The following is a 135,000-nucleotide window of genomic DNA, read 5'->3' as shown; positions in this document are numbered from 1 at the left end:
GCTTGTCTTCTTTCTTTCCTAAAGTTAATGGGAGGATACTTGGACCACCTGCTGGAGTTCATCAACATGTGGGATGCAGATGAGGAGGAGCCTGAAGCAGAGAACTACTTCACAGAGCTTATTGTAAGTGTTGAATATCTTCTGACGCCACGATACACAAATTCTCACCATTGTATCTGTAAGACAGTGACATAATACTGGATTTGTGTGTGTGTGTGTAATTTGTTGATAGGGTCAGCTTACAGGCCTTATTGATGTATTCTACGCTCAGCCACAGTTACGGATCTCCTCCAGCAGCACATAGAGAAGATGATGAAGACTTTGGAGAGACTCTGAGCAATGTCCTTCCCTTACCCCCACACCTCCCCATTTCCCACCATACACACACACACAAACAATTTTTTTCACTAGTTAATTCCCTTTTAATACTTTTTTACATTTCATATTTTGTCCCTACATTGCTCAAGCTCTCCACAGGTAAGTATAAATTTATTTTGTAATTAAATTCTCACATTTTCAAATATTTTATATCGTTACTAACATTATTAACTCTCCTATTTTCATCCTCCTATTAAGCCCCCCATCACCCCCTCCTCCCTCATCCCTCTATGTAGATCTTCATCTGTAAATAGTTCAAAATCTGTAAATAGTTCAAAATCTGTAAATAGTTGCATCTTTTATTATAGTGCTTAATTAGTAATCTTTAATAAAATATTTGAATTGCATCTATTACAGCCTCCTTCCGATCATTTCTATGCATCAAAATCATTTCTATGCATCTTTTTAGCACAGACACATGAAATTCATTTCTCACTAAAATACAAATCCTTTTTAAAGAGTGTCAGAAACTTTTAATCATTCACTACAATGTGAAATGAAAATGACAATAAAATACAGATAGCCTTCAAAAATCCTTCAAGACCCAACCTGTCAGGATTAAAGTCTGAAATTCTAATTGTAAAGGATCAAAAATCTGAGATGACACCATCTTACACATTTTAGTGGATTCGTTTACATGGAATAGTATTGACAAATGCACAAGTTACTTCATTATAGTTGAACATCCTTAAATGAAGCCGTAACTTTATTATTAATAAAAGAAGAAATAGAAATTTTTTAAGGTATTTTCCCTAAATAATGCTTTATGTAAAAACACTTAGATTAGACGATAAGATGAGATGTACCTTTATCTGTACCATAATTATTTCCGCCTCACATGCTGGAGACCTGGGTTCGAGACCCGCTCGGAGTTGTATTTATATATTATTTCAGAAGCTTTTATATAGCTTTTATATTTGTAACGTTCATCGCTTGTGGCACTTTGTTAACGCGCCCACCTCCCATGCTGGAGACCCGTGTAAAATATTGTAAAATATTAGTACCACTGATGTCAATAACATTACAAGCTGCAGTTTAGCTTATTTGGTAGAGCGCCCGCCTCCCATGCTGGAGACCCGGTCAGAGTGGTATTTATATATTATTTGAGAATGTTTTGCAATAGTTTAAGCAACATATCGCTTAAACGGTAATAGCTAGAAACATGCTTCCAACGCTAAAATGCTGCTTAGGTATGCTATTACTTTTTGCTATTATAGTTTATTTTAGATGGATTTTTAAATGTATTGTATTTCAAGTGTGTGTGTGTGTGTGTGTGTGTGTGTGTGTGTGTGACGTCAGCTGGAGTGAGGGAGGAGGGTTTTTTTTAATTATTTGAGCATGTCTTGCAATAGTTTAAGCAACATATTCGCAATCACACTCGCATTTTCTTCTGGAAATGCAACATTGTAATGCAAAATGCTATTGGTTTCATTCAGAAAAACACAAATGCCGAGCTACAGCTAGCACTAGCTAGCCAAATAGCTAATGCAAAATACTATTGGTTTCATTCAGAAAAACACAATTGCCAAGCTATAGCTAGCACTAGCAACGTTTTTGGGCCCCACAGTGTTGGTGTGCTCCAGCTATAGCTGGCACTAGCTAGCGAAATAGCTAATGCAAAATGCTACCGGTTTCATTCAGAAAGAAACGAATGCCGAGCTATAGCTAGCACTAGCTAGCACAATAGCTAGCTAGCGCAATAGCTAATGCAAAATGCTACCGGTTTCATTCAGAAAGAAACGAATGCCGAGCTATAGCTAGCACTAGCTAGCACAGTAGCTCATACAACATGCTATTGGTTTCATTCAGAAAAACGCGAATGCCGAGCTATAGCTAGCACTAGCTAGCGAAATAGCTAATGCAAAATGCTATTGGTTTCATTCAGAAAAACATGAATGCAGAGCTATAGCTAGCTCTAGCAACGTTTTGGGCCCCACACTGTTGGTGTGCTCCAGATGGCAGGACCCTGCCATGTGAGAACACCTGTACAGGTGTGTGTGTGTGTACAGTTGTGTTTGTACGTGTGTGTGTGCATGTGTGTGTTGGTTTCATTCAGAAAAACGCGAATGCCGGGCTATAGCTAGCACTAGCTAGCGAAATAGCTAATGCAATATGCTATTGGTTTCATTCAGAAAAACACGAATGCCAAGCTATAACTAGCACTAGCTAGCCAAATAGCTAATTAGTGTGATTGCGTAAGTGATTATCGTCACTCTTTATTATTATTATTATTCCGGTTCCTGGACTCGCTACTAGTCCTAAATGGTAATAGCTAAAAACATGGTTCCAACGCTAAAACGTTCATCATGTTATGCTTAAGTGTGCTATTACTTTTCATGTTGATAAGTATTGTAGTTTATTTTATATTAATTTTTAAATCCATTTTTTTACGGACTTCACTTCCTGGTTTCTATATGGACATTTAAAAAGAGTGCACACAGTTCGGCTTTTGTCGGAGGTTATCGGTAGCTTCCGTAAACAGGAGGTTTGTTTTTTAAGGTAGTATCGTGTTTAAACTGTTGCTACAGCTTGAATTCTAACTGTACCACTACATGCTACCTTAAACTTCAGCTATGCTTCACTCCCTGGGCTTCCCGGACATTTCAGCATAGCGCGCACGCTGGTTAGTTTAGACTTCATATTTTAACTGTAACTTTAGTTTGTGTTTATTATTTGAGAATGTTTTGCAATTGTTTAAGCATGTATAACTTTTATATATGTAACGGAGGCTAGCGGTGGTGCAGGCAAAGCGGTGTTGGTAAATACTACTTACACAGACTACATTAAACTTTAGCTATGCTTCACTTCCTGGGTTTCATACGGACTTATGCTTAAATGCAAAGCGCACTCGCTAATTCGTTTAGACTTCATATTTTAACTGTGACGCTAGATTGTATTTATTTGAAGATTTCTTGCAATAGTTTAAGTATGTATAGCTTTTATACTTGTAACGTTCATCGCTTGTGGCACTTTGTTAGCGCGCCTGCCTCCCATGCTGGAGACGCGTGTAAAATATTGTCAAATATTAGTACCACTGATGTCAATAACATTACAAGCCGCAGTTTAGCTTATTTGTTAAAGTGCCCGATAATACGATTATAGCTAGAAACATGATTACAACGCTAAAATGCTGCTTATGTGTGCTATTACTTTTCATGCTGATAAGTATTATAGTTTTTATATAGATTTTTAAATGTATTTTTCACGGACTTCAGACTGCTAGTGTGTGTGTGTGTGTGTGTGTGTGTGTGTGTGTGACACGTCAGCTAGAGTGAGGGATGAGGGTTTTTTTTGGTTATCTGTAGATATGTAAAACATTACTCCACTGATCTCAGTAGTATTATAAGCTGCAGTTTAGTTTCTTGGTAGAAGCCGTAAACATTCCTCTGTAGATGCTGTAAACAAGCATGTAAAACATTACTCCACTGATCTCAGTAGTGTTATAAGTTACAGTTTAGCTTATTTGGTAGAGCGCCCGATAATACGATAATAGACATATTTTAACTGTGACTTTGTCACAGTTCAAATATGAACTGTTTGTTTGTTCAAATATATATTAGTTTGTATATTATTTGAGAATGTCTTGCAATAGTTTAAGCATATTTAGCGTGTATATCATATATTGTGTATTTGATGGTGGCTAGTGGTAGTGCATGTAAAGTATTAGTACCACTGATCTCAATGACTTTACAAGTGGCAGTTTAGCTTATTTGGTAGAGCGTCCGCCTCACATGCTCGAGACCTGCTCGGAGTTGTATTTATATATTATTTCAGAAGTTCTCAGAACAGTTTATATATTTATATATATATATACAGAGAAACCTTGACTTACGAGTGACTCAACTTACGAGTTTTCCGAGATACGAGCCGTCACTCGCTCAATTTTTTGCTTTAAGATATGAGCCGAGATCTGAGTTACGAGCGAGCGAGCTTACGCCACCCGCCACTTGGTAGCCCAGCGAGCGGTCAGTTCACGTGGTTATCACTCCAGGTCGTGCGTTGGCGCTGTGTAACGACACTTCCTCACTCATTTTCCAAACATTTTGAAAGGGAGGAAGAAACAAACCTCCTTGGACAGGTTTTTATTGAAACGCCCTGCAAGTGAAAGGGCGTGGCGAAAAAGGCAAAAGTCAGAGATGAAGATGATTAGGTGAAGTGAAAAAAAAATAAAAAAAGTAGCAATAAAGTGTAGCATAGTGTGTAAGTTAAATTTAGCAATTAATTGTAGCATTAAGTGTGTAGCGAGTAAGTTAAATTAAGCGATAGAGCACGAAATGAAAAACGCCACCCTCCTCCTCCAATCTCCTCCACCTCCGCCATCATCTTCGTCTGATCTTCAACGTAAATTCAACGTAAAACCAGTTTATTTCTTTACATTCTCTTTTATTATGTATTATTATTGTTTTATACATTATTTGTTATTTATAAAGTACATTTTTCTTATTTAAAAAACATGTAACAAAAAAAATTGGTGTGAAAAAAAAATATTGGTTTATTTTATATGGATTTTAAATGTATTTTTCAAGGACTTCAGACCGCTACCGTGTGTGTGTGTGTGTGTGTGTGTGTGTGTGTGTGTGTGTGTGTGTGTGACATCAGCTAGAGTGAGGGAAGAGGTGTTTTTTAAGGACACATCATCTTTAAACTGTTCCTACAGCTTGAATTCTTACTCTACAGCCACATAAACTACCTTAAACTTTTTAAACTGTGACTTTAGCTTTTAAATATTATTTGAGCATGTCTTGCAATAGTTTAAGCAACATATTCGCAATCACACTCGCATTTTCTCCTGGAAATGCAACATTGCAACATTGCTTACGCAATCACACTCTTGTTATCGTCACTATTTATTATTATTATTATTATTATTATTATTATTATTATTATTATTACGGTTCCTGGACTCTCTACTAGTCCTAAACGGTAATAGCTAGAAACATGGTTCCAACGCTAAAATGTTGCCCATGTTATGCTTATGTGTGCTATTACTTTTCATGCTGATAAGTATTGTAGTTTATTTTATATTAATTTGTACATGCATTTTTCACGGACTGCACTTCCTGGTTTCTGTACAGTTCGGTCTTTCTCTGAGATTTTCGGTAGGTGCCGTAAACGAGCATCTGTAGATGTCGTAAACAAGCACGTAAAAGGTTACTAGTCCTAAACGGTAATGGCTAGAAACATGGTTCCAACGCTACAGTGCTGCTTATGTGTGCTATTACTTTGCATGCTGATAAATATTATAGTTTTTTATATGGATTTGTAAATGTATTATTCCCGGACTTCAGACCGCTGCTGTGTGTGTGTGTGTGTGTGTGTGAGACGTCAGCTAGCGTGAGTGAAGAGGTTTGTTTTTTTAAGTCGTATCCAACGCTAAAATGTTGCTCATTTTGTGCTTAAGTGTGCTATTACTTTTCATGCTGATAAGTATTATAGTTTATTTTATATTAATTTTTAAATGCAATACGTACTTCAGACCGCTACTGTGTGTGTGTGTGTGTGTGCGTGTGTGTGTGTGACGTCAGCTAGAGTGAGGAAGAGGTTGGATGCATCGTCTTTAAACTGTTCCCAGCGCACACACTAGTTTAGATTTCATATTTTAACTGTGACTTTAGTTTGTATATATTATTTGAGAATGTATTGCAATAGTTTAAGCATGTATAGCTTTTATATTTGTAACGGAGTGTAGTGCTACGTGCTGTGATGTAAACCTCATCTTAATAAGTTTACTTGCCAGTGAAAGCTTTCATCGCTTGTGGTACATTGTTAGCTCAGAGTTGTCTTTATATATTATTTCAGAAGTTCTCGCAATAGTTTAAGCAACATATCTCATATATATATATATATTAGTTCCAACGCTAAAATGTTGCTCATGTTGTGCTTAAGTGTGCTATTATTTGGTAATTATTTGGTAGAGCACCCACTTCCCATGCTGGAGACCCGGGTTCGAGACCCACTCAGAGTTGTATTTATATATTATTTCAGAATTTCTTGCAATAGTTTAAGCAACATATCGCTTAAACGGTAATAGCAACAATGTATTTTTCACGGACTTCAGACCGCTACTGTGTGTGTGTGTGTCGTCAGCTAGAGTGAGTGAAGAGGTTTCGGGCTTCGTACGGACATGTAAGCATGGTCAGCCAGCCAATCAAAGCTCAAATCTTTCTCGGAAAAAGGGGAAATCTTTCTCGGCCAATCACATTGGCCCGTTACATCCGTTACATGTTTCTTCCCCAATCCCTGCGCTGAAAAGATGGACAGACAATGATGGCCACGCCCGTCCGAGCCAATCGAATCTCTCGCAATTTGATCATTCTCCGCTAATCGCGTTCGTTCGCGCCGATGGGCCTGCCCACGGAAACGGATGAATCCGCCAATCAAATCGTGCACGCACAGTGACGTGTCATTCAAGTTACGTGTTTTCGCCTGCAGTGTGTGTTTTCGTATATCGCGTTTTTACCTGTTTATTTTAATAACTTTTGGACTATTATAATCATGTGCTGTGATTAACCTTAATTTTTAGGAGGATTTGGAACATTATACCGCCCCAGGTAAGAGCTGTTTTTTGTTTAAATCCATGCCTCGATGTGTATCATGTATTGATATGCATTATAAGTATACAAAAAAATTATTCATCATAGTGTACTGGTATTATTCACCATAGTGTACTGGTATTATTCATCATAGTGTACTGGTATTATTCATCATAGTGTACTGGTATTATTCATCATAGTGTACTGGTATTATTCACCATAGTGTACTGGTATTATTCATCATAGTGTACTGGTATTATTCATCATAGTGTACTGGTATTATTCATCATAGTGTATTATTATTATAGTGTGCATTTTTATGTACAATTTATAATATAAGAGGGCTGGAAATTGTACGGAATTGCATGTTGTTCGTTTTTATTTATTTAATTATGATATTATTCAATTCAACATGCTGAATTTAACTTTCACAGATTTTCAACTACTAAAGCCTCAAAAATCAAAAGGCCATGGCAGTTTTCCAGCACAGGTGTGTGTCCCTCTGCAGCTGGGGACAGACCTGCTCCTCACCAGAGGGTATGTATAGAAAAGACAAAGCCATACCGTGTAATCTTTAGGTTTTGTGCCAACTGACAGTGTTTTTTTTAATGTTACAGATAAGCAAATGTCCAGTGCAGGCCTGTGGACACATGACTTTTTTCAGATTCTCCCACTCAAGTTATTGAGGAGAATTTGGTATGTAAATATCTCAGTATATTACATCTGAAATATCTCACCTAAACTCTTTACCCACTGCTTAAATTTTACTGCCATATATGTAGACTGTTAATGTATATTTTTTTCATCATGTTTTACGCATACTGGCGCAAACTGGTGCTGTTTCCATCGAGCCCAGCACTTTTATCAAGCATGGTCCCCACACCGAACCCGCATTCGGACCCTGGACATGGACCCTGGAGCCTCAGCAACCAGCACTCCCCAGCCCAGCAGCGCTCCACCCTACTTGATGGTCCATCAACCAAGCCGTGTTCCTCCAACAGCATTTCAACCACCTGTGCCACGTCAACCACGTGCATACGTTAGGTGAAGGCCGACACTTGCAGAAAGTGTGGTTGTTCTAGGACATCAGCAACTGGACATAGCCAAGACAAGGCCAGAATTTATTGTCCAGTGACAGAGATGATGACAGAACAACAGTTGCTCAAAAAAATAAAGAAAATATAGATATGTTGCATATAGCACTTGTATTCTTACAAAGTTACATGTATTTTATATTTAAATATTTGATGTTTAAATAGTATTTTTCTGTTTTGTTTATAGTTTAATATATTGCTATTTTATAATGTGTCACTTGTATTTATTATTAGGGTACATGTATTAAATAATGTATTATTTGAATTGTATTTGCACATTATTCAACTGCTGCTATACGTACTGTATTGTCTCTTTGCACTGTCTTTTGTCTTGCACTGTTTGCACCATGTTGCACACGATGTACTTTATGAAGCTAGGACAGCTTACTTTCCGTCCTTAGCTCTGTGTTTTGTAATTATGTTATGTTGTTTATGTAGCACCAGGGTCCTGGAGAAACATGGTCTCATTTCACTGTGTACTGCATCAGCTATATGTGGTCAAAAGGACAATAAAAGATTCTTGACCTGACTTGAATGTATTCTTTGTTTTATCATTATAAGTTTATTTAGGTGTGTGCTTCAACATATATATTTAATAATATAAATATTGGTAGGTTTTTGTTTTAATTAAAAAAATTACAAAACAGGTGCATATAAATCACATGTGGCACTCTGTCTCTCCTTTGCTTTCTTTCTTTTCTTCTCTCTTCTCTCTTTTCTTCCTTCCCCTCCTTCCCCATTTTTTTCCTTTCTTCCCCACCCAAAGCAGACTATTGAACTTTGGCGCAGCTAGTAGAGCGGTGGACTGTAGGTGCTTACAAATGAACATCCTTAGGTTGCCGTTTCAAATCCGGCTCGAAGGATGGCGTTTACCAGCCTCCGGGAAGCACGCCGTTTGTGTGCTGCCGCTAGCTCTGGCCGGGCGCAAAAAAGAGCTTGCTTCCCTGACCGGGAATCGAACCTAGGCCGCCGCAGCAAGAGCGCCGAATCCTAGTCATTAGACCACCAGGGAGACCCAGACGGGTTTGTGGGCCTCGTGCGGCTGGGCGCAGCACCCAGGATTGGCCTCTAGTGGCGATTTATGGCAATTCCGGATGAGTTACACCCGAGGAAACAGCAGTTTAAACAAATTCGCTTTAAGATCAACAGACTGTCTCAAAAGACTTAAAAGAGGTCTCAGCTGCAGGGTCACCAGTTTGCAGTCTGTCCAGAGTCCCCGTGCGTGTACACCTGGTGTTCTCCAGTTTCCTCTCATCTCCAAAAGACACGCCAGTAGGTGGATCGGCTGAAACAAATTGCTATTAGGTATGAGCGAGTGCTTGAATGTGTTTGCTCAGTGCCCTGTGATGAGCTGGTGAACCATGCAGGGTGTACTGCTCACCGATCAGGTCTAGACAAGAACAGGTATCTCTGTCCTATGGAAAAGCTTTGACGTGCAGCGATGCACACAAACGTTCACATCTGACCGTTTTGGCCCATCGCTTTTGAGGTGCCTGGTGGACAGAGTGAAACCCTGCGCATTAGGTCCTCTCTGTATTTACTTAGTTTAAGTCAACGCACCGGTGAGGGCGGCCACGCGTAGAAACCTGAGATTGCAAACGGGATTGTAAAGTTTGTCGGTGAAGAAGGGTCCAACATCGACAAGCACGTTTATAGGCCCCAGTAAATCTGGCCTAGCACCCCTGAAACTGCTGCGCAATGTGGCTCGTAACAGACAAAATCGCCAGGGGTCCCATTTGCCAGGTCGCTGCCAAAAGACATCCCTGAGCCCTCCCTTCGATAGCTCAGCTGGTAGAGCGGAGGACTGTAGGTGCTTACAAATGGACATCCTTAGGTCGCCGGTTCAAATCCGGCTCGAAGGACAGCTTTTACCAGCCTCTGGGAAACGCGCCATTTCAGTACCTCGGCTTCTTGCGGCCGCTAGCTCTGGCCGGGCGCGAAAAAGAGCTCGTTTCCCTTACCGGGAATCGAACCCGGGCCGCGGCGGTGAGAGCGCCGAATCCTAGCCACTAGACCACCAGGGAGATGCAGACAGGTGTGTGGGCCTCGTGCGGCTGGGCGCAGCACCCAGGATTGGCCTCTAGTGCCGATTTACGCCAATTCCGGATGAGTTACACCTGAGGAAACAGCAGTTTAAACAAATTCGCTTTAACGTCAACAGAATGTCTGCACAGACTGTCTCAAAAGACTTAAAAGAGGTCCCACCTCTCAGCTGCAGGGTCACCAGTTTGCAGTCTGTCCGGAGTCCCCGTGTGTGTACACCCGGTGTTCTCCGGTTTCCTCTCACCTCCAAAAGACATGCCAGTAGGTGGATCAGCTGAAACAAATTGCTATTAGGTATGAGCGAGTGCGTGAATGTGTTTGCACAGTGATGAGCTGGCGAGCCATACGGGGTGTACTGCTCACCAATCAGGTCTAGACAAGAACAGGTATTTCTGTCCTATGGAAAAGCTTTGACATGCAGCGAAGCACACAAACGTTCAAATCTGAAGGTTTTGGCCCATCGCTTTTGAGGCGCCTGGTGGACAGCGTGAAACCCTGTGCATTAGATAGATAGATAGATAGATAGATAGATAGATAGATAGATAGATAGATAGACAGACAGACAGACAGACAGACAGACAGACAGATTCAACTTCATTGTCATTGCAGAGTGCAGGTACATAGCAATGAAATGCTGTTTAGCATCTACCAGAAGTGCAAATAGTAGAAATTCTGCCAATGAACAGGTGCAGATAAATATGTAAATATGTACATCGATAAATAAGGCTATGTCAGAGTGTGCATAGAGAAGTATGTGCAAGTAGTATTTACAGTAGATAAAGTGACAGGTGTAATTATAATTGTGCTAAAAATGTGTGCATTATGTAAAATGTATGTACAACAGTAACAGATAATCTACATATATTATATAGTATGTATAAATATAGTATATGTAAATGTATATAAATAGATAGACAAATAGATAATACTAGGTGTAATCTATGAAATGGACAATATGTACAATAATTATATTACACACTGAGAAAAAATTATATTATAACAGAATGTACAACAGAATGTTTAACAGTGAAAAATATTATATTAACAGAATGTACAGAGTGGAGCAGAACTGTAAAGTGGTAAGTGTAGAAAGACATGAGTGTCCTAGTGGTGTAGTGTAGAGTTCAGTAGATTTATGGTTGAAGGAAAAAAACTGGCCCTAAACCTACTGGTTCTGGTGAGGATGGACCTGTATCTCCTCCTGGATGGAAGGTTGAACAGTTTGTGACTCGGGTGGGAGGAGTCTTTGATTATTTTGTGTGTTCTGCGCAGACATCTACTGTGGTGAAGAGACCCAATGGCAGGTAGTTGGGTGCCGATGATGCGTTGGGCGGTTTTCACAACCCTTTGCAGAGATTTCTTTTCACACATCGTGGAGCTGCCATGCCACACTGTGATGCAGCTCGTCAAGATGCTCTCAATGATGCAGGGGTAAAAGTTGGTCAGGATCTTGGGGGATAGGTGAACTTTCTTCAGTCTCCTTAGGAAGTAAAGACCCTATTGTGCCTTCCGAAACAGAGTTGAGGTGTTCAGATGCCAGGACAGATCCTCAGAGATGTGGACACCCAGGAACTTAAAGCTGGAGACACGCTCTACTTCAGACCCGTTGATGTAAATAGGGGAGTGTCTGCTGCTGTTAGATTTCTGGAAGGTCTGGAGAAAGTGCAGGCCACTCCATTTGAGGTACCCCAGCCTCCAGCAGCTGTTCCCTAATGATGCGACCTCGATGAGCTGTAGGATTGTCGTCCATGATGAAGAAATTAGGCCTGTATTGTTCATGCAGGGGCACAATGACTGGATTAATGATGTTATTCAGGTAGTACTGGCTTGTCACTGTACCATTCACAAGATGTAGGGCAGTTCTGTATTGAGTAGACACACCTGCCCAGACTGTAACACCACCACAGCAGTGGCTGATGCATAGCGCTCTCCTTGACGTCTCCAACATCGTTGGCAGCCATCATTTCTGCTCAACGTGAATTGACTTTCATCAGAGAACAGCACTGAGGTCCACTGGTCCCTTGTCCAGCGTAAATGCTCCCTGGCCCGACGCCTGTGCCTGGTGGTGTGGTCAGGTACCCTTGCAGGTCGTCTAGCACGCAGACCACATTGATGTAAACGGTTTCAAATGGTCTGACATGACACTTGGGTGCCTCTTACCTCCCTTAAATGTGCCTGGAGTTGAGTGGCATTCATCATCCGGTTCCGCAGGGCACTGTTCACAATGAAGTGGTCATCAACGTGGGATGTAGACAAAGGACGTCCACTTCTATGCCTTTCTGTGATTCTTCCAGTCTCTCTGTATCTCTGTTGCAACCTGCTGATGACACTCTGTGACACTCTAAGCTCAGTGGCCACTTCCCTCTGAGAACATCCTGTTTGAAGCCTCGCAATGGCGAGGTACTGTTGGTCAATTGTTAGGTGTGGTCTTGGTTTCATGATGTCAAAATGTAAACAGCATGATGAAGAGGACTGTTTAAATACCAATTCTAATTGAACCAGAAAATGTATTGGTCAATTCATGGATCAAACACCAGTTGTGAATTTTGCCGTTAAGCACCTTGTTAGAAAACAGCAAGTTATGCAAAAAGTACTGAAACACTGAACACTGAAGTTGGACATGTGCATTCAAAAGTGTAGAGAAGGTCAAATTAAGTTCACCTGTAAAGGTTATAGTGCATTTTAGGTGCATCCTGAAATTTCACCCGAAAGCCGAATATCCTTAACTTTTTTTTAAATTTATATTATTAAATCTATATTTAATAATATAAATATTGATAGTTTTTCGTTTATAGATTTCTATACTTTGTTAGTATTTTATAATAATTTATCACTTATGTATATTGTTATGGTGTGTGTCTTGGGCTGTATTATTCTTATCTTTGAAAAAAAAAAGACAATATTTCTAACAGTAGGTCGTACTGAGAAGCCATATTTTGCAGATAATTAAATAATCGAAGTCAACTAACTACACAGGACTTAGAACTTGACTCATTTTGATAGCAGGACTGTTTCTGTAGACTAACAGTTGCCATTTCAAAACAGAATGCAATATTTAATCCTTGTCTGAGGTGGGATTCGAGCCGGGTCGCTGTGGATGGGAGGGGGACTTGAATTTTTACTGATTTTTTTGTAAAAAAACACATTTTTAAATAAAAATTTACAAAACAGGCGTATATAAATCACACGTGGCATTCTGTCTCTCTTTTGTTTTCTTCCTCTTTCTTTTCTTCTCTTTTTTTCTCTTTTTCTCTCTTTCCCCTTCTTCCCCATTTTTTTCCTTTCTTCCCCACCGAAACAGACTATTGTTCCCCAGCTTCAAGCTACTAATGCTACAATTACAAAATATATAAAATTGCCAAGACTAATGCAGTTGACATCATAAGTACTAGCAGAAAATGGAAAATGTAAACAAACAAACAAATAAATAATAAGAGGGATCATAAACAATGCATTTTTTTTATTTAGCTCTGCCTTTACATAACAGAAGTTTACATATAGTCCACAAGATACAATAAAAAAATGAATTAACAAAAATGAACCAGTCATCACAATCATGATTTAGTGTAAAACCAGTACTCAGGGTTGTTAAAAGTGACCCATTAATGGAAATAAATATTATATTGTGGAAATAACTTCTCGTTAGCCAAGCTAATCAACTCGGTTGAGGGTTTTAGAGTGTAATTTAAACCGGCAGACAAGTTCACTAGCAGGTTAACTAAAATTGTCCGTCAGCGCGCTAGCACAAGACTTAGCATGATTAAGTGTAAAAAATCGGCACTACATCTAGTGGCTGGGGTTCTTCAGTTTATAATAATAATAATAATAATAATAATAATAATAATAATAAATTGTAATCTGAATATAAAATAGAGAAAATATCAAGATAAAGTATCTTGTGTAAAAATTAATCTTGTGTTATTCCACAATTCTCAAATGATATAGTAGAAATCCCCAACTGTATTGTACAGTCTCACAGCAGCAGGGAGGAAAGACCTACAGTACCGCTCTCTCAAACACTTGGGGTGAAGTAGCCTACCACTACAGGAACTGCCCAGGGTCATCAAAGACTTCCAGAACCTGACCATCATCCTCCTTTCTCCCACCATCTGCTCTGACCTTTGTTGTAAAGTGCAGTGGAATTGTCTGTCCAGTCCAGTTTATAGTTGAGATGAACACCCAGGTACTTACCACTGAAACCAGAAGTTTACAAACACTGTATAAAAAGACACATAATCTTTTTTTCTCACTGTCTGACATTAAATCAGACTAAACCTTTCCCGTTTTAGGTCAGTTGGGATTACCAAAATTATTCCTATTTGCTAAATGCCAGAATAATAAGAGAGAGAATTTTGTAGAGAATTTTTTTTTATTACTTTCTTCAAAGTCAGAAGTTTACATACACAAAGATTATTATACTTTAAACAATTTGGGAAAGCCAAGATGCTGATGTCATGGAAGCTTTTGATAGGTCAATTGACAACATTTGAGTTAATTGGAGGCACATCTGTGGATGTATTTTAAGGCACACCTCAAACACTTCCTTGTGTGACACCATGGGAAAAATCAAAAGAAATCAGCCAAGATTTCATCCTTGGGTACAATTTCCAGATGCCTGAAAGTGCCACATTCATCTGTTCAACAATTATACACAAATATAAACACCATGGGAATGTCCAGCCATTGTACCACTCAGGAAGGAGATGGGTTCTGTGTCCCAGACATGAACCTGCTTTGTGCGAAATATGTGCATCAACCACAGAACAAAAACAAAACACCTTGTGAAGATACTGGCTGAAGCTGGGAAGAAAGTGTCATTATCCACAGTGAAACGAGTCCTGTACCGACATGGGCTGAAAGGCCACTCAACAAGGAAGAAGCCATTACTTCACAAACAACATAAAAAAGCCAGATTACAGTTTGTAAATGCACACAGGGACAAAGACCTTCATTTTTGGAGAAATGTCCTGTGGTTTGATGAAACTAATATTGAACTGTTTGGCCATAATGACCATCATTACATTTGGAGGAAAAATGTAACAATGTCTCTCTTTCTCTCTCTCTCTCTATTTCTCTCTCTCTCTGTCTCTCTCTCATTATTCTGGCATTTATTTAGCAAATACAAATAATTTTGGTAATCCTATTATGACCGTCGTTACATTTGGAGGAAAAAGGGGGAAGCTTGCAAGTCTGAGAATACCATCCTAACTGTGAAGTACGGGAGTGGCAGCATCATGTTGTGGGGGTGTTTTGCTGCAGGACGGACTGGTGCACTTCTCAAAATAGTTGGCATCATGAGGAAAGAACATTATGTAGAAATATTGAAGCAATCTCAAGACATCAGCCAGGAAGTTAAAGCTTGGTTGCAAATGTGTCTTCCAAATGGACATACCACCAAATTAGTTACAAAATGGCTTAAGGACAACAAACTCAATGTTTTGGAGTGGCCATCACAAAGCCCTGATCTCAGTCCTATAGAAAATTTGTGGGCAGAGCTGAAAAGGCATGTGGGAGCAAGGCGGCCTACAAAACTGACTTTGAAGAAAGTAAAAAAAAAAAATTCTCTCTCTCTCTCTCACTCACTCTCTCATTATTCTGGCATTTATTTAGCAAATACAAATAATTTTGGTAATCCTAACTGACCTAAAACGGGAAACATTTAGTCTGATTTAATGTCAGACAGTGAGAAAAAAGGTTATGTGTCTTTTTATAAAGTGTATGTAAACATCTGGTTTCATCTGTAAAGGCAGTTAATCATTCCTCACTATGTATGCTCACCCTAGAAAAAATGTTTCACAGCTTACAAGAGGAAAATTTCTGTTTGTTTTGGGGGTTCAGTGTTGAATTATTTTGTGTTGTTACACTCCACAGTGGTGGTTAATTTTGGAACGGATTTGCAGCGAGAAAATAATTCATTTGTTTATATTAATTGAAAATGTTTGATAAGTTAAATAGAAGGAACATCGGTGTGATGATAAAAAGGGTTAAACTCTAAACAAATTGTTTTGTGACACCAAGTTAGTGTTGTGCAGTTCCTGCAGTTAACTACAGCTAGTAGTCAGTGTAAGTGACCTTTCATCTGAGGGTTTCATCAGTTTTCAAGATTATAACACAGAAGCAGTCACCCACACGTTACACAGCATACAGATCAGAAGAGTGAATGTCAGAATGAATTTACTGAATGAAATAGCTTTTCTTTTCTTTTTTAAACACTTTTCAGTTTCAAACATCTGAATCAGTGTTTATAAGTTAGGTCTGGTGATTAAGTTCAGCTGGAGGATGTGGAAAGAAAACAAGGCCTGTCCCTGCACTTTCCTTCACTTAAAGCACTCTGAAATTTCCTTCAGGATGAATGTAAAAGTTTACAGAATTGCCATATTTGGCTGAGGGTCTGTGTGCTCAGCTGTTTAAAGAGGCAGAAGGCCATCATACAGAGGTGGCAGCAGGAATAACACAGACTACTGACTTAACACCTTACTACACACTGTGTCACTTTAAATTTCATTCATCTCAGGTTACTTTTACAAGCATTACTGCACTTTAAAACTTTGGACCCTGTGTTTTCTATAATGTCTTATTTTCATTTTAAATGTACTTTTTTGTGATTTCAGTATTTATACTCTATACTCTTATACTTACACTCTACCCATGTGTGTACTTACCCCTACTGTAGCCCCTCCCTGCATGCTTCTTATTCCTGTTGCACTTTATATATGTCTCATCAGCACTGTGAATGTCATACATGTGTCTTAGACCTTGAGTCCAAGAGAATTATTATTTCATCTCATCACACTGTATGTGGCTGCAATTATCTTGAAATACCGCATAGTTAAAGCTCTGTGAAGAGATTCTGGCACTTAGGTTTAAAACACTTAAATCCTCATTATTCCCATCCTACAGTTCTGTTATTTATTTTAAAGTAAATTGTTCTTCATAAGTATACCAGTAATTGTTAAGAAGTTTCTGTCAGTTCACATTTCACAATACAAATCAAATCCAGCTCCAAGAACAGATTCAGGGTCTAAGGTGATCTGTTATAAAGACGGTATAAGCTTTCATATAAGCATTTCTTTAATGTTAACTAATGCAGTAAATAAAGTAAGTTAACAGAGCCTTAATGTAAAGTGTTATCACAGTATGTTTATATGGTTTATTACTCACATAAATAATTGTAATGTGATAAATGTATTGATTATGTCCACTTCAAAAGAAAATCAGCTGAAATCAGAATAAACCTAAGCTTTTAAACTTTATTTGTAGAAAACATTGTTTTCCTTCTAGGATTAAGCTCTTATTAATCCTCAATATTCTTAAATGGAGGCTTGTGCTCTAGTCATCTCTTAATTTTGGACGAACAAAATTTGCATTAGTCCACCCTCACAGGGTTTTTTTTTTAACATTTCACAGGCTGAAAGGCTGAATTTGTCAAATGTCAGATTCATTCAATCACCGCAAAACAAAAGACTTGAAGAAACCAACTCGGGTAAAACAACAAATCTACGCATGGAGTCCAAAATTCTGTGACCACATTAATAATCTGGGATTTTTCTTCAACTGCATTTTTTCCTCTTTAAAATATAGAAAATAAACAATAGTTAATTTAAGATTCTGTACTCTTTCTAGGTGTCTATTTAAAGGTGAGATTTTCCTCATGTCTGATCTTTTTTACTGAAGCATGTGTTCAAGTGACACTGATGCATTTGATCTAAAATGGCTTGTAAGGTTTTGCATAAACTTGTGGTGTCCATGCAGCTCAAATGCACAAACTCATTTAAAGCAAAAACGGCAACATGCTAAATGCTAGAAACTCAGAAAGGCATCATGCATAAATTTAAAGATTTTACTTCAAGTTGGTGTCAAATAATATAATCTGTAAAACAAATGAATGTATTAAATTAGAAAAAAATGCAAAAAAGAAGCATTTTTCCTAGTGGTCTCAGACATTTGGACCCCACTATATATTTTATTATGGCCTTAGCAAGGCTATAAAGTGTCCACCTTTTATATATTTCTTTTCTGTTTTGTACATTCCTTATTTTGAAGGCTAGTGTATTAATTTAAGTGTGTTCATTTATGACAGAAATGGCCTCAATGTGTCTTAAAATGTCCTTGTTTTGTCTGTGCAGGCAACATTTATAACTGATTCCAGGTGTTTTGAGGAAATGCATCTCAAGCTCTGACATACTGCTGTGGCTGAAATTGATCTTTAAGACACTAATGTACATGGAAGTTGCTGGACAAAGCTCAGTCTGATGGTGTGGTTTTAGATCATTTGTGGCATATCTTGCTTCTTGTCATAGATAAATGTGAACTGTCTGAAAATGGAAAAATCGTGTTGGCAGTAGGACTAAAAGGGAACTGTAAGCAAACATTTTGATCAGTGGAGTTGAAATAAAGCTTATCTAACAGTTAGAACAGCTGTCCTGTGTTGTAATTATTTTATTGTTCATATTCTTATTATTAACATGAGTTAATCATAATGGACTTTATACTGGACAATGGCAGCACACAGAGCGCTTACTCTAAATAAATTATGTTTATTATTATTTTTGTGTGATATGGTGATGGAGTTCTAATTGAAACACTACAAACTAAAATATATCATCCTATCATCACATACTCTCCCATCCAGCATGTCTAGGGCATATACAGATTTATTTGACTGCAAACAAACAGTAGCATTTACATTTACAAGATTTGTCAGACACTCTTATCCAGAGCAACTCACATTTACACAGCTGAGCAGTTAAGGGGTAAAGGGTTCTGCACAAGGGTCCAGCAGCAGCAACTTGGTGATCCTGAAATTTGACTTCACAATAATCAAATCATTGAGCCAACACCTTAACCACTGAGCTACCACTTCCCACAACAAGCACTTATTTATGGGATGCAGAATTCAGTGGCTGTCTATGCAGCAATTCAAAATCTGCAAAAGAGGTTGTACACAAAAGCTGAAATTAGATGAATGTTTTTAACAATGTCTCTTCAGTAGGATTAGCTGCAGTGGTAGAGGCATCCAGGTATCTAAATGTTTCATAGATAACAGAGTGATAATTATCTATAACGAATTAAACATCAGAGTAAGTAATGTAAATCTCCATTGATCAACTTAAATCAAATAATGTGCAAAGAAGTTATAGTTTACTGCATTTTACTATGCAGATTACACAGTCAAGTTTAAATGGTTTTAATTGCATTAATTTAAATAGCACACAAAGGGAATATTTCTAATCATATCATTTCATATTTATTGTTAAGTATTGCACTCTTACTCATTAGATTACAGCATCAGCCGAACTACTCTTGTTTTATTGAATGTATTACGGTTCATTTGGGTGTGATGTCATTACATAATACAATGCACTCTACGTAAAAAGTTTATAGTGTTAATGTCGGATGTACAGAGCCGACGCTTGTTCAAGTTTATTAATAAATGTTCCAAAGAAGTTGATAATGAGACGTGTAATGTTTTGTTTGTTTTCATATACGTGTTGAAAGATCTGCGCACCTGAACTCAGTGGCGGACCGTCAGGGCCAGCAAGGTCTTCTCTGCTGGCCTAAACAGCAGTGATCTGAATCACTGACTTGCATTTTAATATATTTAATATATTTTTCCATGAATGTGTATTAAATTATTCCCGATAGTCTATTCTCTACATTTCATAGCTTTTCTCTTGGTTGCGCTGCTTCCAGTATTGTATATTTATGATAAGAGTATTTATCCAACCATATTTCATCTAGTGGCCGTAAGGCCTGCAGAAGTAAAAGTGCAGGCACCTGAAGCTTAAAATAAGTGGCAATGAACCTGTTCCATTAACCAATCAGATTTCGAGTTGGGATCACTGGGGCCATCTAGCAGGCATACGATTACGTCAGCAATTTCCCGTCCTTTGATTGGATAGTTGGAGTAGTCAGAGGCAGCGACCTGCCCATATACATTTTTTCTATATTCGCTGCGTCCTCTGGAGATTGCAGTTTTCTGAATACGGCATCAAGAATGTCTTTTTGAGAAAAGTAACCGTAATAAAATTGACTATTCCTTGTGAGGTGTGAAATACTGTAGACTAATTTCTTTTTTACTTTGTTATTTAACGGTTGATTAGTGTCTATTGCCGTGGCGTCCAGGGGCGATTCTATTTTCATTTAAGGGGGACTCGGCCACCAGTGAGGGTATAATAAAAAATAAATAAAATAAATAAATAAATAAATAAAATAAAGGTTTGATTAACAGGGTAGGATGGTAAACTTATTGCAGCATTCCACTGTATTGCACAGATGTGTATGACATTTGAGTACTGAACAAGCCAAATACGAGTCTTCCTGATCTCACACACACACACACACACACACACACACACTTGTCCTCTGATCCTCACTCTGTGACGCTGCAGTCTGCGGATTGAAGAACGCGCTGAAAGACGGGGAAGAGCCGAAGTCTGCTGCCGTTTTCATATGAAATTTGAAGGGGACTGAGGAGATCACGAATTTGTGTACAGTTTATGGAGAATCACAGAATTTTAGGAGGGCTGAGTAGAAAATGTCACGGGGTCATAATGATGCCTTCTTACCCACATGACATTTTCTCAGTAGCAAGGGCAACAAATGGAGGAGCAACAATCACTTTCCAAAGGGGGAAAAGTCACATGGTTACCAAAGGTGGTAGCAGATTCATTGTAACTATAAAGATTTACAAAAGTTTCAAGGTGTAGTGAGAGGTATGGAGATAAAAGCGACCACAGTCAAACCAAATCAGTCATGTGAAGTGTGTAAACAGGGAAAATTCACTCAGACGAGAAATAGGGAGCCAGACAGAAAGGCAAAGAAACCTTTAGAACTAGTCCACACTGACTTAGCCGGCCCCATGCCAACATCGAGCACAGAAGGGTACAGATATACAAAGTCTTATACAGATGACTACTCAGGTACCATGTTAGTGTATTTTCTAAAGTCTAAAGGTGACACGGTACAAGCCACAGAAAAGTTCCTAGCAGACATAGCACCTAATGGAGAGGTCATGTGCATCTGTTCAGATAACGGCACTGAATTTATGAGTTGAGACTTTCAGGCACTGTTAACGAAAAATAGGATTAGACACGAAACGTCTGCACCTTATTCACCCCACCAGAATGGCACAGCAGAGAGAGGTTGGAGAACCCTTTATGATATGAGCAGGTGCCTACTGACTGAAAGCGAGTTACCAGATAAGTTATGGAAATACGCTATGCAGACATCAGCTTACGTGAGGAACAGGTGCTATAGTAGACACACCAAGAAAACGCCATACGAGTTGTTCACAGGAAAGATGCCAAACATTTCTAAAATGCAGAAGTCCGGATCAGTATGTTTTGCTTACAAACGAGAGAGGAGCAAATTAGACTCTAGATGTGAGCAAGGTATTTTCACTGGCTACAAAAACAGCCCAGCTTATCTAGTGTACTATCCTAACACAGAGAAGGTTCAAAAGCATAGGTTGGTGAGATTCACAGCTAGGACAACTAGAAAAAAGGAAACACAAACACCCGAATGACACACACAATATCCTAAAAAAAAGTTGTATATCCTAAAATCAATAACATTGAAGGAAATGTTGATGAAAATGTGAAAAATGTACCAGGTCAAGGTATTCAAAGTGGTGTTTCTGAGACTATGCCTGAACAGAGTGAATGCAAACAGCCAGGTCAAGTTACTGAAACTGGAATCAAGGAACCCACTAAGAGCCAAGAGGAGAATTTGAGACTGAGGATATGGAGGACAAGCTGCAATATGCGATATTCCTCAAACCTACCAGGATGCCATAACATCAACTAAGTCAGGGCAATGGAAAAATGCTATGGACAAAAAGATGCGATCACTAGCCCTCCTTTTGTCTTCGGGTCAAATTGTCATAACTTGGGTTTTCTTTCATATACTTGCATGAAAATGACATGGATGATTCAATACTATGCTCTTTGAAAATATTAAATATTAAAATTTTTGTTAAATTATGTGTGTATGAATAATTTTTTATAACACCATCAATTTGACCCGGCCACATTTAGTAGTGACCCATTGTCACACTTTTGAGCTTTCCAGAACATTGAACATACAACATCTGATCTACCAACATGGGGCTACACACACACACACACACACACACTCTTCAAAGTATTGGGCATTGCATTTCATTGGGCCTCCAGACAAAACAAAAGCTACACATTTGTAAACATTTCACACATCTACCAACATGGGGCTACACACACACACACACACACGCACACACACACACACACACACACACACACATTCTTCAAAGTATTGGGCGTTGCATTTCATTGGGCCTCCAGACAAAACAAAAGCTACACATTTGTAAACATTTCACACTTGTGATATGCAACATCTGATCTACCAACATGGGGCTACACACACACACACACACACACAGACACACAAACACACACACACACACAGTCAAACACTGTTCAAAGCATTGGGCACTGCATTTCACTGGGCCACCAAACAAAACAAAAGCTATGAGATATGCCTTTGCCCATTTGGGGACAAGATAACAATAAACAAAAAAACCCTGAATTATAGCATCCTTGGGGAATTTCACATTTCACTCTAAGACAGCAAAATGAAGAGGACCTACACAGCATTACAGGCCCTTGACCTAATTTTTGACCCTTTGGAGGAGGACAGAGATGAGGCAGAACCGGCAGAAGAGGAGCAGGAAGTGTCAGAGGAAGAAAATACCACAGACGAGGAGGAATCAACTGATGAGAAGCCTCCTGAAACGGAAGAAATTTTCCAATCAAAAGATGGAAATATTCTCTGGTCCTCCATCCCTCCAAGTGACCGACGCCGCATGTTGGGGACAAAGCGCGAGAGGAGCCCCCAAGGGCCAACAAGGTATGCTGTCTCTCGTGCTGATACCATAAAGTCAACTTTTGAGTTATTTATATTCAAAAGACAGTGTTAGACATGACCAACAAGGAGGGGTGTCGTGTATATGGTGACAGCTGGAAAAAATTAGATCAAATAGATCTACAGGGATATCTGGGTCTATTGATTCTTGCTGGGGTCTACCACTCCAGTAAAGAGGCTACGTCCAGCCTGTGGCATGCTCAGATGGGGAGGGCAATTTTTTGTGCCACCATGCCACTGAAAACATTCCAGCTCATTTCAAGCATCATATGATTTGATGATCGCAGCACCAGACCAGCGTGCCGTGCCAGAGACAAATTGTCTGCCATCCAACAGGTCTGGGATAAGTGGGTGCAACGCCTGCAACTAATGTATAATCCAGGCACTATGTGACCATGGACGAGCGCCTGGTCCTGTTCAGAGGTCACTGTGGGTTTAAGCAATATATGCCAAGTAAACCTGCCTAGTATGGAATTAAAATCTGGGTAGCCTGCGATGCCCAGACTAGCTATGCCTGGAACATGCAGGTGTATACCGGCAAACCTGCGGATGGCCAGCGTGTGGTTCTCGAGGTGACAGAGGGTCTTTGAGGACACGTCATCACCTTTGACAACTTTTTCATGTCCTATGTCTTTGGCCAGGAGCTGCTAAGGAGGAAGCTGGCCATGGTGGGAACTGTGAGAAAAAATAAACCAGAGACAAGAGACAGGGCAAAATTTTCCTCCAAGTTTGTATTCACTGCTCTTGTCTCCTACTCCCCCCCCCCAAATAAAGGAATGTACTTCTCATGAGCACTCTGCATCGTGACACTGCAGTTAGCACCAAAGAGGACAAAAAGCCCCAGATCATCCTTGACTACAACAAAAACAAAGGGGGAGTCGACAACCTCGACAAGGTATTGCACTTTTTCATGTAATATTTTTCATTCAGCTCAATGCATTGCATTCTTGTGTAAGAAAATATAAATTAATTTTGACTGATTTGTTGTTTGTTACTTTTGTTGCAGGTCACCAGTGTGTATAGTTGTAAATGAATGACAGCCCGTTGGCCCCTGGCAGTGTTTTACAACATGCTTGATGCGTCTGCATACAACTCCTTTGTGCTGTGGAGAGAGATGGACCCAAGCTGGAATCAGGGGAAGTGCCACAAAAGGAGGCTGTTCCTTGAGGAACTTGGAAGAGAACTTGTGACACCTCTCTTAAGCCTATGCCAAGTTCTTCCCTGCATGCCAGCCTCTGCCAGCATGGTCATGGAAGTCCAGCAGGGTGCAAATGAAGACACACACACACACACACACAGTTTCTGTTCATTGTATTTTTAGTTTGCAATGTTTAAAATTGTTTTGAAATAAAATACATGTTGTGTTTTGCAAATCATATTTGTTTGCTCTCACTTATTTATGAATACAGTTGCATCAGTCAGCTTTCACATGGGGATATGCTGGCTAATGTTTAACATATACCATATATCAGTGTTTCATGTAAATGAGGTTTATTGTTCATAAATTAAATATAATAATAAGCATAAGAGGTGTAAAAGAAGTTTTATTTACATGAAATTATGCCATGTTTTTGAGTGGTGTGTGTGTGTGTATATATTTGAGTGGTGTGTGTGGTGTGTGTGTGTATATATATATATATATATATATATATATATATATATATATATATATATATATATATATATATATATATATATACAGGGGTTGGACAATGAAACTGAAACGCCTGGTTTTAGACCACAATAATTCATTAGTATGGTGTAGGGCCTCCTTTTGCGGCCAATACAGCATCAATTCGTCTTGGGAATGACAGATACAAGTCCTGCACAGTGGCCAGAGGGATTTTGAGCCATTCTTCTTGCAGAATAGTGGCCAGGTCACTATGTGATGCTGGTGGAGGAAAACATTTCCTGACTCGCTCCTCCAAAACACCCCAAAGTGGCTCAATAATATTTAGATCTGGTGACTTTCATGTTCATCAAACCACTCTGTCACCAGTCTTGCTGTGTGTATTGGTGCATTATCATCCTGATACACGGCACCACCTTCAGGATACAATGTTTGAACCATTGGGTGCACATGGTCCTCCAGAATGGTTTAGTAGTCCTTGGCAGTGACGCGCCCATCTAGCATAAGTATTGGGCCTAGGGAATGCCATGATATTGCAGCCCAAACCATCACTGATCCACCCCCATGCTTCACTCTGGGCATGCAACAGTCTGGGTGGTACGCTTCTTTGGGGCTTCTCCACACCGTAACTCTCCCGGATGTGGGAAAGACAGTGAAGGTGGACTCATCAGAGAACAATACATGTTTCACATTGTCCACAGCCCAAGAAACCAAAGTTTGGCATTGGCACGAGTGACCAAAGGTTTGGCTATAGCAGCCCGGCCATGTACATTGACCCTGTGGACCTCCCAATGGACAGTTTTGGTGGAAACAGGAGAGTTGAGGTGCACATTTAATTCTGCAGTGAGTTGGGCAACTGTGGTTTTATGTTTTTTGGATACAATCCGGGTTAGCACCCGGACATCCCTTTCAGACAGCTTCCTCTTGCATCCACAGTTACTCCTGTTGGATGTGGTTCGTCCTTCTTGGTGGTATGCTGACATTACCCTGGATACCGTGGCTCTTGATACATCACAAAGACTTGCTGTCTTAGTCACAGATGCGCTAGCAAGACATGCACCAACAATTTGTCCTCTTTTGAACTCTGATATGTCACCCATAATGTTGTGTGCATTGCAATATTTTAACCAAAACTGTGCTATTAGTCTGCTAATTAAACCTTCACACTCTGCTCTTACTGGTGGAATGTGCAGTCAATGAAGATTGGCCACCAGGCTGGTCAAAGTTAGCCATGAAACCTACAACACTAAATTGGCCAGTTTCATTGTCCAACCCCGTATATGTGTGTGTGTGTGTGTGTGTGTGTGTGTGTGTAGCCCCATGTTGGTAGGTCAGCTGCTGCCCCCTGCTGGGTATCACAAGTGTAAAATGTTAAAAAAAAAAATGTGTGGTGATGGTGTGATCATTATACACTTTATGATTTATAAGCAGTCAAATCAGACCGGGTCAGTTTGACCCGGAAGGACAACAGGTGTGACTATTTGCTGCCATTAAAAAAAATGAAATGGTTTCAAGACAATATCCTGACTAAACATTGACATATACCAGTCTGTGATATTCCATCTACTTATGTGGCTCTGATCATTACCATAGTGAAAATAATTCAGAATTTCTGTTTTTTTTTTACTCAAAAATGAGGTATAATTTTACATAAATGAGGTTTATCATACCAAATATTTGCCAAATATAAAAAAGTGCAAAATATATGTTAATGTGTTGGAAACAAGCTGACTAAAAAGGTGAAACAAAAAAAAAAAAGGTGATCATACATACCTCATTTTTTATAAGTGATCAAAACAGACCGGGTCAATTTGGGCTGCGGAGGAGAAAATTGTTTGATTAATGGAAAGGGAATAAGACCTTCACACTCACTCAGTTGCCACCAGGCAAACAGCCAGTTGGGGGCAGATGGGTCTACACAATTAAAAGAGACATTAATGGATCTGAAAAATACAAGGCGAGATTTGTCAGATGTGACAAGTGTAAGAGTGGTCATGCAGAAGGCAGCACAGGAAAATTTAGTCTTACACCAGATGGACGTTGAGACAGCTTATTTGCATGCACCGATTGACTGTGAAATTTACTTGGTACAACCAGAGGGTTATGAGCAAAAAGACAGGGTGAAAAGCTAGTATGCAAGTTAGAGAAATCTCTCTATGGCCTAAAGCAATCAGGCAGAAACTGGAACACTATGGTACATGTATGTTTAATTGAGAATGGTTTTACACAGAACCCAGCTGATAACTGCGTGTATACAAGGGAAAGGCAGAATGAGAAAATAATCCTGATAATATGGGTTGATGACCTAATTATAGCAGCTAACAGTGAAAGTGTTGTGAAAAGTGTAAAGGGAATGTTCACTGAAAGATTCAAAATGAAAGACATGGGTAGGTTGAAATATTTTCTAGGGATAGATTTTGAACAGGCAGAAGGTCTAGTTAAAATGTCACAGGAGAGATATGTGAGGAAAATACTAGATCGATTTGAGATGCAAAATTGCAAGTCTAGAGAGACTCCATGTGAACTGAAACCTGAGTATTCTGAAGATGATGAAAGAACCAAGAAAGTACAGAGAGGCAGTAGGAAGTTTAATCTACTTGTCCACTTGCACTCGACCAGATATACACTACCATTCAAAAGTTTGGACACACCTTCTAATTCCATGGTCTTTCCTGATGTTTATGTTTCTAACTGTTTACTTTGAACAGTTGATATTGAGATATGTCTGCTACTGATGCTCTGTAAAGCCTTCATGACGGCTCTAATCTGAGGTGCTGTTAATTGGTGATTTCTGAGGCTGGTAACTCTAAATGAACTTCTCCTCTGCAGCAGAGGTAAATTTTGGTCTTGCTTTACTGGGATGGTCTTCATGTGAGCCAGTTTCATCATGGTGCTTGATGGCTTTTGCAAATGCACTTGACAATACTGTAAAAACTGTAACAACTGACTGTTTTTTGTTGTTATTACATATGGATTACTTAAGTCCATGTGTGTTATTTCATAGTTTTGAAATCTCCAGTATTGTTCTAGAATGTAGAAAATAAATCCCTAAACAAAAAACACTGAATTAAAAGGTGTGTCCAAACTTTTGACTGGTAGTGTATATATATATATATATATATATATATATATATATATATATATATATATATATATGCGCTTTGGATGAGGTCGTCTGGAGGTTACTCACAAATTGGCTTAACATCTGAGTTCTTCATAGATTCAACACCAACTCAATGATGGCAATACAGCATAAGTACAATGTTAAAGAATGTCATTTTGTGTATTGATTAGAAGGTTGTTATCCTCAAAGTCCTCAAAGGGTTGGCATCTTCTCTTCGAATGTCCAAAATCTACATGAAACGAATCAGCATAGCTGCTGTTCATATTATTAGCAAGCAGTAGATGATAATGTGCATTTTCAGATGTACTGGAGCAGAAGGTTATGGAATGTATTACGTGTATGCCTGGCTAAAGAGCTAAAACTCTTTAAACTACATTTAAGCTGGGAGAGTGTATCTGAGCCCCGAACACTGTTCAAAGTTTTGTGATTTCAAAGAGTGTGACATATTGTAGCATGTTAGAAGACAAGTTGGATACATGGGAGCTAAACCATTTAGGGCCTTGTATGTGAGTAGCAGTAGTTTGTAATTGATTCTAAACTTAACAGGTAGCCAGTGTAGGGATGATAAAATATTGGGGTTATATGATCATATTTTCTTGACCTGGTAAGAACTCTGGTGGCTGCATGTTGGACTAACTGTAGCTTGTTTATTTTAGATGCAGGACAACCACCTAGTAATGCATTACAATAGTCCAGTCTGGAGGTGATTCATGAATGCATGAATTAGCTTTTCTGCATCAGATACACATAAGATGTTTATTGGCTTGGCAATATTTCTAAGGTCTAAGGTGTTTTTGTAATATGGGCGATATGATTTTCAAAAGACTTGCTACTGTCTAATATAACAGCAAGGTCTTTCACTGCCGAGCTAGTAGTAACAGTACATCTGTCTAAATGCAAGGAGTATTGTGAGAGTACTTACTTTTTTTGGACTGAATAGTAATATCTTTCTTATCAGAATTTAATAATTTAGGTCATAATTTTATATGACCCATATTTCACTGCCATTACACCGGCTAGTTCCCCTTTTAATTTTACAAAATGGTATTGATCAGACAGGTAGGATCTAAACCATCTTAATGCCTGTCCCTGAATACCTGTGAAATTTTGTCATAATCTATAGGAGTCATGATGCATAGTGTCGAATGCAGTGCTAAAATCAAGAAAAACTGATAGTGAGATCCAGCCTTGGTCTAAAACTAAAAACAAGTCATTTGTGATTTTAACTAGCACAGTTTCTGTACAATGGTGTGACCTGAAACTTGACTGAAGATCCACAATTTTGTTCTTGATTCATTTCAAGACCATTTTTTTCAGTGAAGAAATTCATAAAGTCCTCACTACTAAACTGTGATTAAATACTCTTTTCAGATTCTGGTTACCTCTGAATGTTTCTTTTGCCCTGCATGATTTTACACATTGCGCTGCTGCTACATGACTGCCTGAATGGATAACTTTATAAATAAACAGGTGTACAGGTGTTTCTATTAAATTGGACAGTGATTGTACACAAATTCTCTAGAGCATTAACACTGCAGTGCCCGAGCCTGAAATACTGTAGCCTACGATGGAGGAAAACCCTGACCACAGCCCGCTACCCGCACACCCATGACCAGTGGTCTGACCTGCAGGATTTGTTTTAAGTAGCTACTCGCTCTGCCTCACTAACATACGATTTCTTCTTAGAAGAATTAACATCATACTTGAGGAAACATGCAGAGGTCAGCACGTCCTGTGGTCATCATAATGGCCATTTTCTTTCATATGAATCTAATGTTAGATCGGAAGAATGAAGGATTTTTATTGTATAGGTGAATAAATGTGTCCTGCATGTCTAGTTAGGCTTTAGTTAGCTAAGTAAGCTAACGTAATGAGTAACTCTGGAGCAGCAGTCTATATTAACATTACTGATGTTATACAGCAACACAATAACACAATAGATCAACTTTTATTCTTCATATTCACCAAGTAACATTTCTTTTTCATAGCTTCTTTCTTTTAATGTAAAGCAGAATAAGATTACTGCCAAATACCCCAATTGTCCATCACACACCAAAGCATTAGTTACTAAATACTGAAATATTGACTAGTGCTGAATCTGAACTTTTTTCTTCTGAATCTGTAGAGCAGCAAGTTTCTGTTAAAGTCAATCTGCTTAGATCCTCTCTGGTCATTTGTTTAAAACTTGTTTATTCCCAGGACACAGGCGTGTCCAGCACACCTTAGTTATTCTGTATGAGTTACCAAGTCAGACTGTCCTGCTATAGTACTTAATATTTTCTTCTGCTGTCTGTATATGTTTCATTTTTAAGCACTTTATGTAGGAAACAATTTACAAGCCACAGACCCGGTCTTTATATAATGGTCCTTTTTCTTGTGTAGTGTCCATGCACAAATACCTGTGCCCTGTGAACACTGGCACACACACACACACACACACACACACACTTCAACATCTGTGTAGTAAAGTGTTTTTATCAGGTTTTAATTTATTTCTATATTATCTATAACATAAATCCTAACAGGAAAACTTCATTGTTCTCAAGGCCTGCTATTTTCCAGCCCCCATGTTCCCCTTGTGTGCCTTGACTACCCAGAATAACGTTAATTGATATCTGTATCATGTTCATGTCTAAGACCTTGTATTAACAGGCATGTGTGAGTAGAGTGACAGATTCTTCTCACATAAAATGAATAGTTAATTACATAATGTGATACAGTAGTAGGAAAATAGCCATCTGGATAAAAAGATGTGATTTTACAATCAGATATTCCTATTTTATATTTATTTTGTTTATTTTTTTGGAAAAACACTGTGAGCATTTTTACCCATGTTAGGGAAATTTAGAATTAATTATTTTTATTGTTTTTATTGCATTGTTGTTGTTTTGGAAATTTATTAGCTGCTATTTTACACCATGTATCCTGTAATAGGAGAACTTTATTTTCCTGTATTTTTGCTTGTAGCTCAACTTTCTGATGGGAAGGAGAACACCAAGACAGGTAGTGAGTCCTGCATCTTCTACTAAAAAAATGAAGGAATACAATTAGTAGTAAAAAGAGTAGAAATGTAGGATAAAGCAATTAAAACAAATTCCATCAGCAGCATTTGAATGAATCTTGAATCTGTCCTGGTTTTTAGGCCCACTTTAACAACACCCTTAGTTATCTCCAGTGCTTCCTCAAACTGCATTTGTGCCCTGCTTTACAGAGTCTCCTGCTTCTGAGGAAGTGAAGGAGATTCCTTCACCTTCTTCTATGAGTCCTGGACTGATGGTGGAGAGCTCAGGGAGTGTCTGCTCAGGTGATGCTGAGCAACCTCCCTGCAGTAGTGTGGAGGTAAAACGTTTAAATCTACTACATCTTTAATTCGTGAGTAAAGATGCTCCTGTTTTCTCTGGAATAGACAGTCTGAGATAGTTTAAGGTAACTAATATTTGTTTTACAGTTGATGGATTCCAGCTTTGAGCCGGAAATACCCCAGTCCAGCAGAGAGAGCACTGTTCTCCTGGTCGAAGGTAAAAATTTAAATGAAGATTAAAGTGAAGGAGTAGACTTAAGTATTTAGGCCCTCTTTAACAACACCCTTAGTTATCTCCAATGCAATCTCAAATTGCATTTGTGCCCTGCTTTACAGAGTCTCCTGCTTCTGAGGAAGGGAAGGAGATTCCATCACCTTCTGGTGTAATTCCTGAACTTTTGATGGAGAGCTCAGGGAGTGTCTGCTCAGGTGATGCTGAGCAACCTCCCTGCAGTAGTGTGGAGGTAAAACGTTTAACTCAACTACATCTTTATTTCTTGAGTGAAGATGCTCCTGTTTTCTCTGGAATAGACGGTCTGAGATAGGCTGAGGTAACTAATATTTATTTTATAGAAGGAAGATTCCAGCTTTGAGCCTGAAATGCCACAGTCCAACAGAGAGTGCACTGTTCTTCCAGTCGAAGGTAAAAATTTAAGTGAAGATAAGACTTTATGTGAAGGAGTAGACTTAAGTATCAAAGGTCAAGCACTGGACTGGTTTAAATCTTATTTGAATAGAACCTTTTCTGTTTATGTAAGTGGATGATTATCCTCCAAAGCACATCTGACCTGTGGGGTACCCCAAGGATCAATTCTTGCCCCCATTCTGTTTTCTTTATATATGCTTTCTTTATATATAAAAACACAAAGTATTTTTTAATTTTTATGCAGATAAATTTCCTGAACTTAAATGAGAGTAAGACTAAGGCAATTGTGTTTGGTCTGTTAGCTCTCTCTGGTAGCTTAAATCAAGTGTCAGGCAGCTTAGCTGCTTATGTAAAACCTGTTAAAAACCTAGGTATTGTCTTTGACTCTGCCCTGTTATTTGATAAGTAAATACAGTTGTCAAATCATGTTTTTTCCAGTTGAGACTACTGGCCAAAGTTAAAAGTTTTTTAACCCCTGCTGAGTTTGAAGAATAATTCATGCAATTATATCTTCTTGTCTGGACTATTGCAATTCAATTTATATAGGTATTGGTCATTCCTATATGAACTGCTTGCAATTAGTCCAAAATGCAGCTGCTAGACTCCTTACTGGCACACGTACATTTGATCACATCACCCCCGTCTTACTCTCTCTGCAGTGGTTATTTTAGTGGGTATTTTAGAATAGAGTTTAAGATTTTACTCTTTGTTTTTAAGGTCTTAAATGGTCTGGCACCTTCTTATTTATCTGAACTTGTGACTGTTAACATATCTGCTAGATGTTTAAGGTCATCAAATCAGAAACTGTTAAAGCTTCCCAGATCAAGGCTTAAAAGAAAGGGAGACCGGGCTTTTGCCATAGTTGGCCCCAAATTGTGGAATAGCCTCCCTTTATCTATTAGGATAATCCCTACAGAATCTCTGTTTAAACTAAAGCTTAAAACTCATCTTATGTTAAAAGGCTTTTAAAATCTGAGTCAACCTGAGCTTGTTTTTTTTCCTGTATATGTACTATTTCCTGTCTCGATTGCTGTTATTTTGATCTTATAATTTTTGTACAGCACAATGGTCAATGATTGTTGTTTTATTGTGCTATATAAATAAACTAAACTAAACTAAGTATTTAGGCCCACTGTAACAACACCCTTAGTTATCTCCAGTGCATTCTCAAATTCTATTTGTGCTCTGCTTTACAGAGTCTCCTGCTTCTGAGGAAGGGAAGGAGATTCCATCACCTTCTTGTGTGAGTCCTGGACTGATGATGGAGAGCTCAGGGAGTGTCTGCTCAGGTGATGCTGAGCAACCTCCCTGCAGTAGTGTGGAGGTAAAACGTTGAACTCTACTGCATCTTTAATTCGTAAGTGAAGATGCTCCTGTTTTCTCTGGAATAGACAGTCTGGGATAGGCTGAGGTAACTAATATTTATTTTATAGAAGGAAGATTCCAGCTTTGAGCCAGAAATGCCCCAGTCCAGCGAAGAGTGCACTGTTTTTCTCCCAGAAATTACAACACCAGCTGATGTGAGATCTGGACTGAAGAGGAAACACTCAGGGAGTGATGCTGGGCAACCTCCCTGCAAACGTTTTAAGGTGAAACGTCCACTACATCATTAATCCTTGAGAGAAGATGCCCGTTTTCTTGATTTCTGTTATATTCACATTAAGAGAACATATAGATAGAATAAATAAACCCGAACAGATAGGTCATGAGATCCAATATTCCATTCACAGAAAGAAGAGAAAGAGATCGAGTTACTTGTCAAAGCCCTGGAGGAGCTGAGGCTGGAGGACAGTGTAAAGACCCATTTAGAAACATTTGGTAAGTTAACAAAAAATAAATAATTAAATAATAAAATCAAACCTTCACATGCATGCAGATATCACTTCTAAGTACAATGCACAGTGTGAAATGTGATATCTGCTCTGAAAGTTTATTATATTTGTTGGTCTTTGAGAGCTGTTTCCAGAGAAATGTCCATCATTGTATTTAGAAGCTGTTTCACATTTCACAAAGCTGATCCACATTTAATAAGGAATTCCTCTATATGTAATCAAACCTGCATTTTTTTCACCAAGACAAGCCTAGAACTGGGTGCAGAGTCAAGTTTTGGGCCAATTATGAAAAAGCCCTTTTGTCATGTACAGTACATTTTCCATAATTTGCTATTATTTTCTATTTTGCACTGCATTTGTTCTCTCCTTTACAGAGTCTCCTGCTTCTGAAGGGATGACACAAAGTCCATCAGCAGTAAAAGCAAGATCTGGGAGGAAAAGAAAGACTCCACTGAGTACCTGCTCAAGTTTTGAACTTCCCTGCAAGCGTGCTAAGGTGAAGTGTTGGGCTCTACTACAAAAACTCTGGGCATTCATATTAGTTAATTAAATTCACCACTAACAAGCATTCAGTTAATATTTTACACTGGCTCTTTCATAATCAGAAATATGATGTCATTCATGAAACTGATGTTAATCTGAATCACAGCTAAACATTAAACTATTCTTTTTGTGTGAATTAATGACACTATAAAACTGAAGCTCAGTTGTTTTTCCCCTCTAGCTTCACCATGGTTAGCACCCGGAAGACATCATCCCATCATTTTCCAGACTCCTGGACCATCTGCCTTAATTTAAAATCTTTTTTAAAAATCTTTTTTAATTAAAAACAAATAAAGAAATTACTTTGTAATGACAAAAAAGTTGTATCTATCTATGTTGCCACAAGTTTCTAATTTCTGCAGACAAATGAGAGAATGAGAGATTTGGTGGGGAACAAGAAACTCTCACTAATCATCAGATAACAAAAACACCTTTTTAAAAAGCAAATAAGAAAATGTGATTCATCAGACCAGGTCACCTTCTTACATTGCTCCGTGGTCCAGTTCTGATGCTCACATGCTCATTGTCAGTGCTTTCAGCGGTGCACAGGGGTCAGCATGGTCACCCTGACTGGTCTGTGGCTATGCAGCCCCATATGCAACAAACTGCTCTGTGTATTCTGACACCTTACTATCAGAACCAGCATTAACTTCTTCAGCAATTTGAGCAACTGTAGCTTGTCTGTTGGATCTGACCACACAGGCCAGCCTTCGCTCCCCACGTGCATCAAGGGCCTTGGCTGCCCATGACCCTATTGCCGGTTCACCACACTTCCTTCCTTGGACCACTTTTGATAGATACTGACCACTGCAGACCAGGAACACCCCACAAGAGCTGCAGTTTTGGAGATGCTCTGATCCAGTCGTCTAGCCATCACAATTTGGCCCTTCATCAATCTCGCTCAAATCCGTACTCTTATCCATTTTTCCTGCTTCTAACACACAAACTTTGAGGACAAAATGTTCACTTGCCTAATATATCCCACCCACTAACAGGTGCCATGATGAGATTATCAGTGTTCACCTGTCAGTGGTCATAATGTTATGGCTGATCTTTGTGTGTGTCTATATATATATATATATATATATATATATATATATATATACACCAGAAGCAGCAACAGATGACTTTAATGTCCTCATGGATGAAAAGAAAGAAAGGAGATGCGAGTTGGTTGATTCAGTAAATTAGCTCAGGTCAGGATAATCATATTTTCTGTCTACACCTGTTGATGTTAGCCTACCGTTGACTGAGCTAAGGTAAACATACACTGTTATTGCTAGGCAACGTCAGACAGTTAGCTAAATATTTAATGTAGATTAGAAGATTCTGTGTAGCATGAACACAAGTTCACTTTAAACCGCATATTTTCTGTCAGCAGTGTATGACAAGCAGACTCTGGATGTTAGTTTAATGTTAAACTCAATATGATCATAACTCGGTCATTTTCATATCAGAGGACAGATGAGGTGGAGCTGCTTCAGAACAGAGAGGGTGAGACAGGGAGAAGCAGTAGCAGCACAATGGTACAGGTAGGTTATGTGCTGTATGAAGGACCAGGTGATTTTGGTTTGTTGGAGATAAAAGGGAAGAAGTGTACATGATAAGTAGTGAATACAGTTTGAATATTATCAAATTAAATGCTGTTCTTGTAGAAGCCAAAGTGTGTGTTTAGATGTTTAGAATATTTTGTTAACATGGTCACATCATCACATGGGTATGGTTTCATATTATTTACCTGCTCACTTGTGTAGTGGGAAAGAAGCAAAGGGTCAGGCCCTGATATTTTTATTGACCGTTTCCATATAGTTTTAGTTCTGATGAACTTTTGTTTATTTTTATTTGTGTCAGAGGACATATTAGGTGAATTGGCTTCAAGACAGGGAGGATGAGACAGGGAGTAGCAGCTCAGAGTTGCAGGTATGTGCTGTGTAACGGGTCATATAATTTAATTTAATTATATCTCATGTCAGAAACAGGCTAGCACATTTTCATCTTTCATATGAGAGACCTGAGGGGACAGGTGCAAGTGAAGAAGTGCAGGCAGACAAGCAGGAAGCTGAACCCAACCATGCTAACCCAAAGCTCATTGCAGTGCAGCAGCTCACCAGCAAAACACTACGGTTCCAAGAAAAGTGGTACCCTGAATTTCCTAGGCTCCACTACAGTCCAGGAGTCAATGGAATGCTATGTTTTTTTCTGTGCTCAAGCTTTTGGGCATGAAAAATCAAATTTGTCCAAGAATGCATATCCAGCTTTTGTCAAAACTGGTTTCTGAAACTGGAAAAAGGCAACTCAAAAATTTGCAGAACCTGCAAATGCACACAAAGGTCCAAAGCAATACACCCGAAGTTGCCGTCACTACCCACTGCCAAAAAACAAAACCAGTAGATGTCCAGTTATCTTCAGCCAAAGCTGCACAGCAACAAGAATCAAGACGGTGTCTCATGAAAACTGTGGGCTCGGTTTGGTGGATGTGTCTCTGATAAATGTCTTGTGCAACAAGTGATTTATTTTCCATTTTCAGGTACAGCGGTTAGTTTGAAATAAAAGTTTGTTTAACAGAGGAAATTGAGTCTCACATTACTTCAATTTTATTCACACACAAAACATTAACGGTGAACAGTTTTTACTTTGTGCGCCCAGCCCCCCACCCCCCTTCAAACCAAAGTTACACCCTTGCACAGATGTGGAAGAACTGTCAAGTAGACGTACAGGGAAAGTTTTTGTGCAGAGGTGAAATCATTTGTATCACTGTGTAAACTGGCAGCACAGAAATACCCTGTACTGTCAGCTGATGAAAGGTTCTTGATAATGAGAGAACCGTTCCTATTCGCATCTCCTTTCATTTCAATTTTCTCTGTAAAATTAGGCTCTACATAGTCTTTTTTATTCCAGAGATACCCCATTAATTCAAATGTGTGTTTTGCGCTGTTTTTATCCCACAGAATGATGTAATTTTTTATGCCGTGTAGACACTTGAGCTCCACTGTATCTCCTTCGGATTGAATCAGACCAGAAGGATTCTGCTGGACTTTGCTGCTGAGGGCAGAGTCTATAGTGAGAGAAATAGTGGATAATATTACAGTGAATTCAGATATTCTTAGAAAATTTGAATAGTTTTATCAAAGCCATATTTATTAAGATTGAAATAAAATACCTCATCGTCGAACTGCTGCATTTTTTTTTATTAGGAAAAGTTTAAGATGAAGCATGAGCTCCCTCTTGTGAGTTACTACTCCAACTCCCTCATCACCCCAACCACCCACTGACCAGATTCACAAGTATCAAGCTTGCACCATTTAGATTAACAAAATTTCAGTGTCACCCAGAGAATTTTACATTTAACACTTACATTTATCTCACTTGTACATCTGAGCAGTTGAGTGTTAAGGGCCCTGCAATGGTAACTGGGTGAGATCCAACCTTCCAATCAGTAGTTTAATGCCTTAAGCACAGAGCTACCACCGCCTGTCCGCAAGTCTGCAATCTAAATTGCCCCTGGTCTGTCTGTCTGTCTGTGTGTGTACACTCCTTTGAATCAATCTCAACTCTAACTATGATTAAGCATTTACTGATAAATATTACTGAATGGTTATAGAGACAAAATAGTTAATTATAACCACTTTTCAGGGAAGACAATTTTCTCAAGAATCTCAATAAATGTAGTTAATAGAACTCAAAATGAATGGTGATGGGATGTGGCCCAACATAAATTGCATAAACTGTCATCAGCTGGAAGCTGATTATTTTGTGTTCTAATCCAGTTAAAACTGAGCATTTTGCCAATGCTGTTACAGTCTGTTCTTCACTAAAGAAATTAAAACACTTGGCTTATGTACAGTTAGTCTGTAATATCACTTGCATCAATAGGATTGCTTTAAAAAGTCATCCTAACTGGCCTGTTTTATTAGAAGTTATTATGACAGAAAATAGAGCTTGCAGATGATACTGAGAACCTTTAGAGCCTTCCATCCTAAAACTTTCATTTGTTGGTAAAAAATAAATTACAGCTTTAGCTCCGAATATTGCAAACTCCAGAGAATCCTTCTAAAAATGCTAAATACAAATCTCTGTACAGTAATCAACAATTTGACTTTTTTTTTAAATTAAATATCAACACATTTTAATCTGGTTATTATCTTATGATAACATTATAACAAGTATATTAGCATAAACATGTGATTTGTCTTGAAGGTGTCACTGCTGTCAGAGTTGCTGTTATAGAAAAAAAAATCAACAGCTTATGAGAGTTGAACAGTCAAATTTACTTCATGTGCAAAAGACAGCTGTGTTTTAAAACAGATAATAACAGCTGTAGTGGTTGGTGCAGAGCTCAAGAGATGATGAGAACTGGTTGTTAGTTTTTGTAATAAAGAGAAGCACTCACTGGAGCACCTGACATGCACAATAAAAACAGAATGTGACACCATACTGCCCCCATCAGGCCAAAATCACTGAAAAAAACACAGCACTTACACTGACTACAGTTAGTTAAGCAGTTGGCTTAATGTTAGTATAAAGATAACACTTCCGGGGGACGACTGCAACAATAGTAAATCAAGTATGAAGCAAAAGTAAAGAATGTCACTATTTCTTTGTGGTTATTGGTCAGATGTATACTGTAGAAATGTGTCTAACAGACAGTTATACAGGGATAAATTTGAGGTCTGCATTATACAGTCTGGTGATAAAAGAAAAGACTAGATCTTTACCCAAAAGGATAGAAAATTAAGAACGTGTATGACTTAAAAAACATGGAATAATACAGTTGACAAGGACAGAGAAATGATCATCTTTATTACATTCTTGAATAATAATCAATGGGTTCTTTAGTTTCCTTAATGTTTTAGAAAACATTACACTTTAAAATAAGGATGGTTCATAATAATAATAAATAATAATAATAATAATAATAATAAATCCATCTTTAAATAACAAGATCACGTCACAAACATTTCCTCTTTATGATCTGAGTAAGATTTTCTCCATAATACACAAGTGATTATTGCCCCTGGTTTTATTTACTCAGGGTTTGGACTGCACTGTAAGATGAAGACTCCTCCTTAGCATTACATGCCAACTAACCAATCTGCACAGATTACAGAGTATTACACAGATTACCTCGACCTCTACGAAAAAACATGCAAAAAATCGAAGCCGAATCGTCTAATGCGCAAAGCCTTGCTCTAATAACAGATAGTTGGACCTCGTGGGTAACAGAGTTACCTCACCCTTACTGTTCATTACAGAGCGGATTGGGAAAAAAGAGCGCCGTCCAACCCCGTCTCCTGTAATAAAGTCATACAAGCGCTAATTTTTATCTCTCACTATTTTCAGTACACTATGAATGTGTACAAGTTGATTTTTGCATTTAAGTAAAATAAAGAGAATTGCAACTAAAACCAGTTTTGTTCTTCTTAACATACTTACTGTTCCTGTCACCTAAGCAAAGAATAATGGGGGGAAAAAAAAAACAAAAAAAAACCCTTTAATTTGCCAAGCCATCCGAACCGAACCGAAAAGAAAACCGTGGTTAAAAACCGCGGTACGTATTGAACCGTGGGTTAACTGTATTGTTGCATCCCTAATGTCTAATCAGGGTTACAAATATGGGAAAACAAAATGAGATAAAATAGACCATGTTCTGAAATTCTTAATTCAATGTTCTTAATTCAAGCAAAATCTCCTGATAAGACACTTACTGGATGAGGTGTTCAGCCATTCTTAAAGCAGCTGAAGAGAATCAGTTCATAAAAAACATCCAGGAAGTTGTAGTGGTGGACCTGCACAGAGAAGAAAAGGTAGAAAAATAAATTAGCTTTACATATTGAAGTCCTGTTTTCTATATTAGCAAAATATTTTATATTTAAACTGTAATTTCTGTAATTTCACACATCGGACCCAGAGAGCTCTGCTTTAATCGATTCCTGATTGGAAGGCGTCCTCAGGAATCGAATCAGGGCCTCGTAGGCCAACTGCACACCAACTGCATCCTGTTAAAACAAATGAAAAAAACAAACAAGTTCTGGTTGTGGATGCTGGCAAGCAGAGTCTGAATATAAGATAGCACACATTATACGTTAAAGCAGAGTGGACTTTACCTGTGCAATAACAGCAGCTGAATAAAGGTTTAACTCACAGCGAACGCCTCGCGGACAGCAGGCACCTTCAGGCCGATGTCAGTCAGCTAAGAAACAAGAGATATAAATGCTTAGTGTATGTTAAACATACAATACACCATTACACCACTGAACAGTGAAGAGGATCGTACCAAATAAAGGACACCTCCATCTCCTCTGGGTTAAGGCACTGATCACTCTCCTGCAAGCCAAATCATTAAATCATTAAAACACACAGTCAATTTTACAGCCTTCCATTCAGGGGAATAGCAGCATATGTAGATACACATCAGATCTGAATCTCTGAATTACCTCAGAGTCGTCCTGATCCCACTCCCAAGTGGAGGTGTACATTGTCCATCTGCAGCCACATACAGGTAAGTACAGGTTACCGTTGTAATGGTTTGCTGTTGAATAAAAATAAATAAATAGTGACAATGCAGACAAATAAAAGTACAACTGACAAAATTCCAAAAGTTACTGTCTACAAAATACACTTCATGACAGTGCAATAAATTTACCACGTAATAATGTGGCACGATGAAAGACGTCTCCACTCGGTTACAGGAGATGAATTCAGTAACCCTCCCAGATTCAGCCTGAAGAGAACAAATTAAAGTGAACACAATTAGTCACTGCAATTAACAAAAGTTTTGTGATGCCTCAATAAATAATCCCTTACCGTATGCCAGAGAAACAGTCCTCTATGGTGGTTTGATAAGGGAATCCCTGCAAATGACAAAAAGCTGAAAGTCAAGATCTATTTCACAAACGCGTGCATCAAATAATCATCAAGCTCAATTCTCTTCCTCAGAGTAATTAAGTCTGTGATTTCTATGTGACTGAAGCAGTGTGTCTTGGTGGTTTTAAACCAACAAAGACGTCTCTGTGAGCCCCTTATCATCCGCAAGGAGTATGTCTTGATGTCCACCGAGTGGAAATAGAGAAACAAAACTAAACATTAGAACTTGTACAGAAAGGTGTTTGTACCTCAGCTGCTGCACTGTAGAATACCTTCAGCTGGGACACAGGTAAAGGGTCTTGGTGTTGTTCATTGAGCAGCAGCTGAATGTTTGGCTCAACAAACTTCACACACAAACACAATTAGTCACTGCAATTAACAAAATTTTACAATGCCACAATGAATAATCCCTTACCTGAATGCCAGTGAATCTCTCCTCATAGCTAGTATAATAACGGAATCCCAGCAAATGACAATTAGATGAAACTCAAGATCTACAACTAGGGCTGCATGATTATGACAAAAATCATAATTGTCGATTATTCCCTTGAAATTGTAATTGTGATTCTTAATTACGATTATCATAATTTACATTAAATGGTGTTTTGAATAGCTTTATACCATTGTTTGAAGCAACTGCATGCCATATTCTATAACAGTTTTTATCTTGGTGACTTTTTGATCCTATTTCTTTGAGGGTGGAGTCATCAGAGTGTATCTCTGAGACTTGATGGTCAATTACCATACTAGTATTTATGGAGCTGAGAACTCCTTTTTCTATTGACAGAACAGCCAAATGATGGAGTCTGTTCTGACCCATTGTTCACCTAAGTCATGTCTGTATTTTAACTTAAATTCTGCATTAGTTGAATAATAGAAAGTCATGATGTTCAGACTGTAATGTCTTAGTGTTTTAACAGATTATATTTTATTTAGATCTATCTTTAGGCTTATTTAATTTAAGGATTTTGTACGTCTTGGGTAGGGAATAATATTCAAAAGGGTCCTTATGTCAGGGGTTTTCAGAATCAAAGACAGTGGGCCTCCTTTTTGACACAACATACATTTGTTAGCCGACTTTTATCAACTGTGTTAACAATAAAAATTAAAATGATCTGAATAATAAGATTGTTGTGTTTTCTGACCATTTTTTTTTATTGCTGTCCCGCTCAAGGGCTGTAAGGTATTTTAGTCACGTGGTGTGAAAGCGGCGCTGCGCGGACCGATAGGTGTATGACATTAAAGTATCGCAAGAGCGGTTCTAGAGCATATTCGAGCGCACACTCTCATGGTATTTGTTTGTGTGTGTGTGTGTGCACAGAGAGATGTCAGACAAAAGTCATGTCTTTTCGGTTCTAATTCTTGATTCTTCTCAGCAACACTTTGCAAACTAGTTGATGTTTCTTTATCAGCGCACATATTACACAAAAATGCTCTTCTAAAAATCATGTCAATTCAAATATACATGAATATGATTCCACATCATCAAGGTGAGCAGCACAATTCGGGACCTCCCCAATACACAATTCATGAGTCTTTGAAATGTGGAGGGGGCATTCCGGAGACCAAAAGCCATGACTGCATACTGGAGGAAGTTGCCCGGGGTAGCAAAGGCAGAAATCTTAGATGCCCATGAAGTGAGGGGTACCTGCCGATAACCTTTTAACAGGTCCAGCTTGCTAGTAAACCTGGCTGTGCCAACACAATCTACACAATCCTCCGTTCTAGGAAGGGGAAAGAGTCGATAATCGGTACAAAAACGATGCGAGGCATCAGCCTTGGACACTAAAATACAAGGTGAACACCAAGGGCTCACACTATGGACAGCTAACCCACATTTAAGTAAGTACTCTGTTTCTTCCTTCATAATTGTTCACTTAGCTGGGGTTGTTCTACATGGGTGCTGCCCAATCACCTCACCTAACTTTGTGTGAGATGGGACATCAGCAAACAGACCAGGGAGTCTTGTAATCAGGGCTTTGATAACCTCCTGGAAAAATATAGGCCACCCTGCCAGTTTCTTAACAGAAAGGTTACACAGATTTAGCTGTCTGCTCTAAAGGAGTTTCTAAAACTTTGTAAGCTTCAGGCATGCGCTCATACACATGAACAGTAGCCTTAACAACTTCATATTCTAGACTCTGTTCAAGAGTGAGAGCGGAGCAGGCTTCCTCAGCTTTTCCTTACAGTTTACACTGCAACAACAGTGTCCACAAACTTTTAGGCCAGTTTAACGTTGTGGCTATTCGCTCAAACACAGAAAAATAAGTATCAGCTTCATCTTCAGGCACTAAACCAACATTTCGGCTAACATCGAAAGCAGGCTGGTGTTACCCGTCTCAGACCAAAGACGCCCGACTGAGTAAGTAGAATACACAGTGGTGTCAATACTGCAGAATAATCAGACATTAATATGCTGCGAGCTCTGGAGTTGTTTAATGAACTCTGCATTCTTTCCCTTTTCTTTTATAATGTTATCATGAATTGAAGGTATTCAGTTTCAAGAAAACTGACAGTTTGTAAAATACCAAAAATTAAAACAATAAAACTCAAACTCCATGTAAACTCGATGTGAATGCCATGTATTCTAATAAAGTCCATGTATTCAAATAGTCCATGACTGTCTGTGATTCAATATGGCACATGTAAATGAACAATACATTACATTATACATTCATATCATTAATAGTAATTCACATCACAAATGTTTTTCCCTTTTTTTAAATCCACTTATTCACTGTCCACATAATCATAAACAAAACATAAAAACTATTTTTGCCTTTTCATTAAACAGGTCTGCCATTTCGTTTCACCCTGTGTTTCACATGGACGTAGCCATTTTGTCTCAACTACAATACACTCGCCGCCATCTTGGCTCAACTCAAACTGGTTTCAACTCTGATGCAAAACAGACATTTAACTCACATCCACGTCCACGTGTACTTATAATCCATATATAAAATTCTTCAAACACACCTATGAACTCATTTTGTGTACCTGCTTGCTTATCTGTCACTGTTTCTTGACACATTTGTTCACGGATCACACAAATTAATCAACCACTTTACAAAATCTAACAAAATAACCATTTCATTAAAACAAACTGCATTTATCTACACTCACATGTATAACAAAACATCATGACTTATTTAATGCTGTTTCAAGCGATTAACAAACCATATTTTCCTCACCTGCGAGTTCTAGAGATGTTTAATGAACTCTGACCTGAGCTCCGCAGTTCAGTGTCTCAAAAGCGCTAAGCGCCCTCTAGAGGAGACACAAAATAAAACACTTTCAGAGTTAGGGCAAAATACAGAAAACATTACTAAATTAAACTGAACATCATGTGACCTTGTTTCACTGTTTTGTGGGATGTCTACTTTTCTTGTAGACGTACACTCTCTTTACACATTTGTTTTCGACCCACTACACTGGTTTACTGGCAAGGTCAGGAGCGGAGCTAGCGGTGATGCTGGCGCGATGGAGACATCAGTCCCAGTGGGGGCAGAGGATGCTGCTGCTGATGGGCAGAATTTCCGTGGAAGAGGCACTGGCTTTGTGGAGCAGCCAGGTCGAGCTTCTTCCACTCCGCATCCAACTCCTTCTCCCGAACGCGCAGCAACTGCATCTTACACTCTTGCCACTTTATTGGCATCCCCAAACTGCATCCCGGGATCTACTGAGCCGGCCTGAAGCAGCTCAAAATAGGCTTCATCACCCAACCAACTTCCAGGCTCCGTATCGGCACCCGCAGCGCTGGGAGCCTGAGGTGGCCGAGTAGCGACGCCCGGAAGCACCTCCCGCTCAGGTAAGATCTGCTGCTCCACTAGTACCTCATACAACGCGGCTTTAACCACATTCTTGCTAGTGGGTCATGGAACCGAAATATTAAAGAAGTCGGCTATCAATAGCAGATGGTCTTTCCGACATTTCTCAAAAACTTCTAAAAGTAAGACGCAATGTAAAGTAACCAAATCAAATAATTTCTCATATTATATATATAATGTATACACTATATTGCCAAAAGTATTCGCTCACCTGCCTTGACTCGCATATGAACTTAAGTGACATCCCATTCCTAATCCATAGGGTTCAATATGACGTCGGTCCACCCTTTGCAGCTATAACAGCTTCAACTCTTCTGGGAAGGCTGTCCACAAGGTTTAGGAGTGTGTTTATGGGAATTTTTGACCATTCTTCCAGAAGCGCATTTGTGAGGTCACACACTGATGTTGGACGAGGAGGCCTGGCTCTCAGCCTCCGCTCTAATTCATCCCAAAGGTTCGGGTTGAGGTCAGGACTCTGTGCAGGCCAGTCAAGTTCATCCACACCAGACTCTGTCATCCATGTCTTTATGGACCTTGCTTTGTGCACTGGTGCACAGTCATGTTGGAAGAGGAAGGGGCCAGCTCCAAACTGTTCCCACAAAGTTGGGAGCATGGAATTGTCCAAAATGTCTTGGTATGCTGAAGCATTCAGAGTTCCTTTCACTGGAACTAAGGGGCCAAGCCCAGCTCCTGAAAAACAACCCCACACCATAATCCCCCCTCCACCAAACTTTACACTTGGCACAATGCAGTCAGACAAGTACCGTTCACCTGGCAGCCGCCAAACCCAGACTCGTCCATCAGATTGCCAGATGGAGAAGCGCAATTCGTCACTCCAGAGAACGCGTCTCCACTGCTCTAGAGTCCAGTGGCGGCGTGCTTTACACCACTGCATCCGACGCTTTGCATTGCACTTGGTGATGTATGGCTTGGATGCAGCTGCTCGGCCATGGAAACCCATTCCATGAATCTCTCTGCGCACTGTTCTTGAGCTAATCTGAAGGCCACATGAAGTTTGGAGGTCTGTAGCGATTGACTCTGCAGAAAGTTGGCGACCTCTTCGCACTATGCGCCTCAGCATCCGCTGACCCCGCTCCGTCAGTTTACGTGGCCTACCACTTCGTGGCTGAGTTGCTGTCGTTCCCAAACACTTCCACGTTCTTATAATACAGCTGACAGTTGACTGTGGAATATTTAGGAGTGAGGAAATTTCATGACTGGATTTGTTGCACAGGTGGCATCCTATCACAGTTCCACGCTGGAATTCACTGAGCTCCTGAGAGCGACCCATTCTTTCACAAATGTTTGTAAAAACAGTCTGCATGCCTAGGTGCTTGATTTTATACACCTGTGGCCATGGAAGTGATTGGAACACCTAATTCTGAATATTTGGATGGGTGAGCGAATACTTTTGGCAATATAGTGTATTTAAATGTACAGAAAAAATTACAGAATTCAATTTTTGCCACACTGCAGTTTTGGAAACAGAAAACAATGTGATTCTACTTTCAGTATCTAATCAGTTCCTCCAGGATTTTGTGATTCTGAGATCACAGAAATGAAAACAAGATCAAGCAAATTCAATTCAGTTCAATTCATTTGTATAGCGCTTTTAACACTTCTCTCAAAGCAGCTTTACAGAAGTATAGAAACATAGAAAAATGTATAAAGTTTAAAGTTAAATTAGTATTTAACTCTAAACACAGGAAAAACACCCTAAGATGATATGAGGAAGAAACCTTAAGAGGAACCAGGCTCAGAAGGGAAGCTCATCCTCATTTGGGTGGTGATATTTAGAGGAGTTTGCCTTTTTTCAGTTTTGTCAGTGTTTCAATACCTGGCCCTTTAATTAAGCTACATAGAGATTGTCACAAATCATTGTTAAATCACATCTGTGATCATCCTTGTAACAATATGAAAATGATTTGATTGTTTATTGTATTGCGTAACTTATGAAACTGTATTTTCCTGTAGTTTAGGATTCCCCCTGCACTTCCTGATGAAATATTTATGATAAATACACATATGTATATACCACAATTTAAATCCAATAATGAAATGAAATATCACTTTTCCTTCCCATTCCATCATCCATTCACTTTCATCTTGCATGTCACTGTGTGTTTCTTGATGCATGACATCAACATGACATCAATATGCTTTTGTCTCATTAATTCAAAGAGCATCGCTCTCTTCCTGTAGTCTCTCGCACCGTTTATGTTTAAACTGCCCAGTCTTAAATTACTCATAAAATGAATAAAGAAAGACACTGAGCAAGACAAACACAAAAAAACAAAGAGAAAAGTAGAACACTTGTTTTTCATCATTCAACATGCTTAAACTCAACGTTTGCACAATTTTCTTTAACCTGTATTTCTCCTGTTCTGTTAAACCCCCAGCCCTGTTTCTTTCATTGCTACTCTTGCTGACTCTGTAAACAATCCACCATCTGGAAAAAACTCCTCTACTTTAATTCCTTTCATCACTTTAGTTGTTTGCAGAAAGGAGTTAATTTTCTCAGGAGTATAAGCACTCCTCCTAGCTCTTCTTTGAGGGACTCACTCTGACTCAAGTGAGCTCACTGATTCACTCTCACTTTCCATTACTGAATCATCAGAGTTACTACAGATATCAGATTCAACTCCCATTTAATCATCTTGGTTTTCCTGAACCTGTCCTTTTTTTCTGATTTTTTCCCTTTGTCTTTTCCACTAGTGTTTCTCTTTAAAGTTGGTGTTTTAAGCAGGTTATCATTTTCTGTCATATCAATATCCTTTGAGTTTTCTACCTCTACAGCATCACCATTTGTTATCTCTATTTTCTTCTTTTCTATTTCTTCCTCATTACTTTCTTTCACACTCTCTTCTTGATCTTAAACCTCAATGCTAGATTTAACTCTTCACCTTTGTTGTTTAGAATCATATACACTTTTACAAACTGTGAGGTATGGGTTGTTCTGTGTGTCCTGTCCTGTGTTGGTGATTACTGTAGAGATTAGTTGATGTTCATCTGATTGTCCTCTAGATGGCAGTAGTACTAAACATACAAGTAGCAGAGATTACTTCAGGTTGGTCCACTCCGTACTCCAGCCCAGGCTTTCCTGATGATCCAGCTACTACCACCTGCAAGCAGTAATGGAGACCCTATAAAGCTGGGACAGAAGCCAGTGAGATTTTTAACAAATTAATATTTGTGATTTTAAGATCAGGTTCTGTATCACAAATTATTTGGTCCTAAAAAATAAAGTTTAAAAATATCAGAAACCTGTGGCATTATGTTTTGTTTCGCATCCATTCACTAGCACTGACCACACTTCATTGTGCAGCCATTCACTTGCATTTCATACTGATTGACTCTGATTATACTGATGTCCTGATTGTTATTTTGGTTAATTTTGTTGTAATAAATATTATTTATTCCGCTGTGTCGTCTCCCTTAATGTTACATCTCTGAGCAAGGTGTAACAATAGGGGAGGGAACAGACATGAAAATGATGCCCCAGAGGTAGGAGTGACGACACAATGAAAGTCTACTTTTTACTGGTTATTATTGTAGCTGTATTTGATAAAAAAATTAGTTGGACTAACTCAATTAAATTACAGTGCATGGATGAGTGTCATGTCCGGTCTCTGCCGCCCCGTGCGTGAACCCGGACCTCCGTGGACGCTGCGTGCATCAGCACGCCATGGAGAAGACCCATATGCAGGATTCAGAAGGCACTGCTTTATTAACATAAACACAAGACATGGGGAAACTAACCTAATAACGAAGACATGACAACACTAACAGAAACTAAACCATGAACAGAAACTTGACTTACAAACATAGAACAATGACAGGTATAAAAGGATCCCTATTTATAGGGCACAACATTAAGACTAATGGGGAACAGGTGACATGGTGGGAACGAGAACAATAGGAAAGGAGTGGCACAAAAAAATACACACAATAAAGCAAGCTTCACAGAATCACCTGCCAGCTCCCTCTCTAGGCCTGGCAGGGAACTGTCCACCTGTTCCTGACAGAGTTGGAGCTATATATATTTATTGGATGGAAGTCCTGCCCACAACTGAGTTCATGAGTTATTTTTTTCAGTGCAGATGGTATTTACAGTACATTCTGGGAAGTTTTAGGAGATGACTTGCTAGCAGTACTCATTGATAGCTTGACCAGAGGATCATTGCCTGTGGGATGCAGGAGAGCAGTCATCACATCCTTTTACTGAAGGTATTGTCAAAAACACTAGCTACCAGATTAAGAGAAGTGATTGGTCACCTCTTTCATATAGACCAGACATATTGTGGACCCAATAGATCTATTTGTGATAATATTTAACTGATTAGAGGTATTCTGGACATCTCTAGATCATTGGATTTAAATTGTGGTATATACATATGTGTGTTTATCATAAATATTTCATCAGGAAGTGCAGGGTGAATCCTAAAGTACAGGAAAATACAGTTTCATAACAGTTAAGCAATACAATATCATATCATTTTCAATCAAATTGTTACAAGGATGATCACAGATGTGATTTAAGAATGATTTGTGACAATCTCTGTGTAGCTTAATTAAAGGGCCAGGTATTGAAACATGGACAAAACTGAAAGAAGGCAAACTCCTCTGAATATCATCACCCAAATGAGGATGAGCTTCCCTTCTGAGCCTGGTTCCTTTCAAGGTTTCTTCCTCATATCATCTTAGGGAGTTTTTCCTCACCACTGTCACCTCAGGCTTGCTCATTAGGGATACATTTTAGACATAAATAGTAACGTAACTTAAAATAATAGTAACTTTTTCATTTAAACATTTTTTCTATGTTTCTATACTTTTGTAAAGCTGCTTTGAGAGAAGTGTTAAAAGCGCTATACAAATAAATTGAACTGAATTGAATTTGCTTGATCTTGTTTTCATTTCTGTGATCTCAGAATCACAAAATCCTGGAGGAACTGATTAGATACTGAAAGTAGAATCACATTGTTTTCTGTTTCCAAAACTGCAGTGTGGCAAAAATTGAATTCTGTAACTTTTTCTGTACATTTAAATATGTTGATGCTTTTGATGCATAAGGAGTCAAAAATCAAATGGTGTGTATGCCTTTGTAACATATGCAGGCAATTTAACAAAGGTTTTACTGAATGATCTGTACCCCTGTAGACTATTTAAAAACAGCTGGAGTTTAAAACACAGAGACTTACAATTTTTTATTAAAATAAAGAAATAAAGAAGTGAAAGTCTAACCAGTGAAACTGTGTGATAAATTATAACACAATTAATGTGACATCACATTAGGCATCACATGCCATGTAAATGTAAGTAAAAGGGGGCGTGGTCAACAGCAGGAGAAGTAAAGGCAAGAAACAACCTTCTATACTTTTTACTAATAAAGAACTTCATACTAATTCATTACATTTTTACCCCCCAACACACACACACAGGGATATAGAATTGCCAACACTAATGCAGTTGACATCATAAGTTTAGATACTAGCAGAATATGGAAAATGTAAAACAAACAAACAAATAAATAAATAAGAGGGATCATAAAAATTGCATTTTATTTTTTTTATTTAGCTCTGCTTTTACATAAAGTTTACATATAGTGCACAAGATACAATAAAAAACTGAATTAACACAAATGAACCAGTTCATAAGTTTCTATTAGCCTTACTAATAATGTTTTCATTTATTTCATACCTAGTAGCATAACACAAAAAAGTGCTACATGACTGGGTTAGATCATCTCTACATCTATACATAGCTATATATGTACACACAGATTTATTTGATTATTTATTTTTATCTTATACAATTTTACACTATTTCTTGATATTAGTAAGGAAATACTTCTGGTATAGATAAAGGTACATCTCATCTTATCGTCTAATCTAAGTAAGATTTTAGGTTGTTGTTCTTACATAAAGCATTATTTAGGGAAAATACCTTAAAAAAATTCTATTTCTTCTTTTATTAATAATAAAGTTACGGCTTCATTTAAGGATGTTTAACTATAATGAAGTAACTTGTGCATTTGTCAATACTATTCCATGTAAACGAATCCACTAAAATGTGTAAGATGGTGTCATCTCAGATTTTTGATCCTTTACAATTAGAATTTCAGACTTTAATCCTGACAGGTTGGGTCTTGAAGGATTTTTGAAGGCTATCTGTATTTTATTGTCATTTTAATTTCACATTGTAGTGAATGATAAGTGAATGAAAAGTTTCTGACACTCTTTAAAAAGGATTTGTATTTTAGTGAGAAATGAATTTCATGTGTTTGTGCTAAAAAGATGCATAGAAATGATTTTGATGCATAGAAATGATCGGAAGGAGGCTGTAATAGATGCAATTCAAATATTTTATTAAAGATTACTAAATAAACACTATAATAAAAGATGCAACTATTTACAGATTTTGAACTATTTACAGATTTTGAACTATTTACAGATGAAGATCTACATAGAGGGATGAGGGAGGAGGGGGTGATGGGGGGCTTAATAGGAGGATGAAAATAGGAGAGATAATAATGTTAGTAACAATATAAAATATTTGAAAATGTTAGAATTTAATTACAAAATAAATTTATACTTACCTGTGGAGAGCTTGAGCAATGTAGGGACAAAATATGAAATGTAAAAAAGTATTAAAAGGGAATTAACTAGTGAAAAAAATTGTTTGTGTGTGTGTATGGTGGGAAATGGGGAGGTGTGGGGGTAAGGGAAAGACATTGCTCAGAGTCTCTCCAAAGTCTTCATCATCTTCTCTATGTGCTGCTGGAGGAGATCCGTAACTGTGGCTGAGCGTAGAATACATCTATAAGGCCTGTAAGCTGACCCTATCAACAAATTACACACACACACACACACACACACAAATCCAGTATTATGTCACTGTCTTACAGATACAATGGTGAGAATTTGTGTATCGTGGCATCAGAAGATATTCAACACTTACAATAAGCTCTGTGAAGTAGTTCTCTGCTTCAGGCTCCTCCTCGTCTGCATCCCACATGTTGATGAACTCCAGCAGGTGGTCCAAGTATCCTCCCATTAACTTTAGGAAAGAAAGAAGACAAGCTCTGTTAATGCCAGGGTTAAAATATGAGAAAAGAAAATGCAATAAAATAGATTGTGTTCTCAAACTACAATTCTAGCATCTCTTTTTAATCCATGTTAAGACTCTTACCGACTCAGGTGTTAAGTCGTTCGTCAAAAATCTGTACAGAACCCAGCAGAGCTGAGTTTCAGGGCCCCTTATCCTCCTGATGAAGGATCGAATAGTGTTCACTGACTAGAAATACAAAAAAAAAAAGAGAACTTGTAAAGAAGGAGATGTGTGTGTTTGTGTGTGATGTGTGTGTGTTTGTGTGTGATGTGTGTGTATGTTTGTGTGATGTGTGTGTTTGTGTGTGATGTGTGTGTGTTTGTGTGTGATGTGTGTGTGTTTGTATGTGATGTGTGTGTGTTTGTGTGTGATGTGTGTGTGTTTGTGTGTGATGTGTGTGTGTTTGTATGTGATGTGTGTGTGTTTGTGTGTGATGTGTGTGTTTCTGTGTGTGTTTGTGTGTGATGTGTGTGTTTGTGTTTCATAATAACACATCAAACATTCTGTCACTTTCCTTACAGTAAAAACAGCTTGAGTAAATGTTTGTTTACCAGAAAGGTATTGGATGGATCATGTTGATGTTCATACGGCAGCAGCTGAAGATTTGGCCGAACATCCTTAACACACACAAACACAATTAGTCACTGCAATTAACACAATTTTGCAATGCCACAATAAATAATCCCTTACCTGAATGCCAGTGAAACCATCCTCAGTGTGGGCAAAATAAGAGAATTCCTGCAAATAACGGGAAGATGAAACTCAAGATATATTTTATTAAAATGCTCTTCTAAAAATCATTAATATCAAATCTCTTCATCAGAGTAATGAATACTGTGATTACATGTGAGAGGGAGGAGTCTGCAATGTGGGAGGGAACACTTCGGCAGACGCTGTACAGCTCACCAGTCCTGAGAAACTGTGAAAAATAAAGCATGAAGATCATAAGGGCTTTTTATCATAGCAGTTTCATACTAACACACTGAACATTCTGCTGCTTGGAAAATTCAGAGATTGCTTTTAGTAAGTAAATGAAAGGTTTGGTTACCAGAACAGCAGCTGTAGGTACATGGCGGCGTATGGTGGGATGCAGCAGAGAGATCGGCTCAACAACCATGACAGAAGGAGCCCTTGGTGTTTCTCTCGGGGTTTTAACAGGAGCTGTAATAAATTAGTTTTATTTGTATGTGATTCATAATTATAACTTCAATTACAACTAATATTTTCTATCGTACATATAAACCAATAGTCAAGTTTATGAGTTGTATTGTGATGAGATTTCAAAATGGGTAGACATGTTTTCAAGTGCACTAGCTAACCATTAAATATATGCTATAATTTATAGCCAAGCATTAATTTTAAATACTTTTTTAACCTTCCACTCATTTTTATTTTTGCTCTAATGAATAAATTATTTATCTTAATGATGCTACCAAGTTAATTATCCAGGCTTACTAACAGTGTAGTTAAACCTGTGTTTTCCACACCCGGAAATGAGGATTTTTCTATTTAAAAACACATTTTATGTACTAATCTTAAATGAACACATGTCTGAACAACAGAGAGAAAGGGAGAAGTAAAAAACTTTCCTTTTAATGCAGAAAAGTTAATAATATTGTGAGTTTGTTAGCTAGTTCACTCGTGAATAAACAGACAAATATCAGCATTAGTATTCAGCTTGTGTAAATTCACTGTACATGTGACTGATTAAAGTCTCAAAAACCTCCTGTCCCTGTCCATCATCCAAAATCTATCTAAATATTATACTGTATAATTATTTACACCTTCACCCGACTTCAGCAAGCTTTATACTCAATATGATATTGTGTACATGAAATGATTAGCGAAATGCGCTAGCTAGCTAACATACATCTGTAATCAAGTCCTTTAGGGCGCTAACTGGATAATCACTAGTCTAATCATGATTTAGTGTAAAACCAGTACTCAGGGTTGTTAAGTGACCTTCTGATGGGGGAAATATTTCACTGTGGAAATGGAATAAATTCTTAAACCAAGCTTAATGATTTTATTGTGTGATTTAAACCAGTAGCCAAGTTCGCTAGCACGATAACTAGCATGAGGCTAATTCGCGGCAACAGATGAGGTCGCTTGTGAGCTACATAACATTAGACTGTAACTGTAACTTCAACTGGATTTATTGTAAAATCAGTGAGACATTAAAGTCACGTGGTAGGATAAAGCTCTTCCTACCTTGAGGAGATCTTTTTCCCCGGAGGCTGCGGGAAATGAAGTAACTCACACCGGAGGAGAGAGTGACCAGACCCGCAGCACAGGCGATCTCACCCAGGGTCAAGCTCTTCAGGTCTTGCAGCATTACGCGGAAATCCATCGCAGAGTCAGAAGTCCTTCGTCGGGAGTCGCTGTTCGTGGTGTTGATGAAGTCCTTCGTCGGGAGTCGCTGTTCGTGGTGTTGATGTAGTTGTTCCGATGTTCAGTTGTGCGCTGTTCAGATGAAGAGATGAGTTTTTGTAGAGCAGATGTTTGTCTGTATCCAAGGAGCAAATGCCGAGTTATGATTTTAAACTGCTCGATGTGACGCGTTATCACCATGGATACAGTTTAAACACAAACTATTCAAAGAAGCGAATACGCATGCGCACGTGACGTCTAAAATGCACAGATTCACGCGGCTCGAGACCCAACGTGGGAATACCTGAGATGCGGATTGGGGTCACGCAGATGATGATGATGATGATGATGATGATGATAATTATTATCATTATTATTATTATTATTATTATTATTATTATTATTATTATTATTATGTTTGTTATCGTTATTAATTATAATTATAATAAAGTAATTACTATTATTGTATTGTTCTTATTGTTAACACATACACTTTATTATAGACCGTTGTTGCTCTAACTGTGTGAAGAGCTTTGTAAATATGAACACAGTACTCATAAATGCATGTCACTAACTGTCAGAGAAATTGTAAAACAAATCCAACAATCCCTTTGCGCCATCTGCTGGAGAATCGATGAAATGACATCAAGTAATCTGGGGCAATTTTTGTAAACGTTTTCTGTTATCAAGCAAATTTCTTGTCTATACTTTCTTTTTACCACTGTATTTTGTAATAAAGTTATAACAATAATAATAATTCATTATAATTCTATTCATTCATACAATTTCAGTAATTTATCTTCTTCAGTTTATAATAATAATAATAATAATAATAATAATAATAATGATGATGATAATAAATTGTAATCTGATTATAAAATAGAGAAAATATCAAGATAAAGTATCTTGTGTAAAAATTAATCTTGTTATTGCACAATTCTCATATGATATAGTAGAAATCCCCAAATGTATTGTCCAGTTTGTGGAAGGGGCTACTGGGAGCAGTGCTGGTTGTACAGTCTCACAGCAGCAGGGATGAAAGACCTACAGTACCGCTCTCTCAAACACTTGGGGTGAAGTAGCCTACCACTACAGGAGCTGCCCAGAGTCATCAGAGTCTTCCAGAACCTGACCATCATCCTCCTTTCTCCCTCCACCTGCACTGGGTCGAGACTGCATCCTATGAAAGAGCTATCTTCATAATTTTATCCAGTCTCTTCCTGTCTGCAGCAGAATTGCCACTGCTCCAGCTGAAAAAGAAACATAAAAATGACAGATACTACCACAGAGTCAAAAAAGATCTTGAGGACTGCCCACTGCACTACAAAGGAACTGAGTCTTCTCAGCAGGTACCATCTGCTCTGACCTTTGTTGTAAAGTGCAGTGGAATTGTCTGTCCAGTCCAGTTTATAGTTGAGATGAACACCCAGGTACTTACCATTGAAACCAGAAGTTTACATACACTGTGTCAGAGCCTCTAAAATCTCCAAATTCACAAGTCTTACTCAGTGTGTGCAGTTCCACAAGGTACTGGTCAAAACTCACTCCTTGTGTCTGGTCAGCAGAGAAGAACTTGTATCTCTCAAAAGTGACATTGTTACTTGGCAAGAAGATTATGGAACATGTGCCACACACAAGACCTGAAATAATCGTTTGGTCTGAAAACTACACACCTGGCAACACACAAACATCATCTGACATTCACTGAATTTAACTAGATGGCTGTTCCTGAGAAAATTCAGCAACTTATTATTTCAATCAATTTATGCACTAGGCTTTCTCACAACAAATCAATCTCACTGTTGGATATATAATCTAATGATTGTCAGGTAGTTCTAGGTTTCCCCTTGTTTTATATAAGCTGTATCCGATACTGCCATCCTGTGGTGAGATTGAGAATTGACCTAATACAGGAGACTTACTAACAGGTACCACAGAGTATAGAAGTAAAGCATTAAGTCTCTTTATATACTTTCACAAGAAGACCAGCCTGTAACCACTTAATGAAATAAAATAATAAATGAATTAAATGACATGAATGAAATTTGTTTTTATACTTGTACTTCTTGTACATAATAAATAGCTTTTCTTTTCTTTTCTTTTTTAAACACTTTTCAGTTTCAAACATCTGAATCAGTGTTTATAAGTTAGGTCTGGTGATTAATTTCAGCTGGAGGATGTGGAAAGAAAACAAGGCCTGTCCCTACACTTTCCTTCACTTAAAGCACTCTGAAATTTCCTTCAGGATGAATGTAAAAGTTTACAGAATTGCCATATTTGGCTGAGGGTCTGTGTGCTCAGCTGTTTAAAGAGGCAGAAGGCCATCATACAGAGGTGGCAGCAGGAATAACACAGACTACTGACTTAACACCTTACTACACACTGTGTCACTTTAAATTTCATTCATCTCAGGTTACTTTTACAAGCATTACTGCACTTTAAAGCTTTGAACCCATGTGTGTACTTACCCCCACTGTTACCCATAGCCCCTCCCTGCATGCTTCTTATTCCTGTTGCACTTTATATATGTCTCGTCAGCACTATGAAATGTCATACATGTGTCTTAGACATTGAGTCCGAGAGAATTATTATTTCATCTCATCACACTGTATGTGGCTGCGATTATCTTGAAATACCGCATAGTTAAAGCTCTGTGAAGAGATTCTGGCACTTAGGTTTAAAACACTTAAATCCTCATTATTCCCATCCTACAGTTCTGTTATTTATTTTAAAGTAAATTGTTCTTCATAAGTATACCAGTAATTGTTAAGAAGTTTCTGTCAGTTCACATTTCACAATACAAATCAAATCCAGCTCCAAGAACAGATTCAGGGTCTAAGGTGATCTGTTATAAAGACGGTATAAGCTTTCATATAAGCATTTCTTTAATGTTAACTAATGCAGTAAATAAAGTAAGTTAACAGAGCCTTAATGTAAAGTGTTATCACAGTATGTTTATATGGTTTATTACTCACATAAATAATTGTAATGTGATAAATGTATTGATTATGTCCACTTCAAAAGAAAATCAGCTGAATCAGAATAAACCTAAGCTTTTAAACTTTATTTGTAGAAAACATTGTTTTCCTTCTAGGATTAAGCTCTTATTAATCCTCAATATTCTTAAATGGAGGCTTGTGCTCTAGTCATCTCAACAAAATTTGCATTAGTCCACCCTTACAGGTTTTTTTTTAACATTTCACAGGCTGAAAGGCTGAATTTGTCAAATGTCAGATTCATTCAATCACCGCAAAACAAAAGACTTGAAGAAACCAACTCGGGTAAAACACCAAATCTATGCATGGAGTCCAAGATTCTGTGACCACATTAATAATCTGGGATTTTTCTTCAACTGCATTTTTTCCTCTTTAAAATATAGAAAATAAACAATAGTTAATTTAAGATTCTGTACTCTTTCTAGGTGTCTATTTAAAGGTCAGATTTTCCTCATGTCTGATCTTTTTTACTGAAGCATGTGTTCAAGTGACACTGATGCATTTGATCTAAAATGGCTTGTAAGGTTTTGCATAAACTTGTGGTGTCCATGCAGCTCAAATGCACAAACTCATTTAAAGCAAAAAAGGCAACTTGCTAAATGCTAGAAACTCAGAAAGGCATCTTACATAAATTTCAAAGATTTTACTTCAAGTTGTTGTCAAATAATATAATCTGTAAAACAAATGAATGTATTAAATTAGAAAAAAATGCAAAAAAGAAGCATTTTTCCTAGTGGTCTCAGACATTTGGACCCCACTATATATTTTATTATGGCCTTAGCAAGGCTATAAAGTGTCCACCTTTTATATATTTCTTTTCTGTTTTGTACATTCCTTATTTTGAAGGCTAGTGTATTAATTTAAGTGTGTTCATTTATGACAGAAATGGCCTCAATGTGTCTTAAAATGTCCTTGTTTTGTCTGTGCAGGCAACATTTATAACTGATTCCAGGTGTTTTGAGGAAATGCATCTCAAGCTCTGACATACTGCTGTGGCTGAAATTGATCTTTAAGACACTAATGTACATGGAAGTTGCTGGACAAAGCTCAGTCTGATGGTGTGGTTTTAGATCATTTGTGACATATCTTGCTTCTTGTCATAGATAAATGTGAACTGTCTGAAAATGGAAAAATCGTGTTGGCAGTAGGACTAAAAGGCAACTGTAAGCAAACATTTTGATCAGTGGAGTTGAAATAAAGCTTATCTAACAGTTAGAACAGCTGTCCTGTGTTGTAATTATTTTATTGTTCATATTCTTATTATTAACATGAGTTAATCATAATGGACTTTTTACTGGACAATGGCAGCACACAGAGCGCTTACTCTAAATAAATTATGTTTATTATTATTTTTGTGTGATATGGTGATGGAGTTCTAACTGAAACACTACAAACTAAAATATTTCATCCTATCATCACATACTCTCCCATCCAGCATGTCTAGACAAACATGTGTACACATGCACACGTGCACACAATCTTGGTATTTCCAATGACCTTCGTATTGGTGTAGATATTTAATGGAACATGCCATTTCAGAGGCTTGTACCAATCACTGTAGTTACATAAAGCCCAGTATTTACAATATGAATAGGTAAAGATCATCTTCTGTTGTGACCTAAACCTTTATAAACTACTGTGTTGAGACAATGTGTAGAATTCATGCACTTGTCAGCTGTAAGAGTGTTTTATATTCTGACTCACATGTCAACAGAAACAGAAGCTGAATAGATTCTGTATGAAGCCTTAAAAAATAATCAGACATGATCTTCCATGAGTGCATTCTCTGGACATCAAATAAACCCAGACACACCTCATATTTCTGCCCTTTAGATCTGGCAAAACGGTATAGAATAAGTTATTTATAGTTATAGTTAGTGCTGGTTTATACCAGTTAGTGCTGGTTTATACTGGTTTATACTGGTTAGTGCTGGTTTATACCAGTTAGTACTAGTTTATACTGGCTTATACTGGTTTATACTGGTTAGTGCTGGTTTATACTGGTTTATACCAGTTAATTCTGGTTTATACTGGTTTATACCAGTTAGTGCTGGTTTATACTGGTTTATACCAGTTAGTGCTGGTTTATGCTGTCTTATATAGGTAGAGAGAAAGAGAGAGAGAGAGAGAGAGAGAGAGAGACCTTGTAAGTTTTACTCCCCTATTTACATCAACGGGTCTGAAGTAGAGCGTGTCTCCAGCTTTAAGTTCCTGGGTGTCCACATCTCTGAGGATCTGTCCTGGCATCTGAACACCTCAACTCTGGTTCGGAAGGCACAACAGCATCTTTACTTCCTAAGGAGACTGAAGAAAGTTCACCTATCCCCCAAGATCCTGACCAACTTTACCGCTGCATCATTGAGAGCATCTTGATGAGCTGCATCACAGTGTGGCATGGCAGCTCCACGATGTGTGAAAAGAAATCTCTGCAAAGGGTTGTGAAAACCGCCCAATGCATCATCGGCACCCAACTACCTGCCATTGGGTCTCTTCACCACAGTAGATGTCTACACAGAGCACACAAAATAATCAAAGACTCCTCCCACCCGAGTCACAAACTGTTCAACCTTCCATCCAGGAGGAGATACAGGTCCATCCTCACCAGAACCAGTAGGTTTAGGGCCAGTTTTTTTCCTTCAACCATAAATCTACTGAACTCTACACTACACCGCTAGGACACTCATGTCTTTCTACACTTACCACTTTACAGTTCTGCTCCACTCTGTACATTCTGTTAATATAATATTTTTCACTGTTAAACATTCTGTTGTACATTCTGTTATAATATAATTTTTTCTCAGTGTGTAATATAATTAATGTACATATTGTCCATTTCATAGATTACACCTAGTATTATCTATTTGTCTATCTATTTATATACATTTACATATACTATATTTATACATACTATATAATATATGTATATTATCTGTTACTGTTGTACATACATTTTACATAATGCACACATTTTTAGCACAATTATAATTACACCTGTCACTTTATCTGCTGTAAATATTACTTGCACATACTTCTCTATGCGCACTCTGACATAGCCTTATTTATCGATGTACATATTTACATATTTATCTGCACCTGTTCATTGGCAGAATTTCTACTATTTGCACTTCTGGTAGATGCTAAACAGCATTTCATTGCTATGTACCTGCACTCTGCAATGACAATGAAGTTGAATCTGTCTGTCTGTCTGTCTGTCTGTCTGTCTGTCTGTCTGTCTGTCTGTCTATCTATCTATCTATCTATCTATCTATCTATCTATCTATCTATCTATCTATCTATCTATCTAATGCACAGGGTTTCACGCTGTCCACCAGGCGCCTCAAAAGCGATGGGCCAAAACCTTCAGATGTGAACGTTTGTGTGCTTCGCTGCATGTCAAAGCTTTTACATAGGACAGACATACCTGTTCTCGTCTAGACCTGATCGGTGAGCAGTACACCCTGCATGGCTCGCCAGCTCATCACTGTGCAAACACATTCACGCACTCGCTCATACCTAATAGCAATTTGTTTCAGCCGATCCACCTACTGGCGTGTCTTTTGGAGGTGAGAGGAAACCGGAGAACACCGGGTGTACACGCACGGGGACTCCGGACAGACTGCAAACTGGTGACCCTGCAGCTGAGAGGTGGGACCTCTTTTAAGTCTTTTGAGACAGTCTGTGCAGACATTCTGTTGACGTTAAAGTGAATTTGTTTAAACTGCTGTTTCCTCAGGTGTAACTCATCCGGAATTGCCGTAAATCGGCACTAGAGGCCAATCCTGGGGGCTGTGCCCAGCCCCACGAGGCCCACACGCCCGTCTGCGTCTCCCTGAAGGTCTAGCGGCTAGGATTCAGCGCTCTCACCGCCGCGGCCCGGGTTCGATTCCCGGTCAGGGAAGCGAACTCTTTTTCACGCCCGGCCAGAGCTAGCGGCTGCAAGAGGCAGATGCACTCAAACGGCGCGCTTCCCGGAGGCTGGTAAAAGCCGTCCTTCGAGCCGGATTTGAACCGGCGACCTAAGGATGTCCATTTGTAAGCACCTACAGTCCTCCGCTCTACCAGCTGAGCTATCGAAGGGAGGGCTCAAGGCCGCCTTTGGGCAACAACCTGGCAAACGGGACCCCTGGTGATTTTTGTCTGTTACGAGCCACGTAGCGCAGCGGTTTCAGGGGCCCTAGGCCAGATTTACTGGGGCCTATAAACTTTCTTGTCGATGTTAGACCCTTCTTCACCGTTACAATCTCGTTTGCAATCTCGGGTTTCTACGTGTGGGTGCCCTCGCCGGTGCGTTGACTTAAACTAAGTAAATAGAGAGGACCTAATGCGCAGGGTTTCACTCTGTCCACCAGGCACCTCAAAAGCGATGGGCCAAAACGGTCAGATGTGAACGTTTGTGTGCATCGCTGCATGTCAAAGCTTTTCCATAGGACAGACATACCTGTTCTTGTCTAGACCTGATCGGTGAGCAGTACACCCCGCATGGCTTGCCAGCTCATCACAGGGCACTGTGCAAACACATTCACGCACTCGCTCATACCTAATAGCAATTTGTTTCAGCCGATCCACCTACTGGCGTGTCTTTTGGAGGTGAGAGGAAACCGGAGAACACCGGGTGTACACGCACGGGGACTCTGGACAGACTGCAAACTGGTGACCCTGCAGCTGAGAGGTGGGACCTCTTTTAAGTCTTTTGAGACAGTCTGTGCAGACATTCTGTTGATCTTAAAGCGAATTTGTTTAAACTGCTGTTTCCTCAGGTGTAACTCATCCGGAATTGCGGTAAATCGCCACTAGAGGCCAATCCTGGGTGCTGCGCCCAGCCGCACGAGGCCCACAAACCTCTCTGTGTCTCCCTGGTGGTCTAATGGCTAGAATTCAGCGCTCTTGCCGCGGCAGCCCAGGTTTGATTCCTGGTCAGAGAAGCAAGCTCTTTTTTGCGCCCGGCCAGAGCTAGCGGCAGCACACAAACGACGTGCTTTCTGGAGGCTGGTAAACGACAACCTAAGGATGTTCATTTGTAAGCACCTACAGTCCACCGCTCTACCAGCTGCGCCAAAGTTCAATAGTCTGCTTCGGGTGGGGAAGAAAGGAAAAAAAAATGGGGAAGGAGGGGAAGGAAGAAAAAAGAGAGAAAAGAGAAGAAAAGAAAGAAAGGAAGAAAGCAAAGGAGAGACAGAGTGCCACGTGTGATTTATATGCACCTGTTTTGTAATTTTTTTAATTAAAACAAAAAAACTACCAATATTTATATTATTAAATATATATGTTGAAGCACACACCTAAATAAACTTATAATGATAAAACAAAGAATACATTCAAGTCAGGTCAAGAATCTTTTATTGTCCTTTTGACCACATATAGCTGATGCAGTACACAGTGAAATGAGACCATGTTTCTCCAGGACCCTGGTGCTACATAAACAACATAACATAATTACAAAACACAGAGCTAAGGACGGAAAGTAAGCTGTCCTAGCTTCATAAAGTACATCGTGTGCAACTTGGTGCAAACAGTGCAAGACAAAAGACAGTGCAAAGAGACAATACAGTACGTATAGCAGCAGTTGAATAATGTGCAAATACAATTCAAATAATACATTATTTAATACATGTACCCTAATAATAAATACAAGTGACACATTATAAAATAGCAATATATTAAACTATAAACAAAACAGAAAAATACTATTTAAACATCAAATATTTAAATATAAAATACATGTAACTTTGTAAGAATACAAGTGCTATATGCAACATATCTATATTTTCTTTATTTTTTTGAGCAACTGCTGTTCTGTCATCATCTCTGTCACTGGACAATAAATTCTGGCCTTGTCTTGGCTATGTCCAGTTGCTGATGTCCTAGAACAACCACACTTTCTGCAAGTGTCGGCCTTCACCTAATGTATGCACGTGGTTGACGTGGCACAGGCGGTTGAAAAGTAATAGCACACATAAGCAGCATTTTAGCGTTGGAAACATTTTTCTTGCTATTACCGTTTACGCGATATGTTGCTTAAACTATTGCAAGAAATTCTGAAATAATATATAAATACAACTCTGAGCGTGTCTCGACCTGGGTCTCGCGCGCACTAACAATGTACCACAAGCAATAAAAGCTTTCGTTGGCAAGTAAACTTATTAAGATGAGGTTTACATCACAGCACGTAGTACTACTCTCCGTTACAAATATAAAAGCTATACATGCTTAAACTATTGCAATACATTCTCAAATAATATATACAAACTAAAGTCACAGTTAAAATATGAAATCTAAACTAGTGTGTGCGCTGGGAACAGTTTAAAGACGATGCATCCAACCTCATCCTCACTCTCTCTCTCTCTCACACACACACACACACACACACACAGTAGCGGTCTGAAGTACGTATTGCATTTAAAAATTAATATAAAATAAACTATAATACTTATCAGCATGAAACGTAATAGCACACCTAAGCAGCACGGTACTTGTCTGACTGCATTGTGCCAAGTGTAAAGTTTGGTGGAGGGGGGATTATGGTGTGGGGTTGTTTTTCAGGAGCTGGGCTTGGCCCCTTAGTTCCAGTGAAAGGAACTCTGAATGCTTCAGCATACCAAGACATTTTGGACAATTCCATGCCCCCAACTTTGTGGGAACAGTTTGGAGCTGGCCCCTTCCTCTTCCAACATGACTGTGCACCAGTGCACAAAGCAAGGTCCATAAAGACATGGATGACAGAGTCTGGTGTGGAGGAACTTGACTGGCCTGCACAGAGTCCTGACCTCAACCCGATAGAACACCTTTGGGATGAATTAGAGCGGAGACTGAGAGCCAGGCCTCCTCGTCCAACATCAGTGTGTGACCTCACAAATGTGCTTCTGGAAGAATGGTCAAAATTTCCCATAAACACACTCCTAAACCTTGTGGACCGCCTTCCCAGAAGAGTTGAAGCTGTTATAGCTGCAAAGGGTGGACCGACGTCATATTGAACCCTATGGATTAGGAATGGGATGTCACTTAAGTTCATATGCGAGTCAAGGCAGGTGAGCGAATACTTTTGGCAATATAGTGTATCTACAGATAACCAAAAAAAACCCTCATCCCTCACTCTAGCTGACGTGTCACACACACACACACACACACACACACACACACAGCAGCGGTCTGAAGTCCGGGAATAATACATTTACAAATCCATATAAAAAACTATAATACTTATCAGCATGCAAAGTAATAGCACACCTAAACAGCATTGTAGCGTTGGAACCATGTTTCTAGCCATTACTGTTTAGGACTAGTAACCTTTTACATGCTTGTTTACGACATCTACAGATGCTCGTTTATGGCACCTACTGAAAATCTCAGAGAAAGACCGAACTGTACAGAAACCAGGAAGTGAAGTCTGTGAAAAATGCATGTACAAATTAATATAAAATAAACTACAATACTTATCAGAATGAAAAGTAATAGCACACATAAGCATAACATGGGCAACATTTTAGCCTTGGAACCATGTTTCTAGCTATTACCGTTTAGGACTAGTAACGTTTTACATGCTTGTTTACGGCAACTGCTGAGAAAAACCGAACTGTGAGCGCTCTCCTTAAATGTCCGTGCGGAAACCAGGAAGTGCAGTCCGTAAAAAATGCATTTAAAATTAATATAAAATAAACTACAATACTTATCAGCATGAAAAGTAATAGCACACTTAAGCAGAACATAACCAACATTTTAGCGATGGAACCATAATTTTAGCTATTACTGTTTAGGACTAGTAGCGAGTCCAGGAACCGGAATAATAATAATAATAAAAAATAGTGACGATAACAAGAGTGTGATTGCGTAAGTAATGTTGCAATGTTGCATTTCCAGGAGAAAATGCGAGTGTGATTGCGAATATGTTGCTTAAACTATTGCAAGACATGCTCAAATAATATTTAAAAGCTAAAGTCACAGTTTAAAAAGTTTAAGGTAGTTTATGTGGCTGTAGAGTAAGAATTCAAGCTGTAGGAACAGTTTAAAGATGATGTGTCCTTAAAAAACACCTCTTCCCTCACTCTAGCTGATGTCACACACACACACACACAAACACACAAACACACACACACACACACGGTAGCGGTCTGAAGTCCTTGAAAAATACATTTAAAATCCATCTAAAATAAACCAATATTTTTTTTTCACACCAATTTTTTTGTTACGTTTTTTAAATAAGAAAAATGTACTTTATGAATAACAAATAATGTATAAGACAATAATAATACATAATAAAAGAGAATGTAAAGAAATAAACTGGTTTTATTAAGTGTATTTACGTTGAAGATCAGACGAAGATGATGGTGGAGGTGGAGGAGATTGGAGGAGGTGGGTGGCGTTTTTCATTTCGTGCTCTATCGCTTAAGTTAACTTACTCGCTACACACTTAATGCTACAATTAATTGCGTAAGCTCGCTCGCTCGTAACTCAGATCTCGGCTCATATCTTAAAGCAAAAAATTGAGCGAGCGACGGCTCGTATCTCGGAAAACTCGTAAGTTGAGTCACTCGTAAGTCAAGGTTTCACTGTATATATATATAAATATATAAACTGTTGCGAGAACTTGAAATAATATATAAGTACAACTCCGAGCAGGTCTCGAACCCAGGTCTCCGGCATGGGAGGCGGCCGCTCTACCAAATAAGCTAAACTGCCACTTGTGAAGTTATTGAGATCAGTGGTACTAATACTTTACATGCACTACCACTAGCCACCATCAAATACACAATATACGATATACACGCTAAATATGCTTAAACTATTGCAAGACATTCTCAAATAATATACAAACTAAAGTCACAGTTCAAATATGTCTATTATCGTATTATCAGGCGGTCTACCAAATAAGCTAAACTGTAACTTATAACACTATTGAGATCAGTGGAGTAATGTTTTACATGCTTGTTTACAGCATCTACAGAGGAATGTTTACGGCTTCTACCAAGAAGCTAAACTGCAGCTTATAATACTACTGAGATCAGTGGAGTAATGTTTTACATATCTACAGATAACCAAAAAAAACCCTCATCCCTCACTCTAGCTGACGTCACACACACACACACACACACACACACACACACACACACACACTAGCAGTCTGAAGTCTGTGAAAAATACATTTAAAAATCCATATAAAAACTATAATACTTATCAGCATGAAAAGTAATAGCACACATAAGCAGCATTTTTAACCGCTCCAAATTTTGCGCCGCCACTAACGAGGTCAAATCCGCTTTCGGGGCGGTATCATCCTCAGAGTCCATGACTAGCAAAATGTTGCTGTGGCCTAAAGCTGCTAATTTGGCTGCCTCATCCGCTGCAGTGTTACCACTAGTTACGAACGAGCCGTCTGTTTTGTGTGCCGGACATTTGACTATGAGAAGTTTAGCTGCTAGTGTAATAGCATGTAATAACTCAGTGATAGCCATACCATGTGTGACAGGTGTGCCGTCTGCCCTTAAAAGCCCCCTCTGTGCCCATGTGGGGCCAAATTACCGTCTGGACCCCTAAAACAGGAGCCGTCTCAGAACTCAGAATGCGGTAGTGGCTGGTTTTCTGAATCCTGTCACGCTTTCATGTAAGTGATGTTAATTGACAATCGTGTAGTTCACCTTCCAATGGGGTCTGACATCTCTGAATGGTTAATTCTGGAGAAGATTACATCATAACCAGTTTTCCGTGTATGAGTGATTACAAATGTTGGACTGGTCAATAATGCATACAGTGTGTGAGTTGACATATTGTAATACTTGAAGCTTTCTGGTGAGCAAATGCAGCTGCTGCTAGCCCATGATAACAAGGTGGCATGCCCTTCACTATGTTATCCAATGACGTGCTAAAGTATGCAACTGGCTGTTTACTTGGACCCTGTTGTTGAGTTAGAACAGCATTAGCAAATCCACGTTTCTCTGACACATACAAATAAAATGGCTTACCATTTTATTTAATTTAATCTTTCTAAGGCTGCTACTGCTTCTGTTGTCCAAGCCAAGGATGCTTTCATTTGATCTGCTGCTTTTATCAGTGCATGGACAGAGACACTTTTAGAGCAAAATCTACTATCCATTGTCGGCTGTAGCCTACCATTCCTAGGAATGACAACATTTGGCCAACGGTTTGCAGTTTGGGAGCTTTCCGAACAACATTAACATGTGAAGTAGACAGCTTATGGCTGGTGTCATGCAAAACTCTTCCCAGATATTTAACCTGTTGCAGTACAGAATTGCAATTTTTTCCTTAAGTACTTTTTGCCTATTTTCAACCAATAATTTTAGGACCTTTAATGAATCTGCTTGACATTGTTCTTCGGTTGGACTACAAATTAAGATGTCATCAACAGAAGTCAACAGGAGACTATCAATATCCAAAGAAGCTAGATCCCTTGCCACTATTCGATTTAAGACTGATGTAGGTGTACTGTTGCCCATTATAAGAAAATGCAAACAGATGTTGTGAATCTGGATGTAACGGAATACTAAAAAATGCTGAACATAAATCAATGACTATGTACCATTTGGTGTCACCTGGAATATTGGAAAGCAATATATGTGAGTCTGGAACTACTGGTGCCTCTGCTTCAACAATATGGATTATGACACGCAAATCATGTACGAGATGCCGCTTGTCTGAATTAGGTTATTCTGGCAGGAAATATTGGAGTGTTACATTGATTTTGTGTTGGGATCAATACTCCAGCTTCTAATAAACCTTCAGTTCTGGGCCTTATACCGGCTTGGGCCTGCAGTGTTAATGGATATAAGATGGCAGTGTTGAGCTACAAGGTGAACTTTTTTCATGTTTAATAATTTACAGCAAGACACACTGTGCTCTAAACCACGCTGAAAAGGTACAGGTTTTCCCTGCCAAACTTTTTCTTTATTAGTGGGATATTTGTGTCTGCTCTGGCTGGTTCAATTTATTTCTAATTCAGCAAAGAAATAATACTGACTTCAGCTTTAGGAACAACATTCTCTTCTAATGAATCCATGAGACACTGTGTTCTGTCTCTCCATCTATTCTGGTATTCATGAATGAATTTCACCACATTCTCATCCTCTCTCAGGGTCATGTGTTCAAGCTGCAGTGCATTGTGAGATTTCATGTCAAAGATGCTTTACAAAATGGCTCCCAGTAGAGTAAGTGCACTAGATAGTGAGTGGGGTGTGGGTTTTTTTCTTTTTTTTTCCCTCGGCTAGTCCACTCTCTATCTATCTCTTTTTCCTTATCATGCAAACCATTCCAAAATCTCCAAACGTCTGTAAATCACTCAACAATTCTACATTCTATGTCCATTCTCGATAAATATATCTATTTTCCACATAAACATTCAGTGAACCCTATGTTTCATTTGTCTTAAAGTTACCATAATGTGTCTAAATTAACAGTTTTTGCTGTGCCTGTTTTTCAGTTTAGCGAGCCTGGATACTAAGAAAATACAATTAAAGTGAACCATTTAAATTTTATTTGGTTCAACATTCTAAATACTTACGAAAATTAATATTATAAAGTTGCATTTAAATAAATATATTACATTTCATTTTTTCTTATTGTCCACAAAAGTTCTATCAACTATGTTACCAGTAGAATTTTTTACAGTGAATCAACTGTCATACAGGGTTTTACTAGGTTTTTCCTCAACTTCTCTACAATTATATTAATCTTATCAATTAATATTAATGTTGCCAATCCTCTCTCCCAATGGACGATCATGGGCTCTACTGTTACAGCTGCTGTTTATTCTGAACACTAATTATATTGATCTGGTCTCGGATTAAACAATTCCACTAGTGGTTTATCATCTTCTCTGTGTGAGTCCCCAATGTAATCAAACAAAAGAATAGTGGCTTTGCTGGGGGCTGAGGCCTCAACCAATTCACACAATACTGGACTCAATAATTTGGGCCTCCAAACTTTTCTAAGTTCTTCATACCAATCTGTGTCGGGGAAAGTTCTCTGTAAAGTATACAAGCCTTCAGACTTTGTTAAAGCCCACAATTTGTTAATCAAATCTTCTGACTGCCATCGCTCTACACCAGACCTGGGCGTTAAGTCAGTCATAAACATTAAAGAACAAGTATTGATGCTGTGCACGCAATACAACTGTGTTTCTTGTATTTTGAAAAGCCTGGAGTTTTATTGTTTACGTATGGATGTGCGTGCGTGTCTGAACAGCAACCGGTGATGCTGGCACGTTAATGCTGGTCAGCTACCCCTAAAAATGTCAGTTCCCGTTAAAAAAGAAAAGTTGATTCTGAATGCCGCGTTTTCAACAAGACATGGACTGCAAAATATTTATTTACAGAAAGCAAAGGTAAAGCCGTGTGGTACACAGGTTTCAAAGATTACAATCTGAATCACCACTACGTGACCAAACACGAGGAGAAATACCAGAAATTGTCTGATGAAGAGCGCGCAAAGGAGTCGGAGGCTATGCTAGCTACGCTGCAAACCCGACAAGGACTTTTTACAAAACTTCACACACCCAGAGATGCAGCTGTCAAGACGAGTTATGTCATATCTCAGAAAATCACTAGAAAAATAAACCGTTTTCTGACTGAGAGTTTATTAAGGAGTGTATGGTGGACATGCATTTAAGAACATGCCCCTATTTTAACAAGTTAAAAATAAAATGAAACAGTGATGCAACGATTGTTTTTGTTTTAAACTGTTTATTACTTCTTACAGGATTATTTTCCTCTTTGACCTACACAATAATTCATAAATTTACATAAATATTTACAGAATATCCTTATTCTTCTGTTTACCAGTAACAGCTAATCAAAATATATAATTTACTGCTTTTTAGAATGGAAGAAAATTAATATTGAGCAAAATTAAGTTCAAGTTATTGTTGGTTTGGCCGTCCAACACAGTTCATACTTGTTATGTGGCCCGCTGTAGAAATGAATTGCCCAGCCCTGCTCTACACCATCTCTATCTTTGTATGTTCACTCATCCCAAGTGTGTGCATACCTCTGGTCTCTGTGTCTAATTCTCGGAGGGCCGTCCAAATTTATACAATCTGAAAAAGATAACAGTACACATCCAGCAGAGGACACCAGTAAGGTATCTCAGTGTTTCAATAAAGGCAGTGTAGTTTTGTCTGGATCACACCTCCTACAAGTTACTGAATGACCTAATAAAATACAGAACCAAGTTCTAGGTGGATTCTTCTTAACTACCCTTTCCCTTTGTGATAAACTTATTACAAGTGGTTCTGGGTATTGTTTGGGGTAAAAATACAATATTTTTAGTTTTTTCCTGAACAGCTCATTCATGCCATGCACTCTTAATCCTTCAAAGTGAAAATCCCTGTTATCCAACCACTCTCTCTCTCTCTCTCTCTCTCTTTCTCACTTTCTCTCTCTCTCTTTCATTCACAAAGAATTTGCACACACACCCACTCACACACACTCTCGTGCATTGACCTTAAGCATGCACACACACACACACACACAGTTCACTCGCACCCCTACACGGCGAAATCTCTTCGGCACACACACACACACACACTCTCAATAGCAGTAATAGGATGCTTTGAATGCTTTTCCTCAAGTATTTTCATGTGAATAGCACTAAACTCTTATAGATAGGGATATAAATGGTCTCACAAATTATTTTTTTACTAATATTTGTGGGTCAACTGTAAGGTCACCTGCAATAAAGCTCCTCCTAAGCCTGCGATCCCGTCCCAACTGCCAGGCGCTGATCCAGACCTCGGAGTATCGGGGACCTCTTGAAGTTATGGGCCACATTCTGCCGCCTCCTGACAATGACACTTCTTGCCACTACAATAGGGTCTTTTCAGAAAATATTGTTTTCTTTCACTGCGGTCAATGAGCTCTGACAGAGCATGATTTCTTATAAGGGTGGGCGTAAATGCAAAGCCGCTTCTTGTCAGAGTTCACTATAAACATGTCGCCATAAGCTCATGCCCTAGTACCGTCGTCTATTTATCGTCTTTTACCTTCCACCTGTGAGTGGTCGTTTCAACACAATATTTAACTTCATTTTAAATCGGAACCATTCCAATAACACCTTCAGCTTTTCTTCATTACCTCTACGATATATCTCCAAAATATACGTTTCAAATTCAACCTGTATACACTCCATACCCCGCAATGTATTTACACAACGCAAGAATTACCAGTGCAATCACTACTTCAATCCAGCTTCATTTCAAATGCAGCACAATCAGCAAAATATCACCCCCAGATTCAGATCACACTTCACCGTTACACAGTGATTTTCTCAGCATCCGAGAATAACAAAGTCAAGCGTGTACACAACTAGCCATACAATACCATCACCCAGATTCAAAGCCACACAGAAGTTCTCAGATACACCACAACAACAACAACAAAGACAAACACACCTTATTTACAACGGGGCCCCCTTTTTTTTTTTACTTCTGTTTTTTGTCTTTATTTTTTCTCTCTTCACTATCACCTGGACCCGGGAATTTCTACTCAGCACTTTTTCTCTTTGTTTCTTTTCTCTTTCATCATTATCACCTGGACCCGGGAATTTTACGTCTTACTTCTCTGTATTTCTCTTTATTCCCTTTATTTCTCTGTATTTCTCTTTATTTCTCTGTATTTCTCTTTATTCTCTTTATTTCTCTGTATTTCTCTTTATTCCTTTCACTGTATCACCCGGGATCCAGGAATTTTTACTTGTTACACCTGTTACTTGACTCTTGATTTTCTCCCATTGACAGTGTTCTTGTTCACAGAATTTAATTTCTGCTACTGAACACTCTGTTTGCTTCCAAACAAGGTCTTTTTCACAGAACTTTCATACCACCTGGAACCCACCAGGACTTTCGATCATACTGAACCCTGCAGGGACGTTTTTTAGTTCATTCACACATCTGACACCATCCAGTCTTTATCATGCATTAATCATGCAATTTTATCATATGATTTTATGTAACTTTAACTTACGATTACTCTATCAAGACAAAACAGAGCTGATCCGTCCTCGGAACGGGCGCCTCCACCTCCCCAGACCACACACAACTAATGCAGAATTTCCATTAAACAGGCTTCTGCCTTACCTTTGTCCTAGATGGCCAAGTGTCTGGTCTGTGGGTGGCAGCTGCAACTGCAGGTCCCAGATCCGGGGCTCCGTTGTGCTTTGTTCCAATCGCGTATATTCTATCACGTCGGGGTCACCAAAACAATGTGGAAAATATTTTTACCCCATACCCCATATTTTTTGTCCCATACTATAATGTACTACTTAACACTACTCCATTAATACTTCGCTATTATCTGACTCCAAACTCCACATTGACCCGACAGCTCAGTCAAGCAAGACTCTAACTAAAGAAGACGAATCATGCAGACTGGATGAATGCAGATACAAGGTTTTATTTGCAATCAGCGCTGCTTACAAGAACTGAGCTGCTCATGAATGAACATCCCAACAACCTCTGAAATAATCATCACAAAACATAGCCTTTTTATTCTTTTCTCTTATCTTTTCATAATATTCAATCCAAACCCTCTTCACTGAGAAAGTCCCACCTATTTTCGTTTTTGGAATATCGGGTTCTTTTTGGACACCATTATATCTTTAATTTTTAACTCTTTCACATTCCATTATAATTGGACGTTTGAGATCAGTCATATAAAAAATAATGGGCATCTGTGCTCTTATCAGTGGCACTTTCTGGCTTTTTTCATTTAGCAGTTCACTCTGACCTCTGAAGACAGCATGGTTGAGTTTCGGGGCCTCTGCTCCATCTATGATTGCTTCAGTTTAATTCATTGCTCTATTTTTCTTTACATTTGCACCAGCCTGCAGTTTTAATTGCGTTTTCTCTCACGTACTCTCAGCCATATAGCGGGGCACGATGACCCTGGGCACAGCTCCAAGTTTCGTCTACCACTGAAAAGGCCTACCAAACTGATGTTACCCTCACTGTTTCTCATTCCATACCAGCTATGTAATCTCAGCCCAGAGTTAACAAGCATTGCCCAAACCCCTCATCCCGCACGTTTGTGTTAAACCCTACATTATTAAACCTGTAAATAGAGGTGATCAATAAATTGAGGTGGTGCCTGACAACCCAATCATGCTGTCCTCTGATTCTAATTGTTTTATACATATCCAAACAAGAATGCATTCATATACACCTTAAACACTCTAAACCATTCAAATACACTTTAAACACTCCAAACCACTTTGAACACTCTAAACCAGTCAAAAATTACTACCACAAGATGTAGGAGACAGTGAGGTATTTAGCAGTTTCAGCACAAGGATCTGTAAAGGTGGTGTTTGAAACTTCTAAAGTGCATGTCCTCTTTCCATTACAACTATAAATAGAAGTAAAAAATGTGAACAAGTATAAGTAAATCTGCTTCTAATTCCACAGCCCATCCTTAGATTGCATTTCTGATCCAAATAGATTCATCTCCTGCACAGAGACACATGTAAAATTGCTGTAGCCCAATAGCAACATCAAAAGAAGTAAAATGCTCATCAGCCCAACCATAAGGAAGCAGAGATCTTACTATGATCCAGCGTGCTGTAGCCTTGCTCACAGATCACAATGTTCTCTAAAGAAAGGAGACAAAATTGAACGTATTCAGTGTGTTGATAGCAAAGACTTGCAATACTAAGTTACTGTTAATTCATTATCTACACAAAGACTATTCATGCTTAACAGACACACCTAAACAATGCACCCTTCTTGTCTTGTTAAAACCTTACTTCATCAGACCAAAAACAGAAATGGTGTTCAAAACTACTCATGATGCTACCTCATCGTTTTCCTGTTAAGACTTATGTTATACTTAACAGTATACTTAATAGTAACCATTAAAACATGATAAAACACTTTGCTGTTGAAATGTGTGTGTGTCTGTCAGTGTTTACAGGGCACAGGTATTTGTATCAGTGTTTACAGGACACAGGTATTTGTGTCAGTGTTTACAGGACACAGGTATTTGTGTCAGTGTTTACAGGACACAGGTATTTGTGTCAGTGTTTACAGGACACAGGTATTTGTGTCAGTGTTTACAGGACACAGGTATTTGTGTCAGTGTTTACAGGACACAGGTATTTGTGTCAGTGTTTACAGGGCACAGGTATTTGTGTCAGTGTTTACAGGACACAGGTATTTGTGTCAGTGTTTACAGGGCACAGGTATTTGTGTCAGTGTTTACAGGGCACAGGTATTTGTGTCAGTGTTTACAGGGCACAGGTATTTGTGTCAGTGTTTACAGGGCACAGGTATTTGTGTCAGTGTTTACAGGACACAGGTATTTGTGTCAGTGTTTACAGGACACAGGTATTTGTGTCAGTGTTTACAGGACACAGGTATTTGTGCATGGACACTACAAAAGAAAAAGGACACATATAAAGACAGGGTCTATAGCTTGTAAATTGTTTCCTAAATAAAGTGCTTAAAAATAAAAATATATACATCACAACAGAAGGAAATAGTAAGCACTACAGCTGGACAGTCTGACTTGGTAACTCATAAAGAATAACTAATGTGTGCTGGACACTACTGTGTCCTGGGGAATCAGTTTTAAACAAATGACCAGCGAGGATCTAAGCAGATTCACTTTAACAGAAACTTGCTGCTCTACAGATTCAGAGGAAAAAAGTTCAAATTCAGCAAAGTCAGTATTTCAGTATTTAGTAAGTAATGCTTTGGTGTGTGATGGGCAATTACAGTATTTGTGCAGTAATTCTGCTTTACATAATAAAAAAACTATGAAAAAGAAATGTTACTTGGTGACTGGTCAAATATCAACAATAAAAGTTGAGTTATTGGGTTATTGGGATGCTGTATAACATCAGTAAGGTTAATATAAGCTGCTGCTCAAGAGCTACTGATTAGCTTACTTAGATAACTAAAGCGGAACTAGCCATACACGACATAATTAAGATAATGACAGATTTGTTCACATACACTAGAAAATCCTTCATTACTGAGAGCTAACATTAGATTCATATTAAAGAAAATGACCATTATGATGATTACAGCACGTGCTCACCTCTACATTTTCACAAAGATGATGTTAGTGAGACAGAGCAGGTATCTGAATATGAAAGAGTCTTTCTTCTGTTCTACATCTTAAAACAAATCCTGCAGGTCAGGTCATGGGTCATGTGTGTGCAGGTAGCGGGATGGGGTCAGGGTTTTTCTACCGAACCGTTAACACTCGCTGCATTTAATGAAACCGGAAAGATACCTAGGTTCAAAAACACTGCGCGCGCTGTAGCTCGGTTTGCTGTGCTGTGATTGGACAACTGCTTTTTATTTATTTTTTTCTAATACAAGTAACGAGAGATGTGGGATAATGTAGTGGAATAAAAAGTACGATATTTTACTTCAAAATCTAGTGGAGTGAAAGTAAGAAGTCTCAAAGAAATGTTATATTTTAGTAAAGTACAGATACTGGAAAAAGACACTTAAGTACAGTAACGAATTACATTTACTTCGTTACTGCCCATCACTGATAATGACCTCCTGATGACCCGCGCGGGAGGGGGGGGGTCAGGTGAAGGGTGGGTAGTGGAGAGAACAGCATTGCTATGGCAATGACGGAACACAACGCATCATACAAAGAATCAGAACATGACGTAGTGTTGGTCAGCCACAGTCCAGAGCATCGGCAAGTTAGGAAAAGCAAGCAGCAGTTCACATCGCACCGCGAGAAAGTTTATTTCAGATAGAGCCAGCAGTTTCCTTGCTTTTATTATTCAGACTTGGTACAACGGTAAGTTGTAAAGAAATATGCTATGCTATGTTAATTAATAGTTTTGCTGATTATATAAATTAGCTTTATGTGCCTCAAGAGGCGAGTGCCGTTAAAGCTAACTCTTTCTCTAACTTTTTCTTTATTCAGTTCCAATCAGAGGCCATTTCCAACTTGCTGCCTACTATGGAGCCTGAGTCCATGTCTGAACTACCACGGTGTCCATCTCCAGCTCCTGTGAAACTCACATGGGGTGAAATCATGGACTCCGAGGACAATGAGATGGAGAATGTAGAGCCTTTCTGTTTCTATGTAAGACTTGTGAATATGTTGGGCATACATAACATAAGGATGTTGTGTCTTTCATCCTCTAATTCTCTCTCTTTTTTCTGTTTAAACCAGAATCCCTGGAGCATGGATTACATCAACCAGGTAGAGGAGCAGAAGGTAGAGAAGGACATAGAGGAGCAGAAGGCAGAAGAGCAGGCCAAAGTCCAGCAGCCGCCTGTTAGAAACACAAAGCTCCTTAATGAACGCCTCAGCAAGAATAACAAGGTACTGCAGTAAAGTCTGTCTGCAGATCAAGGCTTAAGAGGACATGCTTTATTTCCATATAAAGACAAGTTTGTGTCTCTATATAGCATATAGCATTTCTAACAGTTTTTGTTCAGCTGTGCTATTCAGGGTTTTTGGGGAGTTCTTTGTAACCACTATGCTATGCTATGTTAGTAGTTTTGTTGATTACATAAATTACCTTTATGTGCCTCAAGAGCCAAGTTTCTTTAAGGCAATTTCCAACTTTCTGCCTACTATGGATCCTGAGTCCATGTCTGAACTACCACAGTGTACATCTCCAGCTCCCGCAAAACTCACGTGGGGTGAAATCATGGACGCTGAGGACAATGAGATGGAGAATGTAGAGCCTTTCTCTTTCTATGTAAGACAATAAGCTTGTGAATATGTCGGGCATACATAACATAAGGATGTTGTGTCTTTCATCCTCTAATTCTCTCTCATTTTTTGTTAAAACCAGAATCCCTGGAGCATGGATATCATCAGCCAGGTAGAGGAGCAGAAGGCAGAGGAGCAGAAGGTAGAGGAGCAGAAGGTAGAGGAGCAGAAGGCAGAGGAGCAGGCCAGAGTCCAGCAGCTGCCTGTTAGTGACAAAAAGCTCCCTAATGAACGCCTCTGCAAGAATAAAAAGGTACTGTAGTAAAGTCTGGCTGCAGATCAAGGCCTGAGAGGACATGCTTTATTTCTAGCTTTATTTCCATATAAGGACATGTTTGTGTGTCTCTACTTAGCATATAGCATTTGTATCAGTTATTGTTCAAGCTGTGCTATTCTGTTTTTTGTATGTTTTGTTTTTAATTAACAAATTGGCTTAATTAACAATCTGGATGTTGACTCTGCCCTGTTCTGCAGACAGTGAAACTACTGTTGAGGAACCTTGACTGCAATGTGGATGACAGACAACTACATGAGGAATTCCATCCCTTTGGAACTGTGATCAGTGCAGAGGTCAATTTCAATTACTACCTTCACCTCCCCATACTCCCTCTTTTAGGTTAAAATCACTGTGCACTTGTAGCACAAGAAGATGAGGGTTTTTTATTGCGAACTATTTAACCGGTTTATTTTCTGAATGTGGAAATCTATTATATTGTTACCATATAGTGCATGTAATGCTCATTCTTTGCTTTTCGCATCTCTAAATCTGTTTCCTCTGCAGGTCAATATGGAGAATGGCCATCCCAAAGGCACTGGCTTTGTCATTTTTGCATCTCCTGATGAAGCCAGAAATGCCATCATGAAGATGAACGGCAGGGTATTGGGAAGCAGGCCAGTGTATGTTAGTGTGGTTCAGAGCAAGGAGGAACATGGAGGAAGGCACAGAGAGAGGGCAGAGAGTAGCCTGAAAGAACCCTGTCCAAATCCACACCAGGCTCAAAAGAATATTCAGCCACAGAGTAAGTCACACTTCTCAATTTGTGTTAAGTTTACAACATTGTTAAGGCCTCAATAGGTCCCAATCATAATACTGATTGGATGATAAAGTGAAATGTTTGGTTGTGGCTACAGATGCATCTCCAGAATTGAGGAGAACCAACCAACAGGACAGGAACATATGCAGAGCGCAAACCACACTGCAGTCCCAGGATGCACAGGTATTTTTCTGATTATATTACAGGACTTTAATGATTTTTCCCATGTTTTGGTCACACATTTTTAGCTTAATGATTGTCTTAATACTGAGTGATGGATTACTATAAAATACTAAATCAAACGCTGGATGTTGATTTTGCTCTCTGTTCTGTAGAAGAGTAAGGTGTTTATAAAACATCTGGACTACAGTGTGGACGACAGGCGCCTGCATGAAGCGTTCCTGCCATATGGAACAGTCATCAGTGCAAAGGTCACCTAAAATTACTAAACCCTACATTTTATTTCTTTTTTTTGTTTACTTCTCCTTACCTGCTCTATTATGTCAAAACCAGTGTGCACTTGCAGCACAAGGAGATGAATGTGTAGTTGGGTGTTTTTTTCGAATGGTTGCTACCTCAAATTACTATTAACACTGAAGAGATTCATATTGAATGTGCAATACCAGAACCCTGATACTAACATAATATAGCTATTTTCATTATGTTTTGATGTAATGACAGTGCTAGTTTTTCCTCAAGATTAGCCACATACAGTAGGTGTGTGTAATATTAACTTTTGTGCTTGCTGTATTTCCTTGCTGACCCCTACAGGTGACTGTGGAGAATGGCTGCTCCCGAGGTTTTGGATTTGTGAGCTTCTCCTCTCCAAATGAAGCAGAAAAAGCCATTAAGGAGATGAATGGAAGGATGATGGGCAGGAAGCCACTGTATGTGACGCTGGCTAACAACAATAAGCAGCGCAAGGCTTCCCTCACCCAGACTGAGTGTACAGGAAGCAGTGGTCCAACTGAGCCACACACAAGACCTCACAGATTCTTGCAGAGGGTCCATTCACATCGTGAGTCACAGCTGACCTTGTAATACAAGAAATTTAATGCAATAATAAAATGAAAAATATCAATAAGTGCAATGGTTATACAAACTATGATAAACTGTTTGAGAATTACTGTGATATATAACTGAATAGCTACACAATAATTCTGAACACACAGCGTGTATCTGTGACAGTAATAGGGTAATATGACTCTGCTTTTCTCTTTCAGGTCGTCCCTCTGTTGCACCGGCCACCAGATAAACCTTTTAAACTTTATACTTCCTTTTATCAAAATATATATATTGATTTATATTATTATTATAAATTTTGTTAAATTTTGTGAAACTCATTTGTTATTTTTGAATTTTTATATATTATATTATCATACTCATTGCATGTAAAAGCAAATAAACAATTTGGGGCGGGGGGGGGGGGGTATTTCAGCAGTTGATCATGTTGATAACATGCAAATATAAAGCACACCAACACCAAAACTCATCAAGCTAACAGGGTTTGATTCCTTTTTACACTGAAATCTCAAATCCTTCAAGGTATTCTGTCAATAGCAATAAAAAGAACAGGAAAGAAATTAATTATGTTGCTGCACTTAAAATACCTTTCATACTGCGTGTACTGTATGTACACTGAACTGAAGTAAACTGAAGTAATTCAGATGACAGATTTTTAAAAAATTTATAATAAGAATAAAAAATATATTTCATTCATGAGTTCATAAGAACTTTATTTCTTTCCAGTTTACCCAATATTTCTGAAAAGAGGTAAGAAAAAAGAAGAAGAAAAAGAAAAAGACCAGATGCCCAGCGGTGCATGTGTAGGACACTGTGAGGTATGTAGCAGTAGTGTTACAAGGATCTGTAAAGACGGTGGAGGAAGCTTCGACAGTGCAACTCTTCAGTCCATTGCACCTGTAAATGACAAAAACAATGTTAACATGGCCACTTTAAGAGCTGGACTACAAGTTAACCTACTAAGTAAAAAAAGCTTAAAGAACAAACTAAAAGCTTACAGTGAGGAGACAGTTGAGAGTGTGTTTGGAGCGTAGCAGTTGGTGTTCTGGGTGAAACTGTTGGGGATTCCACTTGAACAGGTTACAGAATCAGCACACCCAAAGTTCACATTCAAGATCTTAATAGTATTCACTCCTGCACAGATATACAGGTAAGCTTACTGTAGAGCAGCAGCAACATAAAAGTATTTAAAGTATTTAAAACTTGTACTGCAACTACTGTACGATGGCTGGACATTCCCATGGTGTTTTATATTTGAGGATAATTGTTGAACAGATGAATGTGGCACTTTCAGGCATCTGGAAATTGTACCCAAGGATGAAATCTTGGCTGATTTCTTTTGATTTTCCCATGGGGTCACACAAGGAAGTGTTTGAGGTGAGCCTTAAAATACATCCACGGATGTGCCTCCAATTAACTCAAATGTTGTCAGTTGACCTATCAAAACGTCCATGACATCAGCATCTTGCATCTTGCTTTTTCAGCTGGGGCAGTGGCATCTCTGCTGCAGACAGGAAGAGACTGGAAAAAATCATAAAAATAGCTCTTTCATAGGATGCAGTCTCGACCCAGTGCAGATGGAGGGAGAAAGGAGGATGATGGTCAGGTTCTGGAAGACTCTGATGACTCTGGGCAGCTCCTGTAGTGGTAGGCTACTTCACCCCAAGTGTTTGAGAGAGTGGTACTGTAGGTCTTTCCTCCCTGCTGCTGTGAGACTGTACAACCAGCACTGCTCCCAGTAGCCCCTTCCACAAACTGGACAATATATTTTGGGATTTCTACTATATCATATGAGAATTGTGCAATAACACAAGATACTTTATCTTGATATTTTCTTTATTTTTTTAATCAGATTACAGTTTATTATTATTATTATTATTATTATTATTATTATTATTATAAACTAAACAAGATAAATAACTGAAATTGTATGAATGAATAGAATTGTAATGAATTATACTTGTTATAACTTGATAACAGAAAACGTTTACAAAAATTGCCCCAGATTACTTGATGTCATTTCATCGATTCTCCAGCAGGTGGCGCAAAGGGATTGTTGGATTTGTTTTACAATTTCTCTGACAGTTAGTGACATGCATTTATGAGTACTGTGTTCATATTTACAAAGCTCTTCACACAGTTAGAGCAACAACGGTCTATAAGGAACGATCTAAGTAAGTATATATTGATATATGAGTGTAAGTAAATAAGTGTAATAAAGTGTATGTATCAACAATAAGAACAATACAATAATAGTAATTACATTATTATTATAATAATTAATAACGATAACAAACATAAAATAATAATAATAATAATAATCATCATCATCATCATCATCTTCGTGACCCCAATCCGCATCTCAGGTATTCCCACATGGTGTCTCGAGCCGGGTGAATCTGTGCATTTTAGACGTCACGTGCGCGTGCGTATTCGCTTCTTTGAATAGTTTATTTGTATCTTGTGGACTATACAGTATGTAAACTCAGTGGCGGACCGTGCATTTCACACCTAGGCCTTCACTGGTGTCCTTCCTGAATTAATCCTCATCTCTACCATCATTATGACGCCACCATGAGCATCGCTAGGCCATTTTCTTCTCAGCCCTCAGCGATTGTCCATAAACTGTACACAAATTCGTGATCGCCTCAGTCCGCTTTAAGTTTCATATGAAAACTGCGGCAGATTTCGGCTCCTCCCCGTCTTTCAATCCGCAGAGCGAGGATCAGAGGACAAGTGTGTGTGTGTGTGTGTGTGTGTGTGATCAGGAAGACTAGTATTTGGCTTGTTCAGTACGTTATACACATCTATGCAATACAGTGGAATGCTGCAATAAGTTTACCATCCTACCCTGTTAGTCAAACCTTTATTTATTTATTTATTTATTTTACTATTATACCCTCATTGGGGGCTGAGCCCCCCTTAAATGAAACTAGGATCACCCCTGGACGCCACGGCAATAGATACTAATCAACCATTAAATAACAAAGTAAAAAAGAAATTAGTCTACAGTATTTCACACCTCACAAGGAATAGTCAATTTTATTACAGTTACTTTTCTCAAAAAAGACATTCTTGATGACACATGCAGCAAACTGCAATCTCCCAAGGATCCGAAATGAGACGCAGAGAATATAGAAACAATGTATATGGGCGGTTCGCTGCCTCTGACTACTCCAATTATCCAATCAAAGGACGGGAAATTGCTGACGTAATCATATGCCTGCTAGATGGCCCCAGTGACAACAACTCGAAATCTGATTGGTTAATGTAACAATTTCATTGCCACTTATTTTAAGCTACGGGCGCCTGCACCATTGATTCTGAAGGCCTTAAGGCAGATTTCTTTCACTCTGGTGACACATGATGTCTGCCACTGGCTGAAATATGATTAGATACATACTCTTATCATAAATATACACTACTGGAAACAGCGCAACCGAGAGAAAAGCTATGAAATGTAGAGAATAGACTATTGGGAATAATTTAATACACATTCATGGAAAAATATATTAAATATATTAAAATGCAAGTCAGTGATTCAGATCACTGCTGTTTAGGCCAGCAGAGAAGACCTTGCTGGAACTGACGGTCCACCACTGGTAAATACACTGTTTAAAAAAATTAAAGGAACACTTTGAAAACACATCAGATCTCAATGGGGAAAATATCATGCTGGATATCTATACTGAAATGGACTGGGTAATGTGTTAGAAATGAAAGGATGCCACATCATTTGATGGAAATGAAAATGATCAACCTACAGAGGGCTGAACTAATGTAGTATATTAGGATTTTCTCACAGGATTTGTTTCTGCAATCATGTCTAATGTTGTTGATGATCCTTGAAGGTTTAGTTTTCATATTTGTATGTAGTCATACATGTCTAAGTGCTGGTTCAATTATACCAAACGAACAGGACATGGTGTATTAGGATTCTCTCACTGGATATGCTTTTTGAAGTCAAATGTATAGTTTTTATATTTATATGTAGTCATAGATATCAAAGTGCTGGTTCATTTATACAAAACAACATTCAATAAAATGCGAGTACGTATGTGATACTGAGGTGGAGGGAGTAACAATAAATCTTGCTGGACATTCATGGTCCTGGCATGATGAAAACTGTTTCATGGGGTTTCAGTGAAATACTTTATTAAAGCACACACCAAGAAAAAGATGCATGTAGCCATTTTATTGTATGATTTCATATTTTGTTAGCGCAGCAAGTGAAGCCTCTAAACAATTTCAGCACTTGTAGAGGGTGTTGATCCTCAGGATGTCGATGGCGGACAGTTCCTTTCTCTGTCCAATATTCACTGACGGATCAGGAATGGGAGTGATGGTGTCCAGCCCGTTAATGGAGAAAGCTGTTCTTCCATAGTGCATTACAGAGGAGTAGTCGTACGGAGTGTTGAGGTTGTTGGTGTTTTTCAGCTCGAAATTAGACTGCGTGGTTGGGTCGATGTTTTCCCAGTTGATTTTGACGTACTTGTCACGGTCACTCCTAGTATGCTCGTGGTAGAAACCAAGTGCATGGTTCAGCTCATGCTCGACAATGCCATAGTAAACACAACCCAACCTGCTGAGAGAAACCACCTGAGCACCACCTGATCTGCCCACATTAGAGAAACATCTGAGAGAAAAAAGAGGGGAATCAACCATGTCACTTACGTCAAACTAAGGACACTGTACATTAAACAAAATTAGAGAACTCCAAATTCCATTTTCAGGTACAGGGATTGGTTCAGTGGTTCTCACCCATCTTTGCTCTCGATGCTAAGGTAGGAAGTTTGATTTGTCCTGGGAACGAAACGAATGCAGGTTTTGCTGTGGAAGGAGGCCATGGCATTGGCTATTACGGTCCTGTCAGAGAAAGCTGTAAAGAAAACGTTCAATACATTAACAAGTAATAAACAGAGATGTGTCATAATGAGGAAGTCTTTCACTTACAGAAAACACTGCTCAACGTGTAAGGCACCTCCACTAGGCCATTTGAGGACTTCTTCCAAAAGCAGCTGCTGTCGCTGCAGACCAGAGCATTCCTACCTCTTGGCAAGAGTATGTCTCCCTCCAACAACAGTTCACTGGATCCTTCAACCAGAGAACAAAAAGGGATAAAGACAGCAAAATCAATAAGTAGTAATGGTGGTGTCTTACAATTTCTGTCACTGGTGCCAGCAAGGAAACAGTACCCAAAAGAAATAATTACAAAAATCCTAATCTTAGAACAAGACAGGTTCTAGGCCCATATTTGTCGAATGTGTAGCAGTAATAATACTGGTGTAGTGAGATCAGGGAGTTATCAGACCGTTGTTGATGGTGAGAATCCTTGACGTGATGTCCACATGCTCAGGTTGGTCGAGATAGAAAGCTTGCGAGAAGCCAAGCAGCAGGGCTAGAATGGAGAGAGACACTATAGACTGCATGATGCTTCAGTGTGGGGAGATGATCTGGATGCTCCTTCACCGTAGCTCGGTGACTGCCAACTGTCATTTCTCACTTTTTATACACACTGACACACACAGAAACAACTTGGAGTAGCTTTCTGGGGATCAACTCTAGGCCTTAATGTCCACTGTCTAATGTGTGGAACTAAAGGGAGGATCCTCTGAACTCAACACTTTAATGCCTCACTGAAGCATCATGAGAGTTAGGAGATTGGTTGGATAATCAGGAGTAATGGATGGACTTTAGCTGGACCATACCTCTTAATGACTGGTTGTTGATCTATGTCTCAGACAGGCTCTAGTTTTATGGAGTGCCTTGTATATTTGAAGGACTTACGAGTTAACCCAAGGTAAACATTCTCTGAATGAATATCTGAGCCATATGGCTGAAGGTCATGTGATTTGTATCCAAAATTTACAAATATGTGTATTTTTGCTCTGGAGAAGCAGGACCTGCAATTAATAATTGTTTGAGAATGCAGACAAATTGACTATTCAGGAAAAGTAAGGTGAACTTGCTGCTTCATTTGGAATGAAATGTGTAGCGTCATTGGCCATTCTCAAATCAACACTGATCTGCTGGTCATCCCAGATGTTTTATCTCCAGCCCAGGATCTCGCAATGGCTCTGAACAACTCCCTGACCTGCCCTTTGGCCACTGCTCACAACCTTGGGGTAACCATGGACAATCAGCTGTCATTTTCCTCCCATGTTACTAATGTCACACGCTCATGACAGTTTCTTCAGTGCAACATCAGAAGGATTCAGCCATTTCTGTCCACACAGGCTGCTCAGGTGCTTGTTCAGTCTTCAGATAGGAGAGTTCAAAAACAGATGGCCAGCCCTGTTCCTTGAGAGTGAAGTAAGTAATGTTTATTACTGTTCATGGTGTTTAATGGCTTGCAATTTGAATTTTCTAGTTATCCTGCATCCTTATATGATAGTAATTCTAATCCATTGTTTATTGTTTAAAATTTTCAGATAAATGCAGAGTTCTTGTGGATCACTACCAAGCCACCGCGATCGAAGTTCCTGTCACAGCAGGACCATTTCTCAGACAAACTAATACAGCAATCTTCAACAAGAAAGGAGGACTGAAGGGGCAGAAGATCAAGGATGTCCTGGATATCAAAGATCCTGTAAGTAAAAATCCATGGGAAATGCTTTCACTGTATTGAGGTGGTTATTGCAAGGTTTTTTTGTCCTTAGCTGCTCATTTAAACATTTGAGAAATGGTAAATGGCCTGTTTATATGGTGTTTTTATCCAAAGCACTTCATTGCATTTGCATTTCATTCACCCAACTCGCCAACCAGACAACCAATGGCTTTAGACAGCCTGCTCTCCTCCCTGTTCTGCCATTGCACCCACTTCTGCTAAATTCTATCTTGATTGTTGCCCCTGCTTTAGTGTGACAGCATTGACATCAGGAGGGAATGCATCCTGAGGAGCCTTGTGATCTATCTCAATGAGGATCCAGACTCTTTTTTACAAGGAATATCTGGTAAGTTTATCACAATATACCTCCCATACGGCCTAACACAGTTACTTCGTCCATGACACGTTATTATCGAATCACATGAGTCATGAGTCCTAAATCAGTAAATACGCAAAGAAAAATTCTGTATTTGTATTCTGTAAATGTATTTTGTGGTTTAAATATAAATGATTCTCTCCACAAAATAGTTTTTTTGTACACAATATTATATATGTATTTAAAAGTATTAGCAATTTTCATCAAAAACATACAATTTTTGATGTATTTATATGAATAAAATACATATTTATATGTACATAACATACATACATACAATACATAACATATTTATATAAATAAAATAATGCTCCTCTTAGGTCCAAGACAGACCAAGCTAGCCATCGGGCTGTCGGGTTTGTACAAATGCAGTCCCGGGTCTTACACTTTTTCCCCTCTCTCACACAAGCACTGAACGTCCAGCCCTACATGTCTGTCAGCTGTTGTCTTTGCTCTGTGATCAAGCACCACTTGTTGACCCAGATGAAGACGATGTGAGACAGTAATTCTTTGGCGTCAACTTGGTGTGTCACAGCCCTTAAATTCACACTTTATCTGTAGCCTACCTCCTTCCTTTTCAGTCAGTAAAATAAGTGTAGTTTAAAAGGTGTGATTAATTGTGAACACATAGCGCCAGAAATAAGTGATTTACATGAATTATCATTTTCTATCAGTATTGCATTAGAGATTTTTAGGATGCTTTTAGACAATCTTTTTTAAATATATATAATATATACTTAAAAAGTTGCTTTATTGACAAATTCAGTGTGTTCTTCTTCTTGATGCTTGGCTGTTGTTCTTTTAAATTACAGTTTCATGAAATCCTCTCATGGAAATGACTAAAGTACCAGGACATAGGCCGACTGTATATTTTTAGTTTTCATACATCCCTTAAAATTAAGAAGGCCTTGTGACCCCCTCTGAAACTTTGGCAGCCTCTAGTGAGGTTTAGGACCCTGCAGGTAGGGAACCTGTGCCTTAAATCACACACTTAAGTTGAACTGAGCAGTGACAGGGAGTCTCAAAACACCCACACACAAATGCAGTGAAGTTGACAAATAACAAGCACTTCAACAGCTTATATATATAAATACATATACAACGTAGCATGTAAATATGTTTTTAATAAAAATCACAAATACTTATACAAGTTGTCAATTTCTATTATATACATTTGTGAATCATTGTGTGAATATTCATTAATATTGAGGGCTATCTGATTCCATACACTATAATGAGAAAATCCTATGACCACCATCCATACCCTTGGCTAGATGTTTTAGGCCAAATATTTCAAGCTATGGGATAGGTCATGTCTGCCTAGCAACTGCAAAAGAAGGTGATTTAGCATATTTCATAATATTTGCCCTGGCACCTGATGTGCTAAGGATCTAGTCTGCATCTCTAAGCTGCAGTTGATAATCTAAGAATGTTTTACAGAGAATGTGAAGATGTCATATCATGTTAACTGTTGGGAGACACGGGCACTATCTTGTGATCTATGTGGTCTCTTTATCTGTGCCTGCTACAGCGGTTAGAATAGGTTACCTGCATATCTTTTGTTTGGTTTTATAATTCAATTCAATTCAATTCAGTTTATTTTGTATAGCGCCTTTTACAATGAACATTGTCTCAAAGCAGCTTTACAAAAGAAGAAAACAGAGAAAGGGGAGGGGAAAATGAAAAATAATAATAAAAAATAAAAAATAACTAATTAACTAGAAATAAGAATAAATTATTAAATTCTGTAGTTAGACTATTTTATTTTATCCCTAATGAGTAAGCCTGTGGCAACGGTGGCAAGGAAAAACTCCCTGGGATGGAAAGGAAGAAACCTTGAGGGGAACCAGGCTCAGAAGGGAACCCATCCTCATTTGGGTGACACTAAACAGAAAATAATGTAACTGTAGCTGATTAATGTCCTTTCTACAACAGCAATCAATGACCCATGAGGAACTATTAGGTCAGTGTAGTTTCTAAGGTCATTATAAACACTAGTTCTTTGCTGTCACGGGCTGACAGATGTAATGGCATGTCTGTGATGGTGTGAAAGTCCCCAAGTGGCTCTGTCCATGGCTGTCTCCTGGTCCACACAGATCCATCCACAGCATCAGTGGGCACCATCAAGCGGCGAGACTCCGACCAGGGGTAGGGCAGCGGTCGCACTGGAAACTGGCAAACACTGGGAGCTCAGGAGTGGGGTGTATAGCTCGACAGAGAAGGTAGAGAGAGAAAGAGAAAGATATTAAGTTTCTGATCATGTGATGTTTAAAGACAAAGTAGAATTATGTGTAAAGTGCAGGCAGGGACTCCGGCAAGACTAGCTATGACAGCATAACTAAAAGGGAGAGCCAGAAGGTCAAGGTTATAAGTTGTTGAAATTGTTCAAATTTGATAGAGATGGGAAGATATGAAGGTAGAAAAGGGACCTTACCTGGAGAAATTAAATCACAATAGTAAGCAACAGTATTTGGAAAAAGTAATAACAATAAATACCTGATCGGTTTTCAGTGGCTCTGTGCAAGTGCTCACAAAGGTAAGACAGCACTCCTCTACTGACCTATGGCAGCAGCACTGACAGTATGTGGTGACTCTTTACAGAATCATGACAGAAAGTCAGAACACAGACTCCAACTCACCGATAGAAAGGCAGGGGAAATCTCACAAGATGGTGCCCATGTCCTTCAGCACTTAACACTTCGTGACGCCAACTTCACATTCTTAGTGTATAGTTTATGGTTTTTGGTGTTCATCATTCTCCTTAACGCAAGTGTTGTGTGTATGCGTTGTTGTCCAGGCCTCCGCCACTGAGGTTGCAGAGAGACACAGTCATGGGGATTTACACGATCCGAAGAGATGGTGCTGAGGAGCCAGAGGATGTGGGAATTGTGATCGAAGGCATTCAAGTCTTGAGCAACATAGGCAATGTCCATAAGCATAAGCTTTCCAAAAAACCTCAAGTACACCTTCGAGTTTTTCCAGAAGGTTATAATGAATTTGGATGTGCACAAGCTGAATACAAAGATACAGCAGCTGAAAATCAAGTTGTTTGTACACTGCCAGTCTTCATTTTCGGGTCTTTTGGAGCTGTTTTTGTTTTGCTTTTCCATTTTCATCTTTGGCTCAGTCAACAACCAATGACCATCAGAGACTTCATTGATGTTTTTCTTGTCCTGATATTTTCAAAGAATTCACAAAGCTCACAGAGGCAGACTATGGGTGTTTTTTTACATATTTTACATATGACTGCAAGCTGTTTAACAGTTATAAGGAAGGATATACAACCACGGGAAGTGGAGTGACTTTGCACTACCTGGATGAACTAAGGGTTGATGGGGTTTAAGTGTGGAATTCCATGGGCTTCACCTCAAGTTTGCCTGCTTCACCTCCAACCCAAAACCTTCACCTTCACCTCAAGTGTGACTCTACCCTCCACCCTTTTCAAGCTGCCATAGAGCTGATGCCAGTGTCAGCCGGTGCATCCATTTTTTCCCCGCTACCCTTCACCTGATCACATGACACTTAACACTTAAGTTGAAATGGATATAAACAGATTTGAACAAAACTGTAATTCCCTTTGATTGTGAATGGCCAGAATTTTTTTGTGTAACAAGTCAAATTTTACAGTTTGTTACATATAAATGAATATGGGTATCCATATTAGTTATTATCAGATGGGTGAGATTTTTTTTCTTCTTCTTTTCTGTAGCCCAAAAGTGGTCGATGCAACCAGTTTCTGTTAGCCCCTAGGATAATACACCAAAAGCAGTTTTTCAGTGTATATGAGTAACTGCAATTGTCCTAGTTTGTACTATGGGGAAGAAAACAATGCCGTACCTCTCGAATAAGCAAAGTAGAGGGAATTTTACTTTTGCCATATTGGTTATACATGACATACATGGAAGCTTCGATGTAATTTTTATTTTTTTATTTTAGGATTTTCAGGTTAGTAAAATATTGCTCTTTTTCATTTGCACTTATCTGCGTGGTAACAGAAGATGTAAGCCTATTAGATTTTAAATTGCTCAGGTGTAAACCTAATTCCCGCAAATGTTTCCTACACCCTTGTTGTTCAGCTTTTATTACATATACAGTTACTGTATATCTAGAATAAGGAATGTGTTTTATAATTGATGTTTAAATTGTTCTTTAGTTAGTATTAAGATAAACAATTTAATAGAAGCTGTTTTGCATCATTGGTGTTTGTTATATCAAAACCACACATTGGCATCCCCTGTGTGTAAAGCAGTGCAAAGCTCTCCATCTTCATAGAGCCTTTGTTTTTTGTGGCTCAGGGATTTGGAATAGCTGGGAATTCATTTTTCACCAGTTATGAAGCTTTTACAGAAGTACTATTTCAGGGCACTGCTCTTAAATCCTTTTAAAAGAGTTAACCTTGCAGTCTGGTTTCAAGTCTAAAAGTTAATATAGTGGTGTGAGTATTGAAGTATTGATGATGCTGAATTGAGGGTTATTGTTATCAGCCTTGTCAGTGATTTTCAGGTTGATGTGTTCTAACATTTAAAACTTGTAAGCTGCACTGTATAGATCCTTTGAGGTTTTACTGGTTATTATTGTAGCTGTATTTGATAAAAATTAGTTGGACTAACTCAATTAAATTACAGTGCATGGATGAGTGTCGCGTCCGGTCTCTGCCGCCCCGTGCGTGAACCCGGACCTCCGTGGACGCTGCGTGCATCAGCACGCCATGGAGAAGACCCATATGCAGGATTCAGAAGGCACTGCTTTATTAACATAAACACAAGACAATGGGAAACTAACCTAATAACGAAGACATGACAACACTAACAGAAACTAAAACATGAACAGAAACTTGACTTACAAACAACAAACATAGAACAATGACAGGTACAAAAGGATCCCTATTTATAGGGCACAACATTAAGACTAATGGGGAACAGGTGACATGGTGGGAACGAGAACAATAGGAAAGGAGTGGCACAAAAAAATACACACAATAAAGCAGGCTTCACAGAATCACCTGCCAGCTCCCTCTCTAGGCCTGTCCACCTGTTCCTATATATATATATATATATATATATATATATATATATATATATATATATATATATATATATATATATATATATATATATATATATAGTTGGAGCTATATATATTTATTGGATGGAAGTCCTGCCCACAACTGAGTTCACCCAATGAGTTATTTTTTTCAGTGCAGATGGTATTTACAGTACATTCTGGGAAGTTTTAGGAGATGACTTGCTAGCAGTACTCATTGATAGCTTGACCAGAGGGTCATTGCCTGTGGGATGCTTTACTGAAGAAAGATGACTTAAGAGACATAAAAATCTGGCAACCTTTGTCACCTTTGTGCTCTGATATGAAGTTATTATCAAAAACACTAGCTATCAGATTAAGAGAAGTGACTGGTCGCCTCTTTCATATACACCAGACATATTGTGGACCCAATAGATCTATTTGTGATAATATTTAACTGATTAGAGGTATTCTGGACATCTCTAGATCATTGGATTTAAATTGTGGTATATACATATGTGTGTTTATCATAAATATTTCATCAGGAAGTGCAGGGTGAATCCTAAAGTACAGGAAAATACAGTTTCATAACAGTTAAGCAATACAATATCATATCATTTTCAATCAAATTATTACAAGGATGATCACAGATGTGATTTAACAATGATTTGTGACAATCTCTGTGTAGCTTAATTAAAGGGCCAGGTATTGAAACACGGACAAAACTGAAAGAAGGCAAACTCCTCTGAATATCATCACCCAAATGAGGATGAGCTTCCCTTCTGAGCCTGGTTCCTTTCAAGGTTTCTTCCTCATATCATCTTAGGGAGTTTTTCCTCACCACTGTCACCTCAGGCTTGCTCATTAGGGATAAATTTTAGACATAAATAGTAACATAACTTAAAATAATAGTAACTTTTTTTCATTTTAACATTTTTTCTATGTTTCTATACTTTTGTAAAGCTGCTTTGAGAGAATTGTTAAAAGCGCTATACAAATAAATTGAACTGAATTGAATTTGCTTGATCTTGTTTTCATTTCTGTGATCTCAGAATCACAAAATCCTGGAGGAACTGATTAGATACTGAAAGTAGAATCACATTGTTTTCTGTTTCCAAAACTGCAGTGTGGCAAAAATTGAATTCTGTAACTTTTTCTGTACATTTAAATATGTTGATGCTTCTGATGCATAAGGAGTCAAAAATCAAATGGTGTGTATGCCTTTGTAACATATGCAGGCAATTTAACAAAGGTTTTACTGAATGATCTGTACCCCTGTAGACTATTTAAAAACAGCTGGAGTTTAAAACACAGAGACTTACAATTGTTTATTAAAATAAAGAAATAAAGAAGTGAAAGTCTAACCAGTGAAACTGTGTGATAAATTATAACACAATTAATGTGACATCACATTAGGCATCACATGCCATGTAAATGTAAGTAAAAGGGGGCGTGGTCAACAGCAGGAGAAGTAAAGGCAAGAAACAACCTTCTATACTTTTTACTAATAAAGAACTTCATACTAATTCATTACATTTTTACCCCCCCCCCACACACACACATAGGGATATAAAATTGCCAACACTAATGCAGTTGACATCATAAGTTTAGATACTAGCAGAATATGGAAAATGGAAACAAACAAATAAATGAATAAATAAGAGGGATCATAAACAATGAAGTTTACATATAGTCCACAAGATACAATAAAAACTGAATTAACACAAATGAACCAGTTCAAAAGTTTATATAAGCCTTACTAATAATGTTTTCATTTATTTCATACCTAGTAGCATAACACAAAAAAGTGCTACACGACTGGGTTAGAGCATCTCTACATCTATACATAGCTATATATGCACACACAGATTTATTTGATTGTTTATTTTTATCTTAAACAATTTTACACTATTTCTTGGTATTGGTAAGGAAATACTTCTGGTACAGATAAAGGTACATCTCATCTTATTGTCTAATCTAAGTAAGATTTTAGGTTGTTGTTTTTACATAAAGCATTGTTTAAGGAAAATACCTTAAAATATTGCTGATTGAAACATATTTCTTCTTTATAAATAATAAAGTTACGGTTCATTTTACAGATTTTGAACTATTTACAGATTAACTCTATATGAACACTTTCTATGAACTATATAATAAAAGATATAACTATTTCCAGATGAACTCTATTCCGGGTCTACATAGAGGGAGGAGGGGGTGATGGGGGGGTCTTAATAGGAGGATGAAAATAGAAGGATTAATAATTGTAGTAATGATATTAAATGAAAGACAAACACAGACACATCATTTAGACTAAACCTTAAAATTACAAAATTAATTTATACTTACCTGTGGAGAGCCAAAAGGGATGTAGGGACAAAATATGAAATGTACAAAAGTATTAAAAGGGAATTAACTAGTTAAAAAATTTGTTTGTGTGTGTGTGTATGGTGGGAAATGGGGAGGTGTGGGGGTAAGGGAAGGATATTGCTCAGAGTCTCTCCAAAGTCTTCATCATCTTCTTTACGTGCTGCTGGAGGAGATCCCTAATGGTGGCTGCGAGTAAAATACATCAATAAAGCCTGTAAACTGACCCTATCAACAAATTACACACACACACACAAATCCAGTATTATGTCACTGTCTTACAGATACAATGGTGAGAATTTGTGTATCGTGGCGTCAGAAGATATTCAACACTTACAATAAGCTCTGTGAAGTAGTTCTCTGCTTCAGGCTCCTCCTCGTCTGCATCCCACATGTTGATGAACTCCAGCAGGTGGTCCAAGTATCCTCCCATTAACTTTAGGAAAGAAAGAAGACAAGCTCTGTTAATGCCAGGGTTAAAATATGAGAAAAGAAAATGCGATGAAATGCGATGATCAAACTACAATTCTAGCATTCTTTTTAATCCACTGATAAGACTCTTACCGACTCAGGTGTTAAGTCGTTGGTTAAATATTTGTATAGAACCCAGCAGAGCTGAGTTTCAGGACCCCTTATCCTCCTGATGAAGGATAGAATAGTGTTCACTGACTAGAAATACAAAAAAAACAAAAAAAACAAAAAATGAGAACTTGTAAAGAAGGAGATATGTGTGTTTGTGTGTGATGTGTTTGTTTGTGTGTGATGTGTGTGTGTTTGTGTGATGTGTGTATGTTTGTGTGTGATGTGTGTGTGTTTGTGTGTGTATGTTTGTGTGATGTGTGTGTTTGTGTGTGTATGTTTGTGTGATGTGTGTGATGTGTGTGTTTGTGTGTGATGTGTGTGTTTGTGTTTCATAATAACACATCAAATATTCTGTCACTTTCCTCACAGTAAAAACAGCTTGAGTAAAGGTTTGTTTACCAGAAAGGTATTGGATGGATCATGTTGATGTTCATACGGCAGCAGCTGAAGATTTCTCTCAACATCCTTAACACACACAAACACAATTAGTCACTGCAATTAACACAATTTTGCAATGCCACAATAAATAATCCCTTACCTGAATGCCAGTGAAACCATCCTCAGTGTGGGCAAAATAAGAGAATTCCTGCAAATAACGGGAAGATGAAACTCAAGATATATTTTATTAAAATGCTCTTCTAAAAATCATTAATATCAAATCTCTTCATCAGAGTAATGAATACTGTGATTACATGTGAGAGGGAGGAGTCTGCAATGTGGGAGGGAACACTTCGGCAGACGCTGTACAGCTCACCAGTCCTGAGAAACTGTGAAGAATAAAGCATGAAGATCATAAGGGCTTTTTATCATAGCAGTTTCATACTAACACACTGAACATTCTGCTGCTTGGAAAATTCAGAGATTGCTTTTAGTAAGTAAATGAAAGGTCATGCAGATGATGATGATGATTATTATTATTATTATTATTTTATGTTTGTTATCGTTATTAATTAGAATAATAATAAAGTACTATTATTGTATTGTTATTATTGTTAACACATACACTTTAATGCACTTATTTACTTACACTCATATATCAATATATACTTACTTAGATCGTTCCTTATAGACCGTTGTTGCTCTAACTGTGTGAAGAGCTTTGTAAATATGAACACAGTACTCATAAATGCATGTCACTAACTGTCAGAGAAATTGTAAAACAAATCCAACAATCCCTTTGCGCCATCTGCTGGAGAATCGATGAAATGACATCAAGTAATCTGGGGCAATTTTTGTAAACGTTTTCTGTTATCAAGCAAATTTCTTGTCTATACTTTCTTTTTACCACTGTATTTTGTAATAAAGTTATAACAATAATAATAATTCATTATGATTCTATTCATTCATACAATTTCGGTAATTTATCTTCTTCAGTTTATAATAATAATAATAATAATAATAATAATAATAATAATAAATTGTAATCTGATCATAAAATAGAGAAAATATCAAGATAAAGTATCTTGTGTAAAAATGAATCTTGTGTTATCGCACAATTCTCATATGATATAGTAGAAATCCCCAAATGTATTGTCCAGTTTGTGGAAGGGGCTACTGGGAGCAGTGCTGGTTGTACAGTCTCACAGCAGCAGGAAGGAAAGACCTACAGTACCACTCTCTCAAACACTTGGGATGAAGTAGCCTACCACTACAGGAGCTGCCCAGGGTCATCAGAGTCTTCCAGAACCTGACCATCATCCTCCTTTCTCCCACCATCTGCTCTGACCTTTGTTGTAAAGTGCAGTGGAATTGTCTGTCCAGTCCAGTTTATAGTTGAGATGAACACCCAGGTACTTACCATTGAAACCAGAAGTTTACAAACACTGTATAAAAAGACACATAATCTTTTTTTCTCACTGTCTGACATTAAATCAGACTAAATCTTTCCCGTTTTAGGTCAGTTGGGATTACCAAAATTATTCCTATTTGCTAAATGCCAGAAAAATAAGATTTTTCAGAGAATTTTGTAGAGAATTTTTTTTTATTACTTTCTTCAAAGTCAGAAGTTTACATACACAAAGATTACTATACTTTAAACAATTTGGGAAAGCCAAGATGCTGATGTCATGGAAGCTTTTGATAGGTCAATTGACAACATTTGAGTTAATTGGAGGCACATCTGTGGATGTATTTTAAGGCACACCTCAAACACTTCCTTGTGTGACACCATGGGAAAATCAAAAGAAATCAGCCAAGATTTCATCCTTGGGTACAATTTCCAGATGCCTGAAAGTGCCACGTTCATCTGTTCAACAATTATACGCAAATATAAACACCATGGGAATGTCCAGCCATCGTACCACTCAGGAAGGAGATGGGTTCTGTGTCCCAGAGATGAACCTGCTTTGGTGCGAAATGTGTGCATCAACCACAGAACAAAAACAAAACACCTTGTGAAGATACTGGCTGAAGCTGGGAAGAAAGTGTCATTATCCACAGTGAAACGAGTCCTGTACCGACATGGGCTGAAAGGCCACTCAGCAAGGAAGAAGCCATTACTTCACAAACAACATAAAAAAGCCAGATTACAGTTTGCAAATGCACACAGGGACAAAGACCTTCATTTTTGGAGAAATGTCCTGTGGTCTGATGAATCTAATAATGAACTGTTTGGCCATAATGACCATCGTTAAATTTGGAGGAAAAAGGGGGAAGCTTGCAAGTCTGAGAATACCATCCCAACTGTGAAGTACGGGAGTGGCAGCATCATGTTGTGGGGGTGTTTTGCTGCAGGACGGACTGGTGCACTTCTCAAAATAGTTGGCATCATGAGGAAAGAACATTATGTAGAAATATTGAAGCAATCTCAAGACATCAGCCAGAAAGTTAAAGCTTGGTTGCAAATGTGTCTTCCAAAAGGACATACCACCAAATTAGTTACAAAATGGCTTAAGGAAAACAAACTCAATGTTTTGGAGCGGCCAAACAAACAAACGTTTTCATTTCACAAAAAAAATATCTTGCAGTAAAACAGTATTAAAATGCCAATAAGCACTTTTTGATTTTACATTAACAATAAAATATTACAATGGACCAAACCACGATCTGAAAAACTTGAAAAAAATGATGTTTGAAACAATACCATCTATCTAGTCTAGCCATTGTCTCATATTGTTCTCGTATTTGTTTCCATGTTTACTGTCTCTGTGTTTTATTCAACACTCTCCAGATCTCATACAACTCATGTTCTAATCTTATAGCTTAAGATCACTTTTCCTTCCCATTCCATCATCCATTCACTTTCATCTTGCATGTCACTGTGTGTTTCTTTAATAAACATGACATCAATATGCTTTTGTCTCATTAATTCAAAGAGCATCGCTCTCTTCCTGTAGTCTCTCACACCGTTTATGTTTAAACTGCCCAGTCTTAAATTACCCATAAAATGAATAAAGAAAGACACTGAGCAAGACAAACACAAAAAAACAAAGAGAAAAGTAGAACACTTGTTTTTCATCATTCAACATGCTTAAACTCAACGTTTGCACAATTTTATTTAACCTGTATTTCTCCTGTTCTGTTAAACCCCCAGCCCTGTTTCTTTCATTGCTACTCTTGCTGACTCTGTAAACAATCCACCATCTGGAAAAAACTCCTCTACTTTAATTCCTTTCATCACTTTAGTTGTTTGCAGAAAGGAGTTAATTTTCTCAGGAGTATAAGCACTCCTCCTAGCTCTTCTTTGAGGGACCGAGTCAAGTGAGCTCACTGATTCACTCTCACTTTCCATTACTGAATCATCAGAGTTACTACAGATATCAGATTCAACTCCCATTTAATCATCCTGTTGGTGTTTTAAGCAGGTTATCATCTTCTGTCATATCAATATCTTTTGAGTTTTCTACCTCTACAGCATCACCATTTGTTATCTCTATTTTCTTCTTTTCTATTTCTTCCTCATTACTTTCTTTCGCACTCTTTTCTTGATCTTAAACCTCAGTGCTAGATTTAACTCTTCACCTTTGTTGTTTAGAATCATATACACTTTTACAAACTGTGAGGTATGGGTTGTTCTGTGTGTCCTGTCCTGTGTTGATTACTGTAGAGATTAGTTGATGTTCATCTGATTGTCCTCTAGATGGCAGTAGTACTAAACATACAAGTAGCAGAGATCTAAGAGTAAAAGGTTCGAACCAAGAAGTGATAGAGAAGCCTAAGATCATGTTGAAGTTGAGTGCTATAGAAATAAAGAGGCTCGTGCCAGTTCGTGCACTTACTTTACACTTAGTGTATATTCAACGAACACCACACTCAGTACTTCAGGTTGGTCCACTCCGTACTCCAGCCCAGGCTTTCCTGATGATCCAGTTACTACCACCTGCAAGCAGTAATGGAGACCCTATAAAGCTGGGACAGAAGCCAGTACCAGCAGCTTCATTGCTCACTTCACATTTGGTGGTTGTGTTGTTCCATGTTGTGTTTTTGCTTGTGTCAGTCCGGGTTCGATCCTTTCTTGCCTTGACTTTGAGTCTGTTCTATGCCCTGTTTTGGTTGCTTTATTTGTATATTCTCTTGCCTGTGAATGTAAATATTGCTACATTGTCTATATATCCAGTAGTAGGGGTGTGACTCCCATTTTTTTGGGGAATGTTGGTTTTTGTCTGTGTTTTTCTAAGGGAGGTTAAGGAAGGTAATTGTCTTTTTCTTTTATTTTGTGTAGGTTAGTTAGCTCCTATCCTGAGTGTTTCTGTTTGTTATTTTGGCCTTGGTCCAGCCTGAAGTCTTCCCTGGTTCAGTGTGTTGTGTATATATCACTACATTATAATATACCTGCTTTATTTCTGCTGTGTTATGTGTCGTCATTTCTACCTCTGGGGCATCATATTCATGTCTGTTCCATCTTCTATAAATAAATAAATATACATATATAAAATGAGAAATTATTTGATTTGGTTACTTTACATTGTGTCTTACTTTAGAAGTTTTTGAGAAATGTCGGAAAGACCATCTGCTATTGATAGCCGACTTCTTTAATATTTCGGTTCCATGACCCACTAGCAAGAATGTGGTTAAAGCCGCGTTGTATGAGGTACTAGTGGAGCAGCAGATCTTACCTGAGCGGGAGGTGCTTCCGGGCGTCGCTACTCGGCCACCTCAGGCTCCCAGCGCTGCGGGTGCCGATACGGAGCCTGGAAGTTGGTTGGGTGATGAAGCCTATTTTGAGCTGCTTCAGGCCGGCTCTGTAGATCCCGGGATGCAGTTTGGGGTTGCCAATAAAGCGGCAAGAGTGTAAGATTTGCTGCGAGTTGCTGCGCGTTCAGGAGAAGGAGTTGGATGCGGAGTGGAAGAAGCTCGACCTGGCTGCTCCACAAAGCCAGTGCCTCTTCCACGGAAATTCTGCCCATCAGCAGCAGCATCCTCTGCCCCCACTGGGACTGATGTCTCCATCGCGCCAGCATCACCGCTAGCTCCGCTCCTGACCTTGCCAGTAAACCAGTGTAGTGGGTCGAAAACAAATGTGTAAAGAGAGTGTACGTCTACAAGAAAAGTAGACATCCCACAAAACAGTGAAACAAGGTCACATGATGTTCAGTTTAATTTAGTAATGTTTTCTGTATTTTGCCCTAACTCTGAAAGTGTTTTATTTTGTGTCTCCTCTAGAGGGCGCTTAGCGCTTTTGAGACACTGAACTGCGGAGCTCAGGTCAGAGTTCATTAAACATCTCTAGAACTCGCAGGTGAGGAAAATATGGTTTGTTAATCGCTTGAAACAACATTAAATAAGTCATGATGTTTTGTTATACATGTGAGTGTAGATAAATGCAGTTTGTTTTAATGAAACGGTGATTTTGTAAAGTGGTTGATTAATTTGTGTGATCCGTGAACAAGTGTGTCAAGAAACAGTGACAGATAAGCAAGCAGGTACACAAAATGAGTTCATAGGTGTGTTTGAAGAATTTTATATATGGATTATAAGTACATGTGGACGTGGATGTGAGTTAAATGTCTGTTTTGTATCAGAGTTGAAACCAGTTTGAGTTGAGCCAAAATGGCGGCGAGTGTATTGTAGTTGAGCCAAAATGGCTACGTCCATGTGAAACACAGGGTGAAACGAAATGGCAGACCTGTTTAATGAAAAGGCAAAAATAGTTTTTATGTTTTGTTTATGATTATGTGGACAGTGAATAAGTGGATTAAAAAAAAGGGAAAAACGTTTGTGATGTGAATTACTATTAATGATATGAATGTATAATGTAATGTATTGTTCATTTACATGTGCCATATTGAATCACAGACAGTCATGGACTATTTGAATACATGGACTTTATTAGAATACATGGCATTCACATCGAGTTTACATGGAGTTTGAGTTTTATTGTTTTAATTTTTGGTATTTTACAAACTGTTTGTTTTCTTGAAACTGAATACCTTCAATTCATGATAACATTATAAAAGAAAAGGGAAAGAATGCAGAGTTCATTAAACATCTCCAGAGCTCGCAGCATATTAATGTGTCTCTCTGATTTTTCTGCGGTATTGACACCGGGCGTCTTTGGTCTGAGACGGGTAACACCAGCCTGCTTTCGATGTTAGCCGACATGTTGGTTTAGTGCCTGTATTTAGAGAAGATGAAGCTGATACTTATTTTTCTGTGTTCGAGCGAATAGCCACAACGTTAAACTGGCCTAAAAGTTTGTGGACGCTGTTGTTGCAGTGTAAACTGTCAGGAAAAACTGAGGAAGCCTGCTCCGCTCTCACTCTTGAACAGAGTCTAGAATATGAAGTTGTTAAGGCTACTGTTCTTCATGTGTATGAGTGCGTGCCTGACGCTTACAAAGTTTTAGAAACTCCTTTAGAGCAGACAGCCAAATCTGTGTAACCTTTCTGTTAAGAAATTGGCAGGGTTGCCTACATTTTTCCAGGAGGTTATCAAAGCCCTGATTACAAGATTCCCTGGTCTGTTTGCTGATATCCCATCTCATACAAAGTTAGGTGAGGTGATCGGGCAGCACCCATGTAGAACAACCCCAGCTAAGTGAATGATTATGAAGGAAGAAACAGAGTACTTACTTAAATGTGGGTTAGCTGTCCATAGTGAGCCCTTGGTGTTCACCTTGTATTTTAGTGTCCAAGGCTGATGCCTCACATCGTTTTTGTACCGATTATCGACTCTTTCCCCTTCCTAGAACGGAGGATTGTGTAGATTGTGTTGGCACAGCCAGGTTTACTAGCAAGCTGGACCTGTTAAAAGGTTATCGGCAGGTACCCCTCACTTCATGGGCATCTGAGATTTCTGCCTTTGCTACCCCGGGCAACTTCCTCCAGTATACAGTCATGGCTTTTGGTCTCCGGAATGCCCCCTCCACATTTCAAAGACTCATGAATTGTGTATTGGGGAGGTCCCGAATTGTGCTGCTCACCTCGATGATGTGGAATCATATTCATGTATATTTGAATTGACATGATTTTTAGAAGAGCATTTTTGTGTAATATGTGCACTGATAAAGAAACATCAACTAGTTTGCAAAGTGTTGCTGAGAAGAATCAAGAATTAGAACCGAAAAGACATGACTTTTGTCTGACATCTCTCTGTGCACGCACAAACACACACACACACACACACAAAAATACCACGAGAGTGTGCACTCGAATATGCTCTAGAACCGCTCTCGCAATACTTTAATGTCATACACCTATCGGTCTGCGCAGCGCCGCTTTCACACCACGTGACTAAAATACCTTACAGCCCTTGAGCGGACAGCAATAAAAAAAAAATGGTCAGAAAACACAACAATCTTATTATTCAGATCATTTTAATTTTTATTGTTAACACAGTTGATAAAAGTCGGCTAACAAATGTATGTTGTGTCAAAAAGGAGGCCCACTGTCTTTGATTCTGAAAACCCCTGACATAAGGACCCTTTTGAATATTATTCCCTACCCAAGACGTACAAAATCCTTAAATTAAATAAGCCTAAAGATAGATCTAAATAAAATATAATCTGTTAAGACACTAAGACATTACAGTCTGAACATCATGACTTTCTATTATTCAACTAATGCAGAATTTAAGTTAAAATACAGACATGACTTTGAACAGGCAAATTAGCATTTCCAAGTAAAATGTGGATTTATTTATTTATTTTTAAAAATCCCTCACACACCACACATATACTCAAGAAATATTAAACAATAAAAAAGGAGACTGACAGAATTATTATTTTTCAGAAAATGTTTATTGCATAAATATTTTGATAATTTTATATCATCTTATAGTTTTATAATTTAATACCTTATGAAGTCAATAATACTAATGTAATATTGTATTTGTCATAAAATACTGAGACAGGAAGCAGTCACATTACAAGAACGAACAACGTGAATCCAAAGACTTGTTATATAAACTAATCTTTTCTGTTTCCGGCTCAGACTGCGTTGCCATACGGGGCTGTCACGTGATGAACAAACTGATTCGAACCGAAGGCGCGGGAGATGAATCATTCTGTTGGGTATACAGGAGACGGCACGGCATAGCTTAGTTTAGGATGTTACGTGACAAAAGAACGAACGAATTCGACCCAAAAAATCCGGAGGTGAGGTGATGAAGTAACAGACTGCATAGCCTCAAGACACAGGTAAGCTATTACTTATAATATGACAGTTCTTTCTTATCCGAAATGTGATCAATATGTGCGTAAGTAGATGTGTTAGGGAATTAACATGGAACATTTTAATTACATTCTGCTGAAGTGAACGAAATGACTCGAAAAAAGATTCGTTCATTTTGCTGAACGAGATTCAAAGAACCGAATCAGTAAAATGATCCGAACTTCCCATCACTAGTGTGTGTGTGTGTGTGTGTGTGTGTGTGTGTGTGTGAGTGTGAGTGTGAGTGTGAGTGAGAGAGAGAGAGAGACGTCAGCTAGAGTGAGGGAAGAGGTTTGTTTAAGTTGTATCTTTAAACTGATATTTAAGCAGAGGACACACGCTGGTTCGTTTAGACTTCATATTTTAACTGTAACTTCATTTTGTGTTTATTATTCGATAATTTTTTGCAATAGTTTAAGCATGTATAGTTTTTATATATGTAACGGAGGCTTGCGCTAGGTGCCGTGCAGCGAGTTGTATAAAGCATGTTTCAACTTGCTTATAAGTCACCTTGCTTTTACTACCTTTACTCCACTGATCTCAGTAGTATTATAAGCTGCACTTTAGCTTATTTGTTAGCGCGCCCGAGCTTAAGTGTGCTATAACTTTTCATGCTGATAAGTATTGTAGTTTATTTTATATTAATTTTTAAATGCATTTGTTATGGACTTCACTTCCTGCACACGCTAGAAACATGGTTCCAACGTTAAAATGTTGCTCATGTTGTGCTTAAGTGTGCTATTATGTTTCATGCTGAAGTATTATAGTTTATTTTATATGCATTTTTAAATGCATTACGGACTTCAGACCGCTACTCTGTGTGTGTGTGTGTGTGTGTGACGTCAGCTGAAGTGAGGGAAGAGGTTGGACGCATCTTCTTTAAACTGTTCCCAGCGCACACACTAGTTCGTTTAGATTTCATATTTGAACTGTGACTTTAGTTTGTATATTATTTGAGAATGTCTTGCAATAGTTTAAGCATATTTAGCGTGTATATCATATATTGTGCATTTGACGGTGGCTAGTGGTAGTGCATGTAAAGTATTAGTACCACTGATATCAATGACGTTACAAGTGGCAGTTTAGCTTATTTGGTAGAGCGCCCGCCTCCCATGCTGGAGACCCGGTCAGAGTGGTATTTATATATTATTTGAGAATGTTTTGCAATAGTTTAAGCAACATATCGCTTAAACGGTAATAGCTAGAAACATGCTTCCAACGCTAAAATGCTGCTTAGGTATGCTATTACTTTTCATGCTGATAAGTATTATAGTTTATTTTAGATGGATTTTTAAATGTATTGTATTTCAAGTGTGTGTGTGTGTGTGACGTCAGCTAGAGTGAGGGAGGAGGGTTTTTTTTAATTATTTGAGCATGTCTTGCAATAGTTTAAGCAACATATTCGCAATCACACTCGCATTTTCTTCTGGAAATGCAACATTCTAATGCAAAATGCTATTGGTTTCATTCAGAAAAACACAAATGCCGAGCTACAGCTAGCACTAGCTAGCCAAATAGCTAATGCAAAATACTATTGGTTTCATTCAGAAAAACACAATTGCCAAGCTATAGCTAGCACTAGCAACGTTTTTGGGCCCCACAGTGTTGGTGTGCTCCAGATGGCAGGACCCTGCCATGTTAGAACACCTGTACAGGTGTGTGTATGTGTGTGTGTACAGATGTATGTGTGTGTGTGTACAGGTGTGTGTGTGTGTACAGGTGTGTGTGTGTGCATGTGTGTGTGTGTGTATGCACGTACACAGACAGGTGCACTTTTTTGTGTAGCCAGTCTGCGTCTGCCATGTATTTTGGGATGTAGGAACTCCCATGTACAAAGAGTAAGTATCCTGACTAGGATTTTAAGATATGAGCGACTCAGCCCCATGAGGCCTCACTCAGTTTTTGTGCTAAAACATGTTCACACTGGTGTCTTAATGGTTTAATCCCAGCCTACACATCTGAGTGAATGTCACGATTAGCTGATTTCTATGAACAGTTATCACATGAAGTGAAGTTATTAGGTGTTTTTTCTCCTCATGCTGCTTTTTTTTTTTGTCAGACTGACAGACTAGCCAAATAGAATCAGAAATCAGAATCAGAAAAGGTTTTATTGCCGGGTACAGCAAAGGGTTAGCAAAGAGCACTTTACAGTACTAGGAATTTGTCTTGGTGTCAGGTGCGAACATTTACACAGGTATGAGATGTCTGTACAAATGTACACAATTTTAGAATAGAGCTAGAATAAGTTAAATAAATACTGTATAAAGTGACATGCAGGAGAAGTAGTGCAATTTAGAATGTAGCTAATGCAAAATGCTATTGGTTTCATTCGGAAAAACACAAATGTCGAGCTATAGCTAGCACCAGCTAGCCAAATTGCTAATGCAAAATGCTACCGGTTTCATTCAGAAAAACACAAATGTTGAGCTATAGCTAGCACTAGCTAGCCAAATAGCTAATGCAAAATGCTACCGGTTTCATTCAGAAAAACACAAATGCCGAGCTATAGCTAGCACTAGCTAGCACAATAGCTAGCTAGCGCAATAGCTAATGCAAAATGCTACCGGTTTCATTCAGAAAAAAAATGAATGCCGAGCTATAGCTAGCACTAGCTAGCACAATAGCTCATGCAACATGCTATTGGTTTCATTCAGAAAAACGCGAATGCCGAGCTACAGTTAGCACTAGCTAGCCAAATAGCTACTGCAAAATGCTATCGGTTTCATTCAGAAAAACACGAATGCCGAGCTATAGCTAGCACTAGCTAGCCAAATAGCTTCTGCAAAATGCTATCGGTTTCATTCAGAAAAACACGAATGCCGAGCTATAGCTAGCACTAGCTAGCCAAATACCTAATGCAACATGCTATCGGTTTCATTCAGAAAAACTTGATTGCCAAGCTATAGCTAGCACTAGCAACGTTGTTGGGCCCCACACTGTTGGTGTGCTCTGGATGGCAGGATGCTGCCATGTGAGAACACCTGTACAGGTGTGTGTGTGTGTGTGTGTACAGATTTGTGTGTACAGGTGTGTGTGTACAGTTGTGTGTGTACGTGTGTGTGTGCATGTGTGTGTTGGTTTCATTCAGAAAAACGCGAATGCCGGGCTATAGCTAGCACTAGCTAGCGAAATAGCTAATGCAATATGCTATTGGTTTCATTCAGAAAAACACGAATGCCAAGCTATAACTAGCACTAGCTAGCCAAATAGCTAATTAGTGTGATTGCGTAAGTGATTATCGTCACTCTTTATTATTATTATTATTATTATTATTATTATTATTATTATTATTCCGGTTCCTGGACTCGCTACTAGTCCTAAATGGTAATAGCTAAAAACATGGTTCCAACGCTAAAACGTTCATCATGTTATGCTTAAGTGTGCTATTACTTTTCATGTTGATAAGTATTGTAGTTTATTTTATATTAATTTTTAAATCCATTTTTTTACGGACTTCACTTCCTGGTTTCTATATGGACATTTAAAAAGAGTGCACACAGTTCGGCTTTTGTCGGAGGTTATCGGTAGCTTCCGTAAACAGGAGGTTTGTTTTTTAAGGTAGTATCGTGTTTAAACTGTTGCTACAGCTTGAATTCTAACTGTACCGCTACATGCTACCTTAAACTTCAGCTATGCTTCACTCCCTGGGCTTCCCGGACATTTCAGCAAAGCGCGCACGCTGGTTAGTTTAGACTTCATATTTTAACTGTAACTTTAGTTTGTGTTTATTATTTGAGAATGTTTTGCAATTGTTTAAGCATGTATTTTTTATATATGTATTACAATATTTGTATTGTTTATATATGTAACGGAGGCTAGCGGTGGTGCAGGCAATGCGGTGTTGGTAAATACTACTTACACAGACTACATTAAACTTTAGCTATGCTTCACTTCCTGGGTTTCATACGGACTTATGCTTAAATGCAAAGCGCACTCGCTAATTTGTTTAGACTTCATATTTTAACTGTGATGCTAGATTGTATTTATTTGAAGATTTCTTGCAATAGTTTAAGTATGTATAGCTTTTATATTTGTAACGTTCATCGCTTGTGGCACTTTGTTAGCGCGCCTGCCTCCCATGCTGGAGACGCGTGTAAAATATTGTCAAATATTAGTACCACTGATGTCAATAACATTACAAGCCGCAGTTTAGCTTATTTGTTAAAGTGCCCGATAATACGATTATAGCTAGAAACATGATTACAACGCTAAAATGCTGCTTGTGTGTGCTATTACTTTTCATGCTGATAAGTATTATACTTTTTATATAGATTTTTAAATGTATTTTTCACGGACTTCAGACTGCTTGTGTGTGTGTGTGTGTGTGTGTGACGTCAGCTAGAGTGAGGGATGAGGGTTTTTTTGGTTATCTGTAGATATGTAAAACATTACTCCACTGATCTCAGTAGTATTATAAGCTGCAGTTTAGTTTCTTGGTAGAAGCCGTAAACATTCCTCTGTAGATGCTGTAAACAAGCATGTAAAACATTACTCCACTGATCTCAATAGTGTTATAAGTTACAGTTTAGCTTATTTGGTAGAGCGCCCGATAATACGATAATAGACATATTTTAACTGTGACTTTGTCACAGTTCAAATATGAACTGTTTGTTTGTTCAAATATATATTAGTTTGTATATTATTTGAGAATGTCTTGCAATAGTTTAAGCATATTTAGCGTGTATATCGTATATTGTGTATTTGATGGTGGCTAGTGGTAGTGCATGTAAAGTATTAGTACCACTGATCTCAATGACTTTACAAGTGGCAGTTTAGCTTATTTGGTAGAGCGTCCGCCTCACATGCTGGAGACCTGGGTTCGAGACCTGCTCGGAGTTGTATTTATATATTATTTCAGAAGTTCTCAGAACAGTTTATATATTTATATATATATATACAGTGAAACCTTGACTTACGAGTGACTCAACTTACGAGTTTTCCGAGATACGAGCCGTCACTCGCTCAATTTTTTGCTTTAAGATATGAGCCGAGATCTGAGTTACGAGCGAGCGAGCTTACGCCACCCGCCACTTGGTAGCCCAGCGAGCGGTCAGTTCACGTGGTTATCACTCCAGGTCGTGCATTGGCGCTGTGTAACGACACTTCCTCACTCATTTTCCAAACATTTTGAAAGGGAGGAAGAAACAAACCTCCTTGGACAGGTTTTTATTGAAACGCCCTGCAAGTGAAAGGGCGTGGCGAAAAAGGCAAAAGTCAGAGATGAAGATGATTAGGTGAAGTGAAAAAAAAAATAAAAAAGTAGCAATAAAGTGTAGCATAGTGTGTAAGTTAAATTTAGCAATTAATTGTAGCATTAAGTGTGTAGCGAGTAAGTTAAATTAAGCGATAGAGCACGAAATGAAAAACGCCACCCTCCTCCTCCAATCTCCTCCACCTCCGCCATCATCTTCGTCTGATCTTCAACGTAAATTCAACGTAAAACCAGTTTATTTCTTTACATTCTCTTTTATTATGTATTATTATTGTTTTATACATTATTTGTTATTTATAAAGTACATTTTTCTTATTTAAAAAACACGTAACAAAAAAAATTGGTGTGAAAAAAAAAAAATATTGGTTTATTTTATATGGATTTTAAATGTATTTTTCAAGGACTTCAGACCGCTACCGTGTGTGTGTGTGTGTGTGTGTGTGTGTGACATCAGCTAGAGTGAGGGAAGAGGTGTTTTTTAAGGACACATCATCTTTAAACTGTTCCTACAGCTTGAATTCTTACTCTACAGCCACATAAACTACCTTAAACTTTTTAAACTGTGACTTTAGCTTTTAAATATTATTTGAGCATGTCTTGCAATAGTTTAAGCAACATATTCGCAATCACACTCGCATTTTCTCCTGGAAATGCAACATTGCAACATTGCTTACGCAATCACACTCTTGTTATCGTCACTATTTTTTATCATTATTATTATTATTATTATTATTATTATTATTACGGTTCCTGGACTCTCTACTAGTCCTAAACGGTAATAGCTAGAAACATGGTTCCAACGCTAAAATGTTGCCCATGTTATGCTTATGTGTGCTATTACTTTTCATGCTGATAAGTATTGTAGTTTATTTTATATTAATTTGTACATGCATTTTTCACGGACTTCACTTCCTGGTTTCTGTACAGTTCGGTCTTTCTCTGAGATTTTCGGTAGGTGCCGTAAACGAGCATCTGTAGATGTCGTAAACAAGCACGTAAAAGGTTACTAGTCCTAAACGGTAATGGCTAGAAACATGGTTCCAACGCTACAATGCTGCTTAGGTGTACTATTACTTTGCATGCTGATAAGTATTATAGTTTTTTATATGGATTTGTAAATGTATTATTCCCGGACTTCAGACCACTGCTGTGTGTGTGTGTGTGAGAGTGTGAGACATCTGCCAGAGTGAGGGAAGAGTTTTTTTTTTTTTTTTAATGGATGCATCATCTTTAAACTGTTCCCAGCGCACACACTAGTTTAGATTTCATATTTTAACTGTGACTTTAGTTTGTATATATTATTTGAGAATGTATTGCAATAGTTTAAGCATGTATAGCTTTTATATTTGTAACGGAGTGTAGTGCTACGTGCTGTGATGTAAACCTCATCTTAATAAGTTTACTTGCCAGTGAAAGCTTTCTTCGCTTGTGGTACATTGTTAGTGCACCCGCCTCCCATGCGCGAGACCCGCTCAGAGTTGTCTTTATATATTATTTCAGAAGTTCTCGCAATAGTTTAAGCAACATATCTCATATATATATATATATATATATATAATTATTATTAGTTTATAACGCTAAAATGTTGCTCATGTTGTGCTTAAGTGTGCTATTATTTGATAATTATTTGGTAGAGCACCCGCTTCCCATGCTGGAGACCCGGGTTCGAGACCCGCTCAGAGTTGTATTTATATATTATTTCAGAATTTCTTGCAATAGTTTAAGCAACATATCGCTTAAACGGTAATAGCAACAATGTATTTTTCACGGACTTCAGACCGCTACTGTGTGTGTGTGTGTGTGTGACGTCGGCTGGAGTGAGTGAAGAGGTTTCGGGCTTCGTACAGACATGTAAGCATGGTCAGCCAGCCAATCAAAGCTCCCCTGGGAAATCGGGGAAATCTTTCTTGGCCAATCACATCGGCCCGTTACATCCGTTACGTGTTTCTTCCCCAATCCCTGCGCTGAAAAGATGGACAGACAATGATGGCCACGCCCGTCCGAGCCAATCGAATCTCTCGCAATTTGATCATTCTCCGCTAATCGCGTTCGTTCGCGCCGATGGGCCCGCCCACGGAAACGGATGAATCCGCCAATCAAATCGTGCACGCGCAGTGACGTGTCATTCAAGTTACGTGTTTTCACCTGCAGTGTGTGTTTTCGTATATCGCGTATTTACCTGTTTATTTTAATAACTTTTGGAGTATTATAATCATGTGCTGTGATTAACCTTAATTTTTAGGAGGATTTGGAACATTATACCGCCCCAGGTAAGAGCTGTTTTTTGTTTAAATCCATGCCTCGATGTGTATCATGTATTGATATGCGTTATAAGTATACAAAAAAATTATTCATCATAGTGTACTGGTATTATTCATCATAGTGTACTGGTATTATTCATCATAGTGTACTGGTATTATTCACCATAGTGTACTGGTATTATTCACCATAGTGTATTATTATTATAGTGTGCATTATTATGTACAATTTATAATATAAGAGGGCTGGAAATTGTACGGAATTGCATGTTGTTTGTTTTTATTTATTTAATTATGATATTATTCAATTCAACATGCTGAATTTAACTTTCACAGATTTTCAACTACTAAAGAGGGTATGTATAGAAAAGACAAAGCCATACCGTGTAATCTTTAGGTTTTGTGCCAACTGACAGTGTTTTTTTTTAATGTTACAGATAAGTAAATGTCCAGTGCAGGCCTGTGGACACATGACTTTTTTCAGATTCTCCCACTCAAGTTATTGAGGAGAATTTGGTATGTAAATATCTCAGTATATTACATCTGAAATATCTCACCTAGACTCTTTACCCACTGCTTAAATTTTACTGCCATATATGTAGACTGTTAATGTATATTTTTTTCATCATATTTTACGCATACTGGCGCAAACTGGTGCTGTTTCCATCGAGCCCAGCAATTTTATCAAGCATGGTCCCCACACCGAACCCACATTCGGACCCTGGACATGGACTCTGGAGCCTCAGCAACCAGCACTCCCCAGCCCAGCAGCGCTCCACCCTACTTGATGGTCCATCAACCAAGCCGTGTTCCTCCAACAGCATTTCAACCACCTGTGCCACGTCAACCACGTGCATACATTAGGTGAAGGCCGACACTTGCAGAAAGTGTGGTTGTTCTAGGACATCAGCAACTGGACATAGCCAAGACAAGGCCAGAATTTATTGTCCAGTGACAGAGATGATGACAGAACAACAGTTGCTCAAAAAAATAAAGAAAATATAGATATGTTGCATATAGCACTTGTATTCTTACAAAGTTACATGTATTTTATATTTAAATATTTGATGTTTAAATAGTATTTTTCTGTTTTGTTTATAGTTTAATATATTGCTATTTTATAATTTGTCACTTGTATTTATTATTAGGGTACATGTATTAAATAATGTATTATTTAAATTGTATTTGCACATTATTCAACTGCTGCTATACGTACTGTATTGTCTCTTTGCACTGTCTTTTGTCTTGCACTGTTAGCACCATGTTGCACACGATGTACTTTATGAAGCTAGGACAGCTTACTTTCCGTCCTTAGCTCTGTGTTTCGTAATTATGTTATGTTGTTTATGTAGCACCAGGGTCCTGGAGAAACATGGTCTCATTTCACTGTGTACTGCATCAGCTATATGTGGTCAAAAGGACAATAAAAGATTCTTACCCTGACTTGAATGTATTCTTTGTTTTATCATTATAAGTTTATTTAGGTGTGTGCTTCAACATATATATTTAATAATATAAATATTGGTAGGTTTTTGTTTTAATTAAAAAAATTACAAAACAGGTGCATATAAATCACACGTGGCACTCTGTCTCTCCTTTGCTTTCTTTCTTTTCTTCTCTCTTCTTTCTTTTCTTCCTTCCCCTTCTTCCCCATTTTTTTCCTTTCTTCCCCACCCGAAGCAGACTATTGAACTTTGGCGCAGCTAGTAGAGCGGTGGACTGTAGGTGCTTACAAATGAACATCCTTAGGTTGCCGTTTCAAATCCGGCTCGAAGGATGGCGTTTACCAGCCTCCGGGAAGCACGCCGTTTGTGTGCTGCCGCTAGCTCTGGCCGGGCGCAAAAAAAGAGCTTGCTTCCCTGACCGGGAATCGACCCTGGGCCGCCCCAGCGAGCTCGCCGAATCCTAGCCATTAGACCACCAGGGAGACGCAGACAGGTTTGTGGGCCTCGTGCGGCTGGGTGCAGCACCCAGGATTGGCCTCTAGTGGCGATTTATGGCAATTCCGGATGAGTTACACCCGAGGAAACAGCAGTTTAAACAAATTCGCTTTAAGATCAATAGACTGTCTCAAAAGACTTAAAAGAGGTCTCAGCTGCAGGGTCACCAGTTTGCAGTCTGTCCAGAGTCCCCGTGCGTGTACACCTGGTGTTCTCCAGTTTCCTCTCACCACCAAAAGACACGCCAGTAGGTGGATTGGCTGAAACAAATTGCTATTGGGTATGAGAGAGTGCGTGAATGTGTTTGCACAGTGCCCTGTGATGAGCTGGCGAGCCATGCAGGGTGTACTGCTCACCGATCAGGTCTAGACAAGAACAGGTATCTCTGTCCTATGGAAAAGCTTTGACATGCAGCGATGCACACAAACGTTCACATCTGACCGTTTTGGCCCATCGCTTTTGAGGTGCCTGGTGGACAGCGTGAAACCCTGCGCATTAGGTCCTCTCTGTATTTACTTAGTTTAAGTCAACGCACCGGCGAGGGCGGCCACGCGTAGAAACCTGAGATTGCAAACGGGATTGTAAAGTTTGTCGGTCAAGAAGGGTCCAACATCGACAAGCACATTTATAGACCCCAGTAAATCTGGCCTAGGGCCCCTGAAACCGCTGCGCTACGTGGCTCGTAACAGACAAAATCGCCAGGGGTCCCGTTTGCCAGGTCACTGCCAAAAGGCGGCCCTGAGCCCTCCCTTCGATAGCTCAGCTGGTAGAGCGGAGGACTGTAGGTGCTTACAAATGGACATCCTTAGGTCGCTGGTTCAAATCCGGCTCGAAGGACGGCTTTTACCAGCCTCTGGGAAGCGCGCCGTTTCAGTGCATCGGCTTCTTGCGGCCGCTAGCTCTGGCCGGGCGCGAAAAGGAGCTCGTTTCCCTGACCGGGAATCGAACCCGGGCCGCGGCGGTGAGAGCGCCGAATCCTAGCCACTAGACCACCAGGGAGACATGGACAGGCCTGTGGGCCTCGTGCGGCTGGGCGCAGCACCCAGGATTGGCCTCTAGTGCCGATTTACGCCAATTCCAGATGAGTTACACCTGAGGAAACAGCAGTTTAAACAAATTCACTTTAAGATCAACAGAATGTCTGCACAGACTGTCTCAAAAGACTTAAAAGAGGTCCCACCTCTCAGCTGCAGGGTCACAAGTTTGCAGTCTGTCCGGAGTCCCCGTGCGTGTACACCCGGTGTTCTCTGGTTTCCTCTCACCTCCAAAAGACATGCCAGTAGGTGGATCAGCTGAAACAAATTGCTATTAGGTATGAGCGAGTGCGTGAATGTGTTTGCACAGTGATGAGCTGGCGAGCCATACGGGGTGTACTGCTCACCGATCAGGTCTAGACAAGAACAGGTATTTCTGTCCTATGGAAAAGCTTTGACATTCAGCGAAGCACACAAACGTTCACATCTGAAGGTTTTGGCCCATCACTTTTGAGGCGCCTGGTGGACAGCGTGAAACCCTGTGCGTTAGATAGATAGATAGATAGATAGATAGATAGATAGATAGATAGATAGATAGATAGATAGATAGATGGATAGATAGATGGATAGATAGATGGATAGATAGATAGATAGATAGATAGATAGATAGATAGATAGATAGATAGATAGATAGATAGATAGATAGATTCAACTTCATTGTCATTGCAGAGTGCAGGTACATAGCAATGAAATGCTGTTTAGCATCTACCAGAAGTGCAAATAGTAGAAATTCTGCCAATGAACAGGTGCAGATAAATATGTAAATATGTACATCGATAAATAAGGCTATGTCAGAGTGTGCATAGAGAAGTATGTGCAAGTAATATTTACAGTAGATAAAGTGACAGGTGTAATTATAATTGTGCTAAAAATGTGTGCATTATGTAAAATGTATGTACAACAGTAACAGATAATCTACATATATTATATAGTATGTATAAATATAGTATATGTAAATGTATATAAATAGATAGACAAATAGATAATACTAGGTGTAATCTATGAAATGGACAATATGTACAATAATTATATTACACACTGAGAAAAAATTATATTATAACAGAATGTACAACAGAATGTTTAACAGTGAAAAATATTATATTAACAGAATGTACAGAGTGGAGCAGAACTGTAAAGTGGTAAGTGTAGAAAGACATGAGTGTCCTAGCGGTGTAGTGTAGAGTTCAGTAGATTTATGGTTGAAGGAAAAAAACTGGCCCTAAACCTACTGGTTCTGGTGAGGATGGACCTGTATCTCCTCCTGGATTGAAGGTTGAACAGTTTGTGACTCGGGTGGGAGGAGTCTTTGATTATTTTGTGTGTTCTGCGCAGACATCTACTGTGGTGAAGAGACCCAATGGCAGGTAGTTGGGTGCCGATGATGCGTTGGGTGGTTTTCACAACCCTTTGCAGAGATTTCTTTTCACACATTGTGGAGCTGCCATGCCACACTGTGATGCAGCTCATCAAGATGCTCTCAATGATGCAGGGGTAAAAGTTGGTCAGGATCTTGGGGGATAGGTGAACTTTCTTCAGTCTCCTTAGGAAGTAAAGACCCTATTGTGCCTTCCGAAACAGAGTTGAGGTGTTCAGATGCCAGGACAGATCCTCAGAGATGTGGACACCCAGGAACTTAAAGCTGGAGACACGCTCTACTTCAGACCCGTTGATGTAAATAGGGGAGTGTCTGCTGCTGTTAGATATCCGGAAGGTCTGGAGAAAGTGCAGGCCACTCCATTTGAGGTACCCCAGCCTCCAGCAGCTGTTCCCTAATGATGCGACCTCGATGAGCTGTAGGATTGTCGTCCATGATGAAGAAATTAGGCCTGTATTGTTCATGCAGGGGCACAATGACTGGATTAATGATGTTATTCAGGTAGTACTGGCTTGTCACTGTACCATTCACAAGATGTAGGGCAGTTCTGTATTGAGTAGACACACCTGCCCAGACTGTAACACCACCACAGCAGTGGCTGATGCATAGCGCTCTCCTTGACGTCTCCAACATCGTTGGCAGCCATCATTTCTGCTCAACGTGAATTGACTTTCATCAGAGAACAGCACTGAGGTCCACTGGTCCCTTGTCCAGCGTAAATGCTCCCTGGCCCGACGCCTGTGCCTGGTGGTGTGGTCAGGTACCCTTGCAGGTCGTCTAGCACGCAGACCACATTGATGTAAACGGTTTCAAATGGTCTGACATGACAATTGGGTGCCTCTTACCTCCCTTAAATGTGCCTGGAGTTGAGTGGCATTCATCATCCGGTTCCGCAGGGCACTGTTCACAATGAAGTGGTCATCAACGTGGGATGTGGACAAAGGACGTCCACTTCTATGCCTTTCTGTGATTCTTCCAGTCTCTCTGTATCTCTGTTGCAACCTGCTGATGACACTCTGTGACACTCTAAGCTCAGTGGCCACTTCCCTCTGAGAACATCCTGTTTGAAGCCTCGCAATGGCGAGGTACTGTTAGTCAATTGTTAGGTGTGGTCTTGGTCTCATGATGTCAAAATGTAAACAGCATGATGAAGAGGACTGTTTAAATACCAATTCTAATTGAACCAGAAAATGTATTGGTCAATTCATGGATCAAACACCAGTTGTGAATTTTGCCGTTAAGCACCTTGTTAGAAAACAGCAAGTTATGCAAAAAGTACTGAAACACTGAACAGTTGGACATGTGCATTCAAAAGTGTAGAGAAGGTCAAATTAAGTTCACCTGTAAAGGTTATAGTGCATTTTAGGTGCATCCTGAAATTTCACCCGAAAGCCGAATATCCTTAACTTTTTTTTAAATTTATATTATTAAATCTATATTTAATAATATAAATATTGATAGTTTTTTGTTTATAGATTTCTATACTTTGTTAGTATTTTATAATAATTTATCACTTATGTATATTGTTATGGTGTGTGTCTTGGGCTGTATTATTCTTATCTTTGAAAAAAAAAAGACAATATTTCTAACAGTAGGTCGTACTGAGAAGCCATATTTTGCAGATAATTAAATAATCGAAGTCAACTAACTACACAGGACTTAGAACTTGACTCATTTTGACAGCAGGACTGTTTCTGTAGACTAACAGTTGCCATTTCAAAACAGAATGCAATATTTAATCCTTGTCTGAGGTGGGATTCGAGCCGGGTCGCTGTGGATGGGAGGGGGACTTGAATTTTTACTGATTTGTTTGTAAAAAAGCACATTTTTAAATAAAAATTTACAAAACAGGCGTATATAAATCACACGTGGCATTCTGTCTCTCTTTTGTTTTCTTCCTCTTTCTTTTCTTCTCTTTTTTTCTCTTTTTCTCTCTTTCCCCTTCTTCCCCATTTTTTTCCTTTCTTCCCCACCCGAAACAGACTATTGTTCCCCAGCTTCAAGCTACTAATGCTACAATTAGTCTGTTTCTTCACAAATTAACTAGCTAACTAACTCACTAAGGTTTAAGCATTAGAAAGAAAGGAGAGGAAAACTTACAAGGTCTCTCTCTCTTTCTCTCTCTCTCTCGCTCTCTCTCTCGCTCTCTTTCTCTCTACCTATCTACTAATTAATAAACTTGGCCATTTTAATGTTGTAAAATATTAATTGTAATTGAACTTACATGAAACTCATTTATTGCAGAACCTGTGGATTTGCAGGGAGAATCATCAGATACTCCCTCAGTCCTCCAGGTAGGTGTCAGTAAAATATTTCAACTACATTTGAAACGTGTAGGCTGCTTTTGTCTAAGGGTGTGTGTGTGTGTGTGTGTGCGCGTTAAGGTTGTTGAGCCAATCCTGCCGCTGCTGCCCACAGAAACTCACTCCACATCTTCAGCTGTTGTTCTGGTAACCAAACCTGTCATTTATTTACTAAATCTGATCGCTCGGTTTTACAAGTGACAGAATGTTTGAAAGTGTTAGTGTGAAACTGCTATGATAAAAAGCACTAATGATCTTCATGTTCTACTTTTCACAGCCCCTCAGTGCTGGTGAGCTGAACAGCACCTGCTGTAATGTTGACTACAACACTGCAGACTCCTCCATCTCCCAGTCTGGGGTATTGTACAGTGCTGTAGCTGAGATACAAACACACACACATCCTTCTTTACAAGTTCTAATGTTTAGTTTTGTTTCTTTATTTCTAGCAAGTGGACCTTAGGAGAGACATCCTCAGGTTTATAAGGAGTCCAGAGAGTCGTCTCTGCTGGCATGAAACTGCACACTGCTGGACGCTCGAGGTAATCACAGTATTTCTTACTCTCATGAAGAGGTTCCACTTTAACGATTATTAAAAGAGAACTTAAATGAAATGCGGTTGTAGATCTTGAGTTTCATCTAATTGTCGTTTGCAGGGATTCCCTTACCATAACAACTGTGAGGACGGTTTCCCTGGCATTCAGGTAAGGGGTTGTTCATTGTGTCATCACAAAATTGTGTTAATTGCAGTTACTAATTGTGTTTGTGTGTTTTAAGGTCGTTGAGCCAAACCTTCAGCTGCTTCCAAAAGAACATGACCAGGAATCTTCACCCATCCTTCTGGTAACCAAACCTTTCATTTATTTACTAAAGCTGATCACTGGATTTCACAGGGTTGTTTTGATTGTAAAGAAAGCGAGAGAATGTTACTTGTGTTATTATAAAATCGCTGTGATAGGAAGCAGTTATGTTCATCATGCTCTTCATTTCACAGACGCTCGATGCTGGTGAGCTGATCAGCGCCTGGCAAAATATCCAGTTCCTCTCTGCACGCACCTTTACCTTCCTGTCTGGGGTATTCTACAGTGCTACAGCTGAGATACAAGCACACACATCCTTCTTTACAAGTTCTAATGTTTAGTTTGGTTTCTCTATTTCTAGGCAGTGGACGTTAAGGGATACTTCCTCGGGATGATAAGGGGTCCTGAGAGTCGTTTTTGCTGGTTTAAAACCACCAAGACGCGCTACTTCAACCAGCTGGTAATCACCATCGTTGTTACTCTGATGAAGAGAATTGATATTAATGATTATTAGATGAACACTTTTGTGAAGTAGATCTTGAGTTTCAGCTAATTGTCATTTGCAGGGATTCCCTTATTGAACCACCATCGAGGACCAGTTCACTGCCATACAGGTGAGGGATTATCTTTTGTGGCAGTTCATTTCCTGTAACCGGGTGGAAACCATCATCGAACCACTTGAGGATTATGTGGTAAATTTATTGCAATGTCATGAAGTCTGTATTGTAGATAGTAACTCTTGAAATTTTCTAAACATATGGGTCTAGAGTGTTAATTATTCTTTCTTTTTTTTTAAAATTTAACAGCGACCCTTGGTGTCCTGCACGTTCCTGCATGTGGCTAAAGATGGTCAGGTGAACATCTCCACCTGGGAGCAGGAGCAGGTTGACTCTCCCCACAGTGATTCAGAGGAACAGTACAACTCTGAGGTAATTCTGTGTTTCAGACCTGATGTGTATCTACATATGCTGCTATTCCCCTGAATGGGAGGCTGTAACATTTACTGTGTGAGTTTTAATGATTTATTGCTAATGTGTCTTTCAGGAGAGTGAGGAGAGCCTTAGCCAGGAGGAGATGGAGGTGCCCTTTACTTGGTACGATTATCTTCACAGTTTAATGGTATAAAGGTGTAATGTATGTTTAATACACTAAGCATGTAAATCTTTTGTTTCTTAGGGACCATCTTACAGAGAGAGGGGTAACTGATATGTGATCCGTGAGGCGTTTGCTGTGAGTAAAACCTTTGTTTAGCTGCTGTTTTTACTCAGGTAAAGTCCACTCTGCTTTAATTTTCTATTGTGTGCTGTCTTATATTCAGATTCATCTTACCTGCATCGACAATCAGAACTTCTTGTTCGTTATGGGGAAGAAGATTGTGATGCGTCTGTCAGCAGTTAACAACCAGGTGACTTCAGAGTGATGATAGACTGTTTCCTTGTGCAACATACTTTCAGTTACTGGGCTTGAAAATGATGCAGTTGTTAAATAAATGTGGTAATGAGTAATTAAGGAATAATAATTAAAATAACAAGCATCAAAAGCTAATTTTATAACAATCACACCCTTAGGATAACCCTAGGGCTCTGGGATATGAAGTAGTTGGACATTTGGTCCATGTAATACATCATCTTTGTATCTTTAGTAAAGTACTGGACATGCTGAGGCTTACATACTGCTTCATTTTAGGGTTTAAAATGAGTTTCCACGTTGAAAACTATAGCCAAAGTGATTATTTTGTTTGTTTGTTTTAACAGGATGCAGGTCGTGTACAGCTGGCCTACGAGGCTCTGATTCATTTCCTGAAGACTCCTTCTTATCAGGACTCGATTGCAGCAGAGCTCTCCGGGTGCTATGTAAGCTTATAAATGCTTGCGTAACATGACTAATGTTTAAATCTAAAAGATTTTGATGTGATTGAAAACAGGACTCCATTATGTAAAGCTAATTTCTTTTTGGAACTTTTCTTTTCTGTGCAGGTCTACCACTACAACTTCGTGGACATCTTTTTCGAGCTGCTTCTATTCGGCTACTTCACAAACAGCTCAATACCTGAGACAGTAAGAGTCTTATCAGGAGATTTAAAAGCCATGCTTGAATGTAGTTTCAGAACATGGTTTATTTCATCTCATTTTATTTTTCCATATTGTTAACCCTGATATGACATGGTATTAATGGAGCTTGTTGTCTTTCTTTCCTAAAGCTTAAGGGAGGATTCTTGGAGCGCATGTTTGCACTCATCAGCATGTGGGAGGTAGACATGTGGAAGCCTGCAGCAAGGACCTACTTTAAAGTGCTTATTGTAAGTGTCTAATATCTTCTGATGCTGTGATTCTCAGTATTGTATCCTAAACTCAGTGACACTGTGTTGGATTATGATAGTGATGATGTCATTTGTCTATAGGACCAGCTTACAGATCTTGCTGAAATGCTGTTTACTCAGCCACCGGAGTTCTACCAAGACCCAGCAGCCTTATCCAGCAAACTGAGACCTTTCCTCAGACAATGTGTCCAGAAGATGATGGACATTGTGTGGAAGCTCTGAGCAATGTCCTTCCTTCTACCCAATTCCTCTTTTCTTCCTCTGTTCCATTTCTTTTCCCTCACTTCTTTTCTATACATTGTTCAAGCTCTCCACACATAAGTAGAAATTAATTTTATTCTTATTTTTGATTAACTTAATATTAAAGTATTTTCTTTTCTTTCCTACAGGTCTGTACAGTAAACCCAGCACCCAAGGAGTAGTTTTAATATCCCTCATCCCTCATAGAGTGTCCCTTATCAATCTATCCCTCTATTGCTGTCTTTTTAGATAACAGCAAATAGTAATTAGTATAAATAGTAGCTGCAAATAATATTGTTGTAAATAAACCTAAAGTTGTATAATGTTTATATAGTTTACTTTAATAAATGTTTTCATTTGCTCCTATTACCGTCTCATTCTGATTATTTTTAGTCATCAGTATGTCTGTATAATTTTCCTTTAAAAAGCAACACAACACTAAATGAACTTTTCACTCATATACAAATCCTTTTTAAAGAATTTCAGAAACTTTAAGGTTTACTAAAATGTGAAAAATGACAAATAACATCAAACAAAATTCAGATATTTGTAGTCTTGGAAAGTTTGTTTCCAAAATGTAGAAAAATCTGTAACATTTGGGGAATTGCACATTTACATTTAAGCATCCAGAGCACAGTTGTGTATAAAAAGTCTGAAATCTTTAGATAAAAATCTGAAAATCTAAATTGTAGAGGACTAAAAATGTGGATTTACAGTTTACACCAAATCACACCACTGTAGCACATCATTTATAATGCAGTTACTCTGAACTCTCAAGGTTACTCTTTAAGAAGAAATAGTTTATAATATCAGTAGCCTTTAAGGTGTTTTCCAAAATAAATAAATAAATAAAAATCCTGTTCACAAAAATCAAGGTTGGTTAGATTTTTAATATTAGTTAACATTAATAAAGCATGAGCTTCAGCATAATTAAACTGCACTTGATTTTTTAACAAAGTACATTAACACATGATTTAACTGACATTTATTGAAATGTTAATGAAATACACCTTCAGTGACTAATGTTTTATTCAACGACTAAAACAAGTCCTCATAAATTAGGCTATATTAAATACAGCATGTTGCTAAATGTTGATAAATGACTGAACTTTGGTCTCCACCTCAGTTCTGAATTTTGCTAACAATGTGCATTAAAAGAAAACACACAAACTAATACTAGTCTTTGTTAGCATTGCTTATGGTGTATATTAATAGTGACATACATGGTTTGTTTATGTAAACTAATGTTAAATAATATCATTTAAGGGGACCATAAGGTAAAGCATTATTGATTGAGACATTTCCCATGTGAGTAACATAGTTATTCTACCATAATTTAAATCATATCTAAGGCTGGGTTTGATTAGGAGTGGGATTATTAGATAGATGAATTCAGACCCTCGGTGTGAAACATCACCCCTGGACACAGGTGGACACAGCGTCCCTCATTTATTCCAAGTGTAGGGTCACTTGAGTTCAGACACCATTAGTCAGGTGTGACAGCATTAATCATACTGCAGAATTACTCTTCACTAAACAGCTTACGAGACAGATACCCCCTGCTGAAGAAATCTGTTTGCTTCACTTTTGTTCAGTCTGAATTCTTCAAATCTGTATTTGGCATACATTTCTTAAACCTGTTGTATTTTGCTGACATTTTAGGTCAGAAATTAAATACCTTCATGCTCAAGGGCAGTGAATAAAAAATATGATAAATAAAGACAAATAAAGGTACTTGTGCACTGGAAGATCCCAGACCCAGATAAATTATTTCCTCTTGAAATCCATCTGTTTTAGTCCAGTATTTTCCCAGACCACTGCAACTATTACTACATAATAAAACACCAGCTGCAAACAAGTGGAGTATATTTTACAGCACCTATCAGTACAAGTTATTTTATAGTGGGTTGATTAGCCTCTCACTAATTTTGGTCACTGTTCAAAATCATGTTTTTTTCTTGGGCTTATGACCCAGGGACAGGTTTGCAGAAAATTACACACTTGTTTAGGACGTCTAGAAAGCAGCCATAATTTTTTTCTAATACCTAAACCACAAAGCACTAACTGGTATAAACAGGTATAAATAAGCACTAACCAGTATAAACCAGTATAAGAGAGTATAAACCAGCACTAACTGGTATAAACCAGTATAAACCAGCACTAACTGGTATAAACCAGTATAAACCAGCACTAACTGGTATAAACCAGTATAAACCAGCACTAACCAGTATAAACCAGTATAAGCCAGTATAAACTAGTACTAACTGGTATAAACCAGTATAAACCAGCACTAAACCAGTATAAGCCAGTATAAACCAGCACTAACTGGTATAAACCAGTATGAACCAGCACTAACTAGTATAAACCAGCACTAACCAGTATAAACCAGTATAAACCAGCACTAACCAGTATAAACCAGTATAAAACCGCACTAACCAGTATAAACCAGTATAAACCCGCACTAACTATAACTATAAATAACTTATTCTATACCGTTTTGCCAGATCTAAAGGGCAGAAATATGAGGTGTGTCTGGGTTTATTTGATGTCCAGAGAATGCACTCATGGAAGATCATGTCTGATTATTTTTAAGGCTTCATACAGAATCTATTCAGCTTCTGTTTCTGTTGACATGTGAGTCAGAATATAAAACACTCTTACAGCTGACAAGTGCATGAATTCTACACACTGTCTCAACACAGTAGTTTATAAAGGTTTAGGACACAACAGAAGATGATCTTTACCTATTCATATTGTAAATACTGGGCTTTATGTAACTACAGTGATTGGTACAAGCCTCTGAAATGGCATGTTCCATTAAATATCTACACCAATACGAAGGTCATTGGAAATACCAAGATTGTGTGCACGCAGGCATGTGTACGCATGTTTGTCTAGACATGCTGGATGGGAGAGTATGTGATGATAGGATGAAATATTTTAGTTTGTAGTGTTTCAATTAGAACTCCATCACCATATCACACAAAAATAATAATAAACATAATTTATTTAGAGTAAGCGCTCTGTGTGCTGCCATTGTCCAGTATGAAGTCCATTATGATTAACTCATGTTAATAATAAGAATATGAACAATAAAATAATTACAACAAAGGACAGCTGTTCTAACTGTTAGATAAGCTTTATTTCAACTCCACTGATCAAAATGTTTGCTTACAGTTGCCTTTTAGTCCTACTGCCAACACGATTTTTCCATTTTCAGACAGTTCACATTTATCTATGACAAGAAGCAAGATAAGCCACAAAATGATCTAAAACCACACCATCAGACTGAGCTTTGTCCAGCAACTTCCATGTACATTAGTGTCTTAAAAATCAATTTCAGCCACAGCAGTATGTCAGAGCTTGAGATGCATTTCCTCAAAACACCTGGAATCAGTTATAAATGTTGCCTGCACAGACAAAACAAGGACATTTTAAGACACATTGAGGCCATTTCTGTCATAAATGAAAACACTTAAATTAATACACTAGCCTTCAAAATAAGGAATGTACAAAACAGAAAAGAAATATATAAAAGGTGGACACTTTATAGCCTTGCTAAGGCCATAATAAAATATATAGTGGGGTCCAAATGTCTGAGACCACTAGGAAAAATGCTTCTTTTTCTATTTTTCTCTAATTTAATACATTCATTTGTTTTACAGATTATATTATTTGACAACCTGAAGTAAAATCTTTGAAATTTATGCAAGATGCCTTTCTGAGTTTCTAGCATTTAGCAAGTTGCCGTTTTTGCTTTAAATGAGTTTGTGCATTTGAGCTGCATGGACACCACAAGTTTATGCAAAACCTTACAAGCCATTTTAGATCAAATGCATCAGTGTCACTTGAACACATGCTTCAGTAAAAAAGATCAGACATGAGGAAAATCTGACCTTTAAATAGACACCTAGAAAGAGTACAGAATCTTAAAATAACTATTGTTTACTTTTTATATTTTAAAGAGGAAAATGCAGTTGAAGAAAAATCCCAGATTATTAATGTGGTCACAGAATTTTGAACTCCATGCATTGATTTGGTGTTTTACCCGAGTTGGTTTCTTCAAGTCTTTTGTTTTGCAGTGATTGAATGAATCTGACATTTGACAAATTCAGCCTTTCAGCCTGTGAAATATAAAAAAACCTGTGAGGGTGGACTAATGCAAATTTTGTTCGTCAAAATTCAATTTCAATTTCAATTCAATTCAATTCAATTTTATTTGTATAGCACTTTTAACAAAGAGCATTGTCTCAAAGCAGCTTTACATGAGAAATGACATAAGAAAACAACAAACATATAAACAGACAGACAGTCCTAGATGTTATCCCAAGTGAGCAAGCCTGAGGTGACTGAGGCGACTGTGGCAAGGAAAACTCCCTTAGATGGTATGAGGAAGAAACCTTGAGAGGAACCAGACTCAAAAGGGAACCCGTCCTCATTTGGGTGACAATTGTGTGATGCAGATACAGCATGTGTATAGTGTTAAGATATAATTAACACAAAATTAAGAGATGACTAGAGCACAAGCCCCCATTTAAGAATATTGAGGATTAATAAGAGCTTAATCCTAGAAGGAAAACAATGTTTTCTACAAATAAAGTTTAAAAGCTTAGGTTTATTCTGATTCAGCTGATTTTTTTTCAGTGGACATAATCAATACATTTATCACATTACAATTATTTATGTGAGTAATAAACCATATAAACATACTGTGATAACACTTTACATTAAGGCTCTGTTAACTTACTTTATTTACTGCATTAGTTAACATTAAAGAAATGCTTATATGAAAGCTTATACTGCCTTTATAACAGATCACCTTAGACCCTGAATCTGTTCTTGGAGCTGGATTTGATTTGTATTGTGAAATGTGAACTGACAGAAACTTCTTAACAATTACTGGTATACTTATGAAGAACAATTTACTTTCAAATAAATAACAGAACTGTAGGATGGGAATAATGAGGATTTAAGGATTTAAGGATTTTAGTGTTTTAAACCTAAGTGCCAGAATCTCTTCACAGAGCTTTAACTATGCGGTATTTCAAGATAATCACAGCCACATACAGTGTGATGAGATGAAATAATAATTCTCTTGGACTCAAGGTCTAAGACACATGTATGACATTCACAGTGCTGATGAGACATATATAAAGTGCAACAGGAATAAGAAGCATGCAGGGAGAGGGGCTACAGTAGGGGTAAGTACACACATGGGTAGAGTGTAAGTATAAGAGTATAGAGTATAAATACTGAAATCACAAAAAGTACATTTAAAATGAAAATAAGACATTATAGAAAACACAGGGTCCAAAGTTTTAAAGTGCAGTAATGCTTGTAAAAGTAACCTGAGATGAATGAAATTTAAAGTGACACAGTGTGTAGTAAGGTGTTAAGTCAGTAGTCTGTGTTATTCCTGCTGCCACCTCTGTATGATGGCCTTCTGCCTCTTTAAACAGCTGAGCACACAGACCCTCAGCCAAATATGGCAATTCTGTAAACTTTTACATTCATCCTGAAGGAAATTTCAGAGTGCTTTAAGTGAAGGAAAGTGAAGGGACAGGCCTTGTTTTCTTTCCACATCCTCCAGCTGAAATTAATCACCAGACCTAACTTATAAACACTGATTCAGATGTTTGAAACTGAAAAGTGTTTTATATCAAGAAGTACAAGTATAAAAACAAATTTCATTTAAGTCATTTAATTCATTTATTATTTTATTTCATTAAGTGGTTACAGGCTGGTCTTCTTGTGAAAGTATATAAAGAGACTTAATGCTTTACTTCTATACTCTGTGGTACCTGTTAGTAAGTCTCCTGTATTAGGTCAATTCTCAATCTCACCACAGGATGGCAGTATCGGATACAGTTTATATAAAACAAGGGGAAACCTAGAACTACCTGACAATCATTAGATTATATATCCAACAGTGAGATTGATTTGTTGTGAGAAAGCCTAGAGGGTAAAATTGATTGAAATAATAAGTTGCTGAATTTTCTCAGGAACAGCCATCTAGTTAAATTCAGTGAATGTCAGATGATGTTTGTGTGTTGCCAGGTGTGTAGTTTTCAGACCAAACAATTATTTCAGGTCTTGTGTGTGGCACATGTTCCATAATACTTTGTGCCAAGTAAGAATGTCACTTTTGAGACTCCTGAAAGGCTTATTGAAATTTGTTAAATATTTCAAGGACTGGGGAAAAAGGTTGATTGTAATATCTCACAGTTAAACTGCAACTATTGTTTTACTGTTAGGTAAAAGAAAAAAGGTTGTTTTGCATAAAAGTTAGTAATAGAAGTAAAGAATCCCAAAGATAGTGCTTTACTTTTAAAGTGGGAAAGATGTGATGTTATGAATGATTACATGTAATTTTGGTTCCGGGTGTGTGTGTGCGTCTGGGCCAGTTTAGAGGGGCACCGCAATTTGTGCTATAAGAAATGTTGTGTGCATACGTGCAATATGCTAAGTAAAGTGAAGTGGCTAAAAAGACATTGAAGCTCTCCAGCATGTTGATTAAAACATAAAAGAGGGCATCACATTTAGTGCTACATCACATACACACATATGGGCCACAGTGTCAGTGTGAAATGCCACAGAAATGCCATTGTTTGTTTCTGGAATTAGCCTGAATTAGCATATTTATGTTTACATTATATGTATGAAATTCCTCACAAATCACCATGAGCCAATGTGCAGGTATATATACGTGCAATTCTGCATTCTTTATTCTTCTGTTCATTTGTTTATTTCAGACTTACATATTGCACACAGAACTTCTGGATAGTGTAGTCGACCAGCACCGTTACATCCTCCACAGACACCCTCACACATCCAGACAGCCAGCAGCCCTGCTCTGGCCAGTACTGATAGTATTTTTCCTAGAAACACACGTAGATTGAGAACCATTTAACCTTTGCAAGCATTTCCAGAGCTAACTGTGTGCTATATTTATGTGTTTTACCTCTTTTCTCTCTCGTATGTTAGTCAGCATGACTATGGTGGCAGATTTGTGCTCCCAAACCATTCTCCAGAAATCAGCCACTGTCTCCAGGTTCGGACCTGCAAACAGACCTTTTAAAGCTTTCCAACAGAAAGTCATGACATTCAGTAAATTCATTCCTGACATTCACTCTTCTGATCTGTATGCTGTGTAACGTGTGGGTGACTGCTTCTGTGTTATAATCTTGAAAACTGATGAAACCCTCAGATGAAAGGTCACTTACACTGACTACTAGCTGTAGTTAACTGCAGGAACTGCACAACACTAACTTGGTGTCACAAAACAATTTGTTTAGAGTTTAACCCTTTATATCATCATACTATTTAACTTATCAAACATTTTCAATTAATATAAACAAATGAATTATTTTCTCACTGCAAATCCGATCCCAAAATTAACCACCACTGTGGAGTGTAACACAGAATAATTCAACACTGAACCCCCAAAACAAACAGAATATTTTTTTCCTCTCATAAGCTATGAAGCATGCCATTTTTTTCTAGGGTGAACATACATAGTGAGGGATGATTAACTGCCTTTACAGATGAAACCAGATGTTTACATACACTTTATAAAAAGACACATAACCTTTTTTTCTCACTGTCTGACATTAAATCAGACTAAATTTTTCCTGTTTTAGGTCAGTTAGGATTACCAAAATTATTTCTATTTGCTAAATGACAGAATAATGAGAGAGAGAGAGAGAGAGACAGAGAGACAGAGAGAGAGACAGAGAATTTTATTTTACTTTCTTCAAAGTCAGAAGTTTACATACATTTCCTTAGTATTTAAAAGCATTGCCTTTAAACTGTATGACTTGGGTTAAATGTTTTGGGTATCCTTCCACAAGCTTCTCACAATAGTTTACTGGAATTTTGGCTCATTCCTCCTGACAGAACTGGTGTAACTGAGTCAGATTTGTAGGCCGCCTTGCTCGCACATGCCTTTTCAGCTCTGCCCACAAATTTTCTATAGGACTGAGATCAGGGCTTTGTGATGGCCACTCCAAAACATTGAGTTTGTTTTCCTTAAGCCATTTTGTAACTAATTTGGTGGTATGTCCATTTGGAAGACACATTTGCAACCAAGCTTTAACTTCCTGGCTGATGTCTTGAGATTGCTTCAATATTTCTACATAATGTTCTTTCCTCATGATGCCAACTATTTTGAGAAGTGCACCAGTCCGTCCTGCAGCAAAACACCCCCACAACATGATGCTGCCACTCCCGTACTTCACAGTTAGGATGGTATTCTCAGACTTGCAAGCTTCCCCCTTTTTCCTCCAAATATAACAATGGTCATTATGGCCAAACAGTTCAATATTAGTTTCATCAGACCACAGGACATTTCTCCAAAAATGAAGGTCTTTGTCCCTGTGTGCATTTGCAAACTGTAATCTGGCTTTTTTATGTTGTTTGTGAAGTAATGGCTTCTTCCTTGCTGAGTGGCCTTTCAGCCCATGTCGGTACAGGACTCATTTCACTGTGGATAATGACACTTTCTTCCCAGCTTCAGCCAGTATCTTCACAAGGTGTTTTGCTTTTGTTCTGAGGTTGATGCACACATTTCGCACCAAAGCAGGGACACAGAACCCATCTCCTTCCTGAGTGGTACGATGGCTGGACATTCCCATGGTGTTTATATTTGCGTATAATTGTTGAACAGATGAATGTGGCACTTTCAGGCATCTGGAAATTGTACCCAAGGATGAAATCTTGGCTGATTTCTTTTGATTTTCCCATGGGGTCACACAAGGAAGTGTTTGAGGTGTGCCTTAAAATACATCCACAGATGTGCCTCCAATTAACTCAAATGTTGTCAATTGACCTATCAACAGCTTCCATGACATCAGCATCTTGGCTTTCCCAAATTGTTTAAAGGCATAGTAATCTTTGTGTATGTAAACTTCTGACTTTGAAGAAAGTAATAAAAAAAATTCTCTACAAAATTCTCTCTCTTATTATTCTGGCATTTAGCAAATAGAAAAAATTTTGGTAATCCCAACTGACCTAAAATGGGAAAGGTTTAGTCTGATTTAATATCAGACAGTGAGAAAAAAAGATTATGTGTCTTTTTATACAGTGTTTGTAAACTTCTGGTTTCAATGGTAATTACCTGGGTGTTCATCTCAACTATAAACTGGACTGGACAGACAATTCCACTGCACTTTACAACAAAGGTCAGAGCAGATGGTGGGAGAAAGGAGGATGATGGTCAGGTTCTGGAAGTCTTTGATGACCCTGGGCAGTTCCTGTAGTGGTAGGCTACTTCACCCCAAGTGTTTGAGAGAGTGGTACTGTAGGTCTTTCCTCCCTGCTGCTGTGAGACTGTACAATACATTTGGGGATTTCTACTATATCATATGAGAATTGTGCAATAACACAAGATACTTTATCTTGATATTTTCTCTATTTTATAATCAGATTACAATTTATTATTATTATTATTATTATTATTATTATTATTATTATTATTATTATAAACTGAAGAAGATGAATTACCGAAATTGTATGAATGAATAGAATTATAATGAATTATTATTATTGTTATAACTTTATTACAAAATACAGTGGTAAAAAGAAAGTATAGACAAGAAATTTGCTTGATAACAGAAAACGTTTACAAAAATTGCCCCAGATTACTTGATGTCATTTCATCGATTCTCCAGTAGGTGGCGCAAAGGGATTGTTGGATTTGTTTTACAATTTCTCTGACAGTTAGTGACATGCATTTATGAGTACTGTGTTCATATTTACAAAGCTCTTCACACAGTTAGAGCAACAACGGTCTATAAGGAACGATCTAAGTAAGTATATATTGATATATGAGTGTAAGTAAATAAGTGTAATAAAGTGTATGTATCAACAATAAGAACAATACAATAATAGTAATTACATTATTATTATAATAATTAATAACGATAACAAACATAAAATAATAATAATAATAATAATAATAATAATAATTATCATCATCATCATCATCATCATCTGCGTGACCCCAATCCGCATCTCAGGTATTCCCACGTTGGGTCTCGAGCCGCGTGACATCTGTGCATGTTTAGACGTCATGTGCGCGTGCGCTTCTTTGAACAGTTTGTGTTTAAACTGTCTCCATGGTGATAACGCGTCACATCGAGCAGTTTAAAATCATAACTCGGCATTTGCTCCTTGGATACAGACAAACATCTGCTCTACAAAAACTCATCTCTTCATCTGAACAGCGCACAACTGAACATCGGAAGAACTACATCAACACCACGAACAGCGACTCCCTACTTAAGGACTTCATCAACACCACGAGACAGCGACTCCCGACGAAGGACTTCATCAACACCACGAACAGCGACTCCCTGGCGAAGGACTTCTGACTCTGCGATGGATTTCCGCGCGTAATGCTGCAAGACCTGAAGAGCTTGACCCTGGGTGAGATCGCCTGTGCTGCGGGTCTGGTCACTCTCTCCACCGGTGTGAGTTACTTCATTTCCGCAGCCTCCGGGAAAAAGATCTCCTCAAGGTAGGAAGAGCTTTATCCTACCACGTGACTTTAATGTCTCACTGATTTTACAATAAATCCAGTTGAAGTTACAGTTACAGTCTAATGTTATGTAGCTCACAAGCGACCTCATCTGTTGCCGCTAATTAGCCTCATGCTAGTTATCGTAAGCAGCTTAACTTGGCTACTGGTTTAAATCACACAATAAAATCATTAAGCTTGGTTTAAGAATTTATTTTATTTCCACAATGAAATATTTCCCCCATCAGAAGGTCACTTAACAACCCTGAGTACTGGTTCTTACACTAAATCATCATTAGACTAGTGATTATCCAGTTAGCGCTCTAAAGGACTTGATTACAGATGTATGTTAGCTAGCTAGCGCATTTCGCTAATCATTTCATGTACACAATATCATATTGAGTATAAAGCTTGCTGAAGTCGGGTGAAGGTGTAAATAATTATACAGTATAATATTTAGATAGATTTTGGATGATGGACAGGGACAGGAGGTTTTTGAGACTTTAATCAGTCACATGTACAGTGAATTTACACAAGCTGAATACTAATGCTGATATTTGTCTGTTTATTCACGAGTGAACTAGCTAACAAACTCACAATATTATTAACTTTTCTGCATTAAAAGGAAAGTTTTTTTTACTCCTCCCTTTCTCTCTGTTGTTCAGACATGTGTTCATTTAAGATTAGTACATAAAATGTGTTTTTAAATAGAAAAATCCTCATTTCCGGGTGTGGAAAACACAGGTTTAACTACACTGTTAGTAAGCCTGGATAATTAACTTGGTAGCATCATTAAGATAAATAATTTATTCATTAGAGCAAAAATAAAAATGAGTGGATGGTTAAAAAAGTATTTTAAATTAATGCTTGGCTATAAATTATAGCATATATTTAATGGTTAGCTAGTGCACTTGAAAACATGTCTACCCATTTTGAAATCTCATCACAATACAACTCATAAACTTGACTATTGGTTTATATGTACGATAGAAAATATTAGTTGTAATTGAAGTTATAATTATGAATCACATACAAATAAAACTAATTTATTACAGCTCCTGTTAAACCCCGAGAGAAACACCAAGGGCTCCTTCTGTCATGGTTGTTGAGCCGATCTCTCTGCTGCATCCCACCATACGCCGCCATGTACCTCACAGCATGCTGTTCTGGTAACCAAACCTTTCATTTACTTACTAAAAGCAATCTCTGAATTTTCCAAGCAGCAGAATGTTCAGTGTGTTAGTATGAAACTGCTATGATAAAAAGCCCTTATGATCTTAATGCTTTATTCTTCACAGTTTCTCAGGACTGGTGAGCTGTACAGCGCCTGTCAAGTGTTCCTCTCCCACATTGCAGCGTCCTCCCTCTCACATGTAATCACAGTATTCATTACTCTGATGAAGAGATTTGATATTAATGATTTTTAGAAGAGCATTTTAATAAAATATATCTTGAGTTTCATCTTCCCGTTATTTGCAGGAATTCTCTTATTTTGCCCACACTGAGGATGGTTTCACTGGCATTCAGGTAAGGGATTATTTATTGTGGCATTGCAAAATTGTGTTAATTGCAGTGACTAATTGTGTTTGTGTGTGTTAAGGATGTTCGGCCAAATCTTCAGCTGCTGCCGTATGCACATGATCCATCCAATACCTTTCTGGTAAACAAACCTTTACTCAAGCTGTTTTTACTGTAAGGAAAGTGACAGAATGTTTGATGTGTTATTATGAAACACAAACACACACATCACACACAAACACACACATCACACAAACATACACACACATCACACACAATCACACACAAACACACACATCACACAAACATACACACACATCACACACAAACACACACACATCACACACAAACACACACATCTCCTTCTTTACAAGTTCTCTTTTTTTTTTTTGTATTTCTAGTCAGTGAACACTATTCGATCCTTCATCAGGAGGATAAGGGGCCCTGAAACTCAGCTCTGCTGGGTTCTGTACAGATTTTTGACGAACGACTTAACACCTGAGTCGGTAAGAGTCTTAACATGGATTAAAAAGAGATGCTAGAATTGTAGTTTGAGAACACAATCTATTTTATTGCATTTTCTTTTCTCATATTTTAACCCTGGCATTAACAGAGCTTGTCGTCTTTCTTTCCTAAAGTTAATGGGAGGATACTTGGACCACCTGCTGGAGTTCATCAACATGTGGGATGCAGACGAGGAGGAGCCTGAAGCAGAGAACTACTTCACAGAGCTTATTGTAAGTGTTGAATATCTTCTGATGCCACGATACACAAATTCTCACCATTGTATCTGTAAGACAGTGACATAATACTGGATTTGTGTGTGTGTGTGTAATTTGTTGATAGGGTCAGCTTACAGGCCTTATAGATGTACTCTACGCTCAGCCACAGTTACGGATCTCCTCCAGCAGCACATAGAGAAGATGATGAAGACTTTGGAGAGACTCAAGAGCAATGTCTTTCCTTACCCCACACCTCCCCATTTCCCACCATACACACACACACAAACAATTTTTTTCACTAGTTAATTCCCTTTTAATACTTTACATTTCATATTTTGTCCCTACATTGCTCAAGCTCTCCACAGGTAAGTATAAATTTATTTTGTAATTAAATTCTAACATTTTCAAATATTTTATATTGTTACTAACATTATTAACTCTCCTATTTTCATCCTCCTGTTAACCCACATCACCCCCTCCTCCCTCATCCCTCTATGTAGATCTTCATCTGTAAATAGTTCAAAATCTGTAAATAGTTGCATCTTTTATTATAGTGCTTAATTAGTAATCTTTAATAAAATATTTGAATTGCATCTATTACAGCCTCCTTCCGATCATTTCTATGCATCTTTTTAGCACAAACACATGAAATTCATTTCTCACTAAAATACAAATCCTTTTTAAAGAGTGTCAGAAACTTTTAATCATTCACTACAATGTGAAATGAAAATGACAATAAAATACAGATAGCCTTCAAAAATCCTTCAAGACCCAACCTGTCAGGATTAAAGTCTGAAATTCTAATTGTAAAGGATCAAAAATCTGAGATGACACCATCTTACACATTTTAGTGGATTTGTTTACATGGAATAGTATTGACAAATGCACAAAGTTACTTCATTATAGTTGAACATCCTTAAATGAAGCCGTGAACTTTATTATTAATAAAAGAAGAAATAGGGGAAATTTTTAAGGTATTTTCCCTAAATAATGCTTTATGTAAAAACACTTAGATTAGATCAGATAAGATGAGATGTACCTTTATCTGTACCATAATTATTTCCGCCTCACATGCTTCCAGAGACCTGGGTTGAGACCCGCTCAGGAGTTGTATTTATATATTATTTCAGAAGCTTTTATATAGCTTTTATATTTGTAACGTTTCATCGCTAGTGGCACTTTGTTAAGCAGCGCGCCCACCTCCCATGCTGGAGACCCGTGTAAAATATTGTAAATATATTATGTACCACTGATGTCAATAACATTACAAGCTGCAGTTTAGCTTATTTGGTATAGAGCGCTCTTCGCCTCCCCATGCTGGAGACCCGGTCATGAGTGGTATTTATATATTATTTGAGAATGTTTTGCAATAGTTTAAGCTAACATACTAAATCCAGTAATAGCTAGAAACAATGCTTCCAACGCTAAAATGCTGCTTAGGTATGCTATTACTTTTTGCTATTATAGTTTATTTTAGATGGATTTTAAATGTATTTGTATTTTCAAAATTGTGTGTGTGTGTGTGTGTGTGTGTGACGTCAGCTAGAGTGAGGGAGGAGGGTTTTTAATTATTTGAGCATGTCTTTTGCAATAGCTTTAGCAACATATTCGCAGAATCACACTGCATTTTCTTCTGGAAATGCAACATTCTAATGCAAATGCTATTGGTTTCATTCAGAAAACACACAAATAGCAGAGTTGAAAGCTAGCACTTTTTAGCTAGCCAAAATAGCTAATGCAAAATACTATTGGTTTCATTCAGAAAAACACAACCGCCAAGCTATAGCTAGCACTAGCAATCGTTTTTGGGCCCCATTAAGTGCGTTGGTGTGCTCCAGCCATAGCTGGCACTAGCCAGCCAAATGCTAATGCAAAATGCCATTTGCTCATCTGAAACACAAATGTCAGCTATAGCTAGCACTCAGCTAAGGAAGAGCTAATGCAAAATGCCACCGGTTTCATTCAGAAAGACACGAATGTCATGGTTGCTAGCCAGCACTAGCTAGGCACAATAATAGCTAGCTAGCGCAATAGCTAATGCAAAATGCTACCGGTTTCATTCAGAAAGAAACGAACGTCGAGCTATAGCTAGCACTAGCTAGCACACAGCTCATACAACATGCTATTGGTTTCATTCCAGAAAACGCCAACGCCGAGTTTCACACTCAGCACTAGCTAGCCAAATAGCTACTCTTGCAAAATGTTATCGGTTTCATTCAGAAAACACTAATGCCGTAAAGCTATAGCAAGAATTTAAATAGTTTAAAATAGCTAATGCAAAATGCTA

General features: G+C 38.4%; 2 protein-coding genes, 3 long non-coding RNA genes, 5 other non-coding genes and 1 pseudogene across 10 annotated transcripts; 6 read left to right on the top strand and 5 right to left on the bottom strand.

Moving 5' to 3' along the window:
• Positions 1 to 9,778: 9,778 nt before the first annotated feature.
• Positions 9,779 to 9,867, top strand: trnay-gua (transfer RNA tyrosine (anticodon GUA)). Its single transcript is given in 2 exon segments — positions 9,779 to 9,815; positions 9,832 to 9,867. It is a non-coding gene; the product is annotated as a tRNA-Tyr (tRNA).
• Positions 9,868 to 9,957: 90 nt separating this feature from the next.
• Positions 9,958 to 10,029, bottom strand: trnae-cuc (transfer RNA glutamic acid (anticodon CUC)). The gene has a single exon. It is a non-coding gene; the product is annotated as a tRNA-Glu (tRNA).
• Positions 10,030 to 22,661: 12,632 nt separating this feature from the next.
• On the top strand, positions 22,662 to 29,931 carry LOC131359400 (piggyBac transposable element-derived protein 4-like; annotated as a pseudogene).
• A 9,049-nt stretch (positions 29,932 to 38,980) lies between these two features.
• LOC131359528 (uncharacterized) lies at positions 38,981 to 42,289 on the bottom strand. Its single transcript, XR_009205792.1, has 8 exons — positions 41,140 to 42,289; positions 40,832 to 40,878; positions 40,671 to 40,748; positions 40,462 to 40,556; positions 40,302 to 40,351; positions 40,132 to 40,217; positions 39,932 to 40,023; positions 38,981 to 39,813 (listed from the first exon to the last, which is right to left on the bottom strand). It is a non-coding gene; the product is annotated as an uncharacterized LOC131359528 (long non-coding RNA).
• An 18,890-nt stretch (positions 42,290 to 61,179) lies between these two features.
• Positions 61,180 to 61,268, bottom strand: trnay-gua (transfer RNA tyrosine (anticodon GUA)). The gene is given in 2 exon segments: positions 61,180 to 61,215; positions 61,232 to 61,268. It is a non-coding gene; the product is annotated as a tRNA-Tyr (tRNA).
• Positions 61,269 to 75,784: 14,516 nt separating this feature from the next.
• LOC131359523 (polyadenylate-binding protein 1-A-like) lies at positions 75,785 to 79,260 on the top strand. Its single transcript, XM_058399463.1, has 11 exons — positions 75,785 to 75,952; positions 76,082 to 76,243; positions 76,334 to 76,486; positions 76,776 to 76,868; positions 76,965 to 77,135; positions 77,357 to 77,452; positions 77,664 to 77,901; positions 78,014 to 78,099; positions 78,252 to 78,347; positions 78,688 to 78,934; positions 79,140 to 79,260. Exons 2-11 carry the CDS (start codon positions 76,118 to 76,120, stop codon positions 79,169 to 79,171), a joined length of 1,338 nt encoding a protein of 445 aa, XP_058255446.1. The 5' UTR covers positions 75,785 to 75,952; positions 76,082 to 76,117; the 3' UTR covers positions 79,172 to 79,260.
• A 3,882-nt stretch (positions 79,261 to 83,142) lies between these two features.
• Positions 83,143 to 84,070, bottom strand: LOC131359526 (hatching enzyme 1.2-like). Its single transcript, XM_058399466.1, has one exon. The coding sequence runs from the start codon at positions 83,602 to 83,604 to the stop codon at positions 83,188 to 83,190; it is 417 nt and encodes a 138-aa protein (XP_058255449.1). The 5' UTR covers positions 83,605 to 84,070; the 3' UTR covers positions 83,143 to 83,187.
• A 28,566-nt stretch (positions 84,071 to 112,636) lies between these two features.
• trnay-gua (transfer RNA tyrosine (anticodon GUA)) lies at positions 112,637 to 112,725 on the top strand. Its single transcript is given in 2 exon segments — positions 112,637 to 112,673; positions 112,690 to 112,725. It is a non-coding gene; the product is annotated as a tRNA-Tyr (tRNA).
• A 90-nt stretch (positions 112,726 to 112,815) lies between these two features.
• trnae-cuc (transfer RNA glutamic acid (anticodon CUC)) lies at positions 112,816 to 112,887 on the bottom strand. Its single transcript has one exon. It is a non-coding gene; the product is annotated as a tRNA-Glu (tRNA).
• Positions 112,888 to 116,516: 3,629 nt separating this feature from the next.
• Positions 116,517 to 117,296, top strand: LOC131359529 (uncharacterized). Its single transcript, XR_009205793.1, has 4 exons — positions 116,517 to 116,591; positions 116,682 to 116,747; positions 116,878 to 116,958; positions 117,047 to 117,296. It is a non-coding gene; the product is annotated as an uncharacterized LOC131359529 (long non-coding RNA).
• A 916-nt stretch (positions 117,297 to 118,212) lies between these two features.
• LOC131359527 (uncharacterized) lies at positions 118,213 to 119,252 on the top strand. The gene is made up of 5 exons (XR_009205791.1): positions 118,213 to 118,326; positions 118,442 to 118,491; positions 118,574 to 118,627; positions 118,716 to 118,802; positions 119,152 to 119,252. It is a non-coding gene; the product is annotated as an uncharacterized LOC131359527 (long non-coding RNA).
• The last annotated feature ends 15,748 nt before the right edge of the window (positions 119,253 to 135,000 follow it).

This window comes from Hemibagrus wyckioides, linkage group LG09, assembly GCF_019097595.1.
Source record: "Hemibagrus wyckioides isolate EC202008001 linkage group LG09, SWU_Hwy_1.0, whole genome shotgun sequence".
Taxonomy (NCBI): Eukaryota; Metazoa; Chordata; class Actinopteri; order Siluriformes; family Bagridae; genus Hemibagrus; species Hemibagrus wyckioides.
Note: the sequence above shows the minus strand (reverse complement) of the source record. Positions and strands in the feature narration are given on the sequence as shown.

What these genes read in the sequence shown, in the direction of transcription:
- LOC131359523 (XM_058399463.1), top strand. Translation starts at nt 76,118, where the DNA reads ATGGAGCCTGAGTCCATGTCTGAACTACCACGGTGTCCATCTCCAGCT. An exon ending in TGCAGTCCCAGGATGCACAG is followed by an intron (nt 78,100 to 78,251) that starts GTATTTTTCTGA and finishes TCTGTTCTGTAG; the next exon opens with AAGAGTAAGGTGTTTATAAA. An exon ending in GCAGAGGGTCCATTCACATC is followed by an intron (nt 78,935 to 79,139) that starts GTGAGTCACAGC and finishes TTTCTCTTTCAG; the next exon opens with GTCGTCCCTCTGTTGCACCG.
- LOC131359526 (XM_058399466.1), bottom strand. Translation starts at nt 83,604, where the DNA reads ATGGTTGATTCCCCTCTTTTTTCTCTCAGATGTTTCTCTAATGTGGGC.